The sequence below is a fragment of the Sitophilus oryzae genome, unplaced genomic scaffold, assembly GCF_002938485.1.
Source record: "Sitophilus oryzae breed Bouriz unplaced genomic scaffold, Soryzae_2.0 scaffold_682_pilon_pilon, whole genome shotgun sequence".
Lineage (NCBI taxonomy): Eukaryota > Metazoa > Arthropoda > Insecta > Coleoptera > Curculionidae > Sitophilus > Sitophilus oryzae.
The window spans coordinates 3,611,149-3,715,914 of NW_022147287.1; the positions used below are offsets into that span (position 1 = coordinate 3,611,149).

At 31.3% G+C, this 104,766-nt stretch overlaps 8 protein-coding genes, 1 long non-coding RNA gene and 1 pseudogene across 9 annotated transcripts; 4 read left to right on the top strand and 6 right to left on the bottom strand.

Annotated features, from left to right (window-relative positions):
• Nucleotides 1-6,435: 6,435 nt before the first annotated feature.
• Nucleotides 6,436-11,807, bottom strand: LOC115888065 (homer protein homolog 2). The gene is made up of 7 exons (XM_030907636.1): nt 11,714-11,807; nt 11,276-11,564; nt 11,027-11,198; nt 10,707-10,920; nt 8,687-8,871; nt 8,491-8,630; nt 6,436-7,207 (listed from the first exon to the last, which is right to left on the bottom strand). Exons 1-7 carry the CDS (start codon nt 11,737-11,739, stop codon nt 7,022-7,024), a joined length of 1,212 nt encoding a protein of 403 aa, XP_030763496.1. The 5' UTR covers nt 11,740-11,807; the 3' UTR covers nt 6,436-7,021.
• A 222-nt stretch (nt 11,808-12,029) lies between these two features.
• Nucleotides 12,030-12,637, top strand: LOC115887935 (40S ribosomal protein S17). The gene is made up of 2 exons (XM_030907468.1): nt 12,030-12,141; nt 12,202-12,637. Exon 2 carries the CDS (start codon nt 12,207-12,209, stop codon nt 12,600-12,602), a length of 396 nt encoding a protein of 131 aa, XP_030763328.1. The 5' UTR covers nt 12,030-12,141; nt 12,202-12,206; the 3' UTR covers nt 12,603-12,637.
• A 52-nt stretch (nt 12,638-12,689) lies between these two features.
• LOC115887933 lies at nt 12,690-14,747 on the bottom strand (annotated as a pseudogene).
• Nucleotides 14,748-21,647: 6,900 nt separating this feature from the next.
• Nucleotides 21,648-23,176, bottom strand: LOC115888027. Its single transcript, XR_004051196.1, has 3 exons — nt 23,049-23,176; nt 22,519-22,948; nt 21,648-21,808 (listed from the first exon to the last, which is right to left on the bottom strand). It is a non-coding gene; the product is annotated as an uncharacterized LOC115888027 (long non-coding RNA).
• A 980-nt stretch (nt 23,177-24,156) lies between these two features.
• Nucleotides 24,157-26,485, bottom strand: LOC115888029 (3-ketoacyl-CoA thiolase, mitochondrial-like). The gene is made up of 8 exons (XM_030907597.1): nt 26,327-26,485; nt 26,080-26,246; nt 25,883-26,014; nt 25,568-25,832; nt 25,334-25,509; nt 25,056-25,256; nt 24,844-24,998; nt 24,157-24,508 (listed from the first exon to the last, which is right to left on the bottom strand). Exons 1-8 carry the CDS (start codon nt 26,340-26,342, stop codon nt 24,427-24,429), a joined length of 1,194 nt encoding a protein of 397 aa, XP_030763457.1. The 5' UTR covers nt 26,343-26,485; the 3' UTR covers nt 24,157-24,426.
• Nucleotides 26,486-26,826: 341 nt separating this feature from the next.
• On the top strand, nt 26,827-50,265 carry LOC115887914 (tetratricopeptide repeat protein 37). The gene is made up of 19 exons (XM_030907447.1): nt 26,827-26,957; nt 27,017-27,249; nt 27,303-27,498; nt 27,558-27,912; nt 28,144-28,376; nt 28,433-28,705; nt 28,760-28,936; nt 30,028-30,188; nt 30,248-30,383; nt 31,053-31,237; nt 31,452-31,634; nt 31,818-32,032; nt 32,240-32,424; nt 32,652-32,865; nt 36,241-36,498; nt 41,111-41,264; nt 42,563-42,761; nt 42,887-43,075; nt 49,898-50,265. The coding sequence occupies exons 1-19, from the start codon at nt 26,874-26,876 to the stop codon at nt 50,147-50,149; spliced, it is 3,882 nt and encodes a 1,293-aa protein (XP_030763307.1). The 5' UTR covers nt 26,827-26,873; the 3' UTR covers nt 50,150-50,265.
• On the bottom strand, nt 32,881-36,199 carry LOC115887915. The gene is made up of 6 exons (XM_030907448.1): nt 35,542-36,199; nt 34,995-35,132; nt 34,796-34,927; nt 34,490-34,622; nt 34,238-34,369; nt 32,881-33,059 (listed from the first exon to the last, which is right to left on the bottom strand). The coding sequence occupies exons 1-6, from the start codon at nt 35,645-35,647 to the stop codon at nt 32,966-32,968; spliced, it is 735 nt and encodes a 244-aa protein (XP_030763308.1). The 5' UTR covers nt 35,648-36,199; the 3' UTR covers nt 32,881-32,965.
• Nucleotides 50,266-51,882: 1,617 nt separating the features above from the next.
• On the top strand, nt 51,883-54,504 carry LOC115888033. The gene is made up of 3 exons (XM_030907601.1): nt 51,883-52,125; nt 52,178-52,235; nt 53,978-54,504. Exons 1-3 carry the CDS (start codon nt 52,042-52,044, stop codon nt 54,244-54,246), a joined length of 411 nt encoding a protein of 136 aa, XP_030763461.1. The 5' UTR covers nt 51,883-52,041; the 3' UTR covers nt 54,247-54,504.
• Nucleotides 54,505-54,905: 401 nt separating this feature from the next.
• Nucleotides 54,906-72,552, bottom strand: LOC115888031 (pregnancy zone protein-like). The gene is made up of 26 exons (XM_030907599.1): nt 72,338-72,552; nt 71,925-72,106; nt 71,317-71,564; nt 70,669-70,785; nt 68,959-69,192; nt 68,137-68,313; nt 67,739-67,990; nt 67,049-67,240; nt 66,529-66,795; nt 66,168-66,405; nt 64,638-64,729; nt 64,213-64,270; nt 64,119-64,145; nt 63,955-64,060; nt 63,625-63,847; nt 62,812-63,023; nt 61,928-62,010; nt 61,752-61,867; nt 60,816-60,966; nt 60,515-60,747; nt 60,087-60,354; nt 58,800-58,957; nt 56,688-56,900; nt 55,675-55,912; nt 55,338-55,568; nt 54,906-55,280 (listed from the first exon to the last, which is right to left on the bottom strand). Exons 1-26 carry the CDS (start codon nt 72,406-72,408, stop codon nt 55,207-55,209), a joined length of 4,461 nt encoding a protein of 1,486 aa, XP_030763459.1. The 5' UTR covers nt 72,409-72,552; the 3' UTR covers nt 54,906-55,206.
• Nucleotides 72,553-72,702: 150 nt separating this feature from the next.
• LOC115887931 (GPI ethanolamine phosphate transferase 3) lies at nt 72,703-78,231 on the top strand. The gene is made up of 5 exons (XM_030907465.1): nt 72,703-73,579; nt 73,666-73,736; nt 73,793-75,433; nt 77,013-77,407; nt 77,946-78,231. The coding sequence occupies exons 1-5, from the start codon at nt 72,777-72,779 to the stop codon at nt 78,138-78,140; spliced, it is 3,105 nt and encodes a 1,034-aa protein (XP_030763325.1). The 5' UTR covers nt 72,703-72,776; the 3' UTR covers nt 78,141-78,231.
• The last annotated feature ends 26,535 nt before the right edge of the window (nt 78,232-104,766 follow it).

The following is a 104,766-nucleotide window of genomic DNA, read 5'->3' on the forward strand; positions in this document are numbered from 1 at the left end:
TTAAGATTCTCATTAAAAAATTTATTTATTTTTAAATTGTGACAAAATGGTGTTAGATAGGAGAAAGTTGAAAGAGACATTTTTTCTTGGAAATAAACCGAGTAAATAAAAAAACTCCGAAATTTTTATTTTTATCAGTGGCGTAAGTACTTTTTTTTGAAAAAATTACCCGATGCGTATCATATCTACGCCACTGGTTGAAACTAAAACCTCTTCTTTTTACATTTAAAGTGTCTCTGTTAGGTAGATTCCTATAACGAAATTTTATAACGATACCTTCAACTGTTAAAAAACGATTAAAGAATATCTTTAATTTTTCAAAAACTTTAACACCCTGTATCTTGCGTACGAGGCATTTCCGACCCATAGTGTGCTATATCAAAATTAATAGTTCAACGTCCCCTATCATTCCTCGAAAGCATGACCGACTTACAGGAATCACCCTGTATAGGGCGAGACAAAATTAATATTAAACATTGGTCACCAAGGGCGCAACTAGACATATACTTTTAGGGGGGCTCAAGTATTTTGGGGGGGCTTAGGTCACTATAAGATAAGATTCATGTGAGGTTAAAACCAATTTTATACGACACGCACTGGTCATCAGGGGGGGCTTAGCCCCCCCCCCCCTAGTTGCGCCTCTGTTGGTCACTTTTAAACGCAAGTTACTCTTTTATTATTTTAAACGGAACACCCTGTATGTTATTCGGATATTCAATGGAGAATTTATGTCTCTTTAAACTACTATTAAGGTTGCCTACCCCTCAAACAAAGATTTTAATAGATATTTTAATTTCTATATGATTTAGGGTCAATAGATCTTTAATATTTCATAAAATCTAGGTGGCTGTGATATGCCTGACGTTAGTTTGACATAGCTGTCAAATTAGTTCAACTGTAACAACTAGTTATCATTTTGCGTCAGTTAAAACGAAAAAAAATCTTAGAAATTTGCCGAAAATAGAAACCTGTCCTACATCAAAGAGAACTGATATAATTCTATTAATTGGTGGTTAATGTCCCTGAACTATCTAGTCTAGAGTTTTTATGGGGATATATTTCGGTTTGATTTCAAATTCCATTCTACAACTGAACTTTGTACGCAAAAGGACAAGGGACACAATCAAACACAACTTTATATAAAACGGTATATTTGTCGCTCTGAAATCTAGAATTAACATGTGCTCTATGTCAAGTATATATAGCGGTAATAATACATTATGTAACAATACATTCAATATTCGTTTTAATCCCTTATTTTTTTCTTCATAATAATGTGCAATTATTAAAGAGCTGCCTTATTGTTTACTTTTATACGTTCCCTTTCACACAATTCTAAATAAAAAAATCAAAAACATATCAAAACATTTAATATAATAATTTTAAACCTAAATGACACAAAATAAATAAAACATTGTACAACTAAGTCGTATAAAAAAATCTATAATTATTAATAACATACGGGAGTTTCAGAACATCCTGTAAATATAAACTTATATACTATATAATACACTAGTAGTAGTATATCTACTACTTTATTTATCCTGTATCTATCATAGACATAAAATAATAATGGAAGTTAAAATAACAGGTAATATACTTTGGAAATAAAGATTGCTGTCGTTTTATATGATAAATATCACCCACTGTCATTTCCAAGCCTACTTGAAGCCGTTTTTCCGATATAGTGTCAAATATTCAAGTTCCCTATTTTTTTTCACAAATAAACAAATATTTATAAAAAAAATTATGTCTATGATTAACAAATTAAACTAAAAAATCTCAAAAACCACTAATTTAGTTATTTTGAACGCATATAAATAATTTGTACACTCATATCAAATCCCTATAATTCTATACATTCATTCTGTCACCCAGGACAAATGTTTATCTTGTCCCTAAACTCCACTATAATCAAATATTATTAACAAAATTAATTAATATATTTAACTCAAAAACGTTAGAAATAAAATTTTTATACGTAGTAATCTCACTTTTAAATAAATAAACAAAAAAACAACTAAAATACAATTTTGTAAATTGTGTCTTTATGTATTTTTTATGTTCTCGATTCGTTAATACAATTTCATATAACTGAAAAATGTCTTATATTCATATACAGGGTGTCCCAATTTTCTGTAGATATAGAAGTGCTATGTATTTTTGGAATCAATATAAATTAATTGAAATTAACGTTTAGATCTTTTTTTATTGCTTTATCTTATTTTGATTTCAATATGTAATGTTATATGTCCACGGTATACTGGTTCACCCTGTATATTTACTATAGAGAATCAAAACATAGTCCTACATTATAGTTAAACCTATTTGTACACAGAAAGTATATTGCACTTAAAAAAATAATAAAAAGTAGAAAATATAATAAATAATACCTTAATTTTTTTCTCTGAAAAATGCATCATTCATTCAGTTCCATTTGCCATAATACATTTCATTTATCATTATGATCAATGTAACTCTTCACACTAACGAAAACATATTTTACAATAGCAGAATATTTTTCCTAGAATAATTGAATCACAGAGATGCCATTTTTTGTAAGGATGCATAATCATTGTGCAGCAAAAAAAGTTACCTAATATGTAAATTTATTGTTGTTTTTATTTTGAACAAACAAAAAACACGTCACAGTGGCTGTATAAGCTTAATTTATTAATATTTTGTAGAATTCTACAAAATGAATCTCTATGATTCTATTGGCTCAAGGTTTTCTTTTTCTAACGCAATTCCATTTGAGAGTATTAACATTTTTTTTTGGATTTTCTTTTCTTTTCGAAGTACCCGTTATTACTGAAAAATGATAAATTAGATATCTTCTTGAATTGATGTTGTCTTAAATTATTAGATTTTACATGGCGATATATTAATGTCAATACTGTCAATAGAAGAAGATATTTTATTTCATAACTTACCATTGTCTACCACTCTCCAAGAAACTCTAGTTTTAAAAAACGCAGAGTTTAACAATAGTTTTCTTTTAATTTTTCCAAATATTCAATCAAAGGAGATAAACTAAAAGAAAATACTTAAAAATTCATAACTATTGTAATCGCAAAACATTTTCCGATGCACGTCATCAATAATTTCAACACTGACACTAAAGTCTATAAACCGGACTAAATGAAATGTTTGGTTGTAAAATTTGTTGTATAATTTACGATACCGAGCAGCTCTTCATTTTACTTTATTGAGCAAATGATTGTAACAGATATTTTATTTAGATTAAAGCTGCAAAAATTAGTTTAAAACCGAATTTTATTATCGCTATGTTGGTTATATTGCGCCGTGTTCAGCAATGTTGTCCTTTTTTTTAATTTGACAATTATTATCCTAGTTTCAGTCATTTTTTTGTATATCGTATTGTTGTTGAATCTTTGTAATTCTCGTTTTTTTTTGGCCTATTTTCATAGTCTTTTTTTAAAAATTGCACTTTTAAGAACAAACAGTTCTACTAAATTTTCGAGTTTTTGTATTGCATTTCTTGAAATTGTGTTTTGGAAATATGCCGAAGTAGTATTGGAACAGTCGAAGCAAAGAGCTTGTAGCTTCCCTGTTTTTTGAAAACTATTTTGAACGAGTACGTGACAATAAAGGTTCTTGATTACCCTTGACTGCAATCAGAAAAGTAAGTTTGATTGATAAGCACAATATACCACTTTCAAGTTTAAATATATATTTTTAAATTAATAAATTAAGAGTTATCAACAGAAAAATTGATTTTTTATTTGGGACACCCTCTATTTTTTAATTAACTGAAAAGAATTTAAAATTACCTTTCCAAAACTATAGCACACTTGATATTTTGTTATAATCCTCTTCGAAATATAGAATTCTTAAAAGTTCGCCACTTTTAACTAGTAGGCTTTGGACCCCTTATTGATGATATGCCCTTAATGGAACTCGAAAACATATTTTTCCAGCAAGACGACGCGACGCACCGCCTCTGAACGCTTAAGTTATCAGCAAATTTTTGCAGCCAATTTCAAGAAAAATTGAATAGCTAACCAAGATCCCAGCCGTTGGCCGTCGAGGCCGCCTGACTTAGTGCCCATGGATCTAATCCTATTGATATATTTGCGGAAGAATAAATAATTATTTTCGTTTTAATTGATGCTCACAGATAGAATTTTTTTTGCATTACAGCTGGTGCCGTTCAAAGCCTACTTATTTAGAGGGGGCGAATTTTTATATACTCTATATCTGAAAGAGGAATCAAGCAAAATATAAAGTGTGTTATATTTTCGGAAAGGTAATTTTAAATTCTTTTCAATAAATTAAAAATATTCAGGGTGTCCCATATAAAAAATCAAATTTTCTGTTGATAATTCTTAAATTATTAATTTTAAAAAAATTATACGTAAACCATTAAATTCTACGTAAAAAGCTGCTTTGGAAATGTTTTCATAAAAATACAAAATTTTCCATAACAAAAAAGTTACAGCGATTTGTTAAAAATGCATATTTTTGAAAAACACCTCGTAACTCCGAAACGGTAACAGATATCGATATGCGGTTTTCACCTTCATGTTTTTAACAAAAATTGAGCTCCAGACACCAATATTAGTTTTTGTCTATCTCCTATACAAAAAGGGTGTTTCCATTTAAAAGCGTCGAATTTATGACCCACCCTGTACATCAATAAATAAATAACCCAGAATAACGCTTATAATAATCTTGGACTAGTTTTGCCAATATGTAATAAGTAAAATAAGCTATAAAACAAATAAATCAATCACTAAAATATTAGTTATTTATCGTTTCTTTGTCAAAACTAAATTAAGATTCATCTCATAAATCCATCACAATCTGGCGGCGCTGTCGCCATCGCTTGTCACTCAAAGTTGTGACGTGCTTGTCACTCAAAGTTGTTCACGTGCATCGGAAATTGTTTTGGGATTACCATAACTGAATTTTCAAGCTTCTGACTGTATTTAGCATGTAGTATGGTAGAAGAAACATATGGATTATTAAAACCAACCCTAGAAGATCCTTTTATTTATCATTATTTTTAAATATTTTTATGCTACTACGAGATTTATTATTGCGTACAGATTAAAAATGTAATAAAATCAATTTTTGATTTTATTTCGGAAATGACACATTTTTATATCTTACATATTTATTAGGACTTATCGAACCTAAAATATACAGGGTACGTCAGTAGTGTTTCTATTTAACTGGTATATACATTTTGTAAATCATTTATAAAATAAACAAAGAGAATCGACGGAATAAAACGAATTTAAACCAATTGGCAGTGAATTATGATTGATTACATATTTTCCTGTACAAAAAAGTTGGACAAAAACGCACTGGCGCACCCTGTACAGAAAGCAACAAGCTAATAACGATAAACTTATATTTCGTGATATTCGAGTCTTTTGATAAAAACTAGCTAATTTGTTTATATACGCCACCCTGTATAATATTTTAAAATAAATGAAACAGCATTATAGTGGACAGATAAGTAGCACAATTTCTGAAAAATGGCACTAATTTTAATAGTTTATTAATAGATGGAATGACGAATTTATTTATTATATTTGGTGATTTATTCTATATTATATGAGTGAAAAATTAATATTTTTATGGAATTATATACCAATGTCTTCAAAGTTTTTGGCAGAGTCATAGAAAAATTGATATTGTTTGCATTTTTGTTATTTAAAAAAAATAAGTACAGATTATACAAGGTGTTGCAATTAAAATCAAAAAGAAAGTCGATTTTAGCCATTGTTACGTGACACATCCTGTATAATACCAATGATCTCCCTCGAATTTAGCATTATTTTAGTATATTACTTTTTAATGATCATTATACAGGGTGGTCTGAACTCTATTCCGGAAACTTCGGCAGGATATTATAAGTAAAAAAGTTCGTATAAATGCATGTCCTTAAAATGCTTAGTTTCGGAGATACAGGGTGTAGAAGTTTCATTTTAATTTCGATTTTTTCCAAATAATTTCTGAAGTAACATCAATATGTGGATGAAAATTGATGTCTGGGAGTTTTTTGACATGAGAAATTTGATTTAGATGTGAATATGACTCCTACTTGTATAGGGCGCCGCCTACATATTTTTTAACTGGTTTGAAGAGTAATAACTTTTCATCCGTACCTGTATAAGACTACTGAATAAAAAAATATACATTTACGACTTTTTTTACGTAAAAAAGCTGTCTTGGTAAAAATCGCCACGAGTAATGGTTCTCGAGATATTTGGAATCTAAATAATCAATACCTGTCATCATTGACATAAATTAAACGTCATGATTAAATAGTTATTAGACTGAAATCATAAATTTAAAATGCTTTTGTGCCAAGTTCAACAGAAACTGTTATTGACATCAAAATCAAATTTCTCATGTCAGAAAACTCCCATTCTTCCCAAAAATGAAACTTCAAAACCCTGTATCTTCGAAACTAAGCATTTTTAAACTTTTTTTACTTATTTCTATCTGCAGAATATGCTGCCGAAGTTTCCGGAATATAGTTCGGACCACCCTGTAAAAAAGCTGTATTAAAAGCATCTCTAAATTACTTCTATTTTATTTTTCTGTGACTATGAAAAAACTGTTTTTTTTAAAAGCCCCGCCTACACATATCCTTTTACCTGTCAGTCCAAGCAATCAAAATACACAGCTGTCAGTAAAACATCATATGTAGAAGAGGCTTTAGACTTTTTAACTTACCCCACTATAATGCGAAATCTCTCTACTTTTTCGAAATCAAAAAACCATTATATGGCCACAAAAATATTCCAAAAAAATTGTGCATCAAAAAAATACATATAAAGTAACAACAAATTCAGTCTCACAGCAAAAAGAAAATCAAAGAACTGACGCAGTAGTAGCCCGGCCCACACCAGCCTTTTCGACGTTACGCCGGGTTGACGCGACGCGACGCGGCGACTCACCCGAAACTGCTGCGGCAAGCGGCGAATCGACGACAGCGACGCGCTTCGGGAACGGCCGGCTAGCCTCGGAAGCGCTCGGTGTTTCATGTCTGCAGCGCCGTGGTCATTTCGTCGTGGATGTTGGCCAGCTCGTGGATGCGCGCGGCGAACTGCTGGTTGAGCGTGAGCAGGATCTGTTTTTGGGAGTCGTGAGCGCTCAGGGCGATCTCTAGTTCGGACTGGGCCAGTTTGATCGTGGACTGGAGTTCGACGTTCTCTTTTTGAAGGGCCTGCAAAAGATGGAAGGGGATCTGTAGGGGTTTGTAGTAGAGGCTAAAAATCAGTTTGATATATATGATCGTTATTCTTAAACTAAAAGCCGATTTTTTGCAGAGGAAAGAAAATTAAAATCTTCATTTTTTTAACCTTTGAGAATTTATACTTCTTTACACTCAGGAATTTTTTAGAATTTTTTGAAGTGGGGGAACAATATGAAGAAAATTAATTTAAAAATCATTTTTTTTCTAAAATCTTCCGTTTTAACTAACTTATATTTTTTTAGTTTAAAAAAGTGCGTAGAAGATATTTTTTTTACTTCAAATTCACAATGATATTGCTTATTACACATTTTCAATCATATTGCTAGGCAATGATTACGTAAAGACTGGGTTTTTCAAAAATTCGCGTCAATCTGACGCATTATAACGCCATCTACTGGGATTTTCAGTCACCAGCAATCATATTCCTCTAAAGTTTGGCTTATTTAGGTAACTTAACAATAAACTAGTTTTAAACTTCATTCTTGTTGTCATTGTATGTATTAAATTGCAACTAACCCATTAATAATTTCAGTACATTTATATTGACATTTATATCTACATTTTACGATCAAATAACTCAGAAATATAATTATTTTTATTTTATGTTCTATTATTGTCATAAGATATTATTTTCTATGGTTAAACAGTGCTACAGTAGATGGCGTTATAATGCGTCAGCTTGACGCGAATCTTTGAAAACCCCAGCCTTTACATAATCATTGCATAGCAATATGATTGAAAATGTGTAATAAGCAATATCATTGTGAATTTGAAGTAAAAAAATATTTTCTACGCACTTTTTTAAACTAAAAAAAATATAAGTTAGTTAAAACAGAAGATTTTAGAAAAAAAAAAGTTTTTAATTTTTTTCGTATTATTCAATTTTCAATTTGTAGATATTAGTTTAGTTTTAATCATCTGCTGATGATGCTAACATGGTTAGCGAAATGCACGTCCAGTGCAAAAGTAAAGTGTTTTGGTGTATTGTGGTTTTATTTAGTGTTTTTATTTTGCTGTTCTAACACCAAAGGTTCCAACCCCCAACTGTATATTTTAATTTAACTAAATCACTGTCCAAAAGTATAATAAAGTCTTGTAATAATAATTTAGTTTTATGGAAATAAAATATGCAATATTCGAATTTTACTACTGTACTTCATCTAGGTGGACTTTCTAACTTGTAATATAACAATGCAGGCAAATTATATTGTTTAATTTTTGAGTATTATGCATAAAATAAAACGAGCTCTTACTTGAACTTCCGGCAATCTGTTTCCAGACGTTAGCCTTTTGACCTCATCGTTCTTATTCTCCAAATCCATTTCCAGCTGTTCCACTCTTAATCTTAACGATTGAATCTCTTTTCTTAGTTCATCGCCTAAGTCTCCCCCACCTAATATCAATAATTATAATAATAAAACGCTAAATAAAGACTTATTGTAATTATACCTTTGCTATTTTCTAAATCCGACTGATATTTTGCCTTCATTCGCATATTTTCCTCCTTAAGGCTAGCTAATTGTCTCTTCCACTCGTCCACATTCGCAGTGCTCTCTTGGAGAGCACTGGTCAGTCTTGCATTATTGCTTTTCAATGTGGCCAGTTCTATTTCCCATTTTTTTGCATTGGCAGAACTGAAATAGAAAAAAAAATTGGTCAAGTGCGAGTCGGACTTGCGCATTATCTATACATCATTCGACACTATATTATTATAAACTTTTTTCCAATTTAGCTGAAATTTTAAATGCGCGTATAAGTAATTTAAAAAAAATGAAGAAACACATTACTAAAAATTGTATTAATCAATAATAAATATGTAAAAAGTAAAAATAAATACGTAAAAATTAAAAAAAAACGATTAAAAAAAAGTCGCCTTGGCTAGGATTCGAACCTGCCTAACTACGGCTCCAACGTCATAGCAGCGTAAAGTCCTAACGCTTTAACCACGCGGCCACTGAAGACTTGAAAGATTCTATGTAAAATTCTTACTTAAAAGATAATGTTTAGTGAAGGTACTTTTTTATTTATAAACATTTATTTAATTCAGTTTTTAGTATTTGTTCTTATAGTGGCAACATATATACATTATCTGTAAAAATTTCAACTGTCTAGCTATAACGGTTCATAAGATAGACCTTTGTGACAGACGGACGGATGGACGGACGGACGGACAGCGAAGTCTTAGTAATAGGGTTTCCGTTTTTATCCTTTGGGTACGGAACCCTAAAAAAACACTTTGAATAAACAAATACATACAAAATTCTTGCTCTAATTCAAGACCCTGACACTCAGTCTTTCCAGACTTAAACACTTTACATAAAGTCAGTTATAAAATAAACAATTTTGACACCTCTTCTTTTTTATTCATTATAAAAACATATTAACTTCTTCATATATATTTTTTTAATTAATTGTTACTATTACCACAGATTATACAGATTATAAACTTTGTTTTTTCTTTATTGTTTTTCGTGGTTCCAATTTTCGAAATCGGGTACTAGTTAGGTTACTAGTTTGCGCACATAGCACGCCCACTTATTGCCTCTAAAATTGTGCACAGCGCCTGACCGGCACAGTTATTAGAGAGATATCGGAAAACCGAATAGCGTCATGCAGTATTTACGCGTACCTTATCATGCGCGAGTCAATTTTTAACGCAACACCCGCTAATAACGTTACCGCCTAACGTAATTTGCGGATCAATTACACCAAGCGCTATTTCTAAATAACGTTTAAAAATTGCTTAAATGGGCATTATGTTTGAATTGTTTTGAATTATTACTTTAGTTTTATTAGGTATTTATTTGATATTTAAGTAGCTGGGATTAGTTTTTATTAAATAAATATGGCCCAAAATATGGATTCCATCTCTTTCAATATTAAAGAACCTATAAAGAGGCTTAGGTTTACAGCAGATGACGACTTAGCCCTTCTAAGAGAATTTGTTGCTTGTTGTTGTTTTTTTTTTGGTTATACATATGAAATTTTTATACCACTTGATGGTTGCGCGTATCATAATGATTTTTTGTTAACGAATTATAAAATTCACAAGAAAAAATAAATCTGCATTAAAATAATCAAACTTCAACCATTAATAACTTTCGAAAGGTGAGGTTTACAAAAAAATTGCCAGGGACCTTTTTTGTAGAGAATTCAATTTCCTACAAATATATGAGACGAGATATTTTTTCCAAATAGTAGATACCGAGATATGAACTTTTCTTTCTAATAATAAGGAAAAAATAAAAAACTGAAAGGCGGAGGACCTTCCTATTAAAATATATTTAGAGAGAATTTTTTTGAGGTGTCTACTAACCTTTTTTTCAGAGTATAAAGTGAAAAAAAAATAGTTGATTTTTTTGATCCACCCTAATATAATCTAAAGTTACTAGTAAAATTAATACCAAGGTTATAACAGAAACATAAAATTGGAATACATATTTAAGTAAACTGTAATAAAATTGAGTACCTTTGAGCTAAAGCAAGTTTCAGTCGGTCATTTTCATACTTCAACTGCATATCTACAGGGTTGGAACTTGAACTACCTCCGTAACTACCTTTATCCATTTTAATTTGATGGCTAGGGCTTTCATTACTCTGAATAGCTGAAAGAGAATGGCTCCTGGCATGGACTATGTCATCAGAATCCTGTTTCATATTGGAAGTAGAAAGGGTGACACTCCCTAGATTGGGTAATAAATGAGTTATTTATAACCACTTTATAAAGATAAGAAATGTAAATAAAAGCATTTAGATAATATGTCGATAATATTTTTTTTTTAAACTCACCTGGAGGTTCTAATAAATTTTCTGCATTCTCTGTTGAAACATTTGCTGCTCTTGCATTGATCGGACTGGCATTAGCACTTGTAACAGGAGTTACAGGAGTTCCTCCATTTGCTGTAACTTTGCTAATAGCCGATCTGGTAGCTTCCTTAACTTCATTAAATTTATCAATAAACTATAAAGAAATATGTATTTTTAGAATTTACACGACCCAAACAATACTTTACCTTGTCTCAATAATAATACATTTACCTTTTGCAATTCTGCCTCAGAAGAGAAGCCCAAACCGTAAACTGTGTTTGCCCTAACATCAGACCATTGTCCGAATTTCTGGGACGTTTTCGTGAAAGTCATATTAGGCGTTACAGTACTATTAATTACCGCTTTTTGACCTTCGACACTAATAATCCTGTACAGACTTCGGGAAGAGTCATAGAAAAAAGATACACTAACTGCAGTACTTGAGGCGGGCATCCAGGACCTTTTCGTCTTAGGATCAATGTGAAAAACGTGCGCTTTGCACGTAAAAATCGGCTGTTCACTGAAAATATTAATAAATAATAAAAAAAATGGGCTTTAGGGTAGGGTCAAGGAAAATTGGGTGTGATTTCTTAATGCAATTAAGGGTTATAGACTACGTATTCTGTCGGCAATAAGTGTTTAGGTAAGTAAAGGTTTATTATCGCTTACCCCATCGTTTCTTTAGCTGAAGACATTTGATTTACTTAGATAATTAACAACAAATTAGTATCAACAATTTATCGAGATAAACTTCAAAAACAACTGTCATGGAACTGTCACAATAATGAAGATTGACATAGAGTAGGATGATCAGAAAATATGTACTTAATTTTTTTTATATTTAAAATATAATAAAATACACCTCTCAAACAATTATAGCGTTTAGAAATAATACAGTAGGGTACAAATTTTTTGACTAGATCCCATTATTGTCAAATAACTATTCAGTTTAAAATTATAAAAAAAATTATTTTGAACGCTCTTTTAAAAAACAACAGCGCCATCTATTTGACACTTTTCTGACAGGTCTCTTTTGTGAAAGTCGCCGATAGAAACACGTGTGTTCTTGGTTTTTTAGAAAATTTTGCTCTAAAAAGGTGATAAATTATAACGCGTAAGTTAAAAATACATAATTTCTGACTTTCTGTGTCTTTTAGCCACCATGGGTCGTGTACGTACAAAGACCGTAAAGAAGGCGTCCAAAGTCATCATCGAGAAGTACTACACCAGGTTAACCCTGGATTTCCACACCAACAAGCGAATCTGCGAGGAAATCGCAATCATCCCCACTAAACCGCTGCGTAACAAAATCGCCGGTTTCGTTACGCACTTAATGAAGAGGCTGAGGCACTCTCAGGTCAGAGGTATTTCGATCAAACTGCAGGAAGAAGAAAGGGAGAGGAGGGACAACTATGTTCCAGAAGTGTCCGCTTTGGAGCACGATATAATTGAAGTCGATCCAGAAACTAAGGAAATGTTGAAAATGCTGGAATTCAACAATATTTCTGGATTACAACTGACCCAACCTACAACAAGTTCATACAATAGACGTGCTTAGTATGTATTAAGTAAAATATAACTCTTTTAATAACTGCCGTGTGTCTTATTTGTTTTCTTTTTGGGGACAGGAATTAAAAAGTTAAAAAACCATAAAAATAGACTATATTTGATGTTTAAACAGTAGTGTAAATTTAAAAAAATAACTATTTTATTTCATATTGTTCTCCAACTTTAAAAACATCTATCTCTGGTTTAACCTTATCATACAAATGAGGGAAACACCCCTCAGCTTTATATTTCCTTCGGACAACTTCATAAAGAGTTAGATCAAACATTTCCTCAAACTCTTTTCTGTCCATGAATATATCGGCATACAAAAAGGAAAATCCTCCAACATCTCTAGTAAATTTCTCCATTTTCCTCATAGTACTGACTGGGTTATATTTTTCCTTCCTTTTAACATATCCTGGCACACCGTAAATACCCAGATCATTGTACATTGCGTAATTTGTGCCTTCAACTAAATATTCTTTTTTCGGAGCTCTTATTTGTCCAGAATTTTCTCCATGGTCATATACCCTACAAGGATATACTAACAAAGGATAAGCATCAAATAATATGTCAGATTGTTCAATCTGTTCCTCTAATTTCCTTATTGGTAAAACAATATCTTGAAAAACTTGACGAGTAAAGGTAAAGGCTCTAATTCCTGGTGTCGTAGTGAATTTTAAAAACGCTGGCTTTGGTGGTAAAAGCCAGCCAAAAAATAGTCGAAACAGTGGATGATTCCCAAAAGGTATCATGGATTCGACCACCCAAAATATAGCTCTATTATGTCGCAGCAAGTACTCTCTTAGAGGTATAAGTTCAGTATGTTTTCCCTTCTTTAAGAAACTTTCTACGTACTTATAGAACCATGGTTTATACCATTTGGTCAGATGGTTCACTGGTAAATTCTCATTGTAATCTGAATAATCACCTACCATTATAACGGCTTCATTTTTATTAAAAATAGTTGCTTCTATGTAGTTTGATACTTCATAATCTCCACCCGAATCTCCTGATAACAATCTGATCATATCACAGTAACCTTTTTGTCCCTTTACAGGAATATAAGTCATCTTAATATAGGGTTTTACTTTAACAATTTTTAAAGTAAGAGCGACCAAGAACCCTAAACTACCATGAGACCAAGGTAGACATTTATATAGATCAGGATTTTCCTGCTTGGATGCAGTGACAAGTGTTCCATCACCCAAGACTACTTCGAAGGATTCTATACTTTCCTGATATAATCCTACTTTATGTGAATGTGTTGTCATGCCTGTACCCATAGCTAAACCCCCTAATGTTGCATCAGCAATTTCTAACGTTACAGCTAAAGTATAGCCTTTTGGAATAAGGTAGTTAGTAATATCACCAACTGTTACCATTGGTTCCACTCTTACAGTCAAATTTTTCTCGTCCAGTTCTAGGATATCAAATAAATTTACCTTGATTTTGTGGCATTGGTTCTTCTGATAGAAAGTGGTGGATAAGCTTAGCCAATTTGGTCTTGCTGTACATAGAAGTTTCCTGTCTGCATTAGGTGATTTATTGTAAATTAAAACATCTTTCTGGATCTCTGCAACCCGATTGTTATGATTCTCGGGACTGCTAAAGAAAAACCTCTGAAACCTTGTGTAGAGTAAAAGGCCGATATCAAAAACAAAACTAGCAGGAAGACAGAAAAATAACACAACCAAGCCTCTGTGTACTTCCAAAAGGTTTATAACAGCTTCTTTCCAAGTGTTTGGAGCCATTATCACTGTGAGAAAGAGTAAAAATGAGAATATATCCGGAAATATAGATAGAAATCAAACTTACATTTAGCGTGCAAGGACTGTTAGAAATTATAACCACTTAAGAATGTCAGGTATTATCTCAACAATCACAATTTAAAACACAGGTGTCTGTAGATAAATGAGTACTATTAGGAGCTGGTACTGGTTTAAATATAAGTTGTGCATATCATAATAATATATTGCAATAATAAGCAATAACTACCAGCGTCAGATATAAATACAACAAAACTTCCACTATCATAAAGTTAACGTGGAATTAACACGTCAAAAAACAACTCAAATCATGATTCAATACGCTTTATTTATGAAATTATAAACAATATTTTAATTTAAAGAAATAAAATTAACCACAAAAAAATGTACTTCTTTGTTTTTGTTTTTTTTGTTGTCTTTGTCTAATAATTAACCATAGATATATAATTCGATCACACATCTTTTAATTATTTTTTCAGGACACTGACCAAATGACTTGTATATGCTCTGATAAGTTCAAGCCAGCAAAAAATAAAGAAGATAAATTATTGTCGATCTGTGGGTGTCCATGATTAGAACCCTAAGTTTAAAAAAGAAGAAGAAGATTACATCTAGTCTGTGGTTACGGTTCTTTTATGACCTGAAATACCAAAAAGAAGAAGAACGCAGGTGGCGCCATAGTGGAAAAAGTGAGAAAATTTTGAACTAAATTGTTTCCAAGGTTGCCAAGGTATTAGCAAAATCTTGAAACTAATTTAAAACAATATTTTTGTAAATTTAAAATGAATCAAACCGTTACAAAATCGTAAAAAATCTAATAAACATTTAATACAAACTTTGTTTGAGTAGAAAAAATAATATATTTTCTTTTCGACACAGCGGTAGGTATTTATTCAACAAAATATTGACCATTCTGTTTTACATGTGTTCAATCTGACAACGTTGGCAGTGCAACATTTTCCGTTGTTAAAAGGAGCTTGTTATGTGGCTCTTACAATTTTTCTGATTGTTTGATAGAAAAAGTGATTTTTCTGTGCACTATTTGAGTTTATTCTGTTCCTTACGGCTTGTGTGATCTTCTGAAAATGTAAGTATCCATTATTTTGCCTGTTTTCTATAGATTTTTTCACTTTCAAACATTTCAATTACATCACCATTAAAGGCAAATATGTTTTTCCAATTTTTATAATTTTCTCTTTCAAAATCGAGTATCGGGAAATATAGATGCATTTCTTGATGTCTCTATTGTACAATAAAAACAAAAGTTACTTTGAATATTCCTTCATATTTAGAAATACTTGGTATTTTTTTGGCCATTTTTTGTAGAGTGTAATAGAGATGTTTTTTATTCTTAAAGGGTTTTTGTTTAGTTGTTTGTTCCTTGAGTATAGTATTTTCTACGTCTTTTAGAATAAGTAATGCGTTAGTATACCCAAGGGTGCCCTCATTCCTCACAGTTATATAATACTTTCAGATGGAAACGTTTTTCAGATTTAATACTCTGTCCTCATGTTATGTTAGTCAATTTTTCTTGCATTGTTTTAATATAATTCTTTAATTATAATTTTCCCTTTTAGGAGTGTTTTTAACAATTATTCACAACCAGCACATGAAGACCACATAAAGGAAGAGACTTTGAGTCACTCCTTATATAATCCTGATGTTTGGCTATCAATCTGGATTATTACGAAATGGATTTTACACTATCCGGTTAAAAGTAAGTTTATATTATTAAGGAAAAACAATTTTAATAAACTCATTAAATGTTTATTAACAGATTAACTATATCTTTAAGATATATTATGTACTTAATCTTAATATAAAACAAAAAATAAAAATAAACATAATTAATGAAACGTAATATATTATTTATTTATTTTTTTTACAGATTTTCTACAACAAATCAATGGATGGATCTATACAGTTCCAGGGCAGTACATTTATCTTTTTCACAAATCTTACCAACAGTGCATTAGGACTTATAAGTATATATCTAAATTTTGGGTGAATATGTTTTTACTGGTTTAATCCAAAAATCCAATAAGTCTCTGAGTTACATTTTGATGGTTTCTTATTATCAGTGAGAAGTTCCGACCAGCTATTTTTAATTTGACATTTTTTGGCTTTGGGCTACTTCTTTTTTATTAGTAGAATTTCATTCCTCTACAATAGCTTGCCAGATCTGCCTCCCAGGTTTTTTCAATGTGGAAATATTCAATTTTATAAAATATCCATTAAAGAGTATTTCAGTTAAGCTTTATTTATTTGAAGAATTTTACTTCCTGTTGTTTATGATTAATTTTCATTTTTTATAATAGCTGGACTCCCACATATTCTTGATTTTAGATTTTAGTCTTTTTACAGGTATTTTTGTGTAAAATACAGTATCTACTTAGAATTTTATTTTATGCTTATGGTTAACTCTCATTTCCCTATAATTAACTTAATTTCTATATTTTCTTCATTGTGGGAATAATAACATCATTCATTGATTCTACAAAATATTTTATTGTCTGCATTTCTATAAACTTTTTTTTGTTTTTATTATTTTCTTTGTGGTGTCTTTCTTCTAATATATTTTTGGTTGTGTAATCTCTTCCACTGAAGTTTAGTTTTCATGGATTTATTTTCATGTAATTTTTTTTTTCAAATCATATACAATATCGTTATGGATATTTTTATGTCAGTTTTCTCAGATCATATGCCATGAATTACTATAAATTTAAGGATTTTGTTGTTTTGATTTTCCTGTGGTTTCCCACTTTTAAACGCACTTCAAAATCTGGCTAGGCCACAAGATATCAGTTCTGTGCATCTTTCCTAGCATTTTTTCCAATGAATTTTCTTAAGTACATAATTTTTAAATTTAATTAAGTAGGAAAGGAATTCTATGGGTCTCTAAGTTATATTTTTATGGTTCATTATTATCACAGACCAATTCAGTATAATAGCTTGACTTCCATATTGTGTGCACTTAATTAAGGCTCGCCCTGTATATATTTGTTTGTGAGAATAATCTCTCCATTTATCAATTCTATTAAATATCCCTTTGAATATATTGCTATGCTTTATTTGTTTGGTAAAATTACTTGGAACTTGGACTTTAGAATAATTTTATTTCATGCTGTTTATGGTTAATTTTTATTTTTTTATAATAGATTAACTCCCATATTTTCTTCATTGTGGCACAGAATATCTAGCTACGCGTAGCTTGCGTAGTTAGATATTCTGTGATTGTGGGAATAATATGATTCTATAAAATATTCGATTGGCTGTATTTCTATATTTGTATTATTTTTTTTATAGTGTCATTCTTCTGTTTTTTTTTTGCTTTTCTAAAAAATTGTTGGGTTGATTTGCTTGTGTTTAAATATAATTTAAACACACAATAACACTTCTAAAAGTCTCCTAATGATTAATTTCCACGGGTTCCAATCAATTCCTGGCGCATTCGCCATATATTTAATAAATCTGACTCAATAAAAGTGACAGGATGTCACTTCTGGCTTTTTTAGCATTTTTTCCAATGATTTTCCTGTGTACTATCAACTCCAGAGCATCATAACTAGCCTCCCCTAAGAGGAGGAAACCTGGGTCACCCCCTAACCCTGATGTTCGGCCATCGATGACCTATGTAGCATGCATAGGTACCCAAGGGAGTCACCACCCTCTGGTTTACGAGCTAGGTGTTCTAACGCTAGAGGCTTCGGCCGGATACGACCTGGCACCCAAGCTACGAGACTTCTTCGTGCACGTATCCCGTGACGTCTCGACAGTAGAGGGGGCGGGATATCGGACACATTGAAGATGATGAGGGGGGTCCGCCTGTAGGGGGTCCCGGTGGATGTCTGTTCGATGGGTGACGAGGGTGACCCGAGACGAGGCTGCTTAGCTGGGATGGGAACTGACTGGCGAGGCTTAATCGTCGGACAAGGGTTAAATCTGATGAAGGGAGGCGAACTTATATGCTCTGGAGGATTTTTCTTTGTGTTTGATTGTCAAGTTTGACTAAATATTCGTTAGAGGAGGCTAATCAATTCAGTTCTCCATTTCTTATTGACCACATTATTTCACCATATTTTTATCCCATATTTTCTTTATTATTGGAATATCATTCATCAATTCTATAGACTATTTCAATGTTTGTCTTATATATTTGTATATTTTTTTGTCATTGCTCTGGTGCTTTTCTATGATATATTTTTATCATTTCTATACATAGAATTATAGCATTTTTTTAATTTTCATGCCATTTTTTCTAATTCATACCCCGTTTTCATGCCATTTTTTTAATTCATCATCATTTCATCATGTCCCCTATATTTTCTTCCTTATGGAAATATCATCGCTCATCAATTTTATAAACTCTGTCATTGTATTGGTTTTAGTTCTAAATCTTATATGTATCTAATTGTGTAATTTTTTGTGTCATTCTTCTGAGACTTTTATAAATCCATCACAAATTTTCATGCAATTTTTTTCAATTCTATATGCATACCTCTGTGTCTTTATTTATCTCTCAAATTTTCTTTATTCTTTTTTTATTTTATTATTCTTTTATTTGTATTGTGCCATTCTATGTCAAGACTTCTCTAAGGCATTTTATTTCTCTTGTCTCTATAGAGTTATAATATTGGATTAATTTTCATGACTTTTTTTTGTTTTTATTATTTTCTTTGTGGTGTCTTTCTTCTAATATATTTTTGGTTGTGTAATCTCTTCCACTGAAGTTTAGTTTTCATGGATTTATTTTCATGTAATTTTTTTTTTCAAATCATATACAATATCGTTATGGATATTTTTATGTCAGTTTTCTCAGATCATATGCCATGAATTACTATAAATTTAAGGATTTTGTTGTTTTGATTTTCCTGTGGTTTCCCACTTTTAAACGCACTTCAAAATCTGGCTAGGCCACAAGATATCAGTTCTGTGTATCTTTCCTAGCATTTTTTCCAATGAATTTTCCTAAGTACATAATTTTTAAATTTAATTAAGTAGGAAAGGAATCCTATTGGTCTCTAAGTTACATTTTTATGGTTCATTATTATCACAGACCAAATCAGTATAATAGCTTGACTTCCATATTGTGTGCTCTTACCCCATACAGAGTAAAACTTAATTTAATTTTTTTTAAATGTAATTTGTTATATCTCTGCTATATTGAATATGTTTCTAAATCTTCTCTCTTATTGTATTATTGTTTATTTCACTTCTTAATTTCATTTCTGTGACACCTACATAAAATTGTATAATTTAGGATTCATTTTCAAATTGATTTTTTCATTCTGTTTGTAATCCCTGTTAAAATTGATTTTTTGACTGTGATATTGTACTGCTTTGGAACAAGGACAGCTGCTGTGCTTCAATTCAACCACCCTCTTCAAGATGCCATTAGATTGATTTTATTCAACATTCATTAACAGTGGATTGGGAATGAAATTCATCATTGAAGAGGAATCTAAATAATTTTGAATAAATTAAACTAAAAGGTGTTGTTTTTTAAATCGAATATGTTATTGTATTTTGCCATATTTATAATATATGTACATATGAATGATTAATTTCAAATTAAATATTTTGGCGCTCAAATTATTTTTAATTCTGTTTTTAGGCAACTAGAAATACATTGACGTGTATATAGAGTTGCCTATATAAAGAGTTTGAATTTTTTAATTCAAGTTTAACTCCTTTTTAATTGTTATAATTAAAATATTTCTTAATTACTGATACAGTTAAATTAACCGTGTATTTTTTCCTTGTATTACTATTAAAAAAAGGTCTCTATGTTACGAAGATTACTATTTATATATCTTATAATATTTTACGTACCCTATCAACTAACTGATTATTTAAAGTTATAGATTATCGAATAGTTTTTTACTCAAGCTTGTTAGTTAACAAATAATTAATTGTTTCTTTATACTTTTATTACAGAATCAAGACTTTCCAGAAGGGTAGCTAGAAGATTTAATTACTTCCACATAGACATCATCAGCATGTCCGTCAACATCTTGGTTTTTAAATGTACATATTTTTATATTACTATTGTAAATAAAATGTAATATGTTAATAAATAAAAATAGTAATCAACGATAACAAAAAAAAATTATCTCTAGATATTTTTTAGTTAATAAGTACAAAATATTATTTATAATTTGCAAAAATCTTGTAAGAATGTGTTTTAGTTTATTTCTTTTTATTAGATAAAAAATAAAATATGTAGCTATCCTAAACAATCAACACGAATGTCCTATTCCTTTGTCCTATTCAAATATCTTTAATAAATATTTCAATATATTAAATGTATACCTGTGTTTTATTTATAGCCATATTCGTTTACTATAACAATTAAAGGAAATATAGAAATTCTTCTTAATAAATATAACAAGAAAAAGAAGAATGGCAAACTAAAAATATAATCGCAATATAAAATATATACCCGTTAAGAAATATGATTCTGAAAAATGTATTTCACTTCTGTTCAAAATTAAATTTTTGATGACAAAAATCCACAAGATTTGGTTGCCCCGTGCGAAATTTTTCAACATCTCCAACAAATTTTTAGCACCGCACAGAAACGCTGAATTTTGTCGACTCTAAGACTTTGACCTCGTTTTCGAAATTAAAACGCTAATAACTCCGTAATTAAAAGAGATATCGGGGCGCGCTTAGTCGCATTCGATAGGGAATTCAACCCTCTATCTGTACACAAAATTACAACCCCCTGCGACACCCTTTATTTTTCAGGCCAAAAATTTTCTAAGGTTAACCCCTTTGCTCATTTTTGCTCCAAAAAATAAAGTTTGTCTTAGGGGGTTGCAAGTTTGTGTACAGATAGAGGGTTGAATTCCCTATCGAATGCCACCAAGCGCGTTCCGATATCTTAATTAGTTTTTGAGTAATTAACGTTTTTCTAAATGAGTCTAACTGTTTGAGCTCGTTGGCCAACGATTTCATATTTAATTCAGACAAGGAAAATATTTTTAAAAATGCTCATTTTTGGTGCTTGACATGCTTGTTTGAGGGAAAAGAAATCAAATCTTTATATAATATCGTATGGTTCTAGACTATGAAAGAGTTTATATGTTATTAAATTAATGTACTAAAATTAAAGGCAACTAGATTAATAATATTTTAATATTCATTGCATTTATTTTTAATTAATTTTGGCAACCAGTAATACATTAATATTTAATGTTAGTTGCGCTGCTTAAAATTAGAGTCTATTCAAAGGATTCAAAGGAAACCACATTAAAAATTTAATCAGATTTATTAGAAAAAGAATAGTTTAAAAATACAATTGACACAATAATTAATTATACATTTATTGTTAGACATATACGGCCCAAATTGTCGTCCTGGGATATTGTTCCTTGATTCTTCTCTAGAATTTTCTTTCTGATGTATACCGGATGTTCGTATTTCCAGTAACTTGCGCATATTTCTGAAAAAAAATAAAAAATATTTATACAGGGTGATCCAGTTTTAAGAAAGAGCGCTCCATATCAGGTCCTTGTTCGATATTTTCACTCAGATGTTTTTAACAATAAAAGGACAATTGTAACATACATTTTTAACTATTTTCATATTTATAATTTTTACAGATATACAGGGCGAATCAAATATATTTTAAGCTAAAGTCAAAAGCGAATAGAGAAAAATATTTCCAATAGAATAAATAGCTATTTTTATTTTTTTTTAGAATATTAAATGAAGAGAAAATTTAGCAGAAAAACTACTGTGAAAAAAAAACAGCCATTCCATTGAAAAACTAAAATTTCAAAGTAAACATATATTTAACTCACCTTGTATATTTCCAAAAACATTTTTAAAATGTAGGCTTGATGTAGGCTACTACTGTCTTCATATTTTATAACAAAAATGATAGTGATAAATATGTTAGATTTAAAAAAACACGATTTAAAATAAATAGGAAAAAAATATATGCAAGCTTAAATTTTTCTGTTAAAAGCAATTTTTTTCTAAATATATATACTAAAATCTCTTGAAAAATATTTATACAGTGAAAGAACACAAATATATGTGTGTTTTATTGCATATTATTATTTCATTTGTGTCTTTTCGCTATTCTTTTACAGGAAATTGTAACAAATTAAAAAGCATACTGAAACAATGCAAAAAATACAATTTTACCTTATACACTGCATTTCTTCATAACCATAATAAATTTCTAACAGTGTAGAACAACAATTTAGATTTAAATTATCTTTATACCAAAGAAAAAAGCAAGTTCGGAAGGTGCAGCATAGAGTCCATGGATTTGAATGTTCAAGGGTATAATTTTATGAAGAGCTAATTGGAGGAATGATTTGAAGGCAACAATTAGAATCAGAAACCATCTTAACGATTCCAATCTTGTTGTTCCAGCTTCTCTTTGTTGGCACACACCTTCATTGAAAAGCAGAGTACAATCGGTGAGGTTTTCTTATGAAATTCTACGCAAGCACACATCTTCCCAAAGGAAAACATCATTTTCTTCCATTTTTCTGGGTGTATTCTCCTTTCCTATCTTCATAAGAAGCTTACCGAAGCTCGTATCACTGTATTATTACCATATCTGTATCTGTAATAAAAAATGTTACATCTACATACTCATTGTTTTCACAGATTACACTTAAAAATACGAATAGTAGATAAATAAAACTAGTTATAAAGTATATTACAGAGCTCGTAGATTTCAATTCAACCAGTGGATTTGTTATCAAATAGAAAATAAACTCATTTATTTTACTTTTATACAAAACAAAATATACAAAAAAATATATTTTCTAGGGTTAGAATCAAAATTAGTATAAAATTTTATTCATAGATGACTCTCATTCAACACTTTTTGGGAACTAAAGATTACAGTTTTCTTTAAAATTCTAAGAAAATTTTAACCGAAGTTCAGCTATTTAACGTTAGAGAGCACTAGCTGCCTTTTTTTTTTTATAGAAATCTATAACTGAGTAGTTTAGATGTTCAGTCCATGATGGCGCCACATATACGTAGTAAAAACAGAAATCTATATTTATTTACTTTTAGAACTTCCCGCGTGGTGGCGCCATTATCGTTTATACAATAGTTCCAAATATTCTCACTAGAGAAGAATGGCGCTGTAATCAATTAAACGCGCCAAAAGAAAAATTTGAATAGACGGGACGTTTTTTGATAAAGAAATGAAGATTTCCTTGTAAAAGTTTCACTGTATACATGCCTAATAGCATAAAATACGAAACTTACCAATTGTAGAAGTTGTTTAACGCTTTTTTTTCATACCTGATCATATCACAGTAACCTTTTTGACCCTTTACAATAATGTAAGTCATCTGAATATAAGGTTTTACTTAAATAAACCAATCTAAAATAAATAATCTTTAGAGTAAGAGCTATCAAAAGCCCTAAATGAGAACAAGGCAAGCATTTATACAGTTCCCAAGGTAAGCAATTTACCTGTTTAGATGTTATAAAAAATTACAAAAATACGCGAGAAGACTTTTTTGACAACAAAATTTGTAGTTAGGTATGTTTTAACTTTTGATGTAATCTTGGCTGCCTATATATGAACATTATTTCTGCCTAAGGGGTTAATTTAGTTTAATTTAATTTATTCTCATAGGAAATAATTATCTATGTATTTATTCTGATCTATATTCTCGACATCTATACCTGTGACTTTAGCTATCATAATAAATATTAAGTACATATGTTGCACCTTAATCAGCAACATAAAATATTAATCAGTCATTACTAAATATGTATCATCATTATTAGTAAATAAAAATACCGACATATCAGTAAAATACTTTATATAACATTAGAAAAAGTACAAAAGTAACTGTTTTTCTAAAAATATTTGTAAATTATCAAATAGGATTATCTTTAATAACTATTAAAAAATAGGTGTATAAAAATAAAAAGCAATAATTGTAATAAAGTTCAATTGATTACAATTATCAAAATATTGTTACCAGACAATTATTTGTTTAAACAACAATGCATTCGACTTGCTTAAACAATAAATATACATTGATAAAACGTTGCAAAATTAATATTATTTTATCACAGTGATTCCAATAAAATTGCGATTCCTTGACCTCCACCAATGCAGGCTGAACCAATACCATATTTAGCCTTCCTTCTCCTGAAAAGCGTTATTTTCAATGTATTTTGCTTATTAATTAAGTTGTTTTTGTCGTTAATAACAACCCATAAACATAACAAACATATTTAGGCATATTTTATACATTTGAATTAGTATTTGTAAATTTTATTATTAAATAAATAAATAAATCCTTAATCCTCCTTGAACGACACAGAAAAATAAAATATGAAAACATTCATTTGTTTAAAATTGAAAAGTGACATCTCTGGTGACATTTATATCAATTAATTTGTCGTCAAAAGCGTATTTTTAAGTCAGTTGTATTAAAATTGAGTTAAAAAAGTGAAATATATAAAAATGTTTAAAAAAAATACCTTAATTCATGTACAAGATGAGCTGTAATTCTGCTGCCTGACGCAGCCAAAGGATGACCAAGAGCAATAGCACCCCCGTTGACGTTAAGTTTGTTGATGTCCAAATTCAGTTCTTTGGCGCATGACAATGTTTGAGCACCAAAAGCTTCGTTAATCTGAAAATATATTACGTAGAAACCTCATATTTTTACAAGGTATATAAATATATTTACTTCAACTAAATCTATATCGTTCAACGTTTTTCCAGTGGCTTGTAACAGAGCTTTAATTGCTGGGGCTGGACCAATACCCATGATGGAAGGTTCTACGCCTACTACAGAGTAGCCAACCACTCTAGCCAATGGCGTAAGACTGTTTTGTTTGACAGCTTGTTCGCTTGCTAGGACTATTGCACCGGCACCATCACAGACACCCTTTAAAAGTAAAATAACAAATCAATTATAACCAGGAACCGTTTTTGAAACACTGTGTATACAATACAATAACTTACTGAGGCTGAGCCTGCTGTAACCAATCCATCTTTCTTAAAAATTGTGGGCAATTTCTTCAAAACTTCTAGAGTAGTTTGAGGCTTGGGATGTTCATCAACTTCAAGGTTTTGAGTTGCTTTTTTCACCTTGTATGGAACCGGTACAATTTCTTCTTTGAATCTACCAGCATCTTGTGCTATAACAATAACCTAACTTAATATACACTTAAAACATTAGAAAGAAATATTTTTTACCTTCTTTCCATAGTTTTTGAGACCTGATAGCATACTCATCAACCTCATCACGGGTAATTTTATACTGAGCTCCCAATTTTTCTGCTGTTACACCCATTGGAAGACCACAGAATGAGTCGGTCAATCCCAACCATAAAGAGTCTTCTAATGGTGGTGGCTGACCTAAAGGAACACCAAATCTTATTCCTCTAATAACATGAGGAAAAGCAGACATATTTTCAACACCACCAGCTAAACTGATTTGAGCAAATCCAGTTTCAATGTCCTAAAACAACAAATTTAGAAGAAAAACATTTTTTTGGAAGAATAGCTTACCTGAGCACTATTAATAACGGTTTGAAAACCAGAACCACATAATCTGTTAATGTTATATGCAGGTTTCTCTTTAGGAATGCCACTTTTAAGGGCTGCGTGCCGGGCTGCATATATTCCATCAGCAGAGGCCACCTTTTCAAAAAATTACAGGCTCAGAACAAACCTTCTAATGTAAGATTTGTAAAAGTAATACTTACAGATCCAACGTTACCAATTATTACAGAATCTACTAATTCAGGCTTGACCTTAGCTGATTCTAGGGCTGCTACTGCTGCTACTGATTGTAGATCGGCCAAGGAAATGTCTTTGAGCTTGCCACCATAAGTTCCAAAAGCTGTTCTTCTTGCACCAACAATAAAAACACCTGTAGAGACCGATCAAATTAATTTAATAACTTTATTAAGCCTGATATACGATAATATTAGGAATGTTTCTGATATTTACCTTTTACCAAAGCCATGTTGAATAAAATAATGGTTTAATACTGTTATATAAATAATAAAATTTCAGAGCAACTGTTTTTAACTTTCTGTTATAATCCACAGTTAAATTTGAACTTAAATACTTATCTAGAAAGCTAGAATTTAAAACCCAAATAGTTCAAAGTCCAAAGATGCCAGCAAAACAAGTCAAAGTACAAAAAAATAACAAAATACTCCAACCTGAGTTTATAATCAAAACAAATATTTTATTTCTTTATAACAATAAAATTTAGATAAACTGCTAGTAAGAAGGAAATAATTACGAACAGATATTTACATAAACTTTATTTAAAATATTTAAACAGTTTTTATAGTTTTTTTTATTTAAAAAATTTAAAATAAAATAAATTAGATAGAATTTAGATAACTAAATATACATCATACATCTTTCATACGTATGCAACTAAATATACACAATCAATAAATGTCAATTCTTTATAACCTCAATTATTTATTGTTGTTTTGAATTTTTTTAAACTTTAAAGAGAAACATATTTATTTCCGTAATTATGAAAGACATAAAGGTTTTATTGAAAGAAACTCGCGAGGCAATAGCGAAAAAGGATTTTCAAAACGCTCTAAAATTATCAAAGGTAAATAATAGTATTTTATAACTTAAAGAACAAAAGGAATCCACACTATCAATTCACAGACGATTCTTAAAGAAGATAAATCTAATTATATGGCTATGGTCTTTCTGGGATTTTCCTTACAAGAAGTAGGACCTATTGAACAAACCCCCAAAGCTTTTCAGAAGGCTATAAATTTAGCTCCAACGAATCCTTTAGCATGGCAAGGTTTGATCAATTATTACGAGAAAATTGAGCAAGAAGATGCAAAAACTGAGTTGATTAAAACTATTTTGTCTTATTTGGATGTAGAAAGGTAAATTTTACAATGTTTCTAACTAGAAATAAGACTAAAATTGATTTTTGTAGTAATGAATCTAAGTTGGAAAAGTATTGTACTAAATTAGTTGATATTAGAAGTTTTGGTGATATTCTTGATATTTGTAATGCTTTATACCAGGCTTGTCAAAAGTGTGAAGACGAAATTAAACTTAGTATTATAAATAAAATAAAAGTTATATTAGAAGATGAAACAAAAAACAGCGATCCAAATTATTTAATTTTGGTAATATTGAAATGAAAATTATAAAAATTCTTTCTTAGGATTCTTTTGGTAATTTTTAGTACGAAAAATATATTCCAGAATTGATTTTAAATGGATGTATAAGTGAAAAATGTTTTTCTAATTTTCTTGCAATTTTATACAAAGAAAAAAGTTACATAAAAACATTAGATACAGCTATTGAGATGAATAAGCTTTATCCTACTAACATTGTATCATTTTATTGGATATGTAAAATATATAATCAGCTTTGGATAGAAGAAAATCCTGATGTGAACAAATATGAAGACAAGATTGAAGAATATGTTGAAAATGTCTTGAAATTGGAACAGGATAATTCTATGGGGCTTTTTACATCTGCGATATTTTCTTTAAAAACTAACAAGTATTTAGAGGCAAAAGAGAAGCTTTTTAAAGGTATGTGAGTGTACTTTTTTCTTATAATACAGCAAAAAGATCTAAGATATCTTTACTATAATATTATTAAGATATGTGCTTGATTCTTGCTGCAAGAAGGTTGAAAAATATATAATATTTTTTTATTTATTTATTAATATCTCTGAAATATCTTAGGGTTATGTAAAGTCATCTAAAAAGATGCCAAAAATGTAAGTTCTTTATTAAAGGCACACATGTTTTTTTTTTTAGTTACAAATAAAAGCCCTGGTTTGATATATGCTTGGTTTTTATATACAGAAGTATTAATTTATTTAGAATACTTTGAAGAAGCTTTAAATAGTCTAGAAAGAACCAAGAAATTATCACAAAAAATGGAAAATTCACTTATTTCTCAAAACATACCTGCTCAAGAAGTAAAAGTTTTGAGCATGTCAAATGATCTTTCTGATTGGGAACAAGCAGCAGATTTATTCTCTAGTGAGGCAAGTTATATAAACTTAATTTTAGTTGGGTGTCTTAATTTTATTTTAATTTGAAGGGATTTGTAAAAGAAAAGTGTCTCTTTTATGTTGCTGATATTTGCATTAATTTGGAGAGGTATTCCGAAGCTTCTTTGTACATTTCTGAGTTCAAAGATGAAGAAAAATATAACTTATTGAAAATTAAGTTACTAGTTAAACAGGAAAAATATCCTGAAGCATTAAAACTGTTTGAAAAACTTAATTTTAACTCAGCTGAATGGTGGATGGAATTGGGAAAGCTCTACTGGAAATTGGAAGAATATCAAAAATCTTTAGAACCGTTTTTAAAAGTAACTTTTAACAGGAATCATAGTATTTTTATTTTAATTTTATTGAATTTTTAGGCTGCAAAAAGTAATCCTGATAATTACAAATGTTTCTTTTGGTTGGGTAATGTTTATAATCAGTTTAATCAACTTGATAAATCGCGTAGATGTTTTGAAAAAGCTTTTAGTATTTACCCAAGTTCATTACAGACTAGTTGTGAGTTAAGCAAGGTGTACAGGAAGCTGAAAAATTGGGTATGTGTTTTTATTAAGGCAAGAACATGTAAAATAGGGTTACTTAAAATTGGGTATGAATCAACGACTAAAAGAATACAAGGACGCGTAACGCGCATATGCATATACTGGCTGGATCAAAATCTGTGATGTAAAATTATAGGACGCCATATTTTTGATGCCAAACACAGGAGCGATGTTAAAAATTTATCATAAAAATCACATAGTGCACACATACCTAATAATAATAGTGCTGTTAAAAATTTATCATAAAAATATATAAAAATCTGACTTAAGCTTTTTTGAAAAAGTCTTAAATCTTTTTAATGACTTAAGTCTTTAAAATGATTTAAATAAAAAAAAATACTTACCTAATAGTACGAGAGCTAGCAACGTCGGAAAAAGTATTTTAAGACATCTGGCTCTTTGATATATCTTTTACTATGCTCTCTAGAACAGCAAGCGGCCCGTTTGGCTGCCGGTAAACGTTGCGTTCCCTACTGCTCGTTGAAAGAAGATTCTATAATTTTATTAGACCTTTAAATTCTAGTATTGAATATAAATCGATCATGTCTCCATAGCACAGTTCGAATCCGGGTCAGGGCAAAGACTTTTTTATTTTATTTTCGTTTATATTCTGATAGTAAAGTATTAAATATTTGTGTTTTTTAATCACCAGATTTATTTAATACTTTACTATCAGAATATAAACGAAAATAAAATAAAAAAGTCTTTACCCTGACCCGGATTCGAACTCTGAATCATCGGTTCGTGGTCGGAAACTCTACGCACTGCGCTATGGAGACATGTCCGATTTATATTCAATACTAGAATTTATAGGACTAAATTAATAAAAAATATAGGACCTTCTTCCGATGCGCAGTAGTAAACGTAACGGGTATCGGCAGCCAGACGGGCCGCATGCTGTTCCAGAGAGCATAGTAAAAGATATATCAAAGAGCCAGACGTCTTAAAATACTTTCTCGAAAACGTTGCTAGCTCTTAGACTATAAGCTTTCTGTGAGCTTAGCTCTGATAGAAGCTCTGATAGATCAAGTCATAACCACAAAAGAATAAAGAATATTTAAAAAAAATCACACTGTATATTTTAGGATGCAAATTTGCAACTTTTACTAAGCATCTCACAGGACGTTATCAATAAAAAGAACTTGTGGGCGTGGTTACAGCTAGGACTGACTTATTTTGAACAAGGAGACATCCTGAACAGTATAAAATATCTGAGAACTGTTGTGCGTTACAATCCAGAAAGCGCGTAAGTAAAAAATAAGAGAGAAAAAAGATGGTTTCTGCAAGATTATATTAATATTTTAGTCATTGTTGGGAATCGTTGGCAGATGCCTATTTTACCAGAGGCTCTTTTACATCAGCTCTAAAATGTTATGAGAAAGCATCGAGTTTGTCGGAAGATACACTTTATTCTACTCTGCAAATAGCATATATTAAAAAGGTAAGTAAGATCTAATCTTGTAAATTTTGCAAGGAAAATTGATTTTTTTGAATAAAATAAAAATTATTCTCGTAAAACTCTTCTCTTCTCTTCTCTTCTCTTCTCTTCTCTTCTCTTCTCTTCTCTTCTCTTCTCTTCTCTTCTCTTCTCTTCTCTTCTCTTCTCTTCTCTTCTCTTCTCTTCTCTTCTCTTCTCTTCTCTTCTCTTCTCTTCTCTTCTCTTCTCTTCTCTTCTCTTCTCTTCTCTTCTCTTCTCTTCTCTTCTCTTCTTCTTCTCTTTCTTCTCTTCTCTTCTCTTCTCTTCTCTTCTCTTCTCTTCTCTTCTCTTCTCTTCTCTTCTCTTCTCTTCTCTTCTCTTCTCTTCTCTTCTCTTCGCAGTCTCGCATAATATCAACTAGTCTCGCCTAGTCTCAACTTGTCTTAACTAGTCTCGAATAGTCTATTTCTTCTCTCTCTTGTCTTGTCTCATCTCGTCACGTTACGTCTCTTCTCGTCTTGTCTTCTCACCTATCCTCTCCTCCCCTCTCGTCTAGTCTAGTCTCTTATGTTCTCTTCTCTTTTCTCTAGTAAAAAACTTCCTTTCCTTGTAATTAAATATTTAAGAATGAAGGTTAAAGTATATTAACTGTTTTTAACAAAATTTTGTATGATTTTTTTTGGTCTTTTAAAGATTTTAAAGGAATATCCAGAAGCTAAAGTGGAATTTGAGAATATTCTCAAGGTAAACAGGGAGTATGTTCCTGCGTTGAAAGGCCTAGCTGAAACAGCCTTGTGTCAAGCTAGAGCTTTTTTCAAAGAAGAAAGATTGGAAGCGGCTTTGGAGTGTGCCCAACTTGTAACCAATAAAATTAGTTTGTAAGTATCAACTAATAAGTTTTAAATTATTATTTTTTTCTAAGAGTTGTTCACATTTTTGCAGGAATTTTTGCATTTTTATCGCATTTTTTTTCTTGGTTATTACAAAAATATAAAAAATTTATTAGACAGTTTAATATATTGACCCTTCCATCATTGATAAAAACGTTCGCATCATTTAAAAAAAATTGTAAATAAGAACTATTATTTTTAGGGCCATCTTACAAAGAAGCGAGTTGTCATGTCTATGGAAAATTTTCGGCGATTGTGTTTATTTTGTAGCTAAATTACCCGAAAAATACTGTTGTTTGAACATATCCAAAGAATTTCTTGAACAAGAATCAACCGGATACGGACGATATCTTGAGAAAGATGAATTATTTAATTTCGCCACAAAGTAAGAATATATTTATATTAAAATTTACATTTTTTACAATTTTTTTCCAAACAAATCACTAAAAAAACACTTTAGCACACTTTTAGAAATGTAAATATTCGTTTTATGTTTATAGAAATAAGTAAACATAGAAGAGTTGTAATGAATTTTTCGAAAATCCTAATATAAAGATAACTTTTTTAGATGTTTCTGCAAAGCAGTTAGTCTGGCCGAAGACAACCCATACCTTTGGCATGATTTAGCCGTTTGCTATCTAGAACACGCCAGACAAGTTTCTGAGGAAAACGTCAAAGAGAAATTGACAAATTACTCAATACAAGCCGCGCAGAAAGCTGCCGACCTTGACACAACGAACTGGCAACACTGGAATCTACTTGGCTGCATCCATTTCTTCAAAGGTAAGAGAAATATCTGAGAATGAACGACTATAGGGAATTAGTTATTATACTTTTATATTTTTTTACATATTTATTTCACTATTTAATGTTTTAAGTTGATTTAACTCATGATATCTTATGGAACGCAGTAAAGAAACGGTGTTGCCAATAGTTGAAAATAATCCTTGATTCAATGGATTATTATTTTAGTTGCACTATGTTTTTTAGGTTCTTCTACTGGTATGATCCAACATTATTTTATAAAAGCCGTGACTGTCGATCATAATAGCGCAATATCTTGGACGAATTTAGGCGTGTTATACTTACTCAAAGGTGATATAAAGTTGGCGAATAAGGCTTTTGCTGAAGGTCAGAGGACAGATCCTGATTATGTGAACAGTTGGATTGGACAGGTATTAAAGTATTCTTACAGATTTCGTGGACTTTTCGCCTATTTTTTTCGATCATACTGTACTCGATGTTATGTTAATTTTTGATTTTTTTTTTTCTATAAAATCTGGTGTGTTTTTAATACAAAAACCAAATGTTTAAAACAAGTACTGGTGTTTTTAACATGTTGTAACAAAATTTTTAAAACAATACAATCCTGGTTACAATTCTAGTAGTATTTTATTTATAGGCACTGATAGCTGAAAATCTAAAACACAAAGACACCATGGGTCTGTTTAGGCACAGCGTAAAGCTACGTCATCACGATCAAGGCTGCCTGGGTTACGCAAACACTGTCTGTGATGCCCTAATCAACAGACCTTTGAAGGACCGAACCTTTCACTACTTAATTTACGATATGCACGCGATTCCTGTGGCTTGTGACGCAATACAGTGGTATATCGGTAAGTAAGCTTTTATTTGATCACACGTTATATACATTTTATCACATAAATAAATAAATTAATTAAATAAATAACTATCTCTACTACATTTTGTTGAGTTTTATCGCGATTCCTTACAGCTTTCGTACAATTGACTGCAGTCTTGTATTGATGATATTGTGACGTTGGGTTTGTATTCCTGATATGAATTGTCTCTGAAAATTAAAATGGAATTAGTTAAAATAATTGGCAGATTTTGAGTTTGCTCCTATTTTGATTAGGTCTAAACAGACAAAAATTGTTATAACGATAATGATAAAACCATTGAATAAAAATAAACTAAAGAAGAGATTATTTAATAAAATAATATTTTTATGATCTCTTTAGACACATTTCAATTTTGAGAAATTATATTTTGTATTATTTCTTCTTTGGTTTATTATTGGTTGTAGATAAAGTGTTAAAATTTGAATTGTGTCAGGACTTGATAATATTATTGTGAAGCTTAGAAAAGAGACTAAAAACATAATACATATTGGAATATCTAAACACTTGTATGTGTCCTGTGTTATCGTACCATCTATAACCATTTGTTGTTTTATGGTATTATTTCTTATTCGTTGTTGTCTGTAAATTCACATTGCTTTTCAAATGGCATCCATTTCTACGGCCTCTATCCTCTTCTTGTATTTCTCAGTTATTCTCCATGTTTCTGCCCCATATAAGAGGCTACTCTTTATCATGGTCTCATATATATTGAGTTTTCTTCGCTTTGTTATTGATTTGCTCCGTAAGATTACATTTAGACATACGATTATTTTTTTTTTCGCGTTGATAATACATTTCTCTATTTCTCTGCCATCAGTTCCAGTGTTATCAAGTGTAATTCCCAGGTATTCATACTCTTGACACTGAATAATTTCTTGACCGTTATCCAAGTTCAAATTTCCTTCTTGTGTGCCTATACGTAGATATTTTGTTTTGTCTATGTTATGTTAACTGTCATGCCCCATTCTCCGTATTCTTCAATAAGTTTTCTTAGCATATATTGCATATCATCTTTGTCATTTGCGACTATTATTTGATCGTCTGCGAGTTGTGTGAAAGTGTGAACAAACATTCATTGTCAATCTCTATGCCCATACCACGGATGTTTATTTTCCAATTTTTTAATGTGACTGCAACGTATATTTTAAAGAGAGTAGGGGAGATGCAACAACCTTGACGTAGGCCTTTATTGGTTATAAACGTTTCCTGTAAGCTCTTTTCCTACCTTTATTTTTGATTTTGCGTCCTTATATAGGTCCTTAAGAGCTGTTATATATGTATGGTTAATGGTAGATTGGGACAGTGTAAAATAATATTAAAGAAGGAATTAAAGTCTATGATTTACCTTAGTAAGTCCAAACCAGTTCGAAGAATCACACTTTGGTTTGAGTTGAAATCTGCCTCGCAGACAAATTTCTTCTTGCAGTTTTCATCTTTGATGCCCATTTCATTCAAAGCCATGTCTGTTATATTTAAACTGAAATCAAAAATTGCTTATATAAAATTACAGATACATTTTAAATATTGTAGAGCTGATATGTTTTTAAGAGATATCACTGATACGAATTTGAGAAATATCACATTTTATACACAGTACCTTCTTATTTTCCTTACTATATCAGAAAAGTAATCATATATACTATTAATTTTTCTGGCATGTGTATTTTTGATCGTTGAGTATCTTTCGTGTTGTCCATATGCATCTTCTGGAGGATGGTCAACAGAAAAATCTATGAAGAACACATATATGCAGTTGGAATTAATATAGACACTTATAAAGACACCTCTATGTTATTTTAATATATGTACTATATTATCGGAAAAAAAAGGTGCCAAGTAACCTTAGAATTACCGAGCAATGGCATTTTCTAGATCATACTCTATTAATTAATGCATTTTTTACCTGGTGAATATGACGAGAAATCTTTAGACGCGTATTCAGGAGGTCCACCACCCCAACTACCATGATCGAAGTGGTGTTCGTGAGGGTTGACATAGACGATCTTTTCTTCATGGTGATGGTCTTTATCTTTGCCTTAAACAATAAAAGATTCAAATTATTAAAACCCAAATCCGCAAAGTTGATTTAAATATGTACTTACGTTTCATGTAGTCCATTAGTTTTATGATACCAAAAATTTTAGCGGCAACGGCACTGATGGTGAAGATAGTTCCAAGGAAGAATACTATTTTTAGTTTGACAGCTAAGAACGTCAAGTAGTATAAGAAATGGAGGTGATCTAAAAATATGTAAAGTCTCATATTATTTAGAAATTTAACAGATTATATGCTAGCAGAATTTCGATGTACTATTATATCTTTGGCACAAAACATCCCCCTTTAGAATTTTGACTTATATGTCATAAAATGAAAGTAAAAGAAACGCCCCCTTGAGTTTGTTCGCGAACTAAATTCATGAAATATCGATCCCAATTTTTTTTAAATATTACAGAAACATTTTTTTTAATTGTAACGAAATAGGTATATTAAAATTATATTATTATACTTATTAAAAATTACAATAAAAGATTGTAATTTATATGATAACATATAATTTAATTTTAATATTCCTATTTTGTCACAATAAAAAAGTTTATATCAATACCAATCTCCAATAATAATTATATTATAAAAAATATAAAAACTTACGAAGTCCATGATGATGATGATGCTTCTTCCTATAAATAACAGGTCTCTGGGCACAACAGACCGCCAAAATTGCCGAAATCACTATCAAACTCTTCAGATTAATCATCTTATCGATCCGGTAATTGTTCCACTTTGATCTTTCGATAGATAGACTTCCTATTTATAAGAGTCGATCGTTGTTAAACGCAAGAAGCGAAGAGATCTCGTTGTTTATGTTAGTTTTTCGCACCCTGTAGCTAATTGGTTGGATAAAACCGAAAGTACAGAAAAAAAAGTTTCACTGATGTTGACGCGGCGGTCAAAAGTCGGTCAAAAAATTTTACGTTTTTACTTTCTAGAAAGGAATTCCGATTAAGGGATAATTTTTGTTTCTCAGCATTTTGCCACTAAAACAGAAATATAGAAAAAATAAACATTTCTGCCTTGTTAAACTCTACTCTATGCCCTGGGTTGCATGAATACTGGCAAATTTTAGATTTGCAAAAATTGTGTAGATGTTTCGCCAATATAAAATTTGATACATTCACATGCTATTTTGTATATCACATTTTTTGTTTGTTATTCAATCAATTAAATGATCAATATCAATTAAAATTGATCTAAGTGTATTTTATGTGTTTGAAACATGTTCGTATGTTATAGTGTTTCCCTATCTTTCTTATTATTTATAATCCTTATTGCAGCATTATTTTTTTCTAGAAAAGCACCCGGAAGATGGTTGTGCCTGGAATCTTTTCGGGATACTCCTGGAAAGAATGGGGCTCAAATACTCTGCTAGAGACGCCTTTGAGAAAGCTTTTAGGTATTCTGGAAAAGAAGACAGAGAGAAAGCCAGGATAAATTTTGGCAGGCTGCTGTATCATACAGGAAACCTGCCGAAATCAATTGAGATGTTCCATGACGCAGATGAAGCAAGTTTTAGCAGCGGAAGTGGACTTGCTTTGGCATTATACAAAAGTAAGTATAAACCCGTTTGAACTCGTGAATATATTTAGGCCACGAGATTAGCATTGGAAGGGGTATATCTATTATCACGACATCCATTTTGAAACCTTTTTTATGTCACTTATAAAGCGTTCAATAGATTTGTTTGATTTGTCAATAGAGTTGTTGTTGATTTGTCAATTGATTTTTTTGTGTTGACAATTCTCTGAAATGGGACATGCATATCGACGCTTTGTCGAAAAAATTAAGCTCTGCCTGTTTTGCATTAAGATCTGTTTCTAAGGAGCTTAACTTGTCAGTGGCTAGAATTGTTTATTATGCACTTTTTGAGTCGCACCTCAGATATGCTCTTCCATTCTGGGGTACGTGTTGTGCGACTCAATTTGACCGCATTTTCAAGCTCAGAAGAGAGCTGTTCGATATTCACTGGGACTAAACAGCAGAACTCAACTCTTGCCAGGACTTTTTTAAAAAATTAAAAATATTAACTCTTCCTTCCATATTTATATTTGAATCCGTTTGCCTAATACGTAAGCATCTATCAGCTTCTCAAGAAAGGCCATCTCACACTTATCCACTCAGGAACGCGGAGCAAGATCTTTATCTACCTACTCCACGCTCAGAGTTAGTTAAAAGTTCAATATTATACAACTCGAAAAAAATGCACAATCACCTGCCATTTGAAATCAAATCCATAACATCATTTTTTTCATTTCGCAAAGCATTGAACTCTTATTTACTAGACAAGGCTTTCTACGCCGTAAATGACTTATATTTTGATAATCTAATGTTTGGTCTAATGTTTGCTATTACTATATTAACTATAAACTTACTAAATATTTTTGAATCTGATTTTTATTTTTTTTATTCTTTGACATTGTAAGCATTTATAAATGTTTATTTTAAACAATAAGACTGACAATGTAATTTGTCTATTTGTTTTGTATTCTCTTTTGTTTGTTTAGTTTACCTTTGTCTACAAATTGTAAAATTTTTTGACAATAAAGGCATTTATTTATTTATTTATATTTGTTCTTTCGGAGGACCATACTTTGCGCAAGCGCATTAAAAATTAAGAAGTTTTTCTAATATTATCACAAGTGTTGTGGATTAAATATTATTTTATAGGTAGTCATTAAATGAAGCAAAAACTATTTTTTTTCTAGAAATTTTGCAATTATTGTCAATTTCTACGTTATGGCAGATTTTATCTAATGAGGTAACACCCGGGGGTAACACTAAAAGCTATTTTTGCTTTATACAGTTGCCTTATATTTGCAGCTTAATGAAATAAAAAGACTAAAAATGGACTTTTTCGTTTAAAATGTTAAGGCATTTTGTATTTCTTGTTAATGCAATTGTTATCACATTTTTGTGAACATCCTGTATATCGGTTACTAAAAAAAAAATAGTAAAAAGAATCAAATTTGGTAGAAAGAACTTTTGCTCTGCACTTTGAATAAGAAGACTAAGGAAGGAGCATAATGCTATCCATGTATTCATGCATGGTGGGCGGAAAAGCCACCATAAAAGCTCTCTAGGGTGGGGATCCTTGACAGTTCTGTTTGACGATTCATTTGACACATTTGAATTTGATTTGAAATTTTGTGGATTTGTCAGTCTTTACGGAGCTTATTTTATGTTATTTATTATTTATTCTACTACTGATAGTTGTATAAAGGTAGTAAATCTAGATGGAAATTGTGGCAGAACTTAAATTAACACTGTGTAAGTGACACTATCGCGATTTATCGAAAAAGACTCTAAAATAGTTGGTTGTGTAGCGTGCGGTAGATCTCGGCAAAAATTGAGTGAAATAATGGAACAACTTTTCGCTAGTAAGTGACTATATAATATACATACGTGTAGTAAACCGATCATTTATGAAATTCACTTAAATTAACTAAATTATATATTTTTCTTGCATTTTAGCTTTTATTTATCACTTGTCAAAGATTAGATGTCAAAGAATTTAGATACGTTAATTTGACTTACCTGCTTCAGTAGCGTATCGGATGTTTGTGTTAATAAATACTTATTATAACTTATCTATTTTTATTAGAATTATATATTTTTATAACAATTTTAATAACTACCAACATTTATTCACAACGTAAAATAAAACAACAAATTATTGAGCTACCCCACGTCTACCCTACATCATAGTTTTACATTTTTTAAATAAAATTAGAACGACACTGATAAACCGGAATTTAAGTCGGCCATATTTGAGGCCCATCGCGGTGTAACTAAGATTTTTGATATGCTCCTTCCTTAGTCTTCTTATTCAAAGGCTCTGCAAATGTCATTTTGAAATTAAAAATATTTCAGAAACAGTTACTAACAACTTATGTATAGAATATTATACATGAAATGTATTTAGTATTTAGTATTTAATGCAGAAACGCGTAGATTATTCCATTTAAAATAAAACATATTTGTTTTTGTGGTGTTGACAGAATAATGTTGAAATTTACATCTGCTTGTCAAATTAAGCCTATCCATAATAATAAAAACATCATATTTACTAAAGGCGCAAATTCGAACTACAAAGTAATATTTTTCAGCACCAAATAAGCAAAACAATAGTAAATAATGTGGCAGATCAAAATTAATATGGTGTATTTGTTTATATACAGATTTTGAAAATATATATCGGTATGCATATATAATCATTCATTCACAAAGTGAGAGTATGACTTTTTTACATGTTTTCCGATGTAATTATCTATGTTTAAGGTGATCAAACAATAGTGTTTACCGGTCTAATTTGTATATAGGGAGTCCTTTATTTACCAGAACAAATAGAAATTTTCATATTTTTAAATGTGCTTATAGATATACTAAGTACGATTTCAGATTTTGAATATAGTTGATTGAATTTTTGAAAGAAAAAAAAATTAGGAGAGTGGAGATTGATTGATAATTGATTTCAATCTAATTACTTTTGTAGTTTTACTAGTTTTATTACTTGTATTGCTGAGTTGTGTTATTTAAATCTCTTTATTACATAAAATTCTTGTAATATCTTTATTAAATACTTATCTAACATCAACAAAAATACACAAGAAGATTAACAATAATAATTGAAGATATTTATTTGTTGAAGGTAAAAATGCTAGACTTCTTTGGCTTAAAACCTACATTCTGGCGTTTTAAAAAAGCGACGAGTTTGTGATATTTTGATATGTCAGTCTTTTCCCTTAATTCTAGAATTGCCCGTATCATGTTGTACGTAGCCCAAAGAGTAGATGGCTTTTTCTGCTTTGCCATGTCGCTAAAATATGCCATCAAGACTGTCTCCGAAGCAATATTCTTAGCATTTCTTTCGGCACACCATTTTTCGTATACTTTCAATGCTATTTCATATCGCCCCCTACTTTTCTCTGGAAGTAAACTGGCTTCTGCTCTTTTTGCAGCTTCTGTAAGTTTTGGTGGAGTACCAATATTAAAGTAGTCTTCATTATCAGAACTTTCCGACAACATTCTGGCTTTCTATATTAGATAAATTCGAAAAAGCGAACGAGAAATTCATAACTGTCACTTAGTTGTTTGTTTCGCTGTTGAAGGTTTGCGCCATAACAACCACTGGTACCGGTAACTATAGATATGGAAATGCCAAAACAGAAAACGACAAATTTTCGCATATTTATGTTTTTTTCAAAATAAAATACTGTCCCTATTTTTTAATTAATGATGTGGTTGTAAATATAATAGTATACAAATCTCGGAGGAAAGTTTTCATTATTTTCCTCCTCGGTATGTAATATACTATTTTTTCATTCATCGATAATACTCATTTTTTAAAGCCTTTTGTTATCTGGTATATAATTCTGTCATATATTAAATAAAACATCGGTAGCGTTCACGAAAAAATAAAATTACAAAGAAAATTAACTTTTAAATAAATTAGGTTTGGAACTCCGCTATCGTCCGCAATTGACAGCTCACGTCAAGCTTCGGTTGCTCTCAATCAGTCCAGATCATTCAGTTAATCAGTCATCCGTACTAAAAGTTAGAAAAAAAAGCCTTCGCTTCACTGTTAGACGGTATGAAAAATTAGCTGGTTCAGCTAGTGCATCTGTAGTTTATTCAGCAAAAAAAATGACTTTCACAGACGAAGAGCAGTGAAAAATAGGAAAAAAATATTTCTTGATTTGTTTAAAATTTCTAACAATTGATTCTTTCTGCCAGTTTATTATAACTTTTTTCACTCATGTCGTTAATAATTTGACATAAATTATTCGAATGTGTTAAAAATAACACACGTCTTGATAATATGATTTAACGAAATTTTTCTATAACAGTTTTATAATTTTTACACGTTTGTGATGAGATAAGTTCTAATATTTATTTATATTATTAAGAAAGTTATTTTTTAGGGCAATATACAGTGAATCACAAAATACTTTTTATATTGGGGTTTAATTTTTGACTACTTTTACAACAAATAAATATACCAGAAACAATCTATAACGTTTATTATTTTTTTAACTTTAAAAAGTTCCAAAACCTAAGTTATTTGAAAATTAATTTCCTTTGCAAAATTGTTAAAAGTTTTTGATTATTTTGAAGTCTCATATATTAGAACAATACATATTAGCAAAAACTTACAATATTTCAGGTGGTCATTTCGAAGAATCCTACGCGGTATACGAACAGGCCCTCCATTGGCTGACCGACAAACAAACCAACCAATCAGACGTTCTGGTGGCGCTGGCATCAATGGCATATAAGTTTCAAGGTCCCGAAGCTGCTAAAACACTGCTATTTCAAAGGTATTTCTTCAAATCTCCATTTTTGTTTAGATTTTGAATATTATTAATTGAATGTAATGTTTACCATCTCTGAGAAAACGTGTGCCAATACTATTTCAAAATTTTAAATTTATATAATGAAACAAGTTTTTTTGAAACCTTTTAGTTCGGTATGGATTTTAACGTGGATTCGCTAATGAATATAATTTATAATGATATAAATAAATATATGGACATCGGAAGAGAAATGCATCTGTTAAAACAAATATTTTTTTCTATATTTAAAACAATATAATTGAGTAATATGTCATTATCTATACTAATATATAAAATCCTTAAGTGACTGATTCACTGATTAATCACGATCCTGCTCAAAGCACTCAACGTAAGAAGCTCAGTTTTGGCATACAGGTTGATTCTAGGGTGTAGAAGTTCGATAGGAAGGGATTTTTCGAAATACCAGTTCTAAGGGGGTGAAACCACCCCTCAAATATTACAATATTTTTTATTTAAAAAACGGTAAAGTTTCCGAAAAAACGCTTAAACTCGTATATTTTATTTTGTTTTTTTTTTACATATTTTAAGATTTTTTAAAAATGTATACAGGGTATTTCGAAAAATCTGGTCATTGATTAATCACGATCCTGCTTAATGCGCTTGACGTAAAAAACTGATTTTTGGAAAACGGATTGACTTTAGGGTGTAGAGGGTCGATAAGAAGGGATTTTTCGAAACTCGAATTTTAAGGGGGTGAAACCACCCCTCTAATATTAGAATATTTTTATTTAAAAACCGGTGAGTTTTTCGGAAAAACTCTTAAACGCGTATATTTTATTTTGGTGTTTTACATATTTCTTTTACAAGATTTTTTAAAAATTTATACAAGGTTTTTCATAAAATATGATCATTTAGTAATCACGATTCTGCTTAAACTGCTTGACGTTTAAAGCTGATTTTTGGCAAACGGATTGACTGTGGGGTGTAGAGGTTCGATAAGGAGGGGTTTCGCGAATCTCAAATTCCTAGAGGGTGAAAACGCCCCTCAAATATTACAATATTTGTTATTTAAAAAACGGTTAGTCTTTCGGGAAAACGCTTGGACACGCATAATTTATTTTGTTTTTTTAATTCGACGCGAACGAAGTCGCGGGTACACGCTAGTAATTTATAAAAAGTTGTTTAATTGTAGAATTGAGTAATATGTATAACTATAATATATCTTCCTCTAAAATCTTCTTGAATTTAATTTCCAAAATCGTACCTTCAAATTGACAAGACAGACACTAACATCAGTTGATAGGGCTATCTTTATTTTTTAGTATTGAACTAAAACCTCCATCACCATGGAGTCTATTTGCCACTTTTTCACTTGCACTGTTACACAATGATGATAAATTGGCTCAGTTGGTTTGCAAGGAGTTGGCAGACGTGGAAAAACATTTGGAAGAAGTAGAAATGGAACAGACAGAGTTCGTGTATCATTACGCCACACTTTTGGCTTATTACTACATAATTACGGTAAATAAAACTATTTTATTAAAATATCCTTAACAAAACTATAGTCTATCTGGCAAAACTGTCATATTTTCTCGCTGGACAAATAAAATAGGTTTGGCGCATTATATTTTTTTTTTAATTTATAGGATAATAAGAAAAAAGCTATAGTAGAACTAAGCAAACTAGTTCATAAGTACCCCAATGAGAGTTCAACGTGGCTGACATTGTCTATGACAATATTTCGACTGCAAACTGCGAAAAAAGCTCTTGAAATAGCGGCAAGATGTGCCCAAACTGCTATCAAATTAGGCAGAACCAACACAAATGTGTGTAAGGTAAGAAAGAAAATTTTGGGTGGACTTGTTTGGAAACCGTTTTTTTTTATTTTTTTCTCCATAGCCGGATTTGATATAGGAAATCTGCCCCGCGGCTTTTTTGATTCGCACTCAGGGAATCAATTTGGTGTTGAATCAAAATAATTCACCTAAATTTTTAGCTCTTTAACTCAAACGGTTCTCCAGATTTTCAAAAAAACCTGTTTTTTCAATTTTATTTTTATTTTTATAGTAAAATACAAAATTAATTAATGATGATTTTTTTTGTAATTTTTAGAAGTCTAAGACATGAAAAAATAATATAATCACTCACAGTACACTACGGGTCCTCAGACCGTACGGGCGTCGCTCTGCGTTTTTGCTCTGAACATTATCTTGAATCTTTTTTCCACCTTATCTTTCGGCAATAAATCGGTGTGTTTGGTTTTTGTGAACAAAAATAATTAGACTATAATGGCTAAAGTATTCAAATGCTGTAAAAACAAAATAAATAACAACTGGATATGTACTGTATGTAACAACATTTTCCATCCAAGCTGCTGTAAACGTACAAAAAATTACGAGATAATCTCCGAAAATTTTATCTGTTGTTCATCTGACTGTCGGGAAGCTTTGAAGGATGAAGAAAATGATACAACTAAAACACTGCAAAGTCTAGTACAGGAATTAAAAACAGAGCTGCAACAAAAAACGCCTATATAAGTAGATTAAAAAGAAACTCCCAAGCTTGCCAGGAAGACTTCTCTGTCATAGAGGATGAACTGGAAAACCGGGTAAAGAAATATGAAGACCAGATCTCCAATTTAAAGGCTAAAGTAGAAGAACTGAATCTTGAATTGATAAAATGGAAGACAATGGAAGACTCTACTCCTCCACTGGCTCTGGAAGCAGCTGTGGAGAGTTCTATTAGATTCACTCCTGATTGCTCTATTACGACAATGCAGGTACCAGTTTCACCAAAGAATCCAGTACCAATTTTACCAAAGAAAACCTGTCAGTTCCGGCGCTTGCTGGTGATGGGAAGTTATTATAGCGTGAAGAATATTCCGAAGCTTCTTAAACTTAAAAGGAACGCGGGAAGTGATATCAACTGTCAGTTCTCCGCAGAACCCCTTACCATTGGGACCATGGCCAAAATGGGTACTAATCTTAGTGAAGCTTTTGGTAGGGAGGACCATGTCATGTTGTTCGTAGACCCACGCAGTGCTAAAGAAAGAACGACTCTGACCAGTTCAGCTGTAAAAGGGATGATGGACCTGTACAAACATACAAATCTAATTATTATAGGGGCATGTCAAAGTATGACATCATATAAACAAAAACAGGCTGTCTATGAGTATAACCTCCTTATGAAAAAGAGCATACATGCTGTGGAACGTGGTGGAATTTTTGTATCGCTTGATCAGTTTACACCAGATGACATGTTTTCTTTACGGAGGCAGCAAGCAGACTACATGATTAAAAAGAATTTGGCAAATTTTATATATAAAAATTATCTAGAGCATACTGAGGAAATGCCACAGGCCAAATTATCCTTCGAAGAACGACTGAAGAAGCTTCTGGGTGGTAAACAGGATAATTGGCGTCCTAAAATTACAACTTTTCCGGAGACATTTCCGCTGCCGTCTGATGCCTTAAGGGGACCAACTCTGCCTGCAGTTCATTTAGATAGCCCACTACCAACCGACATACAACAAAATTTTCGGAAACGCTACCCCAATATAGAACAACAAACCAATTAAGTAACCTGAACCTACACATTTACTACCAAAATGTACGTGGCTTACGAACTAAAACCGTTGTACTCTACACTAGTATAATCGCCGATGATTATGATGTTGTCCTGTTAACTGAAACGTGGTTGACTGATGGTTTTCGTGACTCAGAACTCTTTGATGACCGGTATATAGTAATGCGCAGAGATCGAGAGAACGGCAATTCAGATAGAAGAGGCGGAGGGGTTTTAATTGCTACCAATAAAAATATCCGCACTCAACTGATTAGTTCACAAAGTTTTGGTGCCAGTGATTTTCTTTTAATACTATGTAAGTTCAATAACTATGTATTTTACGTGTGCTGTCTATATGCCCCGCCAAATTCCGATATCGCAACTTACACTTCTATTTTTGATTATCTGGATTCCATATTGAAAGATGGTGATCCTATATATTATTAGCGGGCGATTTCAATCTACCTTTTTTTCCTGCTGTTATGTGTGACATAAGTTCGTCCCTGATGCATTTCTTATGTTTTAATAATTTAGTTCAAGTGAATAGTGTTTATAACTTTCTCGGTCGTAGGTTAGATCTAGTGATAAGTAATATAAATAATTTAGCCGTACAAAAATGTGTATCTTCATTGATTGTGGAGACAATTATCATCCATCATTACGCATTGATTTTAGTGTCAAAACAACTGATGTTAAAAAGATAAATTCTGTCTATACATATGACTATAGTAAAGGCAACTACTTGCTATTGCATAGTATGATGAGGGATGTTAATTGGGACTCCCTCTTAAACATATCTAATCCTAATGATTGTATGTCTGAATTATATTGTAAACTTTATAATGTTCTCGATAAAACAATTCCAAAGAAAATATCCTCTAAAAGCTTCCACAAACGAAAATTTCCGCATTGGTTTTCTAAAGATCTTATAAAAAAGATAAATATTAAAAACAAAATGCACAGAAGAAATAAATTTTCTATTGAATTCCGAGATCTCAGGACCAGTATTAAAGCTCAAACAAAGGTTGAATTTCGGGAATATCATAAAAACATTGAACACAATGCGTCACTCGATCCGAGTGGGTTTTGGAAGTTTATAAAGTCTAAATCGCAGGGCAACGGGGTACCTGAACATATTATTCACAACGATACATCCTACGAGGGAAGTCTGGATATTGCTAACGCTTTTGCAAACTACTTTAAAGGAGTTTATGAACCGTCTGAAATCGATGTCTATTCGGATTTCGGTGATTTCTGGGGCAATTTTGACTTCGTTGAAATAACAAATGACATGACTCTAGCAGCTATAAAGAAATTAAAATCGAAAAAGTCCGTTAGCACTGACAATATCCCTTCTTATATTTTTAAAGGATGTGCCGAAATACTAGCAAAGCCTTTGACTCATTTATTCAATTGCGCTCTTAATACGGGAGTATTTCCCGATACATTAAAAAAATCAATAGTGGTTCCAATTTACAAAAAAGGCGGAATTGATAAAATTCAAAATTACAGACCTATTAATCTACTTAGTCCACTTGCTAAAGTTTTTGAAATCATACTGCATGAGAATTTGCAACTTTTAATCAATGAACACATTGTGAAAGAACAGCATGGATTCCTTAAAGATAGATCAACTATTTCTAATTTAAGCGTTTTCACAAATTCAGCATCCCTTGCGATTGATAATAAGCAGCAATTAGATGTCATCTATACCGATGCTGAAAAAGCATTCGACAAAGTAAGCCACAAACTACTACTTAACAAACTTATACATTTTGGTCTTTCCAAAAAAGCTTTTGAGCTGCTCAAAAGCTATCTGACAGATCGAACCTGTACTGTTAGAATAGGCAACGAAACATCTGACGCATTTACTGTCACTTCAGGAGTTCCACAAGGGAGCAGCATTTCGCCATTGCTGTTTATTCTTTTTGTGAATGATCTTCCGGAATGCATAATGCACTCCGAGTGTCTTTTGTTTGCGGACGATTTCAAGATTTACAAAAATGTTGCCTCCGAGAGTGACTGTATTGATCTTCAGAGTGATTTGACAAATGTTATGACTTGGTTTACAAACAATAAAATGTTTCTTAACATCGAAAAATGTTCATTTGTGAGCTTTACACGTAAATCAACCAGGATAAATTTTGAATATCGTATACATAGTGAAACTCTGACTGAAAGTAGGGCTATCAAAGATCTGGGTATAACGTTTGAATCTAACTTAAGGTTTAATCTACACTATCGAAACATGGTTAATAAAGCATATCAAATGCTGGGTTTTCTCATTAGAAACTCTAAGCATTTCAAACAAATTAGTACGTTGTCCAAACTGTACAATTGCTTAGTTAGGCCTCACTTAGAATATGCATCAATTATATGGACTCCTACAGCGGAATGCAATCGCGATCTGATTGAGAAAATCCAAAAAAATTTCTAAGATATCTATATTTTAAACAAAATGGTGTTTATCCAGTTTTCCCTCTGCTGGTATCATATAAAAACATGTTAAGCTCATTCAACTTCCAGGATCTACACGCCCGAAGAATCGTACAATGTTTAATAATATTATATAACATAATAAATAATTATAAACTCAATAATTCAGATCTAATAAATAATATCAAATTTCATGTCCCAAAAATTAGCCTACGTCGCACAACAAATTCAAATAAAACATTTAATATATATACGGTCAGTTCTTATATGTGCCACATCCTGGACGAATGTAATGCAGTGTTAAGTCAGTTTAATATAGATATTTTCCATACAAATGTAAAAGAAATAAATAAGATCCTAAATCATACCTCCTTCACCACAGTGAAGTGATATTATACCTGCACATTTTTGTTTTTTTACTTTGTATATTTTAGTTTCAATTCAACTATTTTTTTTTATTTATTGCATTCATTTTATGTACAGTAGTTTTAGTTTTGTTAAGTTAATTTATTTAGATTTAAGTCCCTTACCTGTAACAACTATTCTTTTGGTGTTTGTAAGGAGTAGTTTAAAATAAAATAAAAAATAAAATAAATAATCATGATTCTTAAACGAAAAGCCGATTTTTAGCGGAGGAAAAAAAATTAAAATCTTCATTTTTTTAACCTTCGTGAAATATGTCACTCACTAAAAGTCGTCAGAAAATTTCTTTTATACCCCTATACACTCAGTAAATTTTTAGAATTTTTTGAAGTGGTGGAACAATAAAAAAAAATTAAAAACTCATTTTTTTTCTAAAATCTTCTGTTTTAACTAACTTATATTTTTGTTTAGTTTAAAAAAGTGCGTAGAAAATATTTTTTCATTAAAAATACATCCTTGCCAGACATAAACATAAAGATTGTTATAAAAAAATGAAGATATATTATTATTTATTCAGCTTGACGCGAATTTTTCAAAAACTCAGTCTTTACGTAATAACTATAAGCAATATCATTGTGAATTTGAAGTAAAAAAATATTTTCTACGCACTTTTCTAAACTAAAAAAATATAAGTTAGTTAAAACTAGGGAATGCAAACCCGCAAATGCTGGATCCCGCAAATGCGGGATCCCTCTGAGATTTCGCGGGATCAAAGTTGCGGGATTTACCGTGCGGGATCGACACATTACTAACCGAAATATCGATCTCGATCAAGGTTAAACCGCTTCGTTTCGGGCCGTGCGTCGACGCTCGGAACCCGGGGGATTCCCCTTACGGCTTGGCCATTAAAAATAAGTGAAACAAACAGGTTAGCACAGCAGGTTAGTTATTAGATTTCTTTCTGGCGTATGTGCGTAAGTGAAGAAAAGCGTTTAACTAGTACTTGTGAACAATTTCGTCAAATAAACTGGCGGACATAATTATCGGAACAAGCAAAATTTTAGGGTAAATTTAAAGTTGAATATCTCTTAAACTAAAAAAGATTTTGGGATGCGGTTTGGACCAGGTTTTAGATGCATCTATTGTGATTAAGATGCTATGTGGTTTTCGAAAATATATTTAGCGAATTCTCGTATACAGGGTGTTTTATAAGAGTATGAAAATTTGGCCAAGAAACTTTTTTACCGCAAATTTACAATTTTTAAAAAATCGAAATTTTTACCAAGTACGACTAATATCTATTGAAATTAGAAAAAACAGTTTGATCGGTTTTTTAATTTTTTTGGTTTTAAGGAAAATACGACGTTTTTTCGAAAAATACGCATTTTTAGTCATACGTATTGTCCTAAATGGTACAAAAAGCTTTGCACATTCTGCGTATGCCAAAAAATTATTGATATAGAGTGTATCTAAAAGCAGATAACTAACACAAGTTAAAAAAAACTTCAACGTCAGAATAATATTTTTATTTATAAAATAAGTAGATAAATTATAATAAAATTTAAGTTTATTTAATATTAAATATATTTTTTGAACACCCTGTATACATCGGTGCAAATTTCTATACAGCTAGTTTAAGATACACGCTATATCAATATATTGTGGGCCTATGCAAAATGTGCAATGCCTTTTGTACCATTTAGGACCAAATGTATGACTACTGTTTACAGTACCGCAATTTTGCGGATCCGCGGGATTGATTGCTTTAATCCCGCGGGTTTGCGGGATTGAGATTTTGGTGCGGGATTGCATTCCCTAGTTAAAACAGAAGATTTTAGAAAAAAAATGAGTTTTTAATTTTTTTAAAATTGTTCCACCACTTCAAAAAATTCTAAAAAATTCCTGAGTGTAAAGAAGTATAAAAGAAATTTTCTGACGATTTTTAGTGAGTGACATATTTCACAAAGGTTAAAAAAATGAAGATTTTAATTTTCTTTCCTCTGCTAAAAATCGGCTTTTCGTTTAAGAATCTTGATCATATTATTTTTTCATGTCTTAGACTTCTAACTATAAAAATAAAATCAGTTTTTTTTGAAAATCTGAAAAACCGAGTTAAAGAACTAAAAATTTAGGTGAATTATTTTGATTCGACAAAAAATCGATCCCCTGAGTGCGAGTCAAAAAAGCCACGGGGCAGATTTCCCATATTAATTCGGCTATACCCTCTTATTTTAATTTCTTTTTTATTCAAATTCGTACAAAAAAACTATTTAGATATTTGTCCATTTTTTCAGGTATTATATCTGGTAGCTTTATCGTTTTATATGGCTGGAGACTCAAAGAAAGCTCTGATCTACGCTCAGAAAGCTGTACATGCTACACCGAACTCTTCCGAAGCTTGGGCCATGCTTACACGATTATTAACGTCCAGAAAGAACGATCTCCCTGAAAATTATTTCATCAAAGTAATGGATTTGCTCGATAGTGCGCAAAAATCAAACAATGTACTAGTCACGTGGTTTAATAAACTAAAAATTGTAACTTAATCTGTTTGTTGTTTGCTTGCACAGGTACAAAAAAACAAACTAGCCATATAACTTGACGTGCGGTTTGATAAATACCACACAATCGAGAAAAAAAAAGTGTCATAGTGACTTATAAAGTGACAACTTATTTATTTTTATTTGAAATACAATATGATGGAAAAAAAATGTTTTCACTAGCAGCTATTAAATTGAAAGATTTGAAGGACATGTTTGAAAAAGTGTAGTTTGAAATGTTCCTGATGTTCAAAAAATCCTGCGATGGCTATGAAATGAAGATGGCTGTCATTTTAAAAGTAAAATTATATGGTGAATGTCATCGATGGATTATTATAAATTATTATTAAAAATTAATAACATTTATTGATTCAACATAAAACAAAACAATAATATTATTGAGTCTTAAACAAAATTATCATACCACTGATAAACCCCAGAAATAGTCAGCCATATTGAAATACTAAAGCTTGATTTTCATGCGTCCGTTATACGTTGATACGATGGTCCGACGGTGCTCTGATTGGTCATAGCGTTTTCGCGCCACTTTTCATCCGTAAATATTTTACTTCAGCCCGTCAACGGATCCGTTCATACGATAACGGACGTTTTGACACTTTTTTGACAAATTTAATCTAACCTTGATAAAAATATAAGTAAAATACTTTGAATAAGAAGACTAAGGAAGGAGCATATCAAAAATCTTAGGTCCACCGCGATGGGACTCAAATATGGCCGACTTAAATTCCGGTTTATCAGTGCCGTTCTAATTTTATTTAAAAAATTTTATGTTGTGAGTAAATATAGTTGGTAGTTATTAAAATTGTTATAAAAATATATTATTATAATAAAAACAGATTAGTTTTAATAATTACTTATTAACACAAACATCCGATACGCTACTGAAGCAGGTAAGTCAAATTGACGTATCTAAATTCTTTGACATCTAATCTTTGACAAGTAGTAAATAAAAGCAAAAATGCAAGAAGAAATATATAATTAGTTAATTTAAGTGAATTTCATAAATGATCGGTTTACTACACGTATGTATATTATATAGTCACTTACTAGCGAAAAGTTGTTCCATTATTTCACTTGATTTTTGCCGAGATCTACCGCACGCTACACAACCAACTATTTTAGAGTCTTTTTCGATAAATCGCGATAGTGTCATTGTTAATTTAAGTTCTGCCACAATTTCCATCTAGATTTACTACCTTTATACAACTATCAGTAGTAGAATAAATAACATAAAATAAGCTCCGTAAAGGCTGACAAATCCACAACATTTCAAATCAAATTCAAATGTGTCAAATGAATCGTCAAACAGAACTGTCAAGGATCCCCACCCTAGAGTCCTTTTTCCGCCCACCATGCATCAATACATGGATAGCATTATGCTCCTTCCTTAGTCTTCTTATTCAAAGGTAAAATAGCAAAATCGTTATGGAAACAAAAATATAAAATGACACCAACGTATATCCGATAAACGGAGGCATGAAAATGCAATAAATTTAAAAACTGCGTTATTTTCTAACCAATCAAAGTCTTTAAATTCTATCAATAAAATTAATATCGTATCAACGTATCGTCGGACAACGGATGCATGAAAATCAAGCTTAACACGTTCTCGCTAGTTTTGTTTATACTCCTTCCTCAGACAGTTAAAAAAATCGAAGGACACTGCGACGCCGTTTTATTTCCGATCCTACATGGTATCAGTGTCTGTAAATATGTAGAGTAAATATTTTCAAAAGAGGATCGTGTGTTTGAGGATAAGTTTAATATATCTAATTAGTAGAGTAGCGCCAAAATCCTTGGCGCTTTAGCATTTTTATCGATTCTGTGATAGATTTAGAGAAAAAAAAACGGTATTCGTTGGGAAAAAAGCAAGGAACATGGTATATCGTGCGGTGGTTTTGGGTATTTGTGCGTTTGCCAGTGCCGTTTGGGCTCAGGACTGTCGGTTTTACGGGCAAACCGTGAGTAGTTCATTTGTACCGTAGAAAAAAATGTTTAAACCGTTTGTTTTAGTGCTCGGACGATTACGATTGCTGCGGGGGTTGCTGTTTTAAGGGATCCTGTACAGACAGTAAGTATCATCGATAATTTACCTTAAAAATTATACAGGGTGTGCCATAAAGTTTCTGCACAAATGAGAATTTATTTTATTATTTAATTTTGCGAAAAAAGTTTCAGCGAAATATAGTACAATCAACCACGAAGTGTTATAACTATACAGAGACTATCAAAAATTCAGTTAATCTATTTTTCTTTGAAAAATAAATAAAAAATTATGTTTTTTATTGTTAAAATAACATATAACAAAGCAAATCTAATAAAAATAATTTCTAATGTAGCAATTTAATTGTACTTTTCTGTCAGACATTATACACAACTAAAAATGTTCATTTTCACACTACCAACTTCGTTGCAATCGCGGTTGCAATGTTCTAACTATACAGGGTGTCCCAGAAATAAGTGCAAGTATTTTAAGGGGTGGTAGATCTCGATAAAATAAATATATTTTCTCTGTATGGTTTTTCAAATGAGTCCAAAATAACGGAGTTATTTTACTTTTACTAAAATTTCCAAAAAGAATGATTTTTTGCTAAAATTTTGAGAACCACTGGATTTTCTTTCTTGTAAATTTAATCTAATACCTATGTTGCCATATTATCAAAAAATTATGTTTTTAACTAAAAACTAAAAAAATTTCCAAAAATTTCGAATTTTCAATTTTTTTTGCGAAAAAACCTCATAGGCGTGTTTCTGGGGTTGAACTATACTACACTTATTCCTGGGACACCCTGTATAAAAGACAAATTGAAACTGACAGATTCAAAATGACTATAGATTTTATAACTTGTTTAGTACTAAGGTTTAGATGAAAAAAATAATATTTTGTGGTGTGTTGAAGTTTTTTTTTATCTATAAGCCATTGCAACCAGTTAGGTATCTTAAAAATTGATTTTGATGATTTTTATGATTATTTACGGCATATAGTAAAATAAAATATTGTATTACGAATTATTCTTGTTGGATTTACTTTATTTTGTGTAATTTTATCGAAAAAAGCTTTTTTTGGAAAAAGTTCAGAAAAACTTGGCACAAAGACGCAAAATCAAGATATAAGCAACTTTTCTTTATGATTTTTTTTGATATTTTATCACCTAACCCCCCTTTTTGCATATCTGAAGAGGATTTTTTAATTGACCGGCATGATATTATATCAAAATGATTTTTTTCTGTTATTAAATATGTTGAATTAATTTTTCATGAAATTTTTTCAATAATTCACATGAGACATTCATGACACACCCTGTACACTAAATTTTCTTTAAATATCTCTAGCAATTGTATGGGTTTTTATGTTTAAAAAATGAATGATTATTTTTTGTTAAAGTTCGAATATTACAAGCAGGACCACCCTGTATTAATTTACAGATATTTTCTAACAATCTTTTATTAACCGTGCTAACAGATTAAAATATAAAAATAATTTATGATGCTAATTATCTAGACTTGTTTTCGACGTCAAACTTTTACAGTATTTAACAAAAAATAGTTTAGTCAAATTTTAATTTAATAATCACAATATACTAGATACATTGTAATAAATTGTATTTATGGAAATAAGTTTTCCATTTTCATTTTCAATAGATTTATTAATGTAATAATATATCCCATCAAAAATACAGTGGCGTACTAAATTTTTGATGATTATTTTTAATAACTGAATGCCTTTTAAAATACGTTCAAAATTAATTATTATTAATTTTTGCTTTTAATTGAAAAACTATTATATTGAAAATAAACTGGTATTTGTTTTAGCTTATCTGGATTGTAGATTAAACTCATTAAATGACCCATGCCAAGACCGGTACTGCCCAGAAGACCAAGTCTGTGTCACGTACCAACCAAGAGGCTGTAAAGGTTGCGGGTATTTAATCGACTGTCGTTCTATACCGGTACCACCAGAATTAAAGAAGAATCGTACTCTGACTCACCATCATAGATTTAGTTCAGCTCACTCAACTCATGCTCATTTCAATCATATTTTTCTTTATATCACTGTAGTTATTTATTTTTATTTAATTTAAATATATTTAAAATTTTGATGTGATTTATTGTTATATTACTATTATTTATATGTATATATTTATTTATATAATATTGATACACAGTGTGTTGGACACCCTGTATATAGGGTCCTGCAACAGTGCGTTAGTCGTTGGTCACCCTGTAACTCTTATAATAAAAAGTTTGGGAATTTTGTTTAAGTGTAAACTTTAAACGAAATACTTTAAATGCAACAAATATACCTATATATTTATTTTTTAATTCTGCATTTGACAATAAAATAATATACAGGGTGTTCCGTCTAATAAAAAGAAAAATGGAATTTTGGACATCCTGTATGATTTAAGATTGCCTACTATATTTTCAGCAAAGTAAGTACAAATCAACTATAGTAAATACCGTATGATCGAAAAAAAACGGCGTCAACGATGGTTATAAAATGAGGATGGCTGTCATTTTATATGTAAAATTATATGGGGAATGTCATCGATGTTCATTTCTAAGTCATGTGGATGCCGTTTTTTTCGATCGTACTGTACCTTGTATAGATATCTTTAGAAATTTTCTTTATTTTAATTATTTCTTTTTAAATGGGCTGAAAATATAATATATTTAAATAATATAATATAATTATATAATTTTACAATATATTTTTAAACAACATATTATGTTGTTTATTTATTTATTAATATTATCCGAAACAATCAAAAGAAATTTAATAATATCTTAGGTTTATGTAAAGTGATCAGAAACGAAACTAAAAATGCCATAGTATTCAGGGTGTTCAAAAAAATCTTCCCGATCCAATCACATTTTTTGAGCCATCGTGTAGAAGTTGAAATATTTTAATAAATACATCCTAGTACATACTTTAGGTATACACTTAAACAAAATTTCTAGGCTCTTTTTTATAGGACCTACAGATATCCGACATACTGTTGCAGGATTCTGTATATTTTTAAAAGATAACTTAGATATTTCTATGAAATATTATTTTTCGTATCATTTGCTTTTAGAAAATTTTCAGTTTTATTAAGTTGACTCGTGTGATGACCTAGAAAAATAATTAAAACAAGGTGTAAAATTTTACAAGGTTTTTTTTTGTTTGTACCTTTTTCATCAATCTCTTGTATATGTTCTTCAGTACAATTATTTGCTAATTTATAGAACTGTAATATACTTCTTTCCGGATTATAGTAATCGTATATTTTTATGAGATTTTCCTTCCTATAATCCAGTTTTGTATTTTCCATAATGCTGAAAGAAAAGCATACTTCGCTTTTGTCAAGCTTGGTGAAGTAGAGGTTGATCTGCCTATCAGTTTCTTCAAACATTTTAATCTCTACAAGCAAAAAAATATTCAGATTTTTTTTAGTTACATTTCTTTTATATTTATGTATTTTATAACATACAGTGTATGCCAAAAAGAACAAATAAAAACAATGTACTTGTATAATTTCCTGACTGTATCAAGTTGTCTAGCGAGGACCTGTCAGCAATAAATCCAGACGGCAAACTGACTTCCATAACCGCCATATTTGCCAGTGGACTGCTTCCTTTGTACGTCACACAGGGTGATATTTTTCTGACGGAACATTCGTCAACATTCGACACTGAAGATACGTCAACTGCCAACTTGAAGTCTTGAGCTTTCGGCAAGTTTTTCGAGTTGTATGTCATTGTCAACTAAAATAACTCATTGTGATATTTGTAGTTACAAGTAAATTATTTTTTAATAGTTATTTTTTATACAAGACGATAAAATGGTATTTTATCGTCGACCGAAACCGAAAAGATTAATTCACGAGCGATGAAATCACGAGTGAATTAATTTCGGGAGACGATAATGCAATTTTATCGTCGAGTATAAAACAATATTTTTTCCATAGCGAGTTACGTTTTAAAAAATATTCAGAAATTATTATTTCAAGGAATTTATCACGAGTAGAAAAAATATTGTTCTGGGTTGGCGTTGGTTTCTATGTAATTTGACAAATAAATAAAGCTGTCTTTTTAATTGTCAGTTTTGAGTCAATATATTTTAATTCTCTTTCGAGTCGATTACTAATTGAATTGGAGCCAGAAAGGGCTCGAAACGAAATAAGTAAATTACCAACAGATATTCAGGCTGAGGCGAAAAACGCTATATCCAAACTACTTCCATTTAAATCCCGAATAACTTATGAAAAGGAATACAAAAATTTTCAAAAATGGTAGCAATTAAAAAAACGTGAGAGAAGAAATAAAGTTTTTAACCTATCCTCTCTGTTAAAGTATCGTTTAATCTACCCTTGCGGTTAAAGTACTATTTTATCTACTATTTTTGATAGATATAAAGCAATTTTAATAGTTGCTATGGAAAAATATACTTAAGTAATCATTAATTTTTTTAATACTGTACATACAGTCAATTTCAATAATCTAAAATATAATATAAACTATAAAAACATAACAAATTTACTTGAACTAAAGCGCATCCCCTTCCAGAGACAGCAACTTCAATTTGTCCACATGACATTTTCAGAGGTATACGTCTTGCTTTCAATCTGTCACTCTGAGTTAAGGTTACCAAGTGACGTTCGTTTGACGTTTTTAAATCTACAGTTAAATCCAAGACATGCGCTTGAATGTATTCGGCATATGTGGTTAGTGCTTCAAGTGCAACTACAGTGTCCTGTAAAAGAATGAAATCGTTTGAAAGTGATAAACAGTGATGAACTATGACGTAAAATATCTTTAAAAAAGGCGTCCATTATTCTCAAAGAGACCTGGTTTTATATCATCTATACTAATTAAATATTTCTTAAATAAACATTTCCGAAAAAAACGCTTAAACACGTATATTTTATTTTGTTTTTTTACATATTTCAAGATTTTTTAAAAATGTATACAGGTGTTTCGAAAAATTTGGTCATTGATTAATCACGATCCTGCTTAAAGCGCTTGACGTGAAAAGCTGATTTTTGGAAAACGGATTGACTTTAGGGTATAGAGGATATATAATATTCGATAAGAAGAGATTCTTCGAATCTCAAATTCCAAAAGAGGGTGGAAACGCCCCTCAAATATTACAATATTTGTTATTTAAAAAACGGTTAGTCTTTCGGGAAAACGCTTGGACACGCATAATTTATTTTGTTTTTTTACATATTTTGAATTTTTTTAAGAAATCATACAAGGTGCTCAAAAAATTTGGGTAATTGATTAACCACGATTCTGCTTAAACTGCTTGACGTAAAAAGCTTATTTTTGACAAACGGATTTTTCGAAAGTCAAATTCGAACGAGATGAAACTACCCCTCAAATATTACCCAGTTTTATAATAAAATCGCCATATTGTTTTTTCTCATGCTGACATAAATGTGAGAACATTTTATCCAGTTTGTATGTTAATGGAAATTCTTGCTTTGCTTTATCATCGCCATTACAAATGATTAATTCGACACGAACGAAATCGTGGGTACACGCTAGTAAATCTATAAAAACAGAAGAAAAATAACTCAAGTCACACCACACACGTTCAGATTTTACATGATAAAACAACACTGAGTAGAGTTATTTTAATACATAAAATGTGAACGTGTGTGGTGTGACCTAAATTGTATATTTATCTGATGATGCTTGTATGAGCGAAACACGTGTCACAGTTTAATTTAATATAAATGTTGAGACCAAGGATTTGAGTTATTTTTTTTTTGTTTTTAAAGCGGCCCATACATTATCAAACAAATTGCGCAACAATGTGATGCGCAACGCTGCGTTGCACAACTGATTCAGCGGTCCATACACTATCAAACAATAAGTTGCGCAACAAAGCGATGCGCAACGTTCTGTTGTACAGCTGCATCAACCATGCACTTAGTAAAATTTTGATCAAACTTCTTATTAAAAGTTGTGCATTGTTTGAGAAACAATCATGTCCTCAATTGCCATTGCGTCAATTATTATCGTATATACCCTAGATGATGTCGATGATACCAAAAAACGAAAAAGAAAACAAAGAATTTGGATGAAAGAACTAAAATATTGCACAACGAAGCGCAACACACACATACACGACACAACGCGTTGCACAAACAGTCCTGTTGTACAAAAGAATTCAAACATTATTGAAATTCATCAAAAAATTGCGCAACGCATCAAACACTACCATACATTGGCAACTCGTTGCGCAACAGCCTGCGTTGCGCAATTTGTTTGATAATGTATGGGCCGCTTAACGTAAAAGTCTTCTTTGGGACTAACATAGTCTTTAGTAAGAAGAATCTTAGGATCGTCACGGGGTTTTTAACAGGACACTGTCTCTTCAATGACCACCTCAGTAGAGCAGATTCTGTGGGGAAAATGGGGAAACACCAGACCACCTCATCACTGAATGCGCCGAGACGACAACCATTCGTGTCATAAACTTTGGTAAGACGATATCGGAGATGGAGAACTAACCTCCGTAAAACCGTCTCAGATACTGGCTTTTGTCAAAGCCCTGAGACTGTATAATGAGTTATAACTCAAGAAAGAGGACACAATAGAATAGATCTATAAAAACATGGTTTTATTTAATTTTGTGTAATACCTGGGTTGATTTAAACGCTCCAGTCGGTCCTATTTTGGAGGATAACCATTTGGCAACGGAATGAGCATGCGCTAAATTGGTTGATGTTTTCTGATGCATTAGAGCCAATAAAGCGTAGCTTGTGATTTCTATGTCTGAAGCATGAAACTCGTTATCATCTGAAATGAAATTATTAATTATATTTTTGGTATAGTAAGTTATGATTCTATTGACAGATATCGATTAGTTGTGTCAAAAAAAAGACTTTTTGTTACTAAAATGTTTATTACTAAATTTGGTATGTGTTCCTAGAACTGTAAATTGAAATACAACCAAAATTAATAAAGGGCAAGCATAGATACTTAAAATTAATAAAATCGGAACGCGCCCGCTTACTGATTTCGGAACGTACTTGAAATTATATACAAGACACACCCTAAAACGGATATTTGATTGATGACGTAACGTTGAACGCGCTTTGTATTTACCATATTTCTAGAAGCTTACAGTAATGAAATCAGATGTTCTACCTTTTAATTGAGTTAATAATACCTATGATATACCCCAGTCAAATTAGTTAAAAAAAAGGCACATCGGTGGAAAAAATTAAACCTTGAAGAAGTACGATATCCCCATGATTTTTTAAGTATTAAGTATAACTTTTAGTATATACTATGATCTAATAAATTTTAGACGTGATGCGTTGACCATAAACCATGATTCTTGGTTTTCGTATACCTTACAATATTTGCAGCTGCGCTAAATGCTGTGCTATACTTTTTTTACCGTAAAGCAGGCATGCATTAATCTTTAACTTGCAGTTATTGTTAAGTTCTGTGTGCACTAGTGATGAAGACTTGAAAGATAACATAAGGACCCCTTGTATATTATCATTAAATTAATTAATTATTAATATGAAAGGTTAAATTTAAACTTTAATTGGATTTTAAATGCGAAAATACAATATGAAGAATATTGTTAACGCTTAAATGGTTTAGACCTATGAAAAAAATGCATTCAACCAATTTTGTAGAGAATTTTCTGGGCTTTAATTTTCTGTCTAGGGTATTTTTCGTAGGTGTCATATTTTCCGAGATATAAGCTAAAAAGTCATAAAAGTGTCATTTAACCCCTCCCCAGTTCTCGAGCTCATCGTCTAACTTCGGGGACTTTTGACACATATCAGCCCAAGTCTAGAGAAATCATTTAAATCCATTTTCACAACTGTTGGATTTTTTTTCCACAGATTTCTCTAATTTGATTGGGCTAAATAAAAATACTACATTATTTGATAAATTATACTGTTACCTTTTGAGCTCCACCACATCATATAATCTTCTTGTCGAGATACAGACAATATTCTCTCCAAAAACCTGGTACCTTCGTTGATCCACTTTAATCTGAACAAAGCGTAACAACTGATGATGAGAGAGTACTTATCAGGATTGTTTTGACTGCGTATGCAGTACTTTCCATTTGTTTGGACTTCTTCAGGTACTGAAATTCCGGCGTCTAATAGGCTTAGAATAACATAGGAGGTCAAGGCTGCTGTGCTCCTTTCTGTGTTTGTACCACCCTGTAGAATAGATATTCAGAATAGAAATATATAAATAGATAATAGAAAGAATATTTTGATTTTTGTAAAAGTGGACAACACTGTGCCGGTTAATCTTAATCACGCGACTAAAAGTTTTTTTGGTATGAACTGTATAATAACAGTAACAATTTATACCCACCATATCTTGAAAAACATGATACACTGCATCGAAACAACCATTCTCAAGCTGGTTAGTGTAAATCCACTCTATGCCCTTATCGATAATTTTTTGATCGACGTATACGAACTCCTTTATCTGTTGGAGTATTTTAACCACGAAAGTTGTCAAAAACATGGAACCTGCCGGATCGTAGTACCCAAAAGCTGAGAAAGATCCGTCTTTGTGCATGTAATTAAGGATTCTTTGATATCCTATGAAGAACAAAATAAATATAGTTAAATCTATTAAAAAAATGTATTTTGCGGGTACAAAAACAAACCTATTTTGAAATTTCTCAGTATACGTTGCTTAACTAGGGGTGTTAAAGTTCCTGTTACGTTTAAGTAACGCAGAACGTAGATGTTTGGAGCTAGGGATGCCATAATTTGTTCCCCACAACCGGTTGGAATGGTCAGTAATTGTTTCAGATTCTAAAAATGTCAAAGGTAATGCAGTTGGTGATGTAGCTGTGTTTTAGCTCAAATCACTTATAAAAATACAACAAACAAAAAAGAAAAGAAACAAAAAAATATCTAGTATATACAGTATGTCCCTGGATTGTTTTTACAAGAGGAAAAACTTTTTTATTATTGGCAATTTGAGAAAAATGCATTCTTCATAAACATTTTTGCTTGTTCTAAAATGGTTAATCCCCTTTATACTTTTCCAAATTCCTATACCGCTTTAGAGAAAGTTAGAAAAAACATGAAAATATTGTAGAATTTTTTCCTAAAAATAAAATGTCCTAAAGATAAAAAGGCGTTGCTATGGTAATATAATTTCGATTTCATTTTTTGATAGATGGTTATTATTTGTAGAAGCCTCCCCTAACACAAAGTTATAAAAATTTCTCTGCGAAAACGCACCATTTTCATTTTTCTGACTTTAGAATAACTGAAATCAGTTACATGAAGAAATATGTACCTGCTTTACGTTATAAACACTTTTCTAAACAAAAATACACAAAAAACTTCTTGCGGAAATATTGAATTAATTTTTTTTTTATCTTGAAATAAAGTAGTGGTAACTCTAGAAGAACTGAAATCGCACTTACAACTTTCTTTTAAACATAAACACGCAAGAAATTCCTTATGGAAATTCGCCGTTTTCATTTTTTAAAAGATCGTAGTACAATTAGTTTTAAGAAATATTAATAAAAATGTAGAGAATCACAGCAATTTTTTTAAATATCTACACATAAATATAGATGATCTACCTCAATGGTAGGTCCTAGCAAATCTCCATTGACAGTAACAATTGTGGTGTTAGTACCCAATACGATATCTTCAGGTATGTTGAAGTTCCAAATCGTTAAGTTAGTTGGTTCACTATCTACAATTGTATACAAGTACTTAATAAATAAATTTTAAATTATCTTATTATTTTTTTTACCTGAACTACATATCAACGCTGATTTTGTCTGAACTTCTTCAAATCCTTCTGCTTCAACTATTAAAGACTTTAATACAGCATCCCTAGTTAAAGGCAAATATATAAATTTATAAAATATCTTTAGTAATAACGAGTATACTCTATCATTAGTAACATATGTGGCTGTCTGTGTATATTTGAGTTGTCTGTTGTCTGATATTTTAATTAAAAAATAAATGAACAATATGATGATGTGAATAATTCATATAATTCAAAAAATCTGGGCTATCCTAATGTTGCATAAACTTTGCTCTCATAGACACGTCTAAGGGAGAGATTAACAATATTTATTGATTAGTTTTGGCCAAACATATACATGCAAAATGTAAACAAACCCTTATGTTTGTTTACAGTTTGATTTGACCACGGACTTATTATATATAGCCTATTTTTAAAATTTGACAATGTCATTGGCATAATTTCAAGATATATGTGGTAGTAAACAAAGTACGCCACATTAAGATTAACCCTAGCATCAAAAAGTTAACTCAGCTTTATACTTAGAGAAAAATAATTTTATTTTAAAGAGTTTTATTCTATATCTATGTAACATTTTTTCATAACAAATTGTATTTTTTAAATGCGTTCGCTCATGCAGAAAATTCTGTAGTGAAGAATCAGACTATTATATCCTCAACTTCATTTATCATAATTTCTTAGACACTGATACACATATCTTTATTTTACAGTATAAATTATATCAGTGACATAAGTGACTGTTGTCTGTTGTGTACAGTGAGTTTTGTCTGTTATTTAAATTCAAAAGTAAATTATTTTTCTGTAATATTTTTATCTTGTTTGTCGAAATGTTATATTTTCTCAATGGACAGAACTTACTAGCCTACCTTTTTGAAATTATAGTATCTGGACCACATGGCAACGCATACTGGTTATCCGTTTCAACAGAAACAGTCACGTGAGCTATACCAACTTCTGTACCGGATATCTGGTAGTTATGAGTTAAGGTACTGCTTTCCTTGAGACAGTAGGAAGTACTGAGAAACGAATGTGGATTGGTCAGTTGAAGATTGCCGGTCAGTCTTATAGAAACCCTAATCTGGCATAAACAAACAATATGATTGCAAAAAGTATATAATTCAGAAAGCTGTGCTATCCTTATTTTGTATAAACTTTGCTCCTATCGACACGTAAAAAAGATCCCTTAACCCGATTTATCATAATTTCTTAGACTATGATTCGCATATCTTTCTTCCAATAAAGAACAGCAGTGTGTACACAGTATACATTAATTCAAGTTTCTGTAATAAATAACTAATTTTAGTACAATTTGAACTATATTGTTATTTCTAGACTCACTATGACACCGCTTTTATTTGATCACACTCTATTATTTGACTGTTTGATATTAAAATTAAGATGAAATACTTCGTACAACTAAATAATTTTATTATTAAGCGAACTTTGGAATTTGATAGACCAAATTCTTTATAAAAATTGTTTAACAGACCCTGACAGTGACAGATGTGTGTGTCATTTAAATTCTGAAGTAAAATATACATTTTCTGTCATTTTTTGGATGTCTTTGGTTTTGGATGTATATCGGCATTCAAAATTGGTTTCATTACATAACTTTATGATTACTATACGGGTTAATAACTAATAGTTAAAAACTAAAAAATACTTCAAGGTATACTTACGGGGAAGGAGTAGTTGAGATAATTGAAAACATTGATGGGCAAGTAGAAATTTTCGTCCTTTTTAATGGAGTACGGTGTGATGACTTGAATGAAAAACGGTTGGATACTGATCACTTCTGTCTGGGGAGCGAACGACACGCCATCTTTTGTCGAAACACAATAAACGTTGGTTGTCCAGGTCGTTATAGAATGTGGTAGGTCTCGATGTATTTGTGTAGAATTTCTATAAAAATGCTTGTTAATAGATAAGGTATACAATCGTAATAGTAGACCCTATTCCTAAAGAGTTTAACTTTAATTTTTTTTTACTGTATATCATTAGACACTTACTCCACTGGAACAAACTCCCACAACCAATTTTCGGGAAAATATGTGCGAACTGTCACTTCTGACGTTTCATCAATGTCATTATTGTACTGATCAGTCATGAATTCGGCTTTAAAAAAGTTTTGTTTATATTTAGTTATAATTAATAGAAAGAAAAGTTAAAATACCTTCATTGGCGTCGGTAAACAAGGGACCTAAAACGAAAAAATGTCTTTCCATAATAACTTTGTAATTTTTTGCGTTAATTTTATTATTTCTTACCGCTGTAACAAGGCTTTGTGACTATCTTCAAATTGGATATAGTAATCACTCCAAATTTCTAGAGAAATGCGGATTTTTAAAAAAACTTGTAAGAATTGTGAGGATTTTTCATTCGAACTATGCTATTTCATAATATACAGGGTGGCCCATTAGTCAACGAAAGTTCAATACCGTGGTTGTTTACAAAGATATGAAAAAAAGTTCTATATAAATGTTGCATGTTTATGTATATCCTAGAAGTATAGGTTTTGATAAAAATTTACTGTGTTAACCATGATAGAAAAGCATAGCTCTAACCAATAATAAACTTAAATTCACTGCAGTTTTTAACCACTTTGCTCGCACTAATGGGCCACCCTGTAGGTACGAATAATCCAAAAATCGATACAGAATTCTCATTAAGATAATAAAACTTTCTCACTTACATTCAAAACATCGTAAGAATCATAATCCTCTGAGAATGTAAAAACATGTCTTTTATTCCTCATAGAGGTTGAATTGGCAGACTGATGTAATGCTAAAAAAATATCTGTTATATTATATAAAATAAGTTAATGCAAAAAAATAAAATCATTCTATGAACTTATTATTTGATAATTTTATTCAATATACAGGGAGGTCCGAACTGTATTCCGGAAACTTCAGCTGCATATTCTGTAGATGAAAATAAGTAAAAACGTTCGTATAAATGTATGTCCTAAAATGCTTAATTTCGGAGATACGGGGTGTAGAAGTTTAATTTTTATTTCGATTTTTTCCAAATATTTCTAAGTAACGTCAATATTTCGATGAAAATTGGTGTCTGGGAGTTTTGTGACACGAGAAATTTGATTTTGATGTCAAAATGACTCATCTTTGTAGGGGGCGCCACCTACATGTGTTTTAACTGTTTTGAAGAGTAATGACTTTTCGTCCGTACCGGTATAAAACTACTGACTGAAAAAATATACATTTCCATGACTTTTTACGTAAAAAATGTCTCTTGGTGAAAATCGCTACGAGCAACCATTCTCAATATATTTAGAATGGAAATAGTCAATACATGTCATTATTGACAAAAAATAAGCACACGTTGAGTATAGCTATTTGACTGAAATAATAAATTTTTATTTTTTAAATTAATCATAATTAAACAATTTCTGTTGAACTTTTGGCACAAATAGATTTCATGTTTATGATTTCAGTTTAATAACTATTTAGTCAACATGCTTAATTATGTCAGTGATGACAGGTATTGTTAATTTCGATTCCAAATATCTCGAGAACCATTACTCTTAGCGATTTTTACCAAGAGACCTTTTTTACGTAATGTATGTTTTTTTACTCAGTAGTTTTATACAGGTACGGACGAAAAGTTATTACTCTTCAAACCAGTTAAAAATATGTAGGTGGCGCCCTCTACTAGTAGGAGACATATTGACATCAAAATCAAATTTTTCATGTCAAAAAACTCCCAGACACCAATTTTAATCAAAATTTTGACGTTACTGCAGAAATTATTTGGACAAAATCGAAATAAAAATGAAACTTCTACACCCTGTATCACCGAAACTAAGCATTTTTGGACATACATCTATACGAACATTTTTACTTATTTTTATCTGCAGAATATGCTGCCGAAGTTTCCGGAATACAGTTCGAACCACCCTGTATTGAGTAAAATGGCTTCTTCGAGAAAAAATATTTTTTTGGAAATAGATTTGTAAGTATTTATATAATTAGTTTTTGACAAGTTTTATATCAATTTTTAGTAAATGATTGTTTTAGAAAACGAATTAGTAACCTCATCAAAATTATCGTCGATTTTCTTTCCTCAGCCGTCTTTGACGCCGTTTTTTTTCATATGGTAGTTAATGCTATTAATTTAGTTTTTAATAATTTTACTTCGTGTATACAAAAAACTTTTCAAACTTTAAATAAGCTCTATCACTCTGTAAAGACTCTATATTACTTACCTAGTATTTTTTTATTATTCGATATACAGCTTGTCCTAGAAGATCTAGCGCCATCTTTATGCTGAGACATCGTTTTGATGATGCTTTCCCAATTGAGATTTTGTGATTGGCTGGATGATATGAATTTAGTAGCTTTATCAGTAGCTGTTACAGCGCACAAAGCTTGTTTGTCTGACTTTATAGTCAGAGTTGCTGATTTGCCTGGAACTAGCTGATTTTCGTTCCAATAAGCATCTACCTAATTTAAAAAAATACAAAAAAAACTTTAATCAAACTTTATTTTCTTTTTTTTTTGTTTTTATTTTTTTCTTCGCTTTTTTTCTTTTTTATTATTTTTTTATTATTTTCATTTTTCACATACCTTGTAAGAACAGGGTTTTACTTCTTGTGTTCTACTAGCTGCTACTGTTTCCCCATCTTTAGTAATATAATACACCAAAATTTGGAATTTGTAAACAATTTTCTCCATTTTTATTTTTATAACAAACTGATCTACACTCGATCCAAACTTGACAAATCTGTGTTCATTTCCTAAAAAACTTTTACTATCTTCTGAGCTTATTGCATTGTGCTTTCTGACAGTGTGTTTTATTTTCTTTAATTTATTTATTTCTGAATTTATTTTTACCTACAATATAGTTTTACAATAAATAACATATACAGAGTGTTACATTGAAGTTTGTATTATATGGGATTTTGTTATTAATATATTTATATTTAAAATCCAACCACCCAATGTGAAATTTGACTTGAAAGCCACGTTAGTTAAGTTAAAACTATTTCTGGTTATTTTCAAGCAAAATCAAAAATCATTAATAAAAACATCCCATATAATGCAAATTTTATTTGTATACTATATCTATAATCTATGACAGTCTTACCATATAATAAAAAGTAATATTTTCTCCTTCTTTGAAATGGTCAGTGGTATATAAAATTTTATACTGAAACGGTGTATCGCAAGTTTTGTTGATATTCGTGTCCCTTTCAATGTAAATGTAACTAGAAGTGGGACTGTAGAGTCTAACAGCTAGAAAACTGTCCTCGATGTTAGTGTTGTTGATAGAATTTGCCTTAAAAAAGAAAATTGTTATTGTCTTGTAATTTTATTTTTATTGTGTTGTAATTGTATTTTTATTTTATTGATATTGTACTTCTATTGTACTTTTATTGTATTGTTATTGTATTGTTATTGTATTGTTATTGTATTGTTATTGTATTGTTATTGTATTGTTATTGTATTGTTATTGTATTGTTATTGTATTGTTATTGTATTGTTATTGTATTGTTATTGTATTGTTATTGTATTGTTATTGTATTGTTATTGTATTGTTATTGTATTGTTATTGTATTGTTATTGTATTGTTATTGTATTGTTATTGTATTGTTATTGTATTGTTATTGTATTGTTATTGTATTGTTATTGTATTGTTATTGTATTGTTATTGTATTGCTATTGTAATGCTATTGTAATGCTATTGTAATGCTATTCATAAAACATTTTTTAAATAAAACTATTTTATGTATGATTTAGTAACTTATTGCACATCATGTAAATTATACAAACTTACATCTAAATGTATATGAAGAACACTATTTTTTAGTGGCCATAATTTAAAAGGAATAATCCCATCTTCTGGAACAGTATAGTTTCTACATTCTTCATTCTTAAAGTAGTTCCAACTTTTCTTTATTGCTAGATTGTAACAAAGTTTTATCACTTCGCCAGTAATATCAGTGATTGCGTTGATGAGTTTCATTTGCCCTTCGTAAGGTACTCCAGGGATGAATATAGGGCTGCTTTGGATTTTCAGAGTATAGCCCTAAGAGTAACAGTAGGTCTGTTATTTATTGAAAACTATTTCGTCTAACATTTTTTAACAAAAAATGTGTTAAAATTAAGTAAATAATGAGCAAAAAAACGGAAAATATTACACGTTCTTTTTTCTTTGTTTGGCAATTAAGTTACCTTTACATGGATTTCCGATTTTCCAGTAACAATGTCCATTTTTGTTGTTCCTTGCTCAGTAACTGTGGCCGTAATATGAAGAAAAATTCTAGGGTCCGCCAAAGAGAATTCTTTACTTATATCGCTCAAGTTTAGTTCGTATTTACTGATATCGAAGTAGGCACATCCATTTTCCATCTAAAAAAATGTTAAGAAGTAGAAAAGAAGAAAATATTTTTTTTTAGATTTTTTGACGGGGAATCTAAAATTTGACCGTGAATTTTTTGGACACCCTGTATAAATTATACAGGGTCCTAATATATCAAAGATTTCTATATACAGGGTATCCTAATATTCTCAAAACTATGTAGATTATGACGTTATAATGTTTTCTGAATACGAATTGTTAGGTAAATCCACTAAGCGAAAAACACGAGGAAAAATATATACAGGGTGAGTCTTAATTAAGTGCAAATATTTTCAGGACTGATAGATCTCGATAAAAGAAACATATTTTCTCTTTTTCAAAACGTTTTTCAAATAATAAGTCCAAAATAACCGAGTTAACTTTGAAAATTTCCAAAAAAAATGTTTTGCTTAAATTTTGAGAACCACTGGATCTTTTCTCGGTTTTCTTTCTTGTAAATTTAATCTACTACCTGGTGTTGCCATATTATCATCTTATCAAAAAATAATGTTTTTAACTAAAAAAAATCAAATTTTCAAAAAAAATTACACAAAAAACGAATCGTGTTTCTGGGGTCGAAATAATAATTAACCTCTAAAAATATTTGAACTTGTTTAAGACTCGCCCTGTAGTATAAAAAGCAGATTTTTTCTCACCTCTTGTAAAATATTTAACACTTTCATATGGTTCACAGAATCGTGGATTTTTACAAAAGCAGTACCCGCAACTGGTTTGTTGTAAGAATATTTAGCGCAAACGGTAATATTGATCGAATTTGTCTTGTAAAATACGGATTTGGGATGGATCAGGTCGATTTTGAACCTTGGTACTACATATTTGGCAACTTCGAAGGTTTTCATTAATTTATCCACCTCTATTTTCCATTTTCCCTACAATAAGAAAAAAAATTATAAGACCTATCCAAAATTATCGTCTCTAAAAACAGGTATAGTCTGTCCAATGAATCTGGGAAGATTTTGACAGATGACATCCAAAAAAAATGACAGAAAATACAATTTGCCTTTGAATTAAAATGGTGAATGCCTGACAGTGACAGACACAACTGTCACTATCAGGCATCCCCTCGTTGAACAGACTATAGATTTATTTCGATGTTCTAAAAGATATTTCCGTATGACAAGATATTTTCTTATACAGGATGAACGAAAATTGGGTATTTTAGGAGACTTTTTTAATTTGGGAAAATTCTATTTCATTTTCAATTCAAAAATATTCTCTTGAATTCAAGAGAGTATTGAAATTCAAACTTCATAAACTTGGAACAAAAAACTATTGGTACTCACCAATTAGTATCTATACCAATTAGTGAATTAAAGTGACAAACACAAGTGTCACTATCACTTCAAGAAAATATTTTTACTGTGAATCTTTCAAAAATAATTAATTTCTAAGATATACAGTACCGGCCAAAAGTGGAGAAACTTTTTAAATTTATTTACTGCCGTTTTACAAGAACGAAAAGGTTTATAAAGCATATATATTTATACATAGGATAACTGTCTCATAAAAATACACACAAGATTTTTTTGGAAAAAGCCTTTATTATTATAGTGGTTAAGGTGTACTTGGGATTGAATCTCTCATTGGCAGGACGTTTCACCCACCTAATACCATCCGAACCAAATTATACTTGCTTTCGTCCGACCAGAGTACATTTTTCCACTGCTTGTATGTCCAATTTGCATGTTCCAATACAAATTGTAGTCGGGCCTGCCTCTTTTCTTAGAAATAAACGGCTTTCGGGCAGGTCTTCTGGCATTAAGTTGTGCCTGTTTCAGACGCCGTCTAATGGACCTTACAGATATTGAAATAAAGGGATATTCGTTCCTTATATCCTCCGCAGTGCAAAATGGATTTCTAAGTGAATATCTTCTTATTATTTTATCTGTCGCCAAAGTTGATTTTTTGGGTCTTCCGGGCTTGGGTATACTGGCAGTTGTTCCACGATTTCTATACAAAATAATCTGTTTGCAAACAACACTTTTATGTAAATTTAAGTGTCTAGCAATATCAATTTGTTTAATTCCCGAATGATACTTCTCAATTATGATTTTTTTTATGTGCAGAGAGTAAACTGTATTTTGACACAGTAAAAATATTAAAAGTTTCTCCACTTTTCGCCGGTACTGTATATTATGTTACGGTTAAGGTCATATACATACATTATAAACATTTTTTATGAAGGTTTATATTTTATCTGAGATTATCAAGAATACATATTTTATAATAATAAACTAAATAATAATAATAAAGGATTTAACTTTTGAAAAAATTGTGTTGATGCAGACAGGGTACTATTATTAGAAGTTGAATTTTTAGATAGTACTTTTCAAAAGTTTACTTACTATTAACGCTTCTTCAACCAGTGGATATTCCAAGTTGACCAATCCGTGGTCTAGAGACATATTATTCCAGACAAAAACACCAACATCCATGGGATTTCTTATCTTGATTTCGGATATCTAATTTTTTTATAAAATTGGACATAAATTTTCATATTTCTTATTTCATAAAAATTGATACAAGTTCATATATATTTAAATGTATAATAAACATAGAAATAGAATATTTAATTGTTTAAAAAGTTTCAATATTGATGCGGGACTAAGAGAAATACAGGCCTATTTGCGTTTCAAAGTAGGCCCCAGTGACGTCACGATAATAGACCTAAATATTCAGCTATTTTAAATGTGATAAAATGGTGATATAGGATTAAATAAATGGCGGGATAAGTATTTCTGTGACTAATCACACTAATTCAGCCATTTTTTTACCCCGTTAAATTTTCTTTCTATAAATACCATAGGATCAAAAAAAAACGCCGTCAGACTTGACTTTGAAATGAACTCGCTGTCATTTAATATATAAATTTACATAGCGAATGTCAGTGACCGTTTTTTTTTTTATTTCAAAACCAACTAGATGTCATTTTTTCGATCAAAGTTTTCATACAAAAAACGTTATTAGTATTAGAAAAAAATAGCTTTCTATACCTGGGAATCATCGGGTAAAAATCTCTCATTCAAACACAACACTCTTATTTTAACCAAATCGCCAGGTTTGTACATTGCCCTGTCAGTTTCAAGAAATATTTTACAACTTTCCTTGGGGTACATCAGGATAGGATCCTGATTGTGAGCTGATTGTACCTGATTACCGTCAAGAACCTGGATTTTGATACTGACGTATTGTGGTTCAATTAAATCAAAGTCTGGAACGTGCATATTGAAACATGTGTGTTCTACAAAAAAGCGAAAAACAGTAAAAATGTGACAAAAGACAGAACCATTATCAGCAGATAAAAATCATATATTCTTATTTAAAATTGATCTACTTTTATATAGGCATACGATTGGCCCTTTTACCGAGCCTAACTATATACCGTATGATAAAAAAAACGGCGTCAGCTATGGTTATGAAATGAAGATTCCCAGCCAACTGGACGCCGTTTTTTTTTTCGACCATACGGAATATACATATATTCAGAATGTAGAGCAAAGTTAAGGTATTAGAAGTACGAGAACTATAAGTAATAACTATTATATATAAGAATGGACCGATTTTTTTATTTTTTTTAAAGATTAATGGAAAAAATATATACCTGTTCCTAAATTTCTTTCGGTCAGAAAATGATGTCCTTTCCATTTTAGATCAACTAAAACTCTGGATGGTGTATTTATATGATGCAAAGATAAACATACAGTTTCATTTTTGCCAGCTGAAAGAGTTTTTGGCATGCTAAAGAAGAATCCTCCATGTTTTCTTATCAAGTTGTCTCCATCGCTTCAAAAACAGATAATAATCAAAATACTAAAGAAATAAAAACAGCCTGGTAAAAATAAGGCACATACAATTAAAAAAAAAACACGTTATAGAGATTCAAACTTCAAACATTGAGGTGATAATATATCAAGTAGAATGCAAGAACGCTTGGTCACCCTGTATACGTCTTTTTTTGCGAAAATCTTACAACAAAATGGAACAATTTTACATTTTTTTTAAAACCATGCTCACTTTTCGTTAATTGCACTGACATTCGAATAAAACAAAATATACAACACAAAGGCACAGGCAACTTGATGCATTTCTATTTTATATGGACTATCATGAATGAATTCATGCCGAGATTAAAATAAAAGGGATCCGCACTGATATTTACTACGGATTCTCGTGCTTGAACTTTGACAAATGTTTTTTAACCGATAAAAACTCTTTGTTTTGCAACATTGCATTCAATAAATATTCTTTTATATCGATATTCCATACGATAATATTTTTCTTGCATTGAGCGCATTATCTTTAATAAATTTGTCCTGGAAAAAAATTCATATTCTTGAACTTTGTTTATAGGCAACTCAAAATACACCAGTTTTAAAGAGCTAACCTCAAAAATTAGTCACGTAAATATAAATATGAACATTTTTAAATAAGACTTTAAAACAATCTTTTTAAGATGAAAAAGAAATTAAAATATGTGATAACGTTCGTCTGGTTTTGTTACTTGGTTGTCTCGGCTATTTTGCTGTTTTCTCGTGGGTTTTTATTGACCAGGACAGTACAAGACAATAATGCTACTTGCAGTTCAAAACTTGAGCATTTCTGTGATTCAAACGATGAAGAAAGTTGTTTTATTAAAGGAAAGGAGGTATTTAGTGACTTTCGTAACGAGGCTTTGAATACTTGCTTGAAACCTACCTCCAAAGTGATTTTATTGATAGTAGATGCACTTAGATATGACTTTACTGTTTACAAAGACAGAGAGAATCCTTTACCTTACCAGAACAAGTTACCAATCATAAAAGATACCTTATTAAATCACCCAGAGTCTTCGAGATTGTATAAATTTATTGCAGACCCACCAACAACAACAATGCAAAGGCTTAAAGCACTGACCACAGGCAGTCTTCCGACATTTATTGATGCCGGTTCGAATTTTGCTACATCAGAAATAAACGAAGACAATATTATTGACCAGGTCAGCAAAAATAACTACACTGTGGTGTTCCTGGGAGATGATACTTGGGGATCTTTGTATCCTAATAGGTTTTTACGAAATTATCCATATCCATCGTTTGATGTGTGGGATCTGGATACAGTGGATAATGGAGTGAAAAAAAGCATATTTCCGGAGTTGAAGAAGGATGATTGGAATTTGCTGGTTGGGCATTTTCTTGGAGTGGATCATTGCGGTCATAGATATGGACCAAACCATCCGGAAATGTCCAGAAAGTTGTCAGAAATTAATAATGTACTTCAGTAAGTTATTTTGAAACATAAAGTGTAAATAAATAAATGATTTAGTCCATATTTAAACTCTCTAATTGAATATATATTTTTTTCAGACATGTGATAAATGAAATGAATAATGATACAATTCTTTTTGTTATTGGCGATCATGGTATGACAGTAACTGGTAATTGAAATTTATAATTTTTATTAAATAAAAATATTTATTTGTGACTTTTTAAGGGGATCATGGTGGAGAAAGCACTGAAGAAGTCACAGCAGCCATGTTTGTTTATTCCAAACAACCGTTACTATCATTTGGTTCAAATAAGGAATCAGTTAAACAAGTTGATCTTGTTCCAACATTGTCAGCTCTTCTGGGAGTACCAATTCCATTTCAAAATTTAGGAATCTTAATAAACACTGCTTTGCCTAGTACCAGTTCAAATTCTTGGAAACTTTCGTTGTTCTGGCTTTGGAACAATGTCCAACAAATTGTTCATTACATTAAAGTTTACTCTGAAAGCACTCAAATTTTTGATAAGGAATATCTTGAATTATACTACAAAGAATATGACTCATTACACCAAGAAATCATCTCAGTAAATTCAGAAGAGCAATTTGTACATTTCTACGAAAAAGCTGAAGGTTTTTTGAAAAAATTGAGGCTTTTATGTGAAGAGGTCTGGATACAGTTTGACCCATTCTCAATAAGCAATGGACTAACTTTTCTCTTCCTTGCTGTATTCTTCATGTATATTATTTGCGACGGGATACCTTTACAGCATCTGTCACATGTCATTGAAACGTCGTTTATTTCAGTGTTCTGTTTGGTGTTAGTTTTTTCATTTATTCTGATAGGGTTTTTGGAACTGTCAAGTTTTGCAGATAACTTTTCTTACTCTTTTGTTTTTGTGGCAAATATGATTTCTCCTCTGATGTTCTTGGTGCCGATATTTCAGAACTGGGAGTTTATCAGTACAAAGTGGTATAAGAGGAAAATAAACGTAATTAGTGTGATATGTAGGTTGGTTTTGGTTTTCAATGTTCTAGTCCCATTCTCTAATAGTTTCATCAATGAAGAAGCGAGTGTTTTATTATTTTCTTTTGTGACAGTTCTTTTAACTGCTTTACTTCACCTGGTTTGGTACAGAAGAAACTTTTACAAAAAACAGTTTTTAAAACCAGTTTTCTTTGTTTTGTTTGTCTTTTGTTCTTTGAGGATTACAGGCTATTTTTGGAGGTGCCGCGTTGAACAACAATGGTGCTTTTCATCTCCTCATGAAGTTGGAACATCCTCAAAAACTCAGCCTACTAAAATTGAGTGGAGTTTGGCAGTTGTGTCACTCTCTTTGACAGTAAATGCCGCAAAAATGTGGTTAAGACACTGTGGAAACTTAAGTGGTTACTCGGTAACGCAATTTTTAACCAAAATCATCCCTATGTGTATGGTAGTCCTTTCTGCCGGGTTTTGGGTCTTACAGAAATTCTCAAAAATATCAAACAAACGAAGAATAAGTTACCTCCCCTTATCAGTGTACATTCTTTCATTAATTTCTTTAGTTATTCTTGTTATAAAACCCTTATGCATAAGCTTAATACCACGGGACAAAGGTTTCTCAGAAAAAGAAGAGAATTTGATTCCAAGCATTTACAATAAGTTAAAATCGAATATGGAGAAAAATTCTAGGGATGTGCCTATAGTGTATGGTTTGGCAACAGCGTATAGTGCTGTGTATGTTATTTTGGCGTTGTATTTGATATTGGTGTTTGGTTTGTTGTTGGGGGAAGGTTTTGCTTCTTCAACTGGTATTATGGTGATAGCTGCTGTGTTTTTATTGGTCGTGACGTCAATGATGAGAATAAAACAGGCAGAAACGATAGGTAAAGTAAAGTCAAAATATAGTCGTTCTGACGTAGTTTTTAAGAGTCTATTACGCTGTACTGTTCGGGTTGCTCTCAGGGGCCGAAAGAAATATATATTATATTTCAGAAATCTGGCCGATCCTGTTGTGTTAAGCCACACCCAAAATTCCAAACACACGTGCTTTTATTAAGGCTTGATTAAGGCTGAGCTCAGAATTTGCCATAAAATAGCGAGCAATTTAACTCGTAAACGAACTAATCAAAAATATCTAAAGTTATTCTTTTGAATGTGGCTTTTAGTGCTCTTCAATAAACCTAAATAGAATTATTCTTTAAAATAATTAGGAAAGCCCATAATTGACCCCATTAAAATTTACATGGGATTTCCTGTCCCGTCCGACGATGCAACACCCGGTATGTTTTATTAAGAGTAAAAATAATACTTTTTGTGACGAAGCTGTACGTTTGGAATTACAGGCGAGGCACAAAAAGTCATTTTTACTCCAAATATAACATGCTATTTTTTTTCAAACGTCTCAAATAATTTTTTTAAACAATTTTAAACGTTCCAAATAATATAAAAAGATTTAAAAGTAATACCTTGTAAGTATTTATATATCGAGAAACTATGGTTACGCTCGTTGAATTTGACACTTTATTTCAGTTTAATAATATATTTTCCTACTTTTGTGCTCAGGCGTAAAAGTAATTAACTTATACCGGGTGTTGCATCGTCGAGCGGGATATAGGAAATCCCATGTAAATTTTAATGGGGTCAATTATTGGCTTCCCTAATTATTTTAGAGAATAATTCCTTTTAGGTTTATTGAAGAGCACTAAAACCCACATTCAAAAGAATAACTTTAGATATTTTTGATTAGCCCGTTTACGAGTTATCGCCGATTTCTTTTTAAATATTTCTCCTTTCTTATGGCCCTGTATTAACTTATGAGCACCAGTCAAGGTAAAATATAACTGTCAAATGAAGTTGTCATTTAATAGTACCTAAATTAATAAGTTACTGAATATTGTAATAATACTATAATTAACCTTGTAATTGATTACTTTATTTTACTTTAATTCATATTAATTTGTATTTATAAATACATCTTTAAGATTTCCGATGTAGGAATGAGTTTTCAATAATAATAAAGCACTAAATAGGTAAATTTCTGAAATAACAACTTCATTTGACGGTTATCTTTAATCTTGACTGGTGCTCATAAGTAAATACAGGGCCATAAGAAAGGAGAAATATTTCAAAAGAAATCGGCGATAACTCGTAAACGAGCTAATAAAAAATATCTAAAGTTATTCTTTTGAATGTCGGTTTTAGTGCTCTTCAATAAACCTAAATAGAATTATTCTCTAAAATAATTAGGGAAGTCAATAAATGACCCCATTAAAATTTACATGGGATTTCCTATATCCCGTCCGACGATGCAACACCCGGTATGCCTAGGCGTTAAAATGTTTTTTTATATTGTCAATCAGGTCGCAAAAATTAATACTTTTGTAACGTTTGAAAAAATAAGAATATTGTGTGCCATTTGTAATAAAATATGTAGTAGTTTTAATATATTTATTATTTCTTTAGAGGATTTGTTCAATGTGCCGACAGTAGCCATTATAGGATGGGCTTTAATAGCCCAATACTTCTTCTACGCTACTGGACATCAACCTGCCTTTCCCAATATCACCTGGGATGCCGCTTTTGTGGGAACCTCAGGAATCTTCAGCCACCGTTACATTCTAGGGGTGTTGATTATAATCAACACTTTCGGGTCATACATTATAATGGGAATGACGCTACCTTTGTTGGTTATAACCCCTTTTACTCTATTTATCATGATGCCCAGTGTACTTGGTAAAAATAAGGACTTTTTGCAACACGCACAAAAAGGGGAAATGATGTTGTATGAAAGAAGTAAAATAGTATCTGCATCCATGTTTTCGTTGTGTTGTAAATACATCTCTACATTTGGTATTAAGGTACGGACTAGTTTAAATGCTATACAAGGCGTCTCTTAGGCTACTATTACACTATTTTAATTTAAATTTCTTTGTCAAAGATTTTATTTAAAATATATTTTATGAAGAATTTGACAGTGTAATATGTGTGATTTTATAAAATATCCTATATTAACAATGTCAAATTTTTCATAATATATCTTTTATAAAAGATCTTTGACAAAGAAATTTTATAGTGTAATACCCACCTCTTAATATACGGGATGGTCCGAACTGTTTTCCGAAAACTTCGGCAGCATATTCTGCACATAAAAATAAGTAAAAAGGGTCGTACAAACTTATGTCCTAAAATGCTTTGTTTCGGAGATACAGGGTATAAAATTTTCATATGAAGTTTTTTTCTTAAAATAAGTCCAAGAATCACCCTCTTAAATATTATCATATCATTAAGAAACACCCTGTATATAATTCGACGAAAAAAAGGCGTCACAGTAGCCTGTGAAATAATAATACATGACAATTTCTATCGGGACGATCTCTATATTATTTTTGGTTTTAGGTATTTGCCAGTATGTTGGCAGCTACAATTCACTGTAGACATTTAATGGTTTGGAATATCTTTGCACCGAAGTTCATTTTTGAAGGAGTCGCCATGTTTGTCACGTTGGGTTCTGTTTTATTAGGATATTTGTTATTTATTCGCATTAACCATCAGGTTGAAAAATGTATTGATAAGCTGAATAAAATGATGTAGATATTTTATTATTGTTTAAGACTGTTTTAGTATTTTGTAGAACAAAATGTGTTTTGTAATTTATTGTCAAAATAAATATGTGTGTTTTAAATGTTTTTTTTTATATTAAAAATTATTTTTTTCTGTATTAAAAAGAATTCAAAACTTATGAATAACCGAAATAGACAGTTATCCAGAATAATCAAAGTTGTTTTGAACTGAAATTATTAAATATTCTATCATCCCATTTGCCATAAATAATAAATATTTAAAAAAATACTTACTGTAAGACTTGTTAAACTTACTGTTCTTATTTAGACGTTCACCATTTTGTCATGGATTATTTTTCTGGAAAAAAGTGTTATATTTTTCAAAGTCAACAATAATTATAATTGTTTATTATTAAACTCACACATATATTTCAACAATCTTACTCAAAATTTAACAGAAAAAAACTATTCTGCTAAAAACTTCTATAGGGAGAATACTGTATGACGGTGTCAGCGATGGTTATGAAATGAAGATCGCTGTCATTTTATATGAGGAATGTCATCGATGTTCATGTCCACGCCAATTGGACGCCGTTTTTTTTTCGATCATACGGTATAGTTATCTTTATAATAATAGATATGTATTTTGAATATGTTTTAAAAGAATATCTTTATAATTAATTATTGTGTATTTTGAAAGGGCATTTAATAAGAATACTTTTTGATTATTCACCATTTTGTCATAACGAATTATAACTTCAAATAGCGTAAAAATGACCAAAACACGTTATAACTATTAGCGTAACAAAGCAATTTATCCTGGGGTTGAGCCGAGGGGGGCCTAGGACTTTTGTTTTTTTAAAAATGAGAAATAATTTAACAAACAATTTTTGAATAAAACGTTTTCATGAATATCTCTATCAATAAATTTCATAGACTTGGTTATCAAACCGTGTTCCCGTAGATTACTTAAATACCTACAAATTTTGTAAAAAAATAAAAATTAACACATTTTTTGAATACAACAAAATAATATTAACTAAACAAAACTAGAAAACGTCATTTTTACTGCATCACAAGCAAATAAAAATTAATACGTAGCCAAGAGTCATAATTCAGGAATTTTCTGCGGGTGCCCAGCAGTACCCGGGGGGGGGGCACCCCCGGGCTCCCCTGTAGTTACGCCAATGGTTATAACCGATAGTAATCTATAAGGGTTAAAACCCAATAACAGACAAGAAGTGCCACTGTTATATGACTATAACTGGTGAGATTTTGATTGATATCGAATTTTAAAATCGTTTTTAATTGTGTTAAAAAATGAATACCCTGATTTTTCGATATTTCAGTATTTTTGAATTAATAACAAGAAAAGTAGATTTTTTTAAAAAAATACCATTAGGTCGAAAAAAAAACGGCGTCAAAGACGGCTGGGAATGACAATCGATGATAATTTTGGCGAGGTCAAGTCCTAGGTTTAGTTGACCCGTACTCTTCTTTATTACTACCAGTTGGCCTTAAGAAGGTTTTGTAATTTATTTTTATATTCAGTAAAAATGCTTTTTGCATGGTGTAATTTAAAATTTCAGAAAAAATAATTTTTCTGAAATAGATTTGCGATTTTTTCGATCATATGGTATTTTTGAACATTAAATCCCATTGAAGTAATGAATCAAGCATAAAATTAAAATTCTATAATAGGATTATTGAAATTTAAAAAAATCAAGTGCGAGTCGGACTCGTGCACGAAGGGTTCCGTACCATTCATTATCTATACAACATTAGATACTATATATATTATTATAAATCCTTTTTCCGATTTAGCTGAAATTTTGAATGCGCGTATAAGTAATTTAAAAAAAAATTAAGAAACACATTACTAAAAATTGTATTAATCCATAATAAATATGTAAAAAGTAAAATTAAAAAAAAACGATTAAAAAAAAGTCGCTTTGGCTAGGATTCGAACCTGCCTTACTACGGCTCCAACGTCATAGCAGCGTAAAGTCCTAATGCTTTAACCACGCGGACACCGAGGACTTGGAAGATTCTGTGTAAAATTCTTACTTAAAAGATAATGGTTAGTGAAAGTACTTTTTTATTTATAAACATTTATTTAATTCTGTTTTTAGTATTTGTTCTTATAGCGGCAACATAGATACATTATCTGTAAAAATTTCAACTGTCTAGCTATAACGGTTCATAAGATAGACCTTTGTGACAGACGAACAGACGGATAGCGAAGTTAGTAATAGGGTTCCCGTTTTTATCCTTTGGGTACGGAATGGAACCCTAAAAACTTCAACATTATTTTAAATATCTACTATTTTTTTCAAACAGGAACCCGCATCTTTATCGTAGTTTAACCAAGCTAGTTTTACAGCGAAATACTTAACATTAATCTGTCTGAATTTCAATGATACTCGTTGTTTTTTCTCACACCTTTTACCCAAACTCGACTGGGGCTACTTCTGCCACCCCCTGTATAGCCGAGATGAACGGTCCTTCTCTCCGCCTCGCCGATAAAACAATGCCACAATGGACTCTCGTCCTCATCATCGGCACAGCCGATATTCGACATTGTACGTGGACAAATAATAACGTGTCAAATCAAACCTGCATTCCTTGTCACGTGAATGGGGTCCCGCTATATAGCCGAGTTATCCATTATTCCATTTAAGGCAATGGAGACTCGCACTCCATTGAAAACGCTGTACTTGACACATATTATGGGCCGGCGATGATATGTTAAATCACTGGAGGACCGCTGTGGCGGGTGCTTTGGCGCTGCGAGAGGCAGATTGTTCTCTATATCGGACTTTTATCTTGGTCTATATCTGTGTGACGCATCAATATCAATCAATAGAGGCGTGGATTTATTACTTGGGATCAGGGGTGGCTCGTAGGGAGTCAAAAGTAGGTGAAGACATAATTTTTGGTGAATATTTACAGTAGAAAAGACTTTAGTTATTTACTTAATAGGTAATTAAAAACTATATAGAGTTCACGAACTCTTTCATAGGCAGAAAAAAATGAAACATAAATAGTAAACTCAGTGGCAGTACGTGATTCTATATTTTAGGGGTACACAACCTTAGAAGAGAAATTGAGTCTCATATGACTACCAGTTATGCTGAAGCAAATCCGTTTTAATATTATTTAGTTCATTGATACACCTTCTGCACTATGCGGAAAACAGTTCGTATCATTGTTTGTCTTGACCTACCTTCATTTGTATTGACCTATTTTATTTCTTAAAAGCGAATTTTCCGCTTGTCTTGACCTACTTTCATTTTTTAAAAACATCTCGAAACTACTTGTGAGATTGCGGAGAAAGGCGTGGGGGATTTTTTTTGGCGACTTTGGGATTTCCCGTTTTTTTCGGTGCTTTCGGTACTGACTAATTTTTGTTCAATGGTGGTGTAGTTCATCAATCAGAAAGCAAGGGATGGTTTTTCAAAGTAAAATGAATAAAAAATTGAGATTATTAATGAAAATAATATCAAATTATTAAGTAAACAGTCATGAGAAAATTAATATGAACACAAGTAAAGAAAACTAGTATAGGTAACTTAAATTTCACATCAAACAATATAAACCAACTTAAAAAAAATAACATTTTCAATTAAAGATGCAAATGCCTATAAAAACATAACACAAATAAATATAACTACCTAATACATTTAGTAATATTATACTAAATAATAAAATAACATATTCAAAGTTCAATAATTGCTAATAAACATTATAGAAACTTCAAAATAACTTCAGAAGTAAGAACAGTAAGAGATAGCATCACTACTCATTGGCGTAACTACAGGGGTGCCCGGGAGTGCCGGCCCCCCCTAGGTACCGCTGGGCACCCCCCAGAGAAATCCTGAATTATGACTCTTGGCTACGTATTAATTTTTATTTGCTTGCGATGCAGTAAAAATGACGTTTTCTAGTTTTGTTTGGTTAATATTATTTTGTTGTGTTCAAAAAAAGTGTTATTTTTTTTAGAGAATTTGTAGGTATTTAAGTAATCTACGGAAACACGGTTTAATAACCAAGTCTATGAAATTTATTGATAGGGAAATTAGTGTAAACGTTTTATTCCAAAAATGTGTTTTTTAAATTATTTTTCATTTAAAAAAAAAAAACAAAACAAAATAAGGTGCCCGGTGGCGTAGAGGTACAGGCTCTCGTCTACCAATCTTAAGGTGTGGGTTCAATTCCCACACCCGGCATTTCATCAGCCGACTATTTTTATTAAAATAAAAATAGTTTGGGTACCTAGGTCGACTCAGCCTTAAATGAAGTACTTGGGATTCACAATCCTGAGGTAATAATAGCCTATATTACCTTCCTTGTATACCGAACGGCTCTAGTATAGCAAGCTGTACATTGCTACTCCCAAGGCGCTAAACGCTATATACGGGAGCTATTATTATTATTATTATTAAAAAAACAAAAGTCCTAGGCCCCACCTGGGCTCAACCCCAGGCAAATAAAGGCAAATAACTCGCTTTGGAAAAAAATATTGTTTTACACACGACGATAAAATTGCATTATCGTCTTGTATAAAAAATAACTATTGTTACGTTTTTCGTCGGTTCCGTGTGGATAGAAAGTCACAATTTATTTAAACACTATTTATTTAACACTAATTAACAAAAACAATAACAATTAAAGACTTATAGAACTATTTACAAACGATTTATAACTAAGAATTTATTGTGAATTTTAGCGCGTCAACTACACTGGTATATTTATAACTGCCCCCTGTAGGCCACAGCCGCCGGCTTTTATACCGACAGGTAAAGAACTCTAGAATAGTCCATAGATCGTTAGGTGCGTAGAGAAGGTTTTCGAATGTTCTCGTATGTACTAGTCCATTCCAGTGGGACTCGATTCTTCTCGAACGAATGAATCATTACGGTGTCTATTCTTTAATGCGATGTTAAGGTCATCTGAGGGCGGGACACAGGTGGATGACACTTCTTATGGGAGAACTGGCAATGGTTGAAAACTTGACTACAAGCGATTTTCTAGGAATCTTCTTTACCGATAAATTATTGACAAGAGTGACAGATAAAACCTTGACGTTCTCTCAGTATTACAGTTCATCTCTTTTTCTTTCTAAGGTGTGCGTTGAAAGGAGACAAAAACAATTTTTGGTGACCCATAATTTGTTATTCGAACACCACTTTTCTCTTCGGGTCGTTGTCGTTGACTTGTCGCCATTTTATTTCTTTTGTTTACACGCTGCAGTTTGCTTTGCAAATTTAATACATAATTTATTTAGGCAAATATAGGTTTTTGATAAAACACCTCGGACTAACGTGTAGGTAAAAGTGTTGATAAATAATTTTTTTTCATCTTAACATGCTCATTGTCATTCTTCTGATTTAGGTGACAGAAAAGGATCATCAAATCAAATTGAATTTTATATTTTTTCATCCCAGGACCGATAGTAAAATATATATTTTATGGATACCTTTCTAAATATCAACGAGATGAGCCATCGGAAGAAAGGGACTATAGTACAAAATAGAAAGGTGATTTTTTTTCTTTCCACTTAGGATTTTGAAATTATTATATACTGTAGTCGTGTTCAGCATTATGCTCTGAGAAATATAGATAAACAAAGAACAACAGATATAAAGCATCCCAGAGAAAAAGAGAGGCAATACCTGTACTCTCTCTGATATTTGTGAAAGTTACGGCAAAGTATTGTTGTAAATGTCATCTTTTTGATCGACCTAAAAACTTCGAGCAAAAAGATGACACTTTCAATAATACCCTGACAGATATCAGAGACGATATAGGTTTTTCCTCTCTTTTCCCCTGGAATACTTTTAATTTATTATTCTTTGTTTATCTAGATTTCTCAGAGCACTATGAACGAACTCAGCTTGTATGTTTGAAATAATCGTCCAGTTGGCTTAAAAATGATGATCGATGACATTTCCCATATAATTTTACTTTCAAAATTATGATATATATCTTCATTTCTAAGCCATCTATGACGCCATTTTTTCAGTTTCGTTATAATTAATTTTGTCTCTTGATCTACTTGTAACATTATTCTTTTAATTTTATTAATTTATTGTGGTGAAATTAATTTCTGTTGTATATTTGATATTGATATTAAACATATTTTTAAAAAATGGTGTATTTTTTGTGTTTTTATGTGTCATAATTAAAAATAAATGAAAAATTAAAATTTTTTATTTTTTTGAACTTCCCGCCATGCGTGACAATCTAGTCGGTAGTTCCTACAAGCGATATTGGGGGCGCTAGTAGCAGTAGACTTGTCAACAGTGTCAAATTTAAACGTCAATTTCACTTTCCAATATTTAGCAAGGCGCTCGCACTTCTTCTTGTGTATGTGTTTTGTGGCGGGACATATAGTTAGGTTAGGTCGAGTTCACACGGGTCCGCAACACTATTAAACTATTTCAATGGAAAAACTGCAAAAGATGATAACAATATTATTAGAGGTAAGTAAATACAAAATACGCTCTGAAACTCATAGAGGATAAAACCTGTGTCGGCAATGGAAAAAACTAAAAAAGGAATAACGAAGGAAATAAACGCTTCCCTAAAACGTTTTTCTTACCAGGCGCGACCTTCTCTCCCTCTTCCCGCTCTCCCCCTTTTTTCCTTACTACCACCCCTCCCACCCGTTCCAGATTATTACTCTACGACGGTACATGTATCTGAGGCGGCGTCGAGCGATCCCGTGCCCGTTCCCGCTCCCACTCTCGACATAATCCCGCTTTAATTAAATTCCAGAGGGCGCGACATTCGACTTCTTTGCCCGAGAGGAGATGTCATTATCCCGATCTTTTATTCTACATATAACGTTTCGCATACCGGGCGCTTTGTCCGCATCGGGGCCGTCAAAGAAGATAATTTTGTTGTATAATGTTGTGTATTGTATAGAGGCGTCTATATCTATATTAGAGGGGTTCGATATTATATTGCATTAACTTAATTTATCGATGGGTTCAGGCAATTTGAAAAATACATACATACTGCCATTACTCGCTGACGAGTGTTCGACACGCATCAGAAGATGGTCACGCAAGGCGTTTTCTTTCATGAGTTTTTCTGTGACTGAAAAGCCCGGTTATTGCTTTGTTGGCTCTTTACTTTTTGGTTGTCACTGTTTACAATTCTTCTCCATTCCGTTCTATTGTGAGCTGCTTCGTCCCTCTCATTCTGCATGTTAATCTCCTTTAAGTTTTCGTGGAAAATATCCTTGTACCTTTTGAGTTGTCCACCCGGCCTCCTCTTACTGTCTACAAGCTCACCGTAAAGCAGAGATTTTGGTATGCGGTATTCTTGCATTCTGCATACGTGACCAGCCCATCTTAAGCGAGAATTTGTAACCATGACTTCAATACTCTCGCAGTTAGCTTCTTCAAGGACCGATACGTTTGAGACATGATGGAACCATAGTTAAAGCCTTGTTTAAGGAAAAGAGTAGTTGCACTCTCGCAAATATTTTCTGCCAGTTTTTGCAAGCTGTCGAATATCGGCAGCTTGCAAAGCGTTTCAGTTGAATTCCGTCCGTCGAGCTGCGAGGTTCGAGCGTTGCGTTCCAGCACAGAGACGGATTGACAAAAAATGAGTGCCTTACTGTTTGCTGCTATTAATTGTAATAATAATTCAAAAAGTTGTTCTTTGAGTTTATTTAGATTTCCATCGGATAAAAATCGGCAAGCTGATAGTAATTATCAATAAACATTTAATTATATTTGTTTATTATAGAAGCTGAGATATTATGTAATTAATTAAATGTTATTATTTTTTTAGCATGTGGGCAGATTTTAAAAATAGTTTTTTAGATATACAGGTTGTCTCAAATATGCGCATGAAAATATTTTTTGGTCAGGGGATTTGCCATAAAATTTTCATTCCAATAATAATTTACGAGATAATTTATATAGATTGGTTTTTAAACAATTTTAGAGTAAATATTTTGTACATCTAAAGTCTCCGCAAATTATTCATATTTTTTAATTGAAAGAATTTTATAATAGCATAATCTCTTATAAATTTAGTGGACTGTATTTTTTATGTTTTTTTTTCAATTTATTTTTATTATAACAATATTCAAAATATTATAAACAAAATAGTGAGTTTATATTTGAGGGAAGAAAAGTGCCATACCTAATTTTAAACCACCGTAAATATACAGGGTGGCCCATTAGTGCGAGGAAGTCCAATATCTTTGTCGTTGTCGAAGATGTGAAAAAAGTTTTATTCATACGTTTCAAGGTTTATAAAGGGGCGTATCCTAAAATACTTTGTTATATACAGGGTGTGACAAAAAAAGTTATGGTAAAGTGAGTTTTTTTAAATTATTTTACATGATTCTATATACATTATTCTATATAGGGTATTTTTTATGGCGTCACCAAAATCGGAATATTTAAAATGGTATATCTCAATTTTTTTAAATGCAACACTCTGTGTATTATTTTTCTGTCAGATCCAGAATTATAAAGTAAACATTTTTTTATTTAAAGTGTTTCTAAATTCTTAACGGTTTCGCAGATATTCGCAGTATTATACATTTTTTACATATGGCTCTTTCAACAGTAAATTTTTATCAAAGCACCTAATATGATCTTTGTCTGATATTTTATCGTTGAAAATCCCGTATGTAATGAAATACAGAAAATATTTGCAAAAAGGTTAAAAATTTAAGAGCACTTTAAATACAAAAAATGTTCACCTTTTAATTCTACACCTGAAAGAAAAATAATATACAAGGTGTTGCATTAAAAAAAATGAGATACAACATTTTAAATATTACGATTTTGGTGACGCCATAAAAAATATCCTGTATACGATAAAGTATTTTTTTTACACGAATTTATTCTGGTATCCTTCATGTTTAAGAAAACATAGCTAAGTATTAATAAAGTTATATTCACTCTAGTTTTTTACCACTTTTCGTATATACATAGATAATGTTTTTAACCAAAGTTTTAGTCAATAAGAAATAGAATGGCAACACCGCAGTGTGCGTTAAATAAAGACAGTGTACTATATGCAGAATTTTATGCCGAATCCAGTTATCTACAGAAAATTAAACTTGTTTTAAATAAAAAAAAGTTGTAGAAAATCTCTGAAATAGATAATAATATAAAAATATGTCATTATATATTTTTTCCGCATTTATTCCCATCAGAAGATTTTCAGATACAGAAGAATTATTGTTACCTACACGAAATGTGAAAATATTCTGTTTTCAAGCAAGTTTTTACTCGATGATTAATATTTTTTATTTTATTTTATTGTGAACTCATATTTTCCTAAATACATATCTGTGAAACTATGGCGAGTGCCACGACTATACTTTGCCTAGTTAAAATACCACGACTATACAGCTACGTCAGGGGTCACGGGAGGCGAGAACAAGGTCATATAAAGTGGCAGAAAAAGAACAAAGGATTAGAGCAAGCTAGAAACACTTGCATTTTTGGTAAAAATAAGTGGAATTGAGTGGGTGTTCGATAATGGTCGCGCTATTAGAACTCTGAATTCAAAAATCGATATCTCGAAATCTATTAGAAATAATAGATTGTAGTTTTTTCAAGAACTTTGTTAATATTTCTGCTGTATTTTCTTTGTAGACAGTATGTGAAAATCTTTATCAATAAAAAAATTACACGATTGCTGAAAAATTGCTATGCTCTAAAAGTAAATGGATGGATTGTTTACAATTTTTGAATGGAAAAAACAACCTTATCGAATTTTTCTTATGTAAACATATTGTAAAATATCCGATCTTGAAAATAAAAAAAAGTTTCAATATCTAAAGTGGTTCTTGAGTTATGGCCTGTTATGTTTTAAAAAGTGGAGTTTTTAAATTATCGCGATTACTGACGTTATCTCGTTATAAAAAAAATGGCACCCTAACGATATCCTTATAATTTCATTTCAGATGCTTAGAAACATGTCTAATGATTTTATCTAGTTATCTCTTGAAAAAAAGTCTTTTAAAAATAAGCGGTTTGCGATCGTGATTTTACTTTACTTGATAGGGAAAAGCGTATCGGCAACGCTGCAACAGCACACCGTCGCGCGTCGCGTCGGTCGGTCGCATTTCTCTCACTCCAACTTAATAAGATCCCTATGCGATTTACTTCCACACATGTAAATGCCGATCCAAAAGTAACAGTTGCCAGCACGGTATTTTCTAAATACAGTGCCGCATTATGTTGTTTAATTCTTCAGTGGCTAAATATCAAGGCTTGTTTCAAGAAAAACGTAACAAATATATAAACATTAGGTACTTACAACAAAAATTATCTAATGAAATATCTTTAAGTTGGAGGAACAAAAATAAAATTAAAATTAAAAATTCGAAGAAGAACGAGACAATCTATCGAGCCGAGGAAAAGTTAACCGTTTAGCAATTAAGGACACAAAAGACTTAATTAATACAAATAAAAGTATTTCTTGAAGAATCCCCGGAATATTGTCAGGGCCAGACATTCTTGTTTTGTTGCCGGCTAATTTAAAACACATTTTAATTAAAATATAGCCAATAAGACATTCTACTTTTAATTACAATATTTTAAAATATTAATTTTAAATTTTAATGCAGTACCAAATAATTCGAAATTTTATCCTATTACAATCGGACTGAAGTGAAAACATGGATCTAATATAATTCTTATATCTAAAAACGGTAAAAAATACTTGAATAATTCCAAGATAGACAGTTTTCAATAAAGAAAACCAATTTAAATTCGAAATTCTGGAGAATTTCGAACTAATTGGAAATCTTTTATCGGGATAATTGGATGTCAACTTGCTCCAAGCAACAATATCTTTGCATATTAAATAAATTTGAAGATCTCAAGAACTAAGAAAGATTCCTCTGTGAACATTTAAAAAAAAATTGGTTAAACAGTTTTTAACACTTTATAATGCCGGTACATAGATAATTCTATTTCTTGCTGAATTTAGTATATTTTGTCATATTTCAAAACGATACAAATGTTGCATTTATTAATCTTCCGGTATATTTGTATTAATGCTGCCAATGCAGGTAGAAACTTTGCTTGTTGCCAGGTTACTATTGTATTAAAGTACCTGTTGACGGTTGTGTCAATCAAGTTCAGTTTTTTGGTCAAAAAAAAACGTCTTTTGCACGAATACGGCACACGGTACGTTTCCATTAAAATTGAGGAAATATTTAAAAAAAAATGAAGCACGACAAGTGTTACCTCCACATAAAAATGAATCCATTTACCAAAAGGGATATAAAAAAAACCTTTTTCCATAGCAACTGTTAAAATTGCCTTATATCTATCAAAAATAGTAGATAAAATAGTACTTTAACCGCAAGGGTAGATTAAATGATACTTTAACAGCGAGGATAGGTTAAAAAACATTATTTCTTCTCGCACGTTTTTTAATTGCTTCCATTTTTGAAAATTTTTGTATTCTTTTTTATAAGTTACTCGGGATTTAAATGGAAGTAGTTTGGATATGGCGTTTGTCGCCTAAGCCTGAATATCTGTTGGTAATTTACTTATTTCGTTTTGAGCCATTTCTGGCTCCAATTCAATCAGCAATCGACACGAAAGAGAATTAAAAAATATTGACTCAAAACTGACAACTAAAGAGACATCTTTATTTATTTGTCAAATTACATAGAAACCAACGCCAACCCAGCACAATATTTTTTCTACTCGTAATAAATTCCTTGGAATAATAGTTTCTGAATATTTTTTAAAATGTAACTCGCTATGGAAAAAAATACTGTTTTTTACACGACGATAAAATTGCATTATCGTCTCCCGAAATTAATTCATCGCTCGTGAATTAATCTTTTCGGTCGACGAAAATACCATTTTATCGTCTTGTATAAAATATAACTCCGATTTATCGTCTTGTATAAAATATAGTCCCGAACGGGAGATAGCTTAATATCTAACCGATACTTTCCGACAAGTCGGAATTAACTATCTCTGCGCTGTGGTTGTCATTTTGTGGATCTCCCAAGCTCACCTGATGATGGAGTAGGGCTCCGAAACCGGTAGTGAGAGCAGGTTGATCCGCATTATGACAAACACAGCGTAGAATTAAATTTCTATATTAGCAGTTAAGTGGCAAGAATCCTTATATAATTTTATTATATACCTCTCCTGCAAGAAATTTGTTTTCTATTTTTATAATTTGGCTTGCCTGAAAAAAAGCCTTTTACCATCCTTTTACTATCGATAGTTGCGCCTCGGTGGTACGAAAGTACTACCATTGCACGCAGGCCGCTATCTCCTGTTCGGGACTTAATATCTAATCGATACTTTCCAACAAGTCGGAATTAACTATTTCTGCACTGTGGTTGTCATTTTGTGGATCTCCCAAGCTCACCTGATGATGGAGTAGGGCTCCGAAACCGGTAGTGAGAGCAGGTTGATCCGCATTATGACAAACACAGCGTAGAATTAAATTCTATATTAGCAGTTAAGTGGCAAGAATCCTTATATAATTTTATTATATACCTCTCCTGCAAGAAATTTGTTTTCTATTTTTATAATTTGGCTTGCCTGAAAAAAAGCCTTTTACCATCCTTTACTATCGATAGTTGCGCCTCGGTGGTACGAAAGTACTACCATTGCACGCAGGCCGCTATCTCCTGTTCGGGACTTAATATCTAATCGATACTTTCCAACAAGTCGGAATTAACTATCTTCTGCACTGTGGTTGTCATTTTGTGGATCTCCCAAGCTCACCTGATGATGGAGTAGGGCTCTGAAACCGGTAGTGAGAGCAGGTTGATCCGCATTATGACAAACACAGCGTAGAATTAAATTTCTATATTAGCAGTTAAGTGGCAAGAATCCTTATATAATTTTATTATATACCTCTCCTGCAAGAAATTTGTTTTCTATTTTTATAATTTGGCTTGCCTGTTACCATCCTTTTACTATCGATAGTTGCGCCTCGGTGGTACGAAAGTACTACCATTGCACGCAGGCCGCTATCTCCTGTTCGGGACTTAATATCTAATCGATACTTTCCAACAAGTCGGAATTAACTATCTTCTGCACTGTGGTTGTCATTTTGTGGATCTCCCAAGCTCACCTGATGATGGAGTAGGGCCCGAAACCGGTAGTGAGAGCAGGTTGATCCGCATTATGACAAACACAGCGTAGAATTAAATTTCTATATTAGCAGTTAAGTGGCAAGAATCCTTATATAATTTTATTATATACCCTCCTGCAAGAAATTTGTTTTCTATTTTTATAATTTGGCTTGCCTGAAAAAAAGCCTTTTTACCATCCTTTTTACTATCGATAGTTGCGCCTCGGTGGTACGAAAGTACTACCATTGCACGCAGGCCGCTATCTCCTGTTCGGGACTTAATATCTAATCGATACTTTCCAACAAGTCGGAATTAACTATCTCTGCACTGTGGTTGTCATTTTGTGGATCTCCCAAGCTCACCTGATGATGGAGTAGGGCTCCTCCGAAACCGGTAGTGAGAGCAGGTTGATCCGCATTATGACAAACACAGCGTAGAATTAAATTTCTATATTAGCAGTTAAGTGGCAAGAATCCTTATATAATTTTATTATATACCTCTCCTGCAAGAAATTTGTTTTCTATTTTTATAATTTGGCTTGCCTGAAAAAAAGCCTTTACCATCCCTTTACTATCGATAGTTGCGCCTCGGTGGTACGAAAGTACTACCATTGCACGCAGGCCGCTATCTCCTGTTCGGGACTTAATATCTAATCGATACTTTCCAACAAGTCGGAATTAACTATCTCTGCACTGTGGTTGTCATTTTGTGGATCTCCCAAGCTCACCTGATGATGGAGTAGGGCTCCGAAACCGGTAGTGAGAGCAGGTTGATCCGCATTATGACAAACACAGCGTAGAATTAAATTTCTATATTAGCAGTTAAGTGGCAAGAATCCTTATATAATTTTATTATATACCTCTACTGCAAAAAATTATATTTATATTATTTATATATTATATAAATATATATATATATATATATATATATATATATATATATATATATATATATATATATATATATATATATATATATATATATATATATATATGCTTCATCAGGCATTTAATTGAAAGATTGTTCAAACTGTATCATTAACATTTATAATAAATAAGTTTTCATGTTTTTATAATTATTATCAATAGAACAAAGAACAATTTATTTGTATTTAGTAGGTATTTAGTACAAAATAAATGTTTTACAAAATATTTTTTTCTCTTTGGTAGTCATCTAAACAAGGAGTGCGGTAATGAAAATGCGTGGGTTAAGAAGCTCTTAACTCACTCTAAATGCGTGAGTTACGAGCTTCTTAACGCACTGACGTAGATACATTTATTTATGGTTAGTCTAATCTAACCAAGGCGATATAAGCTTATATTAATTCAGTGACAAAGTATTTCCAGCTACATCATTCTTTTTATTAATCCGGAACTCTCAAAGAACTGGTCCGGACGTTGATCGGTGGCCATTGGAAAAACGGACGGAAGAAAAAGGGTGGAAAAGGGGAAAAAGTAAAAAATATCTGACCAGCCATCGTCCAGCCGGCGGACACTATTATTCCGCCGATATTATAAATCTACGCTATTTCCACCGCGCCTGCCAGACTCACACGTCTTTATTAATATATCCCACTTTTTCCAGACGCTTTTACTAAAGCTTGGAAATTTATCGTCCGCTTTTTTTCTCACCCCTAATGGAAAAACCTTAACCCATGGTACATTGTGTATTTTCTACCGCGTCGCGAGGTTAATTAATTAAAGGTATTGTGCGACGCCTTTTTTTGTTCCGCGCGCGAATATTGGCGTGTGGTTTTTTTGTTTGCCGCGTTAAATTGGACGCGAATTAGAAATATGTGTTCAATTAGAACCGTTGATTTGCCCTGTTTTAATTTGATCGAACAAGGTTTTTTTCTATTAGTTTTGTTGGAGGGATTTTTATAGAGTGTAAATGAATTTTGAAGAGAACAAATTTGAAAAAATTTTGAAGAGAACACTTTTTAAAAGTATGAAAGTGTCATATTATACCGGGTGCGTCTCAAAAGTGGAACGTCACCCTATAGATAATAGTTATTTTTTATACAACCGAAAAGATTAATTCACGAGCGATGAAATCGCGAGTGAATTAATTTCTGAAGACGATAATGCAATTTTATCGTCGTGTATAAAACAATATTTTCTTCCATAGCGAGTTACGTTTTAAAAAATATTCAGAAATTATTATTTCAATGAATTTATTACGAGTAGAAAAAATATTGTGCTGGGTTGGCGTTGGTTTCTATGTAATTTGACAAATAAATAAAGTTGTCTCTTTAGTTGTCAGCAGGGGCGGGAAAGTGAAATAGCAAAAGCAGTTCCACCGTTTCCACGGAAATCTCAAATAAAATAGTTCCAGCCCTAGCCACTAGGTGGTAGTGTAATTCATTTTTAGGTTAAGAAGTTGCTACTAGTTATTGCCGGTTGGCGTTAAATCAGAATTTTTTTGTAGTTTCCATAGTTTCCAACGGCCATTGTCATATTATTGTCAAATTCTCAAAAAATATTGTCGTTGTCATAGCGCCAATCATAATATATCAAATAAATGATTATCAAAATGTTTTTTAAACTATAATTTGTTATATGTGTTTTAATTAGACAATTCCTTTGTTTGTGGCCCTAAAAATATAATGTAAGTCTTTTATTTTTGCCATCATTTAAGTACCTACTTATATTTACTCCATTTACAAAACTTTGCGCGTATTACGTTGGTCTTGTTTTATTATAATAAACGATGTTTAAATATTTCACTTATAAATAAAAACTTTAAATAATAAATTATATTTCACATGTTTGGCTTTAATTTGATTTAATAATTGTATAAATTATACTGTTAAATCTTATTTTTTACACATCACAACGATAATTGTTATTAGTATTGTTGAATTTGTAAAAAATAAGATTTAATAATCAAATTTAATTATTTTAGAGTAAAATTCAATAAATACGCTCAAAAGGCCCGCGCTTCGATCCATTTAAAACAAGCCCTACTCAATAGATGGCGCCACTTCTGTAGGACCATTTTTCAGTATGGCAGAGTCCATTCTTTTTCTAGCTAGGTATATTCTTTGGTTGTCAGTTTTGAGTAAATATTTTTTAATTCTCTTTCGTGTCGATTGCTGATTGAATTGGAACCAGAAATGGCTCAAAACGAAATAAGTAAATTACCAACAAATATTCAGGCTGAGGCGACTAACGCCATATCCAAACTACTTCCATTTAAATCCCAAATAACTTATGAAAAGGAATACAACATTTTTCAAAAATGCAATTAAAAAACGTGCGAGAAGAAATAAAGTTTTTAACCTATTCTCGCTGTTAAAGTATCATTTAATCTACCCTTGTGGTTAAAGTACTATTTTATCTACTATTTTTGTTAGATATAAGACAATTTTAACAGTTGCTATGGAAAAAAGGAAATAAATTTAGATTGGAAAGCTCGGCTTTCCGCTAAAACGTAATTGTTTTGGGTCGCATACGTTGTACGGGATCATGCGCTACTATAGCGGTTGCTAAGAACAACAAAGTCTTGTCAAAGTCAGGATCTTCAAAAATTATAAAATCTTTTAACATTTAAATCGCCCGCATTTAAAAAATACCGAAAAGTGTCTAAAGCGTCCATTTTCAAAGTAATTATTGCTAATCTTAAGTTTTAGTAAGTTTAATTTAAATTTTATTTACTCAAACCCCTGATAATTATGAAAAAGTGGCATTAAAAAACTTAAGCTGTGTGAACTGTGAACTGCAAAAATCCTAACCTAACCAAACCAATGTTCCATAGGTATTTCATACTGTCCTTATATAAAATAAAGTTTCTTATATGCAACACACTGTGTTTTAATAATAAAATTAAAAGAAAATAATAATAAATTGGAATAAATAATATATTTGGCGACATGACATAGTTCCGGAAAAAGCCGAACCGCTCCGAAATGTTTAAAAGCTTTGGGTCGCGACCGTTGCAAGAATAGCGCCAAATAGTATTTACATTTTCCTTATGGGCACTTTCCAATCTAAACTTGTTTCATTTATCTATGCGTCACCCCTATAACTTTTCTATTCTTTCAAATAAAAAAAGGAAATGTGTTTTTTACGAAAAAAAAATATATAGATTTTGGTCACTTCCTGTTTCACCGGAAATGACTACAACTTTTGATTTTTAAATGACACCCTCAGTATATTTTTACTTTATTCAATAGACAATGACTCTCTGGATAAAGTGGCATATTTTTTTAGCTTTTCTGAGTTTATTATATGTTATTTATTATTTATTCTATGATTGGTTTTGTTCGGAGGTAGTAAATCTAGAAAGATATTGTGTCAGAAATTAAATTAATAGTGACAATATTGCGAATTCCAAAAAGACTGTAAATTACTTAAGCGGCCCATACATTATCAAACAAATTGCGCAACAAAGCGATGCGCAACGCTGCGTTGCACAACTGATTCAGCGGTCCATACACTATCAAACAAGTTGCGTAACAAAGCGATGCGCATCGTTCCGTTGTATAACTGCATCATCCATGCACTTAGTAAAATTTTGATCAAACTTCTTATTAAAAGTTGTGCATTGTTTGAGAAACAATCATGTCCTCAATTGCCATTGCGTCAATTATTATCGTATATACCCTAGATGATGTCGATGATACCAAAAAACGAAAAAGAAAACAAAGAATTTAGATGCAAGAACTAAAATATTGCACAACGAAGCGCAACACACACATACACTACACAACGCGTTGCGCAAACAGTCCTGATGCACAAAAGAATTCAAACATTCTTGAAACTCATCAAACAATTGCGCAACGCATCAAACACTACCATACATTGGCAACTCGTTGCGCAACAGCCTGCGTTGCGCAAATTGTTTGATAATAATTATCGCTTTGTAGCATGCGGTTGATCTCGGTAAAATCGAGATAAATAAAGTTAGTCTGAGTCTGGTGATAATATTGATATAACCTAATTATTTTTGACAAGCAAAGTCTGACAACATCCAACAAATGACAAGCAATAACTGTCACTGTCGTGTATCCTCTCGTTGAAAATACAATAGTTTATAGTCTGTAACAGGGGCGGGAAAGTGAAATAGCAAAAGCGGTTCCACCGTTTCCACGGAAATTTCAAATAAAATAGTTCCAGCCTCAGGCGCTAGATGGTAGTGCAATTAATTTTTAGGTTAAGAAGTTGCTACTAGTTATTGCCAGATGGCGTTAAATCAGAATTTTTTGTAGTTTCCATAGTTTCCAACGGCCATTGTCATACTATTGTCAAATTCTCAAAAAATATTGTCGTCGTCATAGCACCAATCATAATATTATGAAATGATTATCCATATATGAGTATCAAAACGTTTTTCAAACTATAATTTGTTATATGTGTTTTAATTAGACAATTCCTTTTGTTTGTGGCCCTAAATATAATGTAAGTCTTTTATTTTTGCCATTATTTAAGTACCTATTTATATTTACTCCATTTACAAAACTTTGGGCGTATTACGTTGGTCTTGTTTTATTATAATAAACGATGTTTCAATATTTGACTTATAAATAAAAACTTTAAATAATAAATAATATTTACACGTTTGGCTTTAATTTTATTTAATAATTGTATAAATTATACTGTTAAATCTTATTTTTTTACACATCACAACGATACTTGTTACTAGAATTGTTGAATTTGTGTAAAAAATAAGATATAATAATCAAATTTAATTATTTTAGAGTAAAATTCAATAAATACGCTCATTTAAAAAGCCCGCGCTTCGATCCATTTAAAACAAGCCCTACTCAATAGATGGCGCCACTTCTGTAGGACCATTTTTCAGTATGGCAGAGTCCATTCTTTTTCTAGCTAGGTATATTCTTTGATCTGTAAATATAGGTGAATTGTATAATAAATGAAGTGAAATTAAAAAATAAATGTTTATACCAAATTGAGAAAATATCATAAACTAATTTTTATTTATCTAATTCTAATTTATATTTATACTGCAACGTTCTGAACAATAGAGTTCTTAACAAGTATACGGAAGGAAATGTGGAAGTGAAACAAGAAATTGAATAAACATGTTTAAACTGATTCCAAGAGCTTCTGTGTCGATTTTATGCCCGACTTGTCTCCCCAAATCGCGGTCAACGGCCAAAACGTACAAAATCCCGCGGCGACAGATAATTTCTTTCCTCCTCCTCCTCCTTACCACCATGCCATCCTCGGTTCGCGCGGCACCTCCTCACTTTTCAACCTCTTCTCTATTCACGGTTTAACTTTCAGGGATGGTGATCGAAATTTTACATTTTTGAAGCGAAACTTCTTCAACGCGATGGGAGCAAAAGTTGTGACACGTGTTGTATTTTACGCGTATAAAACTATTTGTTATACGTAAAAAATATTTTCGACGCGTAAAAAACTGTTTTTATGTGTATCAAACTATTTGTTACACGTAAAAAATATTTTAACATTGAAAATGTTTCTGTTATCCTATATAAGGGAGCCCAAATCGAATTAAAATGCTACATTTGCCACACCATGACGTCATCACGCGTATACGTATAGGACATCTCGGCGCGGCGGCGGCAGTCGGACATCGCTAATTGTTTATTGATATATCTTTATTAGTTTAAAAGCAAAAAATATGGGGTTTGCTTTGTTACCTTGTCAAGACATAAGCGAAACTTATAAATTGTTTCTTTTTTTTCATTTAGGCCTTCGTTTTTCGTTAAATGAAAGTTATATTTAAAAAGTCCATTTTAAACCAAATTTTCGTATGATTGAAATGAGTTATTCATGTTTAAAGTTTTTTCGGTCATAAGCGCTAATGGAAATGTTTTTTGTAAATAATTATAAAAAATTACTCCCTACGAAGACTTTATTTTGTACTGGATCAAAAAAAGTATTTGTTTTCTCTATACGGTGGTATTAATATATCGATTTTTGATGATAGTGCCCTTTTTCCCGGTCTAATTTTGTACTACTTTTGGAATAAGGGTCCCCATATCACGTACTTGTACTTCCTTCCCTGAAAAATTCAGCTTGTGACACCGAAGTGGGATACATATATAAAAACTCAAAGGGTTTTTTTGTTACATCCATCCGCCGAAACCGCCTCACCAATCTTGATGATTCTTTTTTTAAATGAAAGGTATATGTGTCTAGATTTGTTATGAAGTATTATTATATCGTTTAATCGGTATTTCTTTATGTAAAACGAATAAATATTAAAACATACCTGAAAAACACCTACACAAAATACCTCCAGAAATCAATTATTTGTCATTGTCAATGGTGTGTCAGTTAGATTATAGAGATTATATATCAAGTTTTTAGATATTTTAGGGGTCAGTTCATACCACTAGCTTTAGATACATCAATATTAGCACAAAGGTTCGTTTACAGGACATTAGTGATTAGTGAATTAGTTATGCAAAGCGATTTTAGAAAATTCATCCTCTTAGAGTGTAAAATTATGTCGAACGATTTGTTATATGAAAATCATTTACTAGAAGAATGAAATTCTACAGAAAGAAGAATAAGAAGAGATTTTTGAAATTCATCAACCAAATGGGTAAAGTTAGTAAAACATTATATAAACCTTCGTAACCTCTGGATTATACACATAAAAATTATCATTTAAAAGACATGAGTTAATTATTTGGACATAGGAATTTATGAAATTCATACCCTTAGGGAGTAGAATAGGGAATGAAAGTTTGCTATACGAAAATGCATTACTATAACATCTAGAAGTATAACATATTAGACAAGGGTTTATTTAGTGACATCAATAATATGAACGAAATATTTCTTCTTCAAATCATCCTTCTAGGAATAAAAAATAACATAAAGAGAGTAGTGGAAAAATAAAATAAAATCAGGGGAGTATATCAAGAAAAACGACAATTATATGTCAAAGATATTTATTTTAGTATACAGTTTATATGGGACCATAGGTAGGGTTCTATCCATAGAGGGTAAATGTCATTTTACTATTTATTATTTTCGAGAGATTTTCTTTTTTGAGATTTTGCAAAATTTCGACTTTGGTTCGAGTTCTAAAACACCCTATATATAATTATTAAGACATAAAAAGCCGTCACAGAAGAGCGCCATAAACTTCGTTATTTAACATTCATCCATAACGTTCGTTATTTAAACATATGTATGTAATACACTCATATTAACACTAATCATAATTTTACGTTTGTATTCATCATTTTCAATGCTCCCCCGGTTGCATCTTTGTAAAGGACTGTGAATTTTTTACATGTAAAAACTATTTGTTACACATAAAAAAACCAGTAATAAATTAAAAATATATATATTTTTTTAATTTATTACTTTTTCGACATTTCAAAATACACTTTTTCAAACATGTCCCTCAAATCCTTTAATTTAATAGCTTAGTTAGTAAGCTGTAACTCTATGTGATAAATGGAGTAATCCTTTAACTCTCAAACATATCCTTAAGGAATGTAGTCTGCTAATTAACCTAAGAGAGGCCTGCAATCTTTCGTCAAACATGTCAGTTATTTTTTCTACAAGTGAGCAACCAAAACTTTTTGATTTTCTGGAAAGATCGGGAATATATCTAAAATATAGGTATCTAAAAAGCTACATTTTGATTTAAAGCAACAATTACTAATTCAACTGTATATATTTTTACTTAGCGATGGGAACTATCGAATGAATTAGACTATCGAATGGTTAATGAATGAATGATTTCAACTATCGAATGGTTTTATTCGAATAAAATCATTCATTCATTTGTATACTAAAGCATATGTGACAACCTCGCCGTGCGACTAAATGGTTACCGTTGAGCCACGACTATCGAATGCTTTTGATAAATGAAATTTAGTATTCGTTTGATTTTTGTATGCGTCAGTGCATTATTAGTTCTTCCAAATTTTTATAACTTCACCGTATAAATACTGTGCTATTTTTGCGTTTACTAAAATAGTTAAAATACTAAAATAGTAGTTATTTTTTAATTTTATTTATTGACGATTGTGTGCATGTGCAGGTGGTCAAAATTTTTCCGAAAAGTTGTGTGGTTTTCCGTAGTCCGATCTTTCAATTATTTAATTTTATATGGTATATGGTCTATTTTTTAATGGGAAATTTTGAGAAGTAGCAATTTTTAAGAGAGATGAGATGAACTTAAATTAATTTTAAAAGTACATATTTGTATTTTAGATGTTTTAATAATATGAATTAGTTGAACTTAATAATCATATTAAAGTAATGTGGTTAAGTAAATGGTTATCGAACTCAAACTATGGGGTGAGAAAATTAAAATGAAAGTTTTACACGTGCCAATTTAAAAAAAAAGTTAACGATGTTTGTATTTTGTTTATGCTAATTCTCTTACATGTAGTTTTTGCGAAGAAATATTTCATTTATTTTTTAAAGTAAATGCCAGTAAAAGTAAATATAATTTTTAAATAGTAATATAAAGCACCTAATATAAATAATTTTGATTTCTAATTTTTTATTTATATTTTCCTTCCATTACACTGCATGCTTAGAAAATTAATAAATGTTTATATTTCATGATTTTAAAATTTGTTGTTAATATAACAAATTAGTTCTGTAATTATTATTATTTAGTAAACCAACGTTGCCACACACAAACAATTTAGAGACTATATTATTTTTAAATAGGATCTAATATAAATAATTTTGACATCTAATTTGTTGTTTATATTTTGCTACTACTTAAAAAAAATATTTATATTAAATGATTTTAAATTTTGTTGTTAATAGGTATAACAAATGATTACTGTTATTATTATTTATTAAACCAGTCTTTGCTTAAAAACATTAAAAATAATTTTCCTACATCCAAAATAACAAGTATTATTGCAGTGTAACAACAGAATATTAATAAAAAAATGCAGAATATATAGACATACTAACCCTAACTAACTAAAGCCAAACAATAATATTCTTTGCTAATATCAACTAATACCAAAATATGGCAACAGCGCCCTTTATAATGTATTTTCTGTGTAAATACTAGCACCTCAATAAAAAAAAATGTGTCCTTATCTATATCTGACTCCGCAAAAATCAAAGATGCCGGCTTCTTTCATAGCATTGCCACCGACCGCTGTCGGGTTTCTCGGAAGAAACCTACGTCGCCGGGCGACAACTAAAATTCAGTTAATATTTTATTATAATCGATCCTGACGAATAAATGAATTTCATAAATGAATGAATTTTATAAATGAATGGTTTTTGCTGCCGAATTACTAGAATACAATATTTCAAGACAGATGACGGATCTATTCGATAATTTTTATTCGAATAGTTTTCAACGAATGTTTTCTTACTAACTATCGAATTATTCGAATGAATTGCAACTATCGAATGTTTCGATAGTATTCATTCGATAGTTCCCACTACTAATTTTTACGTTTTATTGATTTATTCTATGTTGTCTGTACCATTTACTTTTTATTTGTACGAAATCACTGTCTGTACTCTTAACATATACAACATATACAATCTGTCTATAAACGTGTTGCTTAGTAATATGTCAAATATTGTACCGTACTAAAATAGCAGGTGATACGACGCTAAATAGCCTTTGACGCTGATGCGGCTTGATAACTAAATTTCTTCTTCTTCTGTGCCTAAAAGTACATTTTTCAAAAAAAGACTATGAAAATCTTCAAAAAAACGAGAATTACTCACAAAGATTCAACAACAACCCGATTTTATACAAAATAATGACTGACATTATGATAATTGTCAAATAATAAACGACAACGATGCTGAATCCGGCGCAATGTGACCAACATGGCGATAATAAAATTCGCTTTAAACTAATTTTTGCAGCTTTAATCTAAATAAAATATCTGTTCGTTAAACTCAATCATTTGCTCTATAAACTAAAATAAAGAGCTGCTCTGTATCTTAAATTACACAACAAACTTAAACATTTTTGCCAAAATTTAATTTAGTCAGGTTTGTACCAATTAGTTAATTATATGTACTTTAACGTAAATTAGTTAAGGTATAAGCATGACTTACAGTATTTTGTAAATAAACACACGTATTCGCAGACTTCAAGGACAGAAAACGGACACAGGAACATGAAAACGGAGCCTTATACAAAACCTGAAAACAGAAAAAACAATTTTTTTTATACTAAAATTAACAATGTAAAAATATCAATAGGTATAAAATATAAATATACTGTTTAAAAAGCGTCCATTATTCCCAAAGAGGCCTGGCTTATAAATCAAAAAGAAGCAAAAGAGACTTTTAGTCGGATAACATAATCAGATTATCAGTCCGATTTATTGCATTATTGACAATAAATCGCACATACTGAGATAACTAATGTTGGCTATAGTTAAAAATGATCTTACCTTGCTGTAAATTGCTTCCATTTTCAGAAAAATCGCCGATCAAAGATATTATAATACCACATATTCTTGCATCTAAAAAATGTAAAAACAGTGTTTATTTACTACCTATTTTTCATATACATGGGACATACCTACTACTGCAGAAACGTCGTTTTCTCCAGGATTCTTCATGTAATATATATTTTATATACTTTATTACCATTATATTTATAAATTTCAGCCGAAATATTAAATTGAACTTCGACAACGAAACTAAACGGCGCAATGTGACCAACATGGCGAATATTTTCGATTTGCTCTAGAACAAATCTTGCAGCTTTAATCTAAATAAAATATGTCAATACAAACTGTGAAGTTAGATAAACTAAAACAAAAGAATGCTGTCCTGTATCTTAAATTATACAACAAACTTGAATGACAGGAATGACACTAATGACTGTTTAATTTAGTCCTATTTTGTAGGCTTTAGTGTCAATTTCGATATGATTGATCACGTGCATCGGAAAATGTTTTGCGAATACCCTATATTTTAATGTTTTTTTTTTAATTTCTCTAAAACGGTATGGAAATTTGGAAAAGTATAAACCGGATTAACCATTTTGAAGTAAGCAAAATTTTATATGAAGAACGCATTTTTCTAAAAATGTCAAAAATAAAAAAGTTTTTCCTCTTGTAAAGACAATCCGTGGACAGTGGACATACTGTATGTATAATACAAAATCTTACGGTAACTGTACTCTCTAATGCATTATCTAATAAATTGAAAATTTTATGGTAATAAAAATGTATACTGTAGTATTTACTCAGGGTTAGGTATGTAGTAAAATACACACACCGGATAAATCTAGGGATATCATTTTATTAAAGTTAAAAATAAATGTTTTGAATAAACAACCACATATTTGTAGGCCGATTCTTTCTACTTCGATTGAAACGAAGTAGTCACACTAGTTATTTCTAAATTTGGGATATTTGCAGAAGTGTTTGTGCATTTTTTGTCAAATGTATAAAAAGCACCTAGCATCAATTGTTCGAATTTAACCTATACTGGCTATGTTTTTGTATGCTCGAAGCTGGAATGCGCCAAATCGACGTAGCTAGAGCATTAAATACAACGCAAAGTGTAATATCCTTGAAGTGAAAGTGATGATGTTGCTGAAAGGCACACAGGGCGACATCGCATTACTACCCCTCAGCAAGATCATTTTTTACAATTAAATGCTCGACGCCGACCGACTCTTACAGCACCAGAGCTTAGTTTAATTCTCCAGGAAACACATAATGTAACCGTTAGTCCTGACACTGTTCGCAATAGATTAAGACAGGTCAACTTAAGAAGCAGACGCCCCTGGAGAGATCAACCCTTAACGAGAGGAAATCGAGAGGTACGATATTTGTGGGCCCAAGATCATGTTCAGTGGTCGAATGAACAATGGGCCAATGTTCTCTTCACTGATGAGTCACGCTTTGGAATTCATCCGGATTCGAGAAGGCTTAGGGTATGGAGACAACCGGGAAATCTTATTCGGTTGGATCATGTTCAGGAAATGCACCCTTATCAAGGTGGAACAGTTATGGTCTGGGGAGGAGTCCAGTTAGGCCGAAAAACCGATCTCGTTTTTCTTGAAAGGTTTCTAACAGAAATCAAATATCGTGATTTAATTCTTGAGCCTGTCGTGTTACCATATGCCAATGATTTTGGGAGAAACTTTATTTTCATGCATCACAATGCACGGCCTCATACAGCCAGAGTGGTAAGTGAGTTTATCAATGCTCATCAATTAAACATCTTACCCTGGCCGGCACAATCTCCTGACCTCAACCCCATCGAGCACGTATGGGACTCGCTCCAAAGAAGAATTTTGAGAATGGGTATGCCTCGTGAAACTCGTAGGGATCTGGTTCGGGCCGTGAATGCAGCTTGGCAGGCTGTACCTCAAGAAGAGATCGACAACCTGATCAGGAGCATGGAGAGACGATGGAGGGCTGTAATGAACAGTAGAGGAGGCCATACCCTTTATTAAGTAAAAATGGTTTTATCTTTTTTTAATTCACAGTTTAAAATAAAAAAAAATGTGTGTATTTTTTTGAGTTCAATAAAAATCAAGGTAAATTTGAAAAATTCGGTAAATTTCGCATTTTTATTTCCAATACGTCCTGTAAACTATTTGTTTATTTTAATTTTATTATATCAGAAAAGCA

Bases quoted from the DNA above. Each gene is read 5' to 3' on its own strand.
- LOC115887935 (XM_030907468.1), top strand. From the start codon at position 12,207: ATGGGTCGTGTACGTACAAAGACCGTAAAGAAGGCGTCCAAAGTCATC.
- LOC115887931 (XM_030907465.1), top strand. From the start codon at position 72,777: ATGAAAAAGAAATTAAAATATGTGATAACGTTCGTCTGGTTTTGTTAC. The intron at 73,580-73,665 runs GTAAGTTATTTT...TATTTTTTTCAG, and splicing joins GAAATTAATAATGTACTTCA to ACATGTGATAAATGAAATGA. The intron at 73,737-73,792 runs GTAATTGAAATT...TGACTTTTTAAG, and splicing joins TCATGGTATGACAGTAACTG to GGGATCATGGTGGAGAAAGC.
- LOC115888033 (XM_030907601.1), top strand. From the start codon at position 52,042: ATGGTATATCGTGCGGTGGTTTTGGGTATTTGTGCGTTTGCCAGTGCC. The intron at 52,126-52,177 runs GTGAGTAGTTCA...CGTTTGTTTTAG, and splicing joins GTCGGTTTTACGGGCAAACC to TGCTCGGACGATTACGATTG. The intron at 52,236-53,977 runs GTAAGTATCATC...TATTTGTTTTAG, and splicing joins TAAGGGATCCTGTACAGACA to CTTATCTGGATTGTAGATTA.
- LOC115888065 (XM_030907636.1), bottom strand. From the start codon at position 11,739: ATGTCTTCAGCTAAAGAAACGATGGG. The intron at 8,631-8,686 runs GTATAATTACAA...TATTGATATTAG, and splicing joins GGATTTAGAAAATAGCAAAG to GTGGGGGAGACTTAGGCGAT. The intron at 7,208-8,490 runs GTAAGAGCTCGT...CATCTTTTGCAG, and splicing joins ACAGATTGCCGGAAGTTCAA to GCCCTTCAAAAAGAGAACGT.
- LOC115888031 (XM_030907599.1), bottom strand. From the start codon at position 72,408: ATGCATCAAGTTGCCTGTGCCTTTGTGTTGTATATTTTGTTTTATTCG. The intron at 63,848-63,954 runs GTAAGTGTCTAA...GCATTTTTATAG, and splicing joins TGGGAGTTTGTTCCAGTGGA to AAATTCTACACAAATACATC. The intron at 60,355-60,514 runs GTGGGTATAAAT...TCTATTCTACAG, and splicing joins ATCATGTTTTTCAAGATATG to GGTGGTACAAACACAGAAAG.
- LOC115888029 (XM_030907597.1), bottom strand. The intron at 26,015-26,079 runs GTAAGTATTACT...TTTTTTGAAAAG, and splicing joins TAATTGGTAACGTTGGATCT to GTGGCCTCTGCTGATGGAAT. The intron at 25,257-25,333 runs GTAAGTTATTGT...TTACTTTTAAAG, and splicing joins TTACAGCAGGCTCAGCCTCA to GGTGTCTGTGATGGTGCCGG.
- LOC115887914 (XM_030907447.1), top strand. From the start codon at position 26,874: ATGAAAGACATAAAGGTTTTATTGAAAGAAACTCGCGAGGCAATAGCG. The intron at 30,384-31,052 runs GTAAGTAAGATC...GGTCTTTTAAAG, and splicing joins AAATAGCATATATTAAAAAG to ATTTTAAAGGAATATCCAGA. The intron at 43,076-49,897 runs GTAAGAAAGAAA...CCATTTTTTCAG, and splicing joins CCAACACAAATGTGTGTAAG to GTATTATATCTGGTAGCTTT.
- LOC115887915 (XM_030907448.1), bottom strand. From the start codon at position 35,647: ATGATTAATCTGAAGAGTTTGATAGTGATTTCGGCAATTTTGGCGGTC. The intron at 34,623-34,795 runs GTAAAAAATGCA...TGTTCTTCATAG, and splicing joins TTTCTCGTCATATTCACCAG to ATTTTTCTGTTGACCATCCT. The intron at 33,060-34,237 runs GTAAATCATAGA...TTTAATTTTCAG, and splicing joins ACTGGTTTGGACTTACTAAG to AGACAATTCATATCAGGAAT.